Below are 144,179 nucleotides of genomic sequence, written 5' to 3' on the forward strand. Positions count from 1 at the left end.
AAAACAGGGGGAAACCTACTTTAAGAAAGAAAGAGGGGAAAAGAGGTTCTAGTGTAAGATTTCCCCTCGGGGGAAGTCCCACTCCTGAGTATAGATTTTGGGGGGAGGGGGGACTGGTTATGGGGGAAATCCTACTTTGAACACCGGTTGTCATAAAAGTTACATCATTCAAGTGTTTTGATTTCATAATTCCATTTTTCTCGTAGAAAGACACATTTTCTCTATCGTAGAAAAATATATTCCTTTGCAAAATCAAGGTTGTAAATGCTAAGTACATTACCTAATTTAACATATTTTAGAAAAATATAGAAAGAAAATGACAGAATTCAAAAGCTTTCAATAAAAAAGGCAGGAGGGGGAGGTCGGGAAGTGAGGTCCGGACCCCCTCCCCCCCCCCCCCCTGCGATTTTCAGTTATAATTTTTTTTTGCTTGTCAAAAACTTTCAGAGTCATATTTTTTTTGAATTGGTGTGCCCCTCCCCCCCCCTTGGGAAAATTTCCTGGAACCGCTCTTAAAAGGACTACCGATTTTCTGTGCTTTTCTCTGATCTTGGGTGTCAAAAACAAAGGCGCATGCGGGACTTGATAGAAATAGAAAACTTAAAATGACCTAATGGAAAAATAATGAAGGAGAAACGGTTGAAATAGAAAGCTACTTGATGTGTTTTCTCTTTGCAAGACAGAGAGTACAAAATGAGAAAATGAAATAGAAAGAGGAATCAAGGATATGCCTGTGGCAATTTCATATTATAAATCTTGTAATTTATTTTTAAGATTTTTTTAGTGTACATCTTAAAATTTTCAACAAGGATTCAAAAATTGAAAAGTCTGTGCCCTGTTATTTTATTTAGATAAAAAAAATAAAAATAAATAAAATTCATATTAAACAAGCTAAAATATGCAATTATAACGTTTAAAACGTTGTAACAACGTTATGACTTTAATCATATTATTTTGACGTAACGTCAATGTGTACCAACACCGTGCGTAACGTCTTGGTATTTATAGACAAACTAAGTGCATAATTAAAATGAGCAAGAGCTAGTGCTGCTTCCAGATTTATGAAATTCATTAATCATATGTTAAAGCATATTTTTTTTAAATTGAAAAATCTTTTCTGCGCCTAGACATTAAGCAAACAAATAAGTGCATGGTTATGATGAGCAAGAGTGCTTCTTCCAAAATTATGAAATTCGTGGCCACAGGGTCAAAAGTTCTGTGTTGATGAAAAGAAGGGGGGCGTTATTGATTACACTATGTAGTGAAAATGCCATTAATTCTTTGAATTTCTTTCTCTATGCTCCTGGCTATTGAGCAGACAAAGTTAGTGCATGGGTATAATAAAGAAGAGTTGTCTTCCAAAATTGTGAAAATGATGGCTCTGGATAGAGTAGAAAAAGGCATTTATTTGTAGAGATAAACTATAATTTTATCACATTTATTGCATTCCACGATCAAGAAATGAAAAAAAGTAACGATCGTTTGTTTACTTAACTCATTAGATTATGAGATTGATAAACATTGTTTACTGCATCCAACTGTAGATTCTGCCTTGCCCAAAGATATACTCGTATAAATCCTATAGGAATTTGTTACAGTTTTTGACAGCTTAATTCTGTATAGAGACAATAAAAAAAACACGGATCTTCTTTTCACTTTGTTGTCGGAGGTAAAAGGTTTGGAACAACAAAAGTTTGGATAATATACAAATATAAGAACGCAACCAAAACTCGTTGATGAGACTATAGCTCATCTGGTTTGTACTTGAAGGAAGAGGAAAGTACCACTTGAACTACACATGTTTATATGGCAGCGACAGTAAATAAAATCATGATCCCCAATTTATGGTCTATGTGTGTGATTTATTGAAATCGAACTAAAACTGAATAATTAGCGTTTTGAGAATTTCACAGATATTTCTATTAATAACCAAGGGAACAACATCGAAATAAATGAAAATTTGTATACCGGTAGTAATATGTATCTTGTTGAAGTCTACTTTACAGAAACTACTTTGCAACACCGTTCTTCGAAATCAAAAACCGACACATAGAATTGTGTATCTACGTGCGTACCAAATTTTATTAACTTGGACCAAAATTGTAGGAGGAGTAGTCTCGAAAAATTGTTTACAGACAGACAGATGGACACTCTACCATTGCACAAGTTCCTCTGGTCAACTAATACTAGTAATAACTTCGCGCAGCTGTGCTTCTTTTTTTTTCTTTTGATGAAGTCACTTATATTGCATAAACTTGTTATTAAAATGTATGAATAAATAATAAATCTTCTATGACAAACATTCAACAACAACAACAACAAAAAATCATATGAACGATGCAATTTAAAGCTATATATGGCGTATCTGAGCTACGCAGCACTGTTAAGGTGTACTTTGAAGAAATCAACAGAATATAAACGTGCATAAATACATACCTATTTAAAATGAATTTTATTTTTGTAAAGGTACTATATTATCTTATGACTTTAACATTCTTTGAAATAACATTGTATACCCCGCTCTGTACTGAATTTGGTTTGGTCACGTTATTTGATAGTCACATGATAAATGCATGAAATGTGTACTGTATGTAGGTAACAAACAAATTTCAATATCGCAAGGGCATACCCTAGTTAAAATTAAAAATCAAAGTAATAGATTGTTTCTGCATAACTTGTAGTTTATGGAAAGTGCTGCTGCTTTTAATAGAATTCGCATTTTATAAGTTAAAATTTCAAGTTATCTTGCTAATGTCGAAATATGTGTGACCTTTACCAAGTATTTTATGTATTTATAAAGTTATGCTATAGATTTCAGGAAAGCAGCAGCACTTTTCAAGTTAAGGAATATGTCCATTATGTGTTTTCAAAAAATGATCCCGATCTATTAAGTGTATGCCCTTGCGAAAAGGCGATTTAATGAGGCACCTCGGCGTGAAACATGCACACCCTGTAGACAAAAACACGGTAGAATTAATTCAATACATTCTCTCGATATTTTTTAAATAATGGCACTAAACAAACGTTTCAGATTTGTATTAATGGTCTACCTAAGATTTTCAAATAATATTCTGTTTAATAATAAAATGCATTTTTCACTGTGAAAAAATTACTTGATCCGCCTCTCACTGCACATAAAATGCGTCAAACTTTACCATGATGACGTCATGACGACAAGTACATTGCGATCAGTGACTTGTTTATATCTTGCTGTGTGGGATTTAACTAGCGACAAAAATGAATGCAGTGGTTATGGCATGTCAAACGTTGCAATATTCGATCTTTTGCATTTGCATTGTATAATTTTCCATTTGCATTGTATAATTGTTATTTGTATTGTATAATTTTCCATTTGGATTGTATAATTTTTCATTTGTATTGTATAATTTTTATTTGTATTGTATAATTTTCCATTTGCATTGTATAATTTCTTATTTGTATTGTAAAATTTCTTATTTGTATGCGATAATTTTTCATTTGCGCGGACTGTTTATTTGTTTCGTTACGAAGGATTTCATTGGTCAAGTTTCAGCCTGTATCGGGTTGAAGATGTTCCGGATGCTCAAAGCAAACTGGGCTCATATGTATTTGCTTGCTTGCTTGCTTGATTATTGTTTAACGCCGAGTCGGCAATATTTCAGCCATATTTCGGCGGCATATGTATTTGCGTGCATGTTAGACGGTCATTGGATTCTAAAAAGGGAGCGCTGGTAGATGGCAAATAAATAATCTGTCCTTAGGAATACTGACTGAGAAAATAAATAAATTGACCTTGAGTGGTGGTAACTACCCCCACCCCCAAAAAACTGAGTTTTCGGGTTTGGGCGGATTTTCTTCTTTTTGTTTTTCTCCTTGTCTCTGGTAATATTGGAAATAAATATTCTCTCCTGCGAGAGAATGAAAATGAATAATCGGATTCGACACCCCCCGAGAATCAAATGGTCGTCCCTTAGCATGCACCGCAAATAGAGGAGCCGAGTTTGTGTTTGTAGAGAGTGCGCGATCGGAATTGTGGGAAGGGTACCAGACTAAGTTTGTGATGGGCACCTGAGACCTTTATACAGACTAAATTTTATGACCAATGACATCCTTCGTAACGAAATAAACAAGTTTGGCTTTCTAGAAAGCCTGAAATGTCATCTCTTTGGCTTCATTAATGTCACAGAATAAACAGTGGAATGTTATATCATTTTCTCAGCTATTACAGGCAGTAGTATCGCTTTTGAAAAAAATGGGGGGTGGAGGACCGAAGAAAAAATCGACGATTTATCTGAACAATCTTTGACAAGGGGAAAAAGGGGCTATCCAAACTCAACATTTTCATTTCTTGGAAGGAGGGATTACAACTTTTCCGACAAACATATTTTATATTATAATACATTCTTATGGGATGATTTGACGTACCATACTGCAACAAAAGGTGGAAGAGGGGTCAAGGGTGCGCCTTTTCAATGTTTGGGAAAAAAGTGGAAGGGGACGGCCCTCCTGGTGCTATGTGCCTGTATTATTTTACCTGTTGTAAATATGCTTTATTCAGTTTAAATATATTTTGTATAATGTCTGTAAAAAAATTCTAACCACTGAGAAATATTCGTAAGAATTATTTAAAGTCAAATATTGCGTTTTTTTTTTAATAAGTTCAGACTACCTAAATTAAAAAGATCTTTCTATTTGTTTTATTACTTTATATAAAAATAGGACTTTCCTGTAAATTTCACAATTTAAATCAATCACGTTTCAAGGATATTAGAAATTTAAAACAATAACCGATTTATTTACCGATTCAGATTTTAATTAACAGACACAGTTTTAAATTTTTTTTTAATCAGTCGAACTATGGAAACATGAGGTTATTCAAGTTCAAAATCGGTGAAAAATTTAATTTCAACGTAAATAACATATATCATGTTTAGCTACACCCAATCTCGTATTTTTATTTTTTAGCTCAGATACGCCATATATAGCTTTAACAATTATTCCGAAAGAAGATGGTTAAAAAATTAGCGTTCCTTTTGACTTTAGTTCTTAGCCGCCTACTACGGCAGCAAAGAAGTTTTAAAGCGCCAACTTAAATTAATTTGAACCTGAATTAATTCCCAAGACTTTCCTTATTTTCCTTATTCGTATCCTCTGCAGTGAGTTGGCCATCGAGCCACTGGGAATATCAAGGGAAAAACTCCTGCTTCATGCCCTTCTGCTGCCCATGCAGATTCATGTTCTAACGCTATATTATGTATAATATAAGTACATGTACATGTATACGCTCCTGGGAAAAAAAATCATGCATAGAAAGGTAATAAAATTGAAACGTTACCATTCAAAATTAAGTATTTACACACTGAAAAGAACCCCAATCTACCAACATCGATTTTATAGGCTGTTCCATGAGACACACATTTTATAATTTTAGCTTTATTTCAAGAATACGAGGAGTGATTTTTTTTTACCTTTAGAATTGCGTAAAGAAAAATGATAACAGTTGCTTTGTTTATTAATTCTTAAAATCTGAGCCAGGAAAAGAAAACTGTATCTTTTCCTAAAACTTTTCTACAGGGGTAAATTTAAATAAAAAAGAATATAGCGCACACATCCGAGAAAATACTCATAATGATTCTTTATGATCTTTATTCCAATGCCTGCAGCACCGAGTTACTTAAATCAGAGACATTTATGTTTCTGCCTAATTTGTGCTTTTAGGTAAAATTTCTTTTCTTCGAAATTTATTTATTTATTTATTTATTTATTTTTTGAATAAGTTCTGTTTTATTTTTCATATATACGGCATTAATTATCGATTGACTAAAGTGCACATAAAAGTAAAGTTTTTGCCATTGTATATATACATTTAATATGAGTCTTTATTTAAATGTTTTCACTGTTTTCTTTCGTCAGTAAATCTTGGATCCACGCCTTGGCTTATACATTCAATATGCCATGTTTTGTGTATATTGATCCCCGCGCGCTGACCATCGTTTTACGCAAAAGCCTAGATACAATGTTTATGTATATATATATAAGCCGTTAATGAAGACCCACCACCACCCAAGTGATCCTACCTCTATTACTCTTAATGAACCCTGGTGTAGTTTTACTTTAACTTTAAGATGGACCATTTTGTTTGATAATAATAAGACAGACTTTGGTCAATTTTGTTTACATCTCTATATTTAGAAATCGTGTCATCGTCAGTTCCTTTGCCAGACCACCAGTTTATCAATGGCAGCTTACACTAGAACTTTACTTCCGGTGATTCAAACTTAATGTGTCATCTCCCGAGGGAGATGACAATAAACAATCCTCGGATACAATACAAATGAAAAATTATCGCATACAAATAAGAAATTATACAATACAAATAAGAAATTATACAATGCAAATGGAAAATATAGAATACAAATGAAAAATTATACAATACAAATGATTTTTTTTACAACACAAATGGAAAATATAGAATACAAATAAACATTATAGCGAGCGGCGCGAAGCGCCGCTCGTCACTGCGAGCTCTAACGACAACGCCTGGGCGAAGAGAAAATTCGGACTACTGCACATTCATTCAATAGAATTTTTTTTTCCGCAGTAATTATGACCCACAATGCATCGCTTCTTGTTCTCGCTGCTAACTTCATTCACGCGGTAACAACAACTAAAATTTCACAAAAAATAAACTCACCTTAATTTAATGGATATTGCAAGCAGATAGTAGATTAAACGTTCTTTGTTAAAATATGTGCACTTTTTAAACTTTGTTTATGGAAATGCAGCTAACATACGTCTTGTGACGTCACAGTCTAGACGTTCCAAATGTCTCGTGCGGTTTGAAGAGGCGGATCTTAAAATGAAGTGAACAATGCGCTCGCCCCAACGGTCGCACCGTCAACATATTACAATCCAAATGGAAAATTATAAAATCCAAATGGAAAATTATAGAATACAAATAAAAATTATACAATACAAATTGAAAATTATACAATACAAATGAAAAATTATACAATACAAATAAAAATTATACAATACAAATGGAAAGTTATACAGTAAAATTGAAAAGATCGAATATTGCAACGTTTGACATGCCATAAGTGGTAAGTTTTGATGTAGTTCATTACTCTTATGCAGTTTAGATTCGTAAATTATTTCATTTTCCGTTATTGTGAGGAATTGCTATATTTGTGTGATGTCACAGTAAACTTTTCCCGTATGAATTAGGCCCCGCCCCCTTTATGCAGCCTTAACAGAGCTGCGTAAAAAATAAAAATACGAGATTGAGTGTAAATGAACATATATGTTATTTACGTTCAAATTAAAATTTTCACCGATTTTGAACTTGAATAAACTCACGTTTCTATAGTTATACTGACTTTAAACTATGATATTTAAATGGGGAGTCGGTAAATAAATCGGTAATTGTTTTAAATTTCTAATATCTATGAAACGCGATTGATTTAAATTGTGTAATTTACAGGAAAGTCCTATCTTTGTATAAAGTAATAAAACCGATATATCCCCATTTATATTCTCCGTAACTGACCAAACACTGCTGTACAATGGAATCGAGACGAAATCCCCCATGTATTCGACTATTAACAAAATTTCGTCGTTTTCGGTGTTATATTTACAAACTCTTCCATGACCAATGAATACATTAAATTCACAGACTAGAATGACTTTCTCTTTAGGGGGAGTGCGAGAGATGGTCAAAGACATAGGGCACCAATTCTGGTCGTTAGTACAAATGATTCTCTCTACTACCTCATCATTGATTGATAATATCTTAATGGTATTGTCTGTATAATCACTGTAAAATATTTCATGAACACTAGCACACATATAGATGGCATGAAGCTTTAATGGTACTCTCTTTAAAACTGTTCCTTGTAAATCAATTTTGTATACCGTTGGATAGTCTGGTCCACATACCCAGGCAAAAGTATTTTCAGCACAGGCTATACTAGAAAGTCGTTTTCGATGAAGGTAAATTGACAACATTATGAATTTCTTATCCTCAAATTAAATTTAAAGTGCTTTGATGGAGACCGCCAGATGACGTTTATGAGTGTAGGTCACTATGCCCTCTCTATCTGTATTTTTGGAGTGTTCGATTTGAAGAACCGGAAATTGTGGCAATATTATTTTTAGTTCAAAAACACTTTGCAAATCTGGCAAAGATAGAGAGCGTAAATCTCGAAGAGAAATTGGATTAAAGAGATTTTCTTCAATATCTTCTATAATATCGCAAATAAAACGTCGACAATTCTCCAAGTGCATTTTTTGAATAGAAAACATTTTCAAGAAGCTAAATTCCTTTTTCTGTAATTTTTTCATTAAATCTGCATATACCTTACACTTCGAACATGAAGTTGAAAAATGGGCATGCATATTTCCCAATTCATATCTCATTTTCTCAAATACCGTACTGTTCTGGGATAAGCTGTAATTTACCTCCTTCGAAAGATGGTCGATCATTGGTAAAACTTTACTCCGTAGCAGTATTGTGTTGGCATAAAGTTTATCAAGTTTTTCTCTTAAGTCCAGAGTTTGATGAAACTTGTGTATAACAAAGCTCTTCCGACAAGCGTAAACATTGCAATTTTTACAGAAAAACTCGGCTTCTAAAGAATGCAAAGAACAAACAGGAACACTAGAGTGGTTCCTTGTTTTGTCTCGATATTTCACCACATCATGGCGCCAGTGGAATTTTAAATGCACAGGAACGCATCGTTCACAAAGGGTTAACTGGCAATTTTTACAAAAATATTGTGCCCCGTTGTCACAGCTATCACAGTATTTACATGACTGGATCACTGTTACTGACATTATAATCGGCCTAGTTGCATATTCCAGGAAACACTCCGACAAAATGTTCATATAAATCAATATAAATCTTGTTCCGGTGCGTACGTGACGTAATAGTAAATCGAGATAGTGCAGCTTTTTTTTGTTTGAAATTTATAAAGGGCGTTAATGCTTTTATGCACATTTTCAAGAGTAAAGAAGATTTTTAACAGATAATTTTGATGTTTTTAGCCCCACCCCTCAGACTCCTGGGGGAAGGACCATATAATTCAATAATATTGTTTCCCTTCACTCATAGAAAGCTACAGTCTACAATCAAAAAAGTCTTTAAAAACAACAACCTAATATGGGAAGAAGCACCCACTTAACTTATCAGGAGAGAAAGAAAATAGGAACAGCAGCTCTTTGTGATAAATATGTATCAAAGTAGAAAATAACATATACTATAATAAGATGTGAAATGGAAATGTGCTTAATTCTACTTGAAAATAGTGTTCTTTGTCTGATTTAAAATAGATAAACACATGACCGTGAGTTTGAGCTTGTGTCAGATTTTGTAAGAAGTTTGACACAAGCTTTAGAGGATATCCTATTTAATTAAGGAAAAGGATTGTATACATTATGTTGGAAATAAGGTTGTATGAGGACCAATATTTCTTATAAACAGTGCTTGCTTTTATACAGTTTTGTAAAGGAGAACCAAAACATTTGGGGTCTAGATTTATGATAATCATGGAATCTTTGTGAGACGCCATTCATTTTACTGAGATATTGTGTTTTTATAGAATATTTATATCAAGTAAGTCTGATATCAGATTATGTTCATTCAAAATTATATTGAAAGAGTTGTGAATCATCAAGATTATATATAAAATGTTTAAAAATTTAGAATTGTTCATGCATTTTTAAAAATTTATTTATTGTGTTCTATGATGAATTTTGAGATTTGAGTCTTTTGTTTGTCAAAATGATTTGCAATAGTGCTTGACTTTTTCATTACTATTTGTAATTATAAAGTTGTGAAATAAAATTTACTTTCATCCATGTTATTTATTTACAATTTTGTAGAAAAAGGAAAGCTCTTTTTATTACAGCTGTACATTGAAATTGTATTAATACATGCATATGCTTTCTTTTTTGCACATTTCATTTTTTTTTTCATGAAGATTTTGTACAGAATACAAAATATCCTTTTCCTGTCTAGCAGTTGAAGGCAAGGCCCAGTATTAAAAAAAAAGTTGTAAAATTTTATGTTTGAAAATCAGAAAAGCATAATATCCATCACCAGTTTGTACATGTAGGTTGTTTGTGTTCTGAAGTTTATGTATTTAAGTTTAGGGACATGCTTCATTAATTGTAACATTTGTCTCTTTAATGACCGTGAGATGGTAGTTGTATTTTGTGCCAAATATGCTTAATATGCTAAACACATACACAGAGAATTTCCAAACTTTACATCAATAATGAAATATAAAGGTGGGGGAAGGGGGAATGTTGCAAGCTAATTTATATGTACATGTATGTAGATCAGGATAAATGATTTATAATATAGTGTTGGGCTTCATATCGGTGCATAATGGAAATGTTGGAGTAATTATGATTGACATACATATGTTTGAGTTGGTGACTGTTGGGAATATGTGACAACCCATATGGGGCGTGCAGTGTGTGTCTGTGTGAACACTGACTGATAATAAATTATGATATTGTGAGTTGTCATGAAAACATTGTGCAATACATTGTTTTAAATAATTGGACATGTTTGATTTGTCTCCTTTGTCTAATGTATATTTCTGCAAGTTTCTGCAACAAAATGTGAAATAAAACAATTGCAAAGATTCATTGTTACAACAGAAGCATTTTCAGTTCACTGAGCTGACCACTGCATCAGTTCCAACCAATTTTGGTATATATACTGTAGATCTAAGGGCAAAGGGGAACAAAAGTTGTGATTTTCATGGTTTCTGCACCCCTCTCCTCCCTCCCCCTGGGTCTGAGGGGTGGAACCAAAACCATTAAAATCATTCTTTAGAAATCTTCTTTACTTCTGGATATCATGCAGTTAAACTGTTAGCATTATTATGATAATCATTAAACCCTCTACCGAAATTGTGACATTGATTTCCCCCAGGGTCAGGGGTGCAGGTGTTAGGGTGGTGCTTTATTCATCATATAGTGAAAATGCATTAATTCTTTGAAAATCTTCTCTGCTCCTGAGTATTTAGCAGACAAAGTGCATGGTTATGGTGAGAAATGTGCTTGTAACTAAATCGTGAATCTCATGGCCCCTGGATCAGGGGTTTTGGAATTAGGAGAGGGCTCTTTTGATTTTATAGTGAAAATACATCAAGTCTTCTCCCCTATCCTTTGTATTTAGTTGACAAACTAACTGCATGGTTATGATAAGCAAGAGTGCTTCTTCAAAATTTCTGAAATTCATGGGTCAGGGTTTCTTGAGTTAGGGTGGAGCTCTATTGATGAAAATGCTCTATTGATCATACATTGAAAATTGCATTCAATTCAATTATATTATTGACAACAACGTCATACATTGGCATATAGTCATGAATACAACAAACAATTAACATACATAAAAATCCCATTGAGCAAATCAGTTATTTAGAAGTTTTTCTTTTCTAATATCAAATCACTTTTTCAGAAAATTACATACTCTTCAAGCAATTTTAATACTTGGAGAGTTGATAATGTCAATAATAGGGTTTTCCTTCATGCAACATTGAGCATTAAATCTATCACAATATTGTAATCTACACTGATCATAACTAGGACATCAAAGTACAAAATGTTTTTCATTTTCAATAAAAAGTTTACAAGAATGACATACATGTTTTTCTCTAGGAATAGGTGGCCTTGAGTATCTCCCCATTTCAATATATAGTGTATGAGCACTGAGTTTTGTTAGGATTGTTCTTTCAGATTTCTTCAATAGTAATTGTAGGTAGTTCTGAAATTTATATTCATTTAAATTTGATTAAGTGTCTCGCCAAGTTTCTGGGGTTTAAATTAGCTGTCCAGTATTACACCTATGTGGTCGAGGGGTGATACCTATCCTACGGCTTGCAAGAGCGGTGCTTGTTTTGTATTTTCTTTTAACTAATAAGGTTTCATAATAAATTTGAACAATTCTTGAGCGAAAACACTTATATTTCCATTAAAAAGTCAGTTGACTTTCATATAAACTTTAATAATGTCGATATGATTTAAGCATTGATAAAACAGGGGGAAACCTACTTTAAGAAAGAAAGAGGGGAAAAGAGGTTCTAGTGTAAGATTTCCCCTCGGGGGAAGTCCCACTCCTGAGTATAGATTTTGGGGGGAGGGGGGACTGGTTATGGGGGAAATCCTACTTTGAACACCGGTTGTCATAAAAGTTACATCATTCAAGTGTTTTGATTTCATAATTCCATTTTTCTCGTAGAAAGACACATTTTCTCTATCGTAGAAAAATATATTCCTTTGCAAAATCAAGGTTGTAAATGCTAAGTACATTACCTAATTTAACATATTTTAGAAAAATATAGAAAGAAAATGACAGAATTCAAAAGCTTTCAATAAAAAAGGCAGGAGGGGGAGGTCGGGAAGTGAGGTCCGGACCCCCTCCCCCCCCCCCCCCTGCGATTTTCAGTTATAATTTTTTTTTGCTTGTCAAAAACTTTCAGAGTCATATTTTTTTTGAATTGGTGTGCCCCTCCCCCCCCCTTGGGAAAATTTCCTGGAACCGCTCTTAAAAGGACTACCGATTTTCTGTGCTTTTCTCTGATCTTGGGTGTCAAAAACAAAGGCGCATGCGGGACTTGATAGAAATAGAAAACTTAAAATGACCTAATGGAAAAATAATGAAGGAGAAACGGTTGAAATAGAAAGCTACTTGATGTGTTTTCTCTTTGCAAGACAGAGAGTACAAAATGAGAAAATGAAATAGAAAGAGGAATCAAGGATATGCCTGTGGCAATTTCATATTATAAATCTTGTAATTTATTTTTAAGATTTTTTTAGTGTACATCTTAAAATTTTCAACAAGGATTCAAAAATTGAAAAGTCTGTGCCCTGTTATTTTATTTAGATAAAAAAAATAAAAATAAATAAAATTCATATTAAACAAGCTAAAATATGCAATTATAACGTTTAAAACGTTGTAACAACGTTATGACTTTAATCATATTATTTTGACGTAACGTCAATGTGTACCAACACCGTGCGTAACGTCTTGGTATTTATAGACAAACTAAGTGCATAATTAAAATGAGCAAGAGCTAGTGCTGCTTCCAGATTTATGAAATTCATTAATCATATGTTAAAGCATATTTTTTTTAAATTGAAAAATCTTTTCTGCGCCTAGACATTAAGCAAACAAATAAGTGCATGGTTATGATGAGCAAGAGTGCTTCTTCCAAAATTATGAAATTCGTGGCCACAGGGTCAAAAGTTCTGTGTTGATGAAAAGAAGGGGGGCGTTATTGATTACACTATGTAGTGAAAATGCCATTAATTCTTTGAATTTCTTTCTCTATGCTCCTGGCTATTGAGCAGACAAAGTTAGTGCATGGGTATAATAAAGAAGAGTTGTCTTCCAAAATTGTGAAAATGATGGCTCTGGATAGAGTAGAAAAAGGCATTTATTTGTAGAGATAAACTATAATTTTATCACATTTATTGCATTCCACGATCAAGAAATGAAAAAAAGTAACGATCGTTTGTTTACTTAACTCATTAGATTATGAGATTGATAAACATTGTTTACTGCATCCAACTGTAGATTCTGCCTTGCCCAAAGATATACTCGTATAAATCCTATAGGAATTTGTTACAGTTTTTGACAGCTTAATTCTGTATAGAGACAATAAAAAAAACACGGATCTTCTTTTCACTTTGTTGTCGGAGGTAAAAGGTTTGGAACAACAAAAGTTTGGATAATATACAAATATAAGAACGCAACCAAAACTCGTTGATGAGACTATAGCTCATCTGGTTTGTACTTGAAGGAAGAGGAAAGTACCACTTGAACTACACATGTTTATATGGCAGCGACAGTAAATAAAATCATGATCCCCAATTTATGGTCTATGTGTGTGATTTATTGAAATCGAACTAAAACTGAATAATTAGCGTTTTGAGAATTTCACAGATATTTCTATTAATAACCAAGGGAACAACATCGAAATAAATGAAAATTTGTATACCGGTAGTAATATGTATCTTGTTGAAGTCTACTTTACAGAAACTACTTTGCAACACCGTTCTTCGAAATCAAAAACCGACACATAGAATTGTGTATCTACGTGCGTACCAAATTTTATTAACTTGGACCAAAATTGTAGGAGGAGTAGTCTCGAAAAATTGTTTACAGACAGACAGATGGACACTCTACCATTGCACAAGTTCCTCTGGTCAACTAATACTAGTAATAACTTCGCGCAGCTGTGCTTCTTTTTTTTTCTTTTGATGAAGTCACTTATATTGCATAAACTTGTTATTAAAATGTATGAATAAATAATAAATCTTCTATGACAAACATTCAACAACAACAACAACAAAAAATCATATGAACGATGCAATTTAAAGCTATATATGGCGTATCTGAGCTACGCAGCACTGTTAAGGTGTACTTTGAAGAAATCAACAGAATATAAACGTGCATAAATACATACCTATTTAAAATGAATTTTATTTTTGTAAAGGTACTATATTATCTTATGACTTTAACATTCTTTGAAATAACATTGTATACCCCGCTCTGTACTGAATTTGGTTTGGTCACGTTATTTGATAGTCACATGATAAATGCATGAAATGTGTACTGTATGTAGGTAACAAACAAATTTCAATATCGCAAGGGCATACCCTAGTTAAAATTAAAAATCAAAGTAATAGATTGTTTCTGCATAACTTGTAGTTTATGGAAAGTGCTGCTGCTTTTAATAGAATTCGCATTTTATAAGTTAAAATTTCAAGTTATCTTGCTAATGTCGAAATATGTGTGACCTTTACCAAGTATTTTATGTATTTATAAAGTTATGCTATAGATTTCAGGAAAGCAGCAGCACTTTTCAAGTTAAGGAATATGTCCATTATGTGTTTTCAAAAAATGATCCCGATCTATTAAGTGTATGCCCTTGCGAAAAGGCGATTTAATGAGGCACCTCGGCGTGAAACATGCACACCCTGTAGACAAAAACACGGTAGAATTAATTCAATACATTCTCTCGATATTTTTTAAATAATGGCACTAAACAAACGTTTCAGATTTGTATTAATGGTCTACCTAAGATTTTCAAATAATATTCTGTTTAATAATAAAATGCATTTTTCACTGTGAAAAAATTACTTGATCCGCCTCTCACTGCACATAAAATGCGTCAAACTTTACCATGATGACGTCATGACGACAAGTACATTGCGATCAGTGACTTGTTTATATCTTGCTGTGTGGGATTTAACTAGCGACAAAAATGAATGCAGTGGTTATGGCATGTCAAACGTTGCAATATTCGATCTTTTGCATTTGCATTGTATAATTTTCCATTTGCATTGTATAATTGTTATTTGTATTGTATAATTTTCCATTTGGATTGTATAATTTTTCATTTGTATTGTATAATTTTTATTTGTATTGTATAATTTTCCATTTGCATTGTATAATTTCTTATTTGTATTGTAAAATTTCTTATTTGTATGCGATAATTTTTCATTTGCGCGGACTGTTTATTTGTTTCGTTACGAAGGATTTCATTGGTCAAGTTTCAGCCTGTATCGGGTTGAAGATGTTCCGGATGCTCAAAGCAAACTGGGCTCATATGTATTTGCTTGCTTGCTTGCTTGATTATTGTTTAACGCCGAGTCGGCAATATTTCAGCCATATTTCGGCGGCATATGTATTTGCGTGCATGTTAGACGGTCATTGGATTCTAAAAAGGGAGCGCTGGTAGATGGCAAATAAATAATCTGTCCTTAGGAATACTGACTGAGAAAATAAATAAATTGACCTTGAGTGGTGGTAACTACCCCCACCCCCAAAAAACTGAGTTTTCGGGTTTGGGCGGATTTTCTTCTTTTTGTTTTTCTCCTTGTCTCTGGTAATATTGGAAATAAATATTCTCTCCTGCGAGAGAATGAAAATGAATAATCGGATTCGACACCCCCCGAGAATCAAATGGTCGTCCCTTAGCATGCACCGCAAATAGAGGAGCCGAGTTTGTGTTTGTAGAGAGTGCGCGATCGGAATTGTGGGAAGGGTACCAGACTAAGTTTGTGATGGGCACCTGAGACCTTTATACAGACTAAATTTTATGACCAATGACATCCTTCGTAACGAAATAAACAAGTTTGGCTTTCTAGAAAGCCTGAAATGTCATCTCTTTGGCTTCATTAATGTCACAGAATAAACAGTGGAATGTTATATCATTTTCTCAGCTATTACAGGCAGTAGTATCGCTTTTGAAAAAAATGGGGGGTGGAGGACCGAAGAAAAAATCGACGATTTATCTGAACAATCTTTGACAAGGGGAAAAAGGGGCTATCCAAACTCAACATTTTCATTTCTTGGAAGGAGGGATTACAACTTTTCCGACAAACATATTTTATATTATAATACATTCTTATGGGATGATTTGACGTACCATACTGCAACAAAAGGTGGAAGAGGGGTCAAGGGTGCGCCTTTTCAATGTTTGGGAAAAAAGTGGAAGGGGACGGCCCTCCTGGTGCTATGTGCCTGTATTATTTTACCTGTTGTAAATATGCTTTATTCAGTTTAAATATATTTTGTATAATGTCTGTAAAAAAATTCTAACCACTGAGAAATATTCGTAAGAATTATTTAAAGTCAAATATTGCGTTTTTTTTTTAATAAGTTCAGACTACCTAAATTAAAAAGATCTTTCTATTTGTTTTATTACTTTATATAAAAATAGGACTTTCCTGTAAATTTCACAATTTAAATCAATCACGTTTCAAGGATATTAGAAATTTAAAACAATAACCGATTTATTTACCGATTCAGATTTTAATTAACAGACACAGTTTTAAATTTTTTTTTAATCAGTCGAACTATGGAAACATGAGGTTATTCAAGTTCAAAATCGGTGAAAAATTTAATTTCAACGTAAATAACATATATCATGTTTAGCTACACCCAATCTCGTATTTTTATTTTTTAGCTCAGATACGCCATATATAGCTTTAACAATTATTCCGAAAGAAGATGGTTAAAAAATTAGCGTTCCTTTTGACTTTAGTTCTTAGCCGCCTACTACGGCAGCAAAGAAGTTTTAAAGCGCCAACTTAAATTAATTTGAACCTGAATTAATTCCCAAGACTTTCCTTATTTTCCTTATTCGTATCCTCTGCAGTGAGTTGGCCATCGAGCCACTGGGAATATCAAGGGAAAAACTCCTGCTTCATGCCCTTCTGCTGCCCATGCAGATTCATGTTCTAACGCTATATTATGTATAATATAAGTACATGTACATGTATACGCTCCTGGGAAAAAAAATCATGCATAGAAAGGTAATAAAATTGAAACGTTACCATTCAAAATTAAGTATTTACACACTGAAAAGAACCCCAATCTACCAACATCGATTTTATAGGCTGTTCCATGAGACACACATTTTATAATTTTAGCTTTATTTCAAGAATACGAGGAGTGATTTTTTTTTACCTTTAGAATTGCGTAAAGAAAAATGATAACAGTTGCTTTGTTTATTAATTCTTAAAATCTGAGCCAGGAAAAGAAAACTGTATCTTTTCCTAAAACTTTTCTACAGGGGTAAATTTAAATAAAAAAGAATATAGCGCACACATCCGAGAAAATACTCATAATGATTCTTTATGATCTTTATTCCAATGCCTGCAGCACCGAGTTACTTAAATCAGAGACATTTATGTTTCTGCCTAATTTGTGCTTTTAGGTAAAATTTCTTTTCTTCGAAATTTATTTATTTATTTATTTATTTATTTTTTGAATAAGTTCTGTTTTATTTTTCATATATACGGCATTAATTATCGATTGACTAAAGTGCACATAAAAGTAAAGTTTTTGCCATTGTATATATACATTTAATATGAGTCTTTATTTAAATGTTTTCACTGTTTTCTTTCGTCAGTAAATCTTGGATCCACGCCTTGGCTTATACATTCAATATGCCATGTTTTGTGTATATTGATCCCCGCGCGCTGACCATCGTTTTACGCAAAAGCCTAGATACAATGTTTATGTATATATATATAAGCCGTTAATGAAGACCCACCACCACCCAAGTGATCCTACCTCTATTACTCTTAATGAACCCTGGTGTAGTTTTACTTTAACTTTAAGATGGACCATTTTGTTTGATAATAATAAGACAGACTTTGGTCAATTTTGTTTACATCTCTATATTTAGAAATCGTGTCATCGTCAGTTCCTTTGCCAGACCACCAGTTTATCAATGGCAGCTTACACTAGAACTTTACTTCCGGTGATTCAAACTTAATGTGTCATCTCCCGAGGGAGATGACAATAAACAATCCTCGGATACAATACAAATGAAAAATTATCGCATACAAATAAGAAATTATACAATACAAATAAGAAATTATACAATGCAAATGGAAAATATAGAATACAAATGAAAAATTATACAATACAAATGATTTTTTTTACAACACAAATGGAAAATATAGAATACAAATAAACATTATAGCGAGCGGCGCGAAGCGCCGCTCGTCACTGCGAGCTCTAACGACAACGCCTGGGCGAAGAGAAAATTCGGACTACTGCACATTCATTCAATAGAATTTTTTTTTCCGCAGTAATTATGACCCACAATGCATCGCTTCTTGTTCTCGCTGCTAACTTCATTCACGCGGTAACAACAACTAAAATTTCACAAAAAATAAACTCACCTTAATTTAATGGATATTGCAAGCAGATAGTAGATTAAACGTTCTTTGTTAAAATATGTGCACTTTTTAAACTTTGTTTATGGAAATGCAGCTAACATACGTCTTGTGACGTCACAGTCTAGACGTTCCAAATGTCTCGTGCGGTTTGAAGAGGCGGATCTTAAAATGAAGTGAACAATGCGCTCGCCCCAACGGTCGCACCGTCAACATATTACAATCCAAATGGAAAATTATAAAATCCAAATGGAAAATTATAGAATACAAATAAAAATTATACAATACAAATTGAAAATTATACAATACAAATGAAAAATTATACAATACAAATAAAAATTATACAATACAAATGGAAAGTTATACAGTAAAATTGAAAAGATCGAATATTGCAACGTTTGACATGCCATAAGTGGTAAGTTTTGATGTAGTTCATTACTCTTATGCAGTTTAGATTCGTAAATTATTTCATTTTCCGTTATTGTGAGGAATTGCTATATTTGTGTGATGTCACAGTAAACTTTTCCCGTATGAATTAGGCCCCGCCCCCTTTATGCAGCCTTAACAGAGCTGCGTAAAAAATAAAAATACGAGATTGAGTGTAAATGAACATATATGTTATTTACGTTCAAATTAAAATTTTCACCGATTTTGAACTTGAATAAACTCACGTTTCTATAGTTATACTGACTTTAAACTATGATATTTAAATGGGGAGTCGGTAAATAAATCGGTAATTGTTTTAAATTTCTAATATCTATGAAACGCGATTGATTTAAATTGTGTAATTTACAGGAAAGTCCTATCTTTGTATAAAGTAATAAAACCGATATATCCCCATTTATATTCTCCGTAACTGACCAAACACTGCTGTACAATGGAATCGAGACGAAATCCCCCATGTATTCGACTATTAACAAAATTTCGTCGTTTTCGGTGTTATATTTACAAACTCTTCCATGACCAATGAATACATTAAATTCACAGACTAGAATGACTTTCTCTTTAGGGGGAGTGCGAGAGATGGTCAAAGACATAGGGCACCAATTCTGGTCGTTAGTACAAATGATTCTCTCTACTACCTCATCATTGATTGATAATATCTTAATGGTATTGTCTGTATAATCACTGTAAAATATTTCATGAACACTAGCACACATATAGATGGCATGAAGCTTTAATGGTACTCTCTTTAAAACTGTTCCTTGTAAATCAATTTTGTATACCGTTGGATAGTCTGGTCCACATACCCAGGCAAAAGTATTTTCAGCACAGGCTATACTAGAAAGTCGTTTTCGATGAAGGTAAATTGACAACATTATGAATTTCTTATCCTCAAATTAAATTTAAAGTGCTTTGATGGAGACCGCCAGATGACGTTTATGAGTGTAGGTCACTATGCCCTCTCTATCTGTATTTTTGGAGTGTTCGATTTGAAGAACCGGAAATTGTGGCAATATTATTTTTAGTTCAAAAACACTTTGCAAATCTGGCAAAGATAGAGAGCGTAAATCTCGAAGAGAAATTGGATTAAAGAGATTTTCTTCAATATCTTCTATAATATCGCAAATAAAACGTCGACAATTCTCCAAGTGCATTTTTTGAATAGAAAACATTTTCAAGAAGCTAAATTCCTTTTTCTGTAATTTTTTCATTAAATCTGCATATACCTTACACTTCGAACATGAAGTTGAAAAATGGGCATGCATATTTCCCAATTCATATCTCATTTTCTCAAATACCGTACTGTTCTGGGATAAGCTGTAATTTACCTCCTTCGAAAGATGGTCGATCATTGGTAAAACTTTACTCCGTAGCAGTATTGTGTTGGCATAAAGTTTATCAAGTTTTTCTCTTAAGTCCAGAGTTTGATGAAACTTGTGTATAACAAAGCTCTTCCGACAAGCGTAAACATTGCAATTTTTACAGAAAAACTCGGCTTCTAAAGAATGCAAAGAACAAACAGGAACACTAGAGTGGTTCCTTGTTTTGTCTCGATATTTCACCACATCATGGCGCCAGTGGAATTTTAAATGCACAGGAACGCATCGTTCACAAAGGGTTAACTGGCAATTTTTACAAAAATATTGTGCCCCGTTGTCACAGCTATCACAGTATTTACATGACTGGATCACTGTTACTGACATTATAATCGGCCTAGTTGCATATTCCAGGAAACACTCCGACAAAATGTTCATATAAATCAATATAAATCTTGTTCCGGTGCGTACGTGACGTAATAGTAAATCGAGATAGTGCAGCTTTTTTTTGTTTGAAATTTATAAAGGGCGTTAATGCTTTTATGCACATTTTCAAGAGTAAAGAAGATTTTTAACAGATAATTTTGATGTTTTTAGCCCCACCCCTCAGACTCCTGGGGGAAGGACCATATAATTCAATAATATTGTTTCCCTTCACTCATAGAAAGCTTTCTGTCAAAATTAGTTGGAACTGCTTCAGCGGCTCCAGAGAAGAAGCTGAAAATGTTCAAATGTTAACGTAAACTTAATACTGTAGTAGTTTGAAGTTTTTACATTTTGTGAACTACTTGAATTTGGAGTCTCTTCACACCACAAAAAAAAAAAAAAATGGAAATAAAATCTCCACGAAGTTTTGTATTTAACAGTATGAAGATAACACAAACCTTTGATTTACATATATGGAAGGAATGGGTTGCTTTCTTTATCAATTTATTCTCTATTCAGGTGTTATTGTCTATAGAAATAAGTGACAAGACGTTTTACGAGGGGTGTTCAATAAATAATGCAAAAGGTCATCAAAAAAATAAATAAATAAATAAATAAAAAAATTTAAAAAAAATAAAATAAAATAAAAAAAAAGCATGAAAGGCATTTTCTTTATATTTGTAATCCCTCAAAGTATTTCCTGTTTACTTTACATCTGTATTTAGTCTCTTTAGCCATGAAAAGTACACTTCAGCATACACTTTCTTGGCGTAGTTCAAAACACCTGAAGGACAGCAGCATTCTCCACGATAGACATTAAATTTTAACGTCTTCTTTAATGGTTTTCTTGAGATTTTTTTTTTGGGGGGGGGGGGGAGGGATCTCACGATGACTGATGAGATTTATGGAATGTGGTGGGTAGCTAAACTCTGTAAACGTTCCTTTCTTAAAAATGTCCTTTACATCTCTATGCTTATTTGTGGCAGCGTTGTCATGTACTGAAAGTTCTAAGCAGAGTGATGCTTAGCAGAATCATAGAAATTATATAGATCCCCTTCTGCAGAAAAAAAAGCAGGTTTAGGAAGGGAAGGTCATGTGCCTACCAGGTATTCATTCTCAGAAAAATATACTAGAAAATGAATAGAACTCTCCACTTCAAATCAATTTTATCGACTTTACGAAAGCTTTTGACAGTGTTAATTGCCTAACCTTAGAAAGAATTCTCAGTCATTATGGGATCCCAGATAAACTCATCTCCATCATTAAGAACTAAGATGCTATACACAGACATAAATGGCAGAGTTACCTGTGGATCAAGCATTTCAGAGGAGCTAAAATTGAATACTGAAGTAAAACAAGTCAGTTGGGCTATGTCAGAAATGCTTCAAGACCTAGATTTTGTGTAGGATACAGCTCTGCTTGCTCACCGACATCATGACATGCAAAAAACAAACAAACAAACAAACAAAAAACAACCAGCTTGCAAAAAAAAAAAAAAAAACAGGAAAGAATGGTCTTCAAATCAATAGCATCAAAACTAAGATCATGAAGGTCAACACTTAATCAGACGAACTCATCACCCTAAATGGTATAAAAATTGAAGATGTCACTGACTTTGGAAGTCTGCAAAGATCACCATAAACACCAAAAAAGTTTTCAAGAGTAATGTGCTTGAGGTCCTCCTGTATGGTGCTGAATAATGGAAAGTAACAAAAGCCATTACAAATAAGCTATAGATGCCTTATTTACTATGTAGAGGAGTGGGGAGCATACTAATTATTTACTAAATAGGGGAGTGTAACAATTATTAACTATGTAGAGGAGTATAATAATTATTTATTACGTACATATGTAGAGGGGTATAATAATTATTTACTATGTAGAGGAATGTAATAATTATTTACTATGTAGAGGAGTGAGGAGTGTAATAATTATTTACTATGTAGAGGAGTGTAATAATTATTTACTATGTAGAGGAGTGAGGAGTGTAATAATTATTTACTATGTAGAGGAATGTAATAATTATTTACTATGTAGAGGAGTGAGGAGTGTAATAATTATTTACTATGTAGAGGAGTATAATAATTATTTACTATGTACAGGAGTATAATAATTATTTACTTTGTAGAGGAGTATAATAATTATTTATTATGTAGAGGAGTGTAATAATTATTTACTATGTAGGAAAGTGTAATAATTATTTACTATGTAGGAAAGTGTAATAATTATTTACTATGTAGAGGAGTATAATAATTATTTACTATATAGAGGTGTATAATAATTATTTACTTTGTAGAGGAGTGTAATAATTATTTACTATGTAGATCAGTGGGGAGTGCAATAATTATTTACTATATAGAGGAGTATAATAATTATTTACTTTGTAGAGGAGTATAATAATTATTTACTATGTAGAGGAGTGAGGAGTATAATTATAATTTATTATGTAGAGGAGTGTAATAATTATTTACTATGTAGGGGAGTGTAATAATTATTTACTATGTAGAGGAGTATAATAATTATTTACTATATAGAGGTGTATAATAATTATTTACTTTGTAGCGGAGTGTAATAATCATTTACTATGTAGATTAGTGGGGAGTGTAATAATTATTTACTATATAGAGGAGTATAATAATTATTTACTTTGTAGAGGAGTATAATAATTATTTATTATGTAGAGGAGTATAATAATTATTTACTATGTAGAGGAGTATAATAATTATTTATTATGTAGAGGAGTATAATAATTATTTACTATGTAGAGGAGTATAATAATTATTTACTATGTAGAGGAGTGTAATAATTATTTATTATGTAGAGGAGTGTAATAATTATTTATTATGTAAAGGAGTGTAATAATTATTTATTATGTAGAGGAGTGTAATAATTATTTATTATATAGAGGAGTGTAATAATTATTTATTATGTAGAGGAGTATAATAATTATTTACTATGTAGAGGAGTATAATAATTATTTATTATGTAGAGGAGTATAATAATTATTTACTATGTAGAGGAGTGTAATAATTATTTATTATGTAGCTAGAGGAGTATAATAATTATTTACTATGTAGAGGAGTATAATAATTATTTATTTTGTAGAGGAGTATAATAATTATTTACTTTGTAGAGGAGTATAATAATTATATACTATGTAGAGGAGTGAGGAGTATAATAATTATTTATTATGTAGAGGAGTGTAATAATTATTTACTATGTAGAGGAGTATAATAATTATTTACTATGTAGAGTATAATAATTATTTACTATGTAGAGGAGTATAATAATTATTTACTATGTAGAGGAGTGTAATAATTATTTATTATGTAGAGGAGTGTAATAATTATCTATTATGTAGAGGAGTATAATAATTATTTACTATGTAGAGGAGTATAATAATTATTTACTTTGTAGAGGAGTATAATAATTATTTACTTTGTAGAGGAGTGAAATAATTATTTACTATGTAGAGGAGTGTAATAATTATTTACTATGTAGAGGAGTATAATAATTATTTACTTTGTAGAGGAGTGTAATGATTATTTACTATGTATATTAGTGGGGAGTGTAATAATTATTTACTTTGTAGAGGAGTGTAATAATTATTTACTTTGTAGAGGAGTATAATAATTATTTACCATGTAGAAGAGTGCAATAATTATATACTATGTAGAGGAGTGAGGAGTGTAATATTATTTACTATGTAGAAGAGTGTAATAATTATTTACTTTGTAGAGTGTAATAATTATTTATTATGTAGATTAGTGGGGAGTATAGTATTAATTTAATATGAAGAAGAGTTTGGAGTGTATTATTTTTTTACTATGTGGAGGAATAGGTGTCAACAACCTGATTATGAAGGTCAACAATTAAAGAATCTGTCTGTTGTTTTTTTAACTGTTTTTTTGAGATAATGAAAATTAATTTCGCAATATATGTCATTATTGCATTATCAACAGATAAACATTAGCAAACCAGATCCAGGTAAGGTGTTTTTACAAAAGTGGAATAATTCCGGTGTTGGAGAATACAGTAAAACACACTTATAGAGAACAAGCTTATAATAAATTAATGCTTATAGCCAAGTGATTTTCATTTCCTTTGACTTTAAAATATATTGTAAACTTAACAGATATAACGAATTATGTTTATAATGAAGCAAAATCATCCTTCCCTGGCACTTCGTTATAAGCACGTTTTACTGCCGATAGTCAATAGATGTTGGCAAATAAAAACTGAGCGCAAAGGGTGAGGTTTATATTTGCCAACAGAATCTCAGGACTGAGGGGTATATTCTCCAACAATTCCTCCCACGTGGCAATTATTTCCATTCTGCTATGGCAAATATTTAAATTTCTATACAGAGAAATGCAGAAACTAGATTTTCATCATAAGTGTCTTATGACGTCATAATTGAATGCTTTCCTTGTTCACTTGTATTTCAAGAATTAGAGTGAGTAAGATGTAATCCGAACCCAAAGTATATTTTTCCCACCAATGTGCATCACAATCAAAAGATACCTCTGTTCTTTTCCTAGTGAAGGCAGTCAAATAAGAGGAAACCGAATCAAAATTATCGATAATTTGTTGATGATTGTTGAAGTTGTGATTTATTGGAGAATAATGACCACGGCTTCTCTGGTCTTTGCAATAACTGTAGTAGAATTAAGAATAACTGCCAACCTCTACTCTACTCTAGCAGATTGTAGAGGATAGATATAGGTAATCAATTTCTAGACATACAAAGGTAGAAATGATGATAAAGGCAACTTTTTACTTGTGATAAACACTTTATTTGATTTGTCAGTTTACTAAAGATGTACATAGATCTCACAGAGAAGTCAATAAATATATTACAAGAAAATACTAGGGGGAAAACAGCACTATGATAACCTCATACAGCACAAATATTTGTCTATTTCTTCACAAAGAAAGATGATATGGACATCTGTTTCCTACTTGCTGTGGAGGGAGGGGACTTTTTCTTTGGTGAAGCCTTTTTCTTCTACAATTTAAAAAAAATAAAACGTATCAAATTTAGTTTATTATTTCCATGAAATGTTGATACAAAAAGTTTGATTCTCAAACTTATTAAACTGGAAATACATGTAATATAATGTTAGTTTTCCAAGAAATATGGAGTCATTTTGAGTACTGTAGTACTGTACTATTTATATGAGGAATTCATTATTGTGTAATTTTGCTTTCATTCCAATTGCTGAAATTCATGTAAAAACTTCATCAACAGCCCACTCCAAATTTAATGATTTTGAATTCTGATGTTTATAAATTATTTTGCAATAATAGGTACTTGTTTATATAAAGGATTCTTCAGTTTTTATTTTTAGGGACAATTCACACCTGTGGGGAGGCAGCTTTGGGCGTGTCCTTTACAGGGGGAGGAGGCTCTGTGTCCGAGGCATCCGTAGATTCACTCTCCCATACTTTCTCTGTCACTGAAAGATAAACACACTTCACTGTACTCAAAACTTACACGTATTACATTGTATCAATAACATCTGAAAAATAAAAGTGACAATGAAAGAAATATGTGGAAAACAAATATATTTCAATCTATTGGGACTTATACCCCCCCCCCCCTCCCAACTGCCCAACTTTCTACCTTGAACTTTCTGTAATTAATGGAAAATTTTAAGAGGAAATATTGTCTGAAATCCTTGTTTTTTTTCATTGGTTTTATTTATATTTTTTTACAATTAATATTTTTGAAATAATAAAACAAAATAAAAAAAAAAACGACAACACAATCTAAGAACACATACCCATGAAACCGTCGTCATCCATGAATGTTTTCGGGACCAACTTCCGCCTCCGTACTCGGTGCCTTTCTCCATTCTGCGCAGGTTTCACAGAATTTTCCTCCTTTTTAGGACTCTCTTTCTCAGGAGAATCAGGGACAGGGGAGGGTTCCCTTGGTGGGCTGGGAACAGGGCTAGGGGCTGGACTCTCGTAATCCATCTCTAAATTGAAACTCTCAAGGTTTAACAATTTACAGTAAAATAGACTACTATAGTGAACTTATTTCAGAAGCTTTATTTTGTGAACCAACAAGAAAAATCAGAATCAATTCTTAAACTCCTTTATCACTCATCATATTACCTTCTTCACTGCTATCAGACACGTCCATTCTTATTCTCCTCCTCTTCTTCTTGCTCTCTTCTTCATCTTCAAAAAAATCATCAGTATTACCAAAATAAAAACATCAAAGGTCAAAGTATACAACCAGTGCTACATCAAAGGTCAAAGTATACAACCAGTGTTACATCAAAGGTCAAAGTATACAACCAGTGTTACATCAGAGGTCAAAGTATACAAGTGTTTTGGATCCATACATATGGATTAATAATTTTAGCTATGAAACAGTTTTTTGGATTACCTGACTCTGCATCTCTTGTCTTTTTTGACCTCTTCCCTCTACCATTTCTAAACAAAACATTCATGATGTATTAAAAAGAAAACACAAGTCTATCCACTTGTATTTCTATGCTCTGTCTTCCAAACAGGTTATTATGACATCAATACATTCAACGTTTGATTTTTTAATAAAATAATTTGGAATTTATTTTCCATTTCTTAAAATTCTTATCTCGGTATAGGAGTAATTATGATAGTAATTTATAGGTAGAGTGGTTCTTCCTCTGTAGATATTAAGTTCAGTTGAACTTTGGTATCTCGTACACTGATATCTCAAATACCATGGATATGTCGAGTCCCAACCACTTATTCCTTCAGTATTTTACACTGGATATATCGAATCCTCGGTTATCTCGAAGTATTTTCTTGGTCCCTTCAAGTTCGAGATAATGAGGTTTGATTGCATATTGCTCACTGTTTTGTAGATATTGAGTATATTGCTCACTACTTTTGTAGATACTGAGTATATTGCTCACTGTTTTGTAGATATTGAGTATATTGCTCACTACTTTTGTAGATATTGAGTATATTGCTCACTATTTTGTAGATATTGAGTATAATGCTCGCTGTTTTGTAGATATTGAGTATATTGCTCGCTGTTTTGTAGATATTGAGTATATTGCTCACTGTTTTGTAGATATTGAGTATATTGCTCACTGTTTTGTAGATATTGAGTATATTGCTTACTGTTTTGTAGATATTGAGTATATTGCTCACTGTTTTATAGATATTGAATATATTGCTCACTGTTTTGTAGATATTGAGTATACTACTCACTGTTTTGTAGATATTGAGTATATTGCTTACTGTTTTGTAGATATTAAGTATATTGCTCACTGTTTTGTAGATATTGAGTATATTGCTCACTGTTTTGTAGATATTGAGTATATTGCTCACTGTTTTATAGATATTGAGTATATTGCTCACAGTTTCGTAAATATTGAGTATACTACTCACTGTTTTGTAGATATTGAGTATATTGCTCACTGTTTTGTAGATATTGAGTATATTGCTCACTGTTTTGTAGATATTGAGTATATTGCTCACTGTTTTGTAGATATTGAGTATACTACTCACTGTTTTGTAGATATTGAGTATATTGCTCACTGTTTTGTAGATATTGAGTATATTGCTCACTGTTTTGTAGATATTGAGTATATTGCTCACTATTTTGTAGATATTGAGTATATTGCTCACTGTTTTGTAGATATTGAGTTAATTGCTCACTGTTTTGGTGGTGAATCCTTTTTCTTCTCATCATTTCTTTTGTCCTCTTTCTGGACTTCTTCACTTTTTGGTGCACCCTTCTTCCCTAAACATACAAGTATATACAGTTTGTCTGCTAGATAATAAACAGTAATGATTTACCTCATCTTTCAGTTTTGTCTTAAAAGTGACATATGAACATACCTATGTGTTTTACCTGTTCTATTTAAACATACGTATTTGTTTTTCCTGTTCTATTAAAACATACCTGTGTAATTAACCTGTTCTATTAAAACATACCTGTGTGATTGGCAAAGAAATTCATTACACCTCCCTTCTTTGAATCCTAAAAGAATATGACAAAATATAATTCTGGTAGGTCTGTGTTTGTTATCAGACAATTATTAGCAAAATCACTTCTTGTAAACAGATGCTCTTCTTCAATATTTTATTATACAACAATGTTAAGAATGATAAATAGCTATAAAGCTATTATGTTATTAAAAATTAATAAATCACCAGGGGAAGACGGTATTACTTCAAATTTCTACCAAATTTATTGGGATGTCATTAAAGACGAATTTATTAAAGTAATTAAATATATTTTCAATAACAGTTTATTGTGCGAGTCACAAACAAAGGGTATGTTATCCCTAATACATAAAGGGGGAGAACGCGAAGTTATAACGAATTGGAGACCTCTGACAATGTTAAATACAGACTACAAAATAATAGCAAAAATACTTGCTGAGAGATTAAAAACAGTCTTACCAAAACTAATACACCCTGATCAAAAAGGTTTTGTAAGGGGAAGGGATATAAGTGATGCCAACAGATTAATTCAAGATATTATTGATTTTGCAGATAATGAAGATTTAGAAGGCGCAATAATATTTCTTGATCAACAAAAAGCATTTGATAGATTAGAATGGGAATGGCTAGATTCTACCTTGAAAAAATTTAATTTTGGAAATAAATACTGTAACTGGATAAAAATGTTGTTAAGAAATGCCAAAACTTGCATTAAAACAAATGGGTTCCTATCCAAATATTTTACAATATCAAGGTCAGCAAGACAAGGTTGTCCTATAGCTCCCTTGTTATATGTATTACAAATAGAGCCGTTGGCTTGTGCCATACGCCAAAATTCAAACATTAAAGGTATACGTATTCCGAACAATATCCAGCATATTGAATGCAAAATCAATATGTTTGCGGATGATACACAACTTTTTAATAAGGATGAAGAATCTATAGAAGAATCCTTTAAAGTTTTAGAAATATATGAAAAGGCATCAGGAGCAAAAATAAATTTTGCTAAAACAAAGGGTTTATACATTGGGAGATCAAAGGGTAAAAAACCTAAATTTAATAAAATACAGTGGACATCAACAAATGTTAAAACTTTAGGTGTGAACCATGGATATGATACTGACATAAAAGCTATTTGGATGGAAAAAATAGAAAAAATTACCAATTGTCTTCATGTTTGGAAAACTAGAAATTTAACATTTAAAGGAAAAACATTAATAATAAAAAACCTAGTAATTCCTATTATTGGATATGAAATTGAAATGAGAGGCATACCAAATATTTATAGTAAAAAGATAAATGACATTATCTGGTCTTATATATGGGATCAGAAAGTAAACAGAGTAGATAGGAATGTTTGCTGCCTCAGTAAAGCTGAGGGAGGATTGGACATGGTTAACTTATTTACATTTATTAAAAGTAAGCTAATTAAAACAATATACAAAATTATGCACTCTGAACTTGAAAACTGGAATGCTATTGGTAAACTCTGGTTACAAAGTAAAGACTTACATCCAAAACAGGAATATTTTTTATGCACCTGTTCTGACCTCTCCAACATTTCTCTAAATAAACTTTCTACATTTTATAAAAATGCATTATTCGCATACAGTGAATTCAGATCGAATTTTCAACCAGAAAGCAAAGATGAAATTTTAAAGTGCCAGATTTTTGGAAATAAATATATACAATTTCGAGGTAAAAGTCTATATATAGAGTCTTTCATTAAATGTGGCTTACACACTATTGATGATATTTGGGATAAAGATAGTAAGTCTTTCAAGACCAATGCATACGTATTTACAAAACTTCTTGATAAAAGAAGTTGGGTTTTTGAATATAGCAAGATAAAAGCTGCCATACCTAAAAATTATATTGATATTCTTGCAGGGAGAAATACTGCAAATACCGGTGATAAAGAAATAAATAACTATTTTGTGTTGTTTGATAATTTCTTAATTGTTAGGAAAACAAATAAGTTCATAAATTTTGATGACATAAAAATCAAAGACCTACAAAGAGTGTTAAACAAAAATGTTACTCCCAAATCTCAAGAAAAATGGGAGAATCTGCTACAAATTGACATTACATGGGAAAGAATTTGGGGGTCAATTTACGAAGCTAAATTAAAACAAAAAATTCAAGAATTCCAATGGAAATGTTTGCATAACATCTTATACACTGAGGAAAAACTACGTATAATGGGTTTATCAAATGGCAAATGCCTTTTTTGTAAAGCAAATACTGAGAGCCAGAAGCATTTATTTTTTGAATGTAAACACGTCAAACCAGTTTTAGAATTGGTACAAAGAATAATTTTACTAATACCTGTAAAGGATTCAATCAATTTTGATGCATGTACTGTTCTACTGGGATTTGCCAGTGAACCGAAAAACGTTCGAATATGTGTTAACACTTTGATTTATATATATAAGTGGTCAATATGGAAAACAAGAAACAGTATCAAGTATGAAAATAAAAAAATAACTACCTCATTGCTCCAAAAAGCATTCACGAAAGAAATGAAATTAATTTTTCAATTGTTAAAAAATGATAAACGCAATTTTAAGGGAGATATGAATTTAACGTTAACTGTATTAACAGAATTCGAGAAACTGTTACCTGTTTTCCACAATCCAGATTTAAGTTAAGCTCCATGTATGTTTTCCCATTTATTCAATATATTGCAATACATTCATGAATCGCACCGGATTGCAAATACAAACAAGAAATTTAGAACCAAAATTGATTCCGGATAAATATTCTCTGTTTTTTGGGTTTTTTTTTATATGTTATACAATTTAATTAATATACATATTGAATGTATGATATGAATACATTATGTGAGACATTGTATTAAGATTTAGATATTTAGCATCCTGCGTGGTGCTGTAGGGATTATTATTATATATTGTTATAGAGGGAGCTTAGTCAGGGCCCCATCCCTGGTAGCTGCCCTATATATCATCTTTAATGTTATAGGTCTGGGAAATAAATGTGAAAAAAAAAAAAAAAAAAAAGAATGATAAATGTAGCAGACTAATATAACGACTACCTTCTGTGGTTTTCTGTCCTGTTTTGCCCCCACTGAGGGCCCCTCAGTTTCAGGTTTATGGTCCTCTATTTTCTTATCCTCAGTATTCTTTGAGGCATTTGCAAACATGCCTGCAATACCTGCTTTCTTGGGGTCTTTTTTGGTCTTTGAAGCTGTTGGGTGACCATTAGTTGTGGAGCTATTGATCTGAGTCACCTGAAGTTTATATTTATGCTGTATGTTATTTTAACCATACCACATCTACAAACTACTCAGACTTGTTTTTAAATTCACCAAATCACACTTGAGTTAAAAGATATAACTGTGTCATCTGAATACATACCATATTAAATTACCCCCCAGATGATGAATTCAAAGGGGTGAAATAAATGGGAGAGAAAATTTCCTGTATATAGTAGTGAATTGTCAGGGAAGAAGAATTTTGATTCACTAGAAACTTCATATGTTTAACATTTATATAATGTTTTAAAACTAAATGAATTTAAAATCACTTGGCTCACAGTAATCATGTTTTATTGTATTGCTGACAGATGACTGGCAGTTTACACTTTATAAACCGCAAAGCGGTTTATAAAAAAGCATAAACTGTTCCAACCCACTTTATACCGTATAAAATGGGTAGCTTTTAAATTCATTCTTTATATTTTAATTTTCATTCATTTAGTTTAAGAAAAAAGATTATTGCCCTTAAAAATGGACTTCAAATTGTACAAAATTCAAATGTAACATCAGGCGGATCGATACGTTTTTTACCCAAGTCATTGTGACGTAGGCAACCCAATTTATATGATATAAAGTAAATTTTTTATCCAATCAAATACTGCGTTATAACTAGAATTAAATTATATAAATAAGAATAAATGCATAAAAAAAAACCCAACATACTTTTGGTTCTTCCTTCACTGGCTTTGCTTGTGGTCTCTTTACATCTGAAGTTGGCTTGGCTTTACCATACTTAATCGAACTATACCTAATTAAAATAAAATGAATCACTAACAGTGGTTTTAGGATTTAATAAACATTGCACTGAGCTGGAAATTAAATATTTTTAAACAATTGCAGGAAAGAAATATCATAGATTTTAAACACTTACTTGTGAACATCAAATAGATTTTCTTTAACGCAGTCATAGTCTGCTAAGTAGAGTGAATTAGAATCCTACAAAAGCAAAATATTTTTCCTCAAACATGTCACATGTACAAATTTGTTCCAATTGAAAGCACATGCATTTAAAAAGAGCTGAAGTTTGAGAAAAAATGTTAAAAGATAAACCTTGAGACTGGCTTTTTGCACACTATATACATGGACGCTGTGGACAGTGGATAGCGAGTTTTTATATGACTCGAGCTCTTCTTCTGGTATAACAGTACAAGTGTACACCTAAAAAAAATAGACCAAAGAAATACAATATTAACTACTAGTAGCATAAAAGATTTTGACAGACTTGCCTAAACAAGTCTTATTTAAAGTTTTGATAAACTAATACTAAAACTGTAAGAGAGAAGAATTTTGAAATAATTTAAAGATTTTTTTTTTCAGTAACCATTATTCATCTCGATCAAAAACCCATCAATTAAATTATGTGTCTAAAAGTAGATTGCTTGTATACTCAGCTTAACTAATTCAAATCAAATGAAGAATTTTGAAAGAATTTACATATTATTCTGATTTCTGTTTTAAGTAACCATGGCAAATACTTTTCAATAAAATCAACCTCTTGAACACAGTAAGGTATCCTGATGAAGTCCATTTTATTGAAATAACATTAAAATTGAATAAAGAATAGCAGTTTGATAGAATTTAACAAATATCATTCCTTTTTAGTAACCATGACAACACAACACTATAAATTTTAGCTGGCTTTATTACTAGGTAGGAGAGCTTAATTAGTTTTATTGGTTTATTTCTCTTTCATAGTTTTATTGCTTTCATTTCAATTTCATTCTACCTTAAAGTCAAATTAATATTATTATGTATGAACATACAATTTGTAAAGTTTTTAAACTGTATATTGATTAACAAATGCAAACTAGGCAAATTAAATAGGTGATGATTTAAAGTTGCAGAATATCACAGATATGGTTGACCAAAGGTCACCTGTTGCTTTTTTTTTTTAAATTCCTCCTTTGCTATTGAATTAAAGAAAGTCAATCAGAAATATAACATTCTGAATGATTTGATGATGGATTAATTAAAAGATTTCACTATGATATCCTTGCTAATATTGAAGGTTTATGAGAATTAAACTTTGCAAAATTTTAAGAAAGGAAGCAATAAGGCCCTAGAGATTTGAACATAGGGCTGGGAATTGCCTAGAGATTTCATATTGTTGCGATTCTGTATTATTGCGATATTTCTAACCGTATTGCGATATGTATTGCAATATTTTCAACAAAAATTAAAATTGTATTTTCTTATTTAATTTACTTCCATTTACATGCAGAATGTACAGAACTATGATGACCAAGATGACCAAGAAAAAATATTTTGATTTAGTTAAAGTTATGCATCAAAATACACCCAATGCAATAGCTTTTGCCTTACTGATTGTCACAATAGCAAACGATTCTGACAACACATATTTTATTTTTATTATAGAAATTCGAGTCCAAGCATTTTGCTGGTATATCGGTACTTCAAAAACATATTGCAATACGATATTTTTGTCAATGGACCACAATATTGGTATTATTGCCCAGCCCTATTTGAACAGTTGTGAATCTCTGTTATTTATGTCTCTTTTAAGTCTTAACCTGGCATCCATTATTGGGTTTAGAGATACCTGACACAAAGTAAGTAGCAGTCACTAATAAGTATTATTATACCTCTATTAAGAATATTCAAATTTGATTGGCTTGTTAGAAGGCTTTTAAACTCAATAACGACTCCAAAAAGTACCATTTACAGCAATTATGACCTAGGAATCATTGCATGTGGGGTATAATGACCCGGTCATTATTAATAAAGACCACTGAAAATGACCTGTTAATCTAAATTCCATTCAAACTAAAAAAAAAATATGCATACAGTAATGATTGTTCATTACTAAAAATGCTGCTATAAAAATATGAATAGTCTTTTTCTGATACGAAATACAACTGGCCTTTAGATGCGTCATGAAATTTATCGTTTTCATTGAAACTTTCCTTACATTGTCAAATTCAATGAATGTAGACTCGGCTCTTTTATACAGTAAAAGTCTGCAATAGATTGTCACTGTACTTGGGAATGGTATTGGTGAATTTATAAAAATGCATGTTACTGACAATCACAGAGTGTTTTAATAAATCAGCGGTGCAAAAACTTACAAAACTTGCAGGTGAAAAGTAAACAACTTCACTAGCAAATCCCGATGGAACACTGACAATAACAGTTCTTGGGTCTAATACACAATTGATTATTTTCGTAATTAAGCCTACAAATATTGTATGAACTTATATTGGTATAATAAAACGATTACCCCTCGACCTGACCAACTCGCTGACCTGACCTCAGCCGCTATGCGACCTCGGTCAGATCAGGTCACCTCGTGGGCCAGGTCTCGGGTCCTTATTTCACCATGTTGACCTCATAAGGGGTAATTAATTGTATATTCACCTGGCATCCATCATTGGGTTTTGAGAGACCTGACACAAAATAAGTAGCAGTCACTTCTTCTTTCTTCTCTCTTTGCTTCTCCACAAATGTGTACAGCATTCTGTAAATGTGTGGTAAATATTACTATAAATTGATATGTTCCTAAAAATAAAATGAAACATTCTTAACAAGCTAATTCAGAGAATTTGTGTTCCCAGCTTAAGGAAAAAAGAAAAGCTTGCGCAGTTCGAGGGGTCACATAGATTATGGAGATTTACGAACAATAGGAGCATGCTGCCAAAAATTTTTCATTGCTTGAGAATTTAGTAGCAAAAAATGAGTGAAAATACCGATAGCGATTTCCATGTATTACATTGGTAGTTTTAATTTTTACTAGCCCAAGGGGCTACCTCTGTGCAGAAAACTACTAGCCCGACCCCCAAAAATGGTAGCCCCGGGCATCAGGCGATGCTAACTGCACACCCCTGAACCTGTATTATACTTAATAACTCTCGAAATGCCCCTGTGCTAAAAATAATGCCACGCGACTTTTAATACAATACATAAAAAAATTATATTTTAAAAAAAAATGGGGTGGGACACTTTGAGAGAGGTAAGAGAAGCCTTAGGGAGTTATGTTATAAAATTTCATTGCAAAAGCTCAAAAGCTTCTTGAGATATCGCCCAGAAACGAAAGTGTTACACACAGACAGAATGTATGAATTTACAACCTTGAACTTTGACCTTTTGACCTCAAAATCAATAGGAATCTTTTAGGCCTATGGCATGTCAAACATTGCAATATTCGATCTTTTCCATTTGTATTGTATAATTTTCCATTTGTATTGTATATTTTTTATTTGTATTCTACAATTTTCTATTTGTATTGTATAATTTTCATTTGTATTGTATAATTTTTATTTGAATTCTATAATTTTCTATTTGTATTGTATAATTTTCATTTGTATTGTATAATTTTTATTTGTATTCTATAATTTTCCATTTGTATTGTAAAATTTCTTATTTGCATGCGATAATTTTTCATTTGTATTGTATCCGCGGATTGTTTATTTGTTTCGTTATGAAGGATTTCATTGGTCACGTTTCTGCCTGTATCGGGTTGAAGATGTTCCGGGTGCTCAAAGCAAACTGGGATCAAATGTATTTGCTTGCTTCCTTGCTTGATTGATTATCGTTTAACGCTGATTCGGCAATATTTCAGCCATATTTCGGCGGCATATGTATGGTGGCAAATAAATAATCTGTCCTTAGAAATAATGACTGAGAAAATGAATAGATTGACCTTGAGTGGTGGAACCTACCCCCACCCCAAAGAAACTGAGTTTTCGGGTTTGGGCAGATTTTCTTCTTTTCGCTTTTCTCCTTGTCTCTGGTCATATTGGAAATAAATATTCTCTCCTGTGAGAGAAGGAAAAAAAAAATAATCGGATTCGACCCCCCACCCCCACCCCTGAGAATCAAATGGTCGTCCCTTAGCATGCACCCAAGTAGAGGAGCCGAGTTTGTGTTTGTAGTGAGTGTGCGGTGGGAGTTGTGGGAAGGGTACCAGACTAAGTTTGTGTTGGGTACCTGAAACCTTTATACAGACTTATGACCAATGATATCCTTCGTAACGAAATAAATAAACAATCCTCGGATACAATACAAATGAAAAATTATCGCATACAAATAAGAAATTACACAATACAAATAAGAAATTATACAATGCAATTGGAAAATATAGAATACAAATGAAAAATTATACAATACAAATGATTTTTTTACAATACAAATGGAAAATATACAATCCAAATGGAAAACTATAGAATCCAAATGGAAAATTACAGAATATAAATAAAAATTATACAATACAAATGGAAAATTATACAATACAAATGGGAAGTTATACAATACAAATGGAAAATTAAAAAATACAAATGAAAAATTATACAATGCAAACAAAAATTATACAATACAAATGGAAAGTTATACAATGCAAATGGAAAAGATCGAATATTGCAACATTTGACATGCCATATAGGCCACAGGGAGTTTTCATGTAAAATTTCATTGCAAAAGCTCAAAGAATTCATGAGATATCGCGCGGAAACGAAAGTGTTAAAACAGACAGAATTTATTACCTTGACCTTTGACCTCAAAATAAATAGGGTTCTTCTTTAGGCCATAGGGAGTTGCTATGCAAAATTTCATTGCGAAAGTTCAAAGGGTTCTCGAGATATCGCGCGGAAACGAAAGTGTTACAGACAGAGAGAAATACAGACGGATGGACGGACAGACAGACCCAAATTAATATCCCCCACTTTCAGTGAAAGCGGGGGACAAAAATCATAATGAAAAGTACACATGAGACATTACTCAATGCACTACATACTGTTTTGCTTCATTCACATGGACATGCAGATTCAGGCTGAGCCATTTGTATGTGACCTGTAAGCATAATAGACTTTTCTGTATTATGTTTCTAATACACAAAAACTTTTTTCTTTGCATTTATGAAAAATAAATTTCAGAAAATATAATGATTATATTCTACTTTCATTTTGACGTTTCATGTAGTGAAAATCGCACATTACTTGTACCTTGCAGAACATTCACATAAAATTTGAAGAATATTAACAATGAAATATATTTTGATTTATGAAAAACTCACTATTTTCCCCTCGTCATTGACATATTCCTCTAAATTTTCTAAATACATCGAGTCTGTCGCCATGATAATTATTACTTCCCGCGCTATTTGTTTACACTTTGCTCACATCCGGTACAACTTTCATTTTCACTTTCAGAATTAATAGTAAAACAAAATATTCTGATTTCTTCATTTACGCCATAATTCTTTTTCCTTTAAATTGATTGAATATTTTCTAGTTTCAAAACTTTTTTCTTCATCACGTCTATTGCGAGAATTTAGTGAGATGTAAACTGTCATGGTGGGCAATGAGCCATTCGTTAGAGTAAACTGAACACACTTTCCACATTATGGCTAGTGACGACGGTGTCATTTTAACAAATGATGATGCAGCGCAGTGTAAGCGCTTTGCAGTAGAAAAGAAGTATTGGGCGGACCCCTACATTTCTCTTATGACACCAAGAAGCTCCGCAAAACATGCGCCTGAAATCAGTAGGGGTTACTATGCCAGAGTGACTGCCATGCGCTCGCTGTTGCACAAGTTCTTAAAAGTTTGTAAAAGAAAAATGAAGTTTAAAATCTGCATGTTTTGTTAAAAGAGTGTTAAATTAAGCGTAATTTGCATAGGCACTCCCCAGCTTAATTGTTAAAAAATATATATCTACTATACTATAAACATAACAAGGGTTATGTTTATAGTATAGTAGATATATATTTTTTAACAATTAAGCTGGGGAGTGCCTATGTTTATAGTATAGTAGATATATATTTTTTAACAATTAAGCTGGGGAGTGCCTATGGTAATTTGGAGTTATTCTATTTTCAGTTAACAGATAGGAATTGTCAAGTTGTCAACTTTGGTGCAGGGTCAGATACAAACTACTGGTTGCTGAAAGATATGGATATGTATCCTAAATCCTTCATTGAACTAGACTTTAAATCAGTGACAGCAAGGAAAGTCAACCAGATAAAACGCCATGAAGCACTTCTACAAATTATTGCTTCAGAAGGTAACGGCAAAGAGTGATACATTAGTGCTTTCAGGGTTCAAGTGAGCTAGTATTTACATTAATACTTTTTAGTAATTGTAACTTTGTAGGCTTTTCAACATGCTTGTATGAAAGAACTGAAAAGTTATGATGGTAGTTTCAGTATAAATGAAATTAAAATAATGTTACGTCTGCTAACAGAGTTGCTACACGTAATTGTTTGAATGTATGCACTATTATATTTCCAAAGAGGGCTTTAATTTGAACACCTCTCATTACATAATCTTTTTCTTTCACATTATACAGAAATATATAGAGAGTTCCACCAGGAAAACCTATTTTTCCTGGTCAAAAAATTTAAATGTTTGTTTGTTACTTCGTGTGCTAATTGCAAAAACTTATAAAAACTTTTACACAAAGCCACAGTGATTGGGAAGGCCATGAAGTTCAATGGGACTATATGGAACAACTGTCAAAATATTTTATGGGCCATTTTGAAAATGAATGGGCCATATGTTATTCTGAAGGGCCGTTAAGAAAACTTAATAAAATGACAGAGATGATATACAAAACACTCTGCATTTTTTTAAAATTAATTACTTTATAATTTTTCACAAGGAGTCTATTTTTATTTGACAAAAGTATGACAATAGGCAAATGGTATGCAAAATATTTCCAACGAACAGCACCAAGACTTATCTTCTATAGAAAATTTAATGCAAACTTTGGCACCATGAATGGTTGATTTGAGTATCATGCTCCATGTCTCGCTTCAATGGGATTATGACACATTTGCACAAGCCTTTTTCCAATCACAGAACACCAACATTATTTTATGGTAGACAAACAACAGGTGATGGTGATGCAGATGAGCATATATTCTACAAAATACACACTCAGCTTAACATCACTCTTCCCCAGTAACCGAACAGGCAATTCCTGGCAATGTCATTCTTCCCCAGTGCATCAGGCTCCAAGTTTTATTTCATAATTTTTAGATCAAGATAAATAAATAGTGTGTTTCCTATTCCAACCTGAGAAAAAATAGGGTAGGTAGGTAGGGAAAACATTTTATTTTATTTTAATATTTTATTGGTAAGCACGCTACCATTTTTCCCCAGGGAAATCGCTGTCAAAACATTTCTTATCATTGTGTATAGGATATGCATTTTCTGAAACACGGAAGTCATCGAGATTAGGATTTCTCATAGTGAAACTGGAATAGTTTACTCCTGGAAAGATATCAGCGGATAAATTTTTTAGGGTCGGCTCATATATTTTAGGGTCGGTCGGGGAACCGAAAACACACAATTTTATTTATCTAAGCCTTATTAAATAATATTTTTAATGTTTGCCTTTTTTAAAAAATTTTTTTTTTAATAATTTTTTTAATGTTTGCCTTTTTTTCAGATGGGGATATAAGATTAAGCAAGTCAGAAATCCATGGGAGTGACTACCATCTTGTAGATGCTGATCTGTCAGTTTTGTCACAAGTGGAGAAAAAACTTCAGGAATCAGGAATAGATAAAACTTTACCAACTCTGTTTATGGCCGAGTGTGTGCTAGTTTATATCGAATTTAACAAAACTAAAGAATTGCTGACATGGATTGCGGACCAGTTTCCTGCTGCCATGTTTATAAATTATGAACAGGTCAGAATTGATTTATAACTGTTTGTACAGCTATGTGAGTTGTTAGAAAGCACCTGCTAAATATCTCTTAGTTGTTCACAGCATTTCACAAAACTTAATAGCAATGATGTACACTAGCTATCACAGAGTTCTAGAGATTTATTTGTACATGTATTGGCAGAGAAATCATAAGAACCAAACCGTTTGTCCAAGGCCATAAGGGATTAAAAATCATCAGGTCCAACATCTCACTGACCAGTTCAACAGCATTTTTATTTTTATTTCTCGTTAAAACATTGGAAATGTAAGTATTGATTTATATAAAGAAAATTTTAAAGGTCTAACGAATGATTTCTATTCTGTTATAGGTGAACATGGCAGACCGATTTGGTGACATAATGATAGAAAACTTGAAGTCTCGAGATTGCTTTCTGGCAGGAGTGGAGGCTTGTAAAAGTTTGGAGACACAAAGGCACAGGTGAGATTGCATTCTACCAAGTCAATACAGCCAATCAACTAAATCAGTTGTTTTTTTCCTTCAATGGTCAGAATTATTTCATGTAAAAAGTTTTCATAGACCCAGGTGTCTACCGAGACTGCTTTTTAATCAACAAAATATGTTATTTATAACCTAAATAAATTATTTGATAATATTGCCAACATTTAATAACCAATTATTCATATGATTGCAGGTTTCTAGATGTTGGCTGGGAGGGAGCTGATGCTATGGACATGCTACAGATCTACAAATGTCTGCCACAGGCAGATGTTCATAGGTCAGTTAAACGAAAAATTTACATAACTTTAATATTTGGAGGTTAATCACTGAAAAAAAGAAGACAATGATAAAACTTTTGGGAAAAATATACTACTTTTAAGATTTTTTTTCTCTTATTTTGGCTCACCTGAGTTGAAAGCTCATTTGAGCTTTTTTCATCACCTGTTGTCTGTCGTCTGTCCGTCCGTCTGTAAACTTTTCACATTTTCAACTTCTTCTCAAGAACCATTGGTTCAATTTTAACCAAGATTGGTACAAAGCATCCTTGGGTGAAGGGGAGTTCAAATTGTCAAAATAAAGGGCCAAGCCCCCTTCCAAGGGGAGATAATCAGGAAAAGCCAAAAACAGGGTGGGGTCATTAAAAAATCTTCTTCTCAAGAACCACTGGGCCAGAAAAGCTGAAACTTATGTGGAAGCATCCTGGGGTAGTGTAGATTTTAAATTGTTCAAATCATGACCCTGGATGGTAGGGCTGGGCCACATAGGTATTACAAGGGGGAAATCAGGTGAAGAACAGCTGGGCCAAAGTTATTCAGGTGAGCATTGTGGGCCATGGGCCTCTTGTTCACAAATGCAATGATCAATGAACAAGAGGCCCAGGGACCACATCGCTCACCTGAGCACTATGGCTAGAAAAAAGCAGAAATCAGTTCAGTCTTGAAAGGTTGAAAAGTTTAAATTTGAAAGTGGTTTGGGGGGGGGGGTTGATTTGAACTAACTTGAATCTATTCTTCATAGGGATGCTTTTGAATTAATATGACAAAATAACAGCTTTGCTGTTCTTAAGAAGAACATTTTTATTGATATATCCTTTGTATAACTATGATCCCCTGTTATGGCCCCTCTATTCTCCTGTGGGGTCATGAACAAATTTGAATCTACATTACCTGAGGATGCTTCCATTTAAATATGACCAGTCGTGGCTTTGCTGTTCTTGAGAAGAAGATTTTTAAAGAATTTTCCTATGTATTCCTATGTAAATCTTTGATCACCCATTATGGCCCCACCCTACCCCCAGGGGTCATGATTTGAACAAACCAGAATTAACACTATCTAAGAATGCTTCCATATAAATATGACCCATCATGGCTTTGCTGTTCTTGAGAAGATTTTTAAAGATTTTCCCCATGTGTTCCTATGTAAAATTTTGATCACCCATTGTGGCCCCACCCTACCCCCAGGGGTCATGATTTGAACAAATTTGAATGTACACTACCTGAGGATGCTACCATATAAATATGACCAATCAAGGCTTTGCTGTTCTTGAGAAAAAGATTTTTAAAGATTTTTCCTATATATTCCTATGTAAAACTTTGATCACCCATTGTGGCCCCACCCTACCCCCAGGGGTCATGATTTGAACAAACTTGAATCTACACTACCTGAGGATGCTTCCACATAAGTTTTATATTTTCAAGCACAGTGGTTCTTGAGAAGAAGATTTTTTAATGATGCCATTAATTTTTCACGAATTCATAATTATCTACCCTTGGAAAAAGGCGTGGCCCTTCATTTGAACAAACTTGAATCCCCTTTACCCAAGGATACTCTGTGCCAAGTTTGGTTGAAATTGGCCCAGTGGTTCTGGAGAAGGAGAAGAAAATGTGAAAAGTTTACGACAACAACGCCGATGACAGACAACGGACAAATTTCGATCAGAAAAGCTCACTTGAGCCTTTGGCTCAGGTGAGCTAAAAATTGTAGCTGATAGATTGAAAGTACATGTATTTCTTTAGCAGGTTCATTTAAAAGCTTTAAATTTGCTCATTCTTTCTGCAGGATAGAGAAGTTAGAATTCATGGATGAAAAAGAACTTCTGGAGCAGCTTTTAGGCCATTACTGTTTAGTGTGGGCCTGGAAAGACCCGAATAACCTAGGATTGGCTGATCTTGATGTCACATGATCCTAACCAAGGGAATTATCTGTACCCAAAGTTTATACCATTGCTTGATGAAATCCCACACAGCTTCATGTCAAACTGCCAGTTTACTTATTTATACAGATTTATGTATATCGGGCTGCTGTGTTGTGGTATCTGATTATATGCAGGAATTGTTGATGACTTTAACTTATGGCTGCTTTTAATGTGTCGCAAAATAAACTGTTGCTCCGTTTTGATTTTCTTTTTATTTTAAAATGAAATGGTATTTAGTTTATGTCAGATGTACATACTTATTACACTCTAAACAGTATATCTTCAGATGGTCTTATATAGTCCAATGTATCTCAATTTTTTGAGGAATTCTTTGTCTCTATCATAAATTTTGATCATATGTAAGGAAGTTATCTGTTGTAATCATTAAGTGATCAGTTTTTTTGGGTGGATTTCTCAAATAACTTTGGGAACAAGTAGGAACTGGCACTAATCCCCCTCCCCCTTTTTATTAATGACGAGGCCCATGGGCCTTAATGGTCACCTGAGTATAATACAACTCTGTTAAGGATTGAATATATAATGACACAGACTGAAGTTTAAAAACAAGAGAAATAGGATGATCAGGGATCAACTAAATAGTTAGTCTGGTGATTGGTAACAACTCAGAAACTTGCCCAACCAGTGCTATTTTACACTCTATTACTATCAACAAATGTTACAAGACAATTGTGCTTTAGCAAAAACACACAGTATTTAAATAATAAACTCAGCAGGATCCCCACTGGCTTCCCTTGGTTTTTGAATAAAATTTAATGTACATACATATGATTTTGTTTCATTTTCATTCATCTATAATATTATATACATCTACCTGACTATTAAAAACCATGAAAGTATAAATCTATCAAAAAATTCCTGTAATAATTAATAGTTTCTCAGGCCAAAAATTTAAAAATTCAATATGGCAGGCATTTCTTATCTTCACACTCTAACCATTGCGCCATGCACATGACCAGATAAGAAGATTTTCAAAGAATTAATGCATTTTCACTATATGATCAATAAACCTCACCTAACTCTAGAATCTCTGATCCTGGGGCCATGAAACTCACAATTTAGGAAGAAGCAACATTGCTCAACATAACCATACACTTCGTTTGTCTGAGTAACACCCAGGAGCAGAGAGATTTTCAAAGAATTAATGCATTTTCACTATTTGATCCATATAGCCCCACCCCTCTTTAACACTAGAACTCCTGACAAGGCCACAAATTTCAAAACTTTGGAAGAACCACCCTTGCTCATAATAATTATGCACTTTGTCTGTCTGCTATATATTCAGGGGGAGGAAAAAAGTTTTTAAAAGAACTTATGCACTTTTAGTATATGATCAATAGAGATGCATTTTTTAGTATATGACCAATAGAGCTCCACCCTAACACCAGAACCACTGACCCTTGGGCCATGAATTTCATAATTTTAGTTGAGGGCTAAATGCTTATTACATTTATACCAACAACTTAACTCCTTGATGTCCAGCAGTGAAGAAGACATTTGAAGATTGCATTAATTTTGATGGTTTTGGTCCCACCCCTCAGGCCATGAAATTAATAATTTATTTTCCCCTACATCCAGAGATGCTATATGCCAAAATTGGTTCAGCATTTTCAGGAAGAAGCTTAAAATGTTCAAATGATAACTCACAACATACTGACAACAGATAAAAACAGATAGCAAAAGGTCACCTGAGAGAGCGAGATAATAATGAAAATATCTACCAGTGATATCTTCTATAAAGCTTCTCAACTTAGCAAAGGGTGATCCAAATTAATTATTAATTAATTTACACAAAAGTATTCCTTTCTTCCAGAAGATTGACTACCTACCTAGAAAAAGTAACTATAAGACTTCTCAAATTTATTTCACTGAAATAATGTAACAGGATCATGAATATTCATTAACTGTTATTGATATTGTTCCAATTCTATATTACTGTTGTCCACTGTGATACAAGAGGCTCCTTGTGTTGCACCCAGACTGCTTGGGATCGTGTCGAGTTCCATTTTGTTTTTCATCAGTAGATGCAGCATTTGTTTGAAAATTTTCATTGACTCATTCTATCTGATCACTTACAACAACAAAGTCTGTACTGTCTGCCGAGTCAGTGATGTCATCATGTTCACTTTCGTGTGTGATGTCACTAGTTTCTGAGTCCTTGTTGGCTTGATGAGTGATTATTGTTTGGCCACCAGACAGAAGAATGTCTGCAATTTCCTGTGGGATAACTGCTGTTTGATCAGAGTCAGGTTGAATTATATACTGTACTGTTCCCTCCTGATTATCAGATGTCATGGAATATGACAAAGTGACAGTTTCTTCAGTATTTGTTAATGTCCCTGGCATCTGAAAAGTAAACATAATAAATTCAATTACTGTATATTAAACTATATATAATAAATGCATACTTTGAGCCCAACTGAGGTAAACTGATTAATATATCATAGCAGGTTTGTCCCTAAAAATTGAAATAGAAGGGGACATTAAAAAATATAGAGGGATCCAGGGTTCCTCTCCTAATGGGAAGTTTAGGAGGCATACCAAAATAATTGGGGATCACATCATTATAGACAGGGAAAATCACCAGCCCCCAGGTCTTAGGAACAACCCTGCATAGCATTAATATGACTAATAAATTAATAAAGAGGTACCTCTAATGTAGCAGTCGTGTCTTTGGCAATTGGTTGACAGATCTGAAGGACTTCTCCTGCCTCATCCACCATTATAATCTTACAATTGACATCCCTTTTTTCTATCTCTGTCAATTCTTCCATATCTTCTACGGTTTCTTTTGCTTGCTCGATTTCTTTGTTCTCTATATTCTGGTTGTGGGCATACTTGAGATGATGTAACAAGAAAGATTTCTCCACAAATCCTTGTGAACATTGATCACAGATGTAAGGGAAGGAGTCATTGTGAGCAAAGTGCATGTGCTCAACTAGTTTGGCTTTGTAACAGAAGCTCACTCTGCAGTGAGAACAGAAAAACAAATCTTCATCACTTCTACCGTACTTGTATCTTCCTCTGGATAACTGTGGTGGTTTATACGTTACATCAGCATGTGACTGCTGCATGTGTTCCATAAGCAGTTTCTGCCGAGAAAACCCCATCTTACAACCATCAACACTGCACTGGAATGGAAAAATATTAAAGTGAACATGTTGTACATGAGAAACCATGGCTGCCTTGAGATTGAAACCCTTTCCACAGTAGGAACAATGGAAGTTCTCTGCAGATGGCTTATGTACTAATTCAATATGTCTTGTAAGGTTGTATCTAAACCAAAATCCCTTCTCACAGTGTGGACAATTTAAAAGTTTTGATTTATCACCACCATGAGAAAGCATGTGTCTGTTGTATTGATTCTTTCTAGCAAAGTCCTTTTTGCATATTGTACATGTAAAGTTAATTTTCTTGCTATGGATTTCATCACAGTGTTGTTTTAACACGGATAAATGTTTGAACTTGGCAGGACAAAGTTTGCAGTGATTTTGTTGGCCTGTTATTCTGTGCACATATCTGATATGATTTCTCAAGGTTTGAAAATTCTTGTAAGACTTTTCACATCTATGACAGATATAAGGTTTAGACTTGGAAAAATCATTATGACCTTCAACATAATTTTGTGTTTTTTCATTGCTCTCATGTGTTAGTTTGTTTGTAATCTTCCTTGAATCACAAGACTTTGAAGGTTTACTGGAAAGTTGATCAGAAAATCCTTGAACAACTGATTTGTTCTGATTGATATTGTGTAGGTCTTCAATTTTAGATTCACTGCTTACACTTCCCTTTGCAGTTAATCTTAAATCCTCCTCACTTTCAAATATTTTCAAGGCATTAAGGTCTTCAGTGTCAACAGCTGTATGATCTAAAGCATCCACTGTGTCTTCACTCTGATTGTGAGCTGATGAGAGGGTCACATTGCTGTCTCTGCCATTTCCATTACTCTCGATCCCCTTTTCTGCATTCATAATTGACTCTGAAATCTTCACTCCACGTAAACTGTACCTCTTGCCTTCTGTTTCCAGTGGCACAATGTTCTGTTTTCCTTCATCTGAAGCAGACTTTCTTGGCCTACCTCGCTTTCTCTTTAGATTCTGGTTTGGGGTATCTGGAGAAATAGAACCTGAAAGATTTGACAACTCTATGTTCATGTGACATCCTTGATGTTTGTTGACTTGATGATCATTTATGTGAATGTCAGTAATGTTTATTTCCAAGGCATTCGAAAAGTCGAATCGCTTTCCTGATTTATTTACAGACAAACGTAGTGTCCTTTCATGAGAATTTGTCTTCTGCACTCTCGTTTCAATATCACAGGAATGAGTATTAAAAAGACAGGTCCATCGGATATTTTTAAAACCGGATTTCAATGCCTCATGAAGGAAATCCACGGGAAGAGATATTACTATACCGTCAGCTTCCATGATCTAAATTTCAGTGTTTACATAATTACAATTACAATCAGGCAAATGGAAAGTAGTCGGAAATCGAGTGTAAGTGAGCAAATTGAACACCGAGCCCGATTTCAATACACATCCATCGATGGAAAACGCCTGTCTTACCGGTATTTGCAATTCTATGCTATGAAATGTAATTTTACGAATATTATAATAATTTTTAAAACAGAATAGAGTTTTTTTTCTTTGTCGTTTGTTTTACAGAGGTGAAACAAGAGGTCAATGTGCCACATCGCTCACCTGAACGCATTGGCTAGGAAAAAGAAGAAATAAGTCCATTATTGAAAAGTTTAAGGGAAGGGGGGGGGGATTAATTTACACTATATCAGGATGCTTCCATATTAATATTACTAATTCTGGCTTTGCTGTTCTTGAGCAGAAGAATTTTAAAGATTTTTTCCCCTATGTATTCCTATGTAAAACTCTGATCGCTCATTGTGTTCCCACCCTACCCACCCTTAGTTTGAACAAATTGAATCTACATTGCCTGAGGATGCTTCTATAATAATATGACTAATCATGGCTTTGCTGTTCTTGAGCAGAATTTTTTTTCAAGATGATTCCTATATATTCTTACGTAAAACTTTGACCCTCTGTTGTGCTCCCCTAACCCATTGGGGTCATAATTTGAACAAACTTGATTCTGCAATACCAAAGGTTGCTTCTGTATAGATATGACTAATAATGGCTTAGTTGTTCTTGAGAAGAAGATATTTAAAATCATTTCCCATATATTCCTATGTTAAACTTTGACCAACTGTTGTGGCCCCGTCCTACTCCCGGGAGTCATGATTTGAACAAACTTGTATCTACACTACCTGAGGATACTTCTGTATTAATATGACTTCTAACGGCTTAGCTGTTCTTGAGAAGATTTCCTATATATTCCTATGGTAAATTTTGACCCCTGTTGTGGCCCTGCCCTACCCCCAAGGGTCATATGATTGGAACAAACTTGAATCTACACTACCTGAGGATACTTCTAAAATAATTTGACTTATGCTGTTCTCGAGAAGAATTTTTTTTAAAGACATTTCCTTTGTATTACTATGTATGTAAAACTTTGACCCCTTCTTGTGGCTCCTTTCCCCGGGCAGGCGCGGATCCAGGAATTTTTCCCAGTCATAAAAAAATCAAACCAAGAAATTTCTTGTAGTCGTTTACTTCTAGAGCTTCATACCTATGACTTTTCAGACCAACTTAATACAGATCCGCGTTTTCGAGGGGGGGGGGGTCCGTGCTTTCTGGGGGGTGGGGGTGGGGTGGGGGTGGGGGGTCCATGGTCACTTTTAGTTGGTTTAGTATATTCACTTTGTAACTCTGCAAATTCCAGGGGGGGGGTCCGCCCCCCCCCCCCGACCCCCTCTAGATCCGCGCATGCCGGGGGTTATGATATGAACAAACTTGTATTTAGAGTATATAATAAAGCTTTCACATAAGTTTCATCTTTTCTTGCCCAGTGGCTCTTCAGAAGAAGATTTTTAAATGATGCCATCACATTTTCTTAATTATCTTCCCTTGAAAGAAAGCGTGACACTTCCTGTGAACAAACTTAAATTCCCATCACCCAAGGATGCTTTGTGGCAAGATTGGTTGAAACTAGTCCAATGGTTCTTGAGAAGAAGTCAAAATGTGAAAAAATTACAGACGACACACGACAGACGGACGCCGGACACTCTTTGATCAGAAAAGCTCACTTGAGCTAAAAAGAAAAATGTAATTATCATAGATCTAGGAACGAGCTGTTTCTGTGCTTTAAAAAACTCCTATTCTTTTTAAATATTGATAGAACTGAATTTGGTCAAAATCATTTGAAAAGCTTTTGTGTTAAATCGTTTTTTTTTCATTCCTACTAAGTGAACAACCACTTTAAATATGCCATGTTTTAAACTGTATAGAGATGTAACTTTATGTAGAACACTTTCATCAGTTTTTAAGAAATACTTATTTAAGCATTTAGCCCAGGTGAGCAAAAATAAGAAAAAAAATATTTTTTTAAAATATTTTTTTTTTTATAATTCTTTATTTTTGTTTTACACATTCTGCTATTTCATACAACATATGTTTAAAAGAATTTACAGAAGGTATAGGTTTTTTTATTTTAGAGAGAGAGAGAGAGGAGAGAGAAAGAGTTGGAGGAGGAGAAAAAAAAGGGTTGCATGCATTCATAAAATATAAACATATATATATCTGTAAGAGTCACTGAAATAATTGATTCCAACAGTTCCAGCAGGTGTCAAACATATCCTTTTCACCTTTATTATAAGCAATATATTTTTGTCTTTCATAAAATGTATTCATAAGCGATATCGCAGAAGTTACATTAAGTGTCTTCCCTGTGCACCTGATTGTGTAGATATAATATTTAAGCCATAGAAAAAGATTATTTGGTATCTTTTTCTTTTTATCCAAGAACCCAAAAATAAAATCATTTTTTGTTATTGATATTTGAAGATTAGTTTTATTTTCAAAGTAATCTTCAAATTCTCTTTAAAAATGCTGTACACTATCACACTCCCAAAGCAAATGTTCAATTGTTTCTTCTTCCACCTGATAGAATGTACAATTCTTATTTTCTGTGATTTTGATTTTAAATATGTGTTTGAAGCTAAAATTCTGTTCAAAATTCGATACTGAAGCCATTGCAGTTTACAATTATTTGTAACTTTAAAAGGCAATTTAAAAATCATTTTCCATTCTTTGTCATTCAATTCAAATGTTTCATTCCACTTTCTTTTACCAGTAGGTTCTGTACTATAAAATTGTCTTGATTTTTTGCATTCTAGAAGGGTATATATATTTGACATAACCAGAGGGTTTTGTGGTTTAGTAACATTTTCTTCAAAATTAACTTTTTTCATCCATGCCTTAAGAGCACTTATAACACTCATGTTTTCTAAAAAATTAATTTTCACTTGAGGATAAATATCACAAACAGATTCATAAGTCAGGAACAAACCTTCTTCATTAATAAGATCATTAAGGTATCTGATATTAGAGTGATACATGGATTTATTAAAAATTACTTCCCCCCCCCCACAAGAATGTCGGGATTGTAAAATAGTGGAGTGTTTGCTGTTACTGTAGTTGGGTTTTGTTTATGATGTAGCTCAATCCATGAATCAAATACATCAACCCAGAATTTGTTTTTCAGTGATTTCTTTATATTTTTGATATATTCACTTCCGCACGTTGTAACTTTATTTAGATCTAGATTTGGTATAAAATCATGCAGGCCTCTATTTGACAATAAAAGTTTTCTCATCCAAAATAATTTTAAAGAAGATATAAAAGTCTTTACATTTATCATCTTTTATCCCCCAGCTTGATATTTTTTTAACAATTACATCCTTTTTTATTCTATGTTGAGAGTGGTTCCACAAGAAGGAAAAGAACAGTTTATCCATTCTTTATAAAAGTTGTCATCTGGAATTGCCATAAAAATATGACTTAAAGGAGGCAAAACCAAAGTGTTGATAACAGTAATTTTTACATAAGTTCTACATCAAAATAAATTCCAAGTAATGTGAATTTGTTAGTCCCCCACTTCAGATTAAAATCTCTAGAAAGGATATATCTTGATGGTATTTTTTGGATCCAATCCATACTGTATTAGTTTTCGAAAAATTAACTCTTAGTCCAGATATTTCAGAGAAATGTTGTAATACTTTAATTGTTTCTGAAAGTGATTCCTTGTTACAATCAAGGATAATTGAGGGATCATCAGCTAGTTGCGAAATTTTCTTTTCATTATTACATACAGTAATTCCTTTAATCCTTTTATTTTCTCTTATTTGTATAGCTAGAATTTCTGCACAAAGTAGAAAAATATACGGTGATAAAGGATCACCTTGTCTACAGCCTCTTTGGATATTGAAGGAATGCTGAGAGATTGCCACCTTGATTAGTAGCTGAAGTAATGTAATGATAAAATAATTTTATCCATTTGTGAATGTCAGGTCCAAACTTGAAATAAGTTAAGGTCTTATGTATAAAATTCCATGAAACAGTATCAAAGGCTTTTTCAAAATCAATAAGTAGTAGAAGACCACTGAGGAATTTCTTCCTCTTCAGTATACTACTTTTCAAATATAATTTATTTAAAATATAATAAATAATTAATCATATAAAAAATATTATTTATTTAATAAAATTCGAAAGGAAACTATCTGGAAACTCTGTAAAAATTCTTTATGTTGTTGCCGCGGAGATATGCAGTTAATTTTGCTGGACAAGTAGATAGAGTATATATTTCTTCTCTAAATTCATAATATTGGGAATTCAAACATCTTTTTGCGATTTTACTTACATGCCTATAGTATAATATAATTAAATAGATCTAATAACTCATCTCCAACAGACTTTGGTGACTGATTCTCTTACGATAAAAACAACAACAAACAAAATTTTCGATATATATTCTATTTGTGATATTTCAATTCTAAATATATCAAAATATTTCACAGATCAAGTTCCAACTCTAAAACAAATAAAAAAATGACTAGAAATCTCTCATATTCATATCATTTCATTTAAGTCCAAAAAACTTTAAAATGCGAGTTTTGAGGCCTCTTCTCTTTGTTGGAATGAATTCCTGAAGAAAAAAATCAAAACTGTTTTAAATAAAAGGGGAAAAAAATGAATGTGTTTATGAAAAGACAGTTATATCTAATAAAAGAGTTTTGAAAACAAATTTACAATTCTTTCGTCAATGTCAATTATAAAGATACCTTTTCTGCACAACGAGCCTTTTCTGTAACATAATCCTGATTATCCTCCCTGCGCATGCTCGAGCAATGGTTAGGAATTGACATGATTTCATTTGGCACGTCACTCTGAAAAAGATGGAATAGCAATTTATTTGTTAAAATCCTAGAGAAAAAAGTAAAGTAAATATATGTTGAGTGTCGTCTCTCTCAGGGGATGAAAAAAAATAAATTAAATGGTATTTACCTGTGGACTGTCTCTGAAGGAATCAACATTAAATAAGAACAGCTTTCGTGGAACAAACGTTTCATCATAATCATAATCTGTAGCTTTCATCCGTCCTTCACACTTGAAATTCTTTAAATATGAAATTAACAAGGAAGTTTAAACAAAGGAAAAAAAAAACACATGAAAGCTAATTCAAATAAACTGTACATGTATCTTTAAAGCATTCATACAATTTACCTTTGATGTCTCTTGGGTTTCTTGTTGGCCTTGGTGTGGTTTCAATTCGGAACTTGTGTCCTAAAAAAAAGAAATATTTTCGTCAAGCAGTCAGGTAAAAGCAGACAATGAATTATAAACATTTGCAAGAGTTGATAACAAACTTACTTTTGAATTTTTCTCGAATTCTTTCTGAAGCTTTTCTTTCGCCATTTTTATCATCTTAGTGATGTATTCCTAGATGGAAAAAATATAAACTACAGTAGAATGATTTAAATTCCTAGCATCCAATTTAGTAGTACTGGTTCGTTGGGACGTATTTTCGTGGGCGAATCATCTCAGTATGAAGGATATCATATTTAACTATTATAAATTTCAATATAGTTAAGGTCATAAATGTGCATGTAATACCCATGAAATAAATGCACAAGAACTGAAACCCACAAAACCTTATTTCACAATACATCTGGTTAAAATTCATGTTTAACATCTCTCTCTCTCTCTCTCTCTCTGTTGTGTGTGTAAGGGTGTGAGGGTGTGTGTATGAAGCATACACAAAGCAATATCTCAAAAATGAAATTTTAAATTATTATTTAGAGTGTTAGTAGCCAAGGGCATAATGGGTTTTAAGGACATACTCACTCTTGCAATTTCCTTTTGCAGCTTTTCATTTGCTGTAATTATAATTTCTTTGACATATTCCTGGAGAGAGAAAAGGAATTCGCCTGATTCATGTGGATAATTTTAAAAAAAAATCTTCAGACTCTAATTCCTTTTTAGAAATATTTCCCTTAATTAATATTACCTTAGTCTAAAATAAATTTACTGCTATTTAATCAGTTTCAGTAAAGACACCGAGCATTTAACCTTTCAAATTACAAAACATCAATATCAAACCATACCTTAATGAGGCGATACTGTTTCTTCTTCTCCACTATCCAAAAAAAAAATAAAAGTAAAATGAAAAAAAATGTTAACATCAGTAGAATATTCGTACACATTATGTGTATATCACATGAGAACAAAACTTATATGCACAAGTACAAGTCTAGTGTACGTGTACTTACAGCAAGCTCTCTGTCAACTGCTTCCATCATGTTTAGTTTTCTGGCCGTATCTGCTCGAATTTGGGTCATATAATTGGTCCTTTCGACTACTGTTTTCTACATTATCAAACAAGGTGATATTTAGTTGAAAACCAAATCGTTTTGACATCATAGAAATATCTTAGCATTGCTTAGTACTTTTTCCGAAAAAAAAAATCATCGGAATCAGCAGCTCTATGATGTGAAAGGATGTTTTACTCACCATTAATTCCTGCCGAACTTTGCTCATAATATCAAGTCTTTGAGCTTCCTCTAACCAAAGAGCCTTTAAAATACAACAATGAATAAGAGGTAATGATAATAAAAACAGTTTTTAGTGAAAAAATTGGTTTATATTGGTATCAGAAGTAACTCATAGAGTAATATTGATAATTAAATAAAGTGAGTTCTACTTACCCTGAGCTCTCTATGTACACCATCCATTATCTCACTCTTTCGCATCATGTTACCCTGAATTTGTCGCAATTCGCTTGACTTTTTGGTGACTTTGTCCTAAATTAAGTATATTATTGTTGTATTTTAAAGTTTCATGCTTTTGATTTACTGCTCATTAAATGTACATTGATTATTGAGTACTGCGTACCCTGGGCTCTCTATGGACAGCATCCATTATCTCACTCTTTCTCATCATGTTACACTGAATTTGTCGTATCTCGGTTAACTTTCTGTTGACTGTGACCTTAAATAAGTACAAATATTTTTACATTTGAAATGATATTATTTTAATTTAATGTTTATCAAGTGTATATTAATTATTGAGTACTACGTACCTTAAGCTCTCTATGGACAGCTTCCATTATCTCAATCTTTCTCATCATGTCGGACTGAATTTGTCGCATCTCGGTTAACTTTCTGATGACTGTCTCCTAGAATAAGTATATAACTGTTGCATTTCCAAGTTACATGCTTTTAATTTAATGCTTATTTAATGTACATTTATTATTGAGCACTACGTGTACGTACCTTGAGCTCTCTATGGACAGCTTCCATATCTCACTCTTTCGCATCATGTCGGACTGAATTTGTCGTATCTTGGTTATCTTTCTGAGAGCTGTGTTCTAAAATGAGTATGTATATATTTTACATTTAAAATTACACTCTTTAAATTTAATGCTTATCAAGTGTACATTGTATATTAATTATTGAGTACTACGTACCTTAAGCTCTCTATGGACAGCTTCCTTTATCTCAATCTTTCGCATTATGTCGGATTGTATTTTTCGCATTTCCTTTGACTTTTTCTTTATTGTCTTCTAGAATAAGTACAGATGTATATATTTGTTACATTTTTTGTACATGAAATTTGTATATAATTAGTTATTCATAATTCTGATCAATTGATAATTCAGTTAATTCCAGGAATAGCCCGTGTTATGTTTGGACTAATTAAGATTGCAAGGAGAGGGGGTTATCCTTATCATTTTTAAATATATATAAATTATATATATGCATCCCCAACATTATAAATAACTCATTTCTTTCATCCAGTGTTGAGACATCAGAGATATAACCATGCTATTCTTTTTTTTTTTAACTTACCATCATTTCATGGTGAACTTTGCTCATAATGGCTCGCCAAATCTTCATTCTTTCTTTTTCTTCTAACTCAATTGCCTTGAACAAATAATTGAATACAAAACTTAAAAAAGAATGGGAGAAGTGATTACATGTATAATGCAAATTAATTCTCTAAGCTATTATTAATACAATTTTTGCTTCCTTGTTAATCCGATATAAAATTGTTTGAGAGAAGTTTAATATGTATGTCATAAATTAAATCAGGCCCGTAGAACACAGGGGGCTAGGGGGACTCCCCCTACTTTTTCTGAGTATATTATTTTGCTATAGTAAATTTTCCTTTAGATATTGGTTACTCCCCCCCCCCCCCCCCACACACACACACACACACAGATCTCAGATAAATTACTTCCAAACTACAGTGTTTGTTTACGTGCATTTTCCATTAGTGAAATAATAAACCTCGGACGATGTCATGTCTAATCAAAACTTCCGGAAATATAATGCATACATTTTGTATTTTGTTCTAGGGTCTTTAATGCATTGTCGTCATTCAAATAAACGACAACAATATAATGTATTCTGTATTCCTGATGAATTATGCTTACGTGTTCAAGTGTTTTTCGAAGCAGGATAAACATAACATGTCAAGTGAACTACGTTTTATATAATTTTTATTATATATCATAACATCCCATGAGCAATACGTCATAAATATAGTAAGGCTACATAATGGTCAGAAATTATCACCAATAAATATGTTAAGTATACCTCCAGTCTTTCTTGTCTCTCTACTTCCTCAGCCCAATTATAAGAAAATTTTAAAATTTCCAGTTTGGTTTCCTGAAATAAGACAAAAAAATATATAAATGAATAAATAAATAACATAGACCGTAATTTATGCACAAAGCACGTTTTTAGTTTTTCAGGAAAAAATAGAAAAATAAAGCGATAATACTGAAGTGATATCAAGGATAAACTAAAGCTGTACTTACTCCCTTGTCACTAAAATCCAGTATTTCACTGTAGTCCATTATAAATATATCTACAAAATAAATTATAAAATAGTTTTCACCTATCACAGACAGTTGTAACTCAGAAAATTAAGCAAATATTACAAAGCTGTAATTCACAGACTGACCTTTCTTTCTGCTTAGTTTCTTTGTTTATGGTGATGATTATGACGTCAAGTAAGTCAAATAGCTATGACATCACAATCACATTTCGTTCATAAAAAGAGAGGTATTAAGGTCAAGATCTAGTAAATGACTTCAGACTAACTTTTCGGTGCTAGATCCATTATGACGTCATAATCAATTTTAACTTTCTTTTTCCCGTACTTTACGGCTCTAGTAGAATTTTGTAGAAAATAAAGTACTTTCATAGAATTCAATTTGAAATCATGTGAAAAGTAATCCCGATACCTATATCCAATTTAATATTATTTTAAAGAAGAGGTCAATAACATACAAATTATCGTTTTCTGAGAGACTGTAGGCAATCTGGATGCATTTCTTTGTCTGATATGGAAAAAAACTCCCGTATTCATGACTAGTTTTCTTAATTTTCAATTGAAAATGACAGTTTAAAACATGATTTTTCGTCTTGTTCATCTACAAATTATGCCCCGAAACACCTTATCTGACCAAGCTAAAGTTATAAAGCACCAGTAAAGGAATTTATTTCTCAAATTTGAGAAATCTGTAGGTACCTTTCATTTACTAGATCTTGACCTTAATAATTTTTCATCGTTTATTATTTAATTTACCATATTTTAACAAATGTATCTCACGTCAGAGTGTCCGTTCTTCTTTTAAGTAAATGATACTGTTGATTCAAAGATTGCATCAATTCACTAAAAAAGTAATTGCTTAGTTGATATTGCTTCTAGTAGTAAACAAAATATCTTATAAAATCACAATTTTGATGAAAAAAAAAACTTCAGTAGGTATGAAAAAGTAAGTATGATTTATGTTGAAATAATAGCAGCTTTGCGCTCTAGAAAAGCTTAATTGACAGACCAAAACCTGTTCTGTTTCAAGGGGGGGGGGGGTATACCTGTAGTCTCCTATTATTTGGGAGTATGCCATGTTGAAATCTCAAATTAATTAAGCGATTGAGGGAGTGTATGAAAACTATTTATCCTTCTGTCTTTAATAATTTAGAAGTGAAAAAGGAATTAGATAGATTACACGATCAGTATGTACTGGTCCCAGCTGACAAAGCTGATAACAACATTGTCTTTGTTTGTAAGGCTCATTATTTGAATTGTATTTTAGAGGAACTAGGATTTAATTCTACGGGTGGAAATCCCAACATCCATGCACCCACAGCTCACTTTCTAAAAAGGAGGAAGTTCTTCAAAATCATATGTCCGTTTTAGAAATTTTTAATATTCCTAACAATCAAAATGAATATGAATTACCAAACCTTTACTGGATTCCTAAACTTCATAAAATCCTTACAAACAAAGATACATGGCGGGTTCCAGTAAATGTTCTACCTAGCCTCTTTCTTTACCCCTCACTGAAATATTTACTGTAATGAAGGAGAAACATCAGGAGTACTGTACAACAGTATATTCGAGAAGTGGTGTAAATCAGATGTGGATACTTAAAATCCCCATGGAACTTTTAGAAAATTTGAAATCACACATTCTTATCAAAATCAATAACATCAAAACGTACGACTTTTCAACACTTTATACAACCATTCCAAACGATAAACTGAAGTCCAGACTTTTTGACATCATAAACAGACACTTTTTCATTAAAAATGGAACTCTTTAATTTAAATACCTTGTCATTCAATATTTCTCCACGGTTTGAAATCACAAAATTAAGTCAAACCGTACATATACATGTAGTACGTACGTACAACTTTTCAATACTTTATGCAACCATTTTCCACGGTAAATTGAAGTCCAGGCTTTTCGCGTTTGACATCATAGACAGCTGCTTTTTCAATAAAAATGGAACTCGTAAATATACTTACCTTGTCATTGGTCATTTGCAAAATTATTTTGTTAAAAAGCATTATGAATGTACACACAAGTACTCGGAAGTTCATTTTAAAAAGATGCTCGAGTTTCTGATTGACAATATCTATGTAGTTTTTGGAGATCAGGTCTTCCAACAATCTGTTGGGTACCAATTGCGCCCTGTTATTAACAGACCTATTTTTGTATTCATATGAAGCAGAATTATTTAAAAAAAAACTTCTACATGAGAAGAAGAAAACATTTGTTGTGACCTTCAACTCAATATTTCAATATATCGAATTACGTATTATCTATTAACAATAGTTACTTTGAAACCATTCATATGTCGACTCGATATATCCCAGTGAGCTTGAAATAAAAGATACCACAGAGTCTGACACATCTGTTTCATATATTTAGATATTTTACTAGAAAAAGACATTAATGGTAACTTAACAACAAAGCTTTATGATAAACGTGATGACTTCAACTTTTCAGTCGTCAACTTCCCTTACTCCCTTATCATCTGCATATGGGGTTTATGTCTCTCAGTTGATTCGATATGCAAGAGCATGCTATTGACAAACAAGTTGATGAAACAAGGATATCAACAGTCTCGTTTGAATTCATATTTTTTTTTTATGTCGATATGATGGTCGATACAATGTCCTTGTCAGCACATACAACCTACCGGTAACACGGAGTCAAATTCTGACTGACGTTTTTCATACTAATTGTTAGGCCATTTTTTATATTCAGAACTGTCTACGGATTTTTCCGTTTTTTTTAATATGACAAGGAGCACATGGCAGATGTGACAGGTTGGCAGGGGATATTCTCTCCTCCATGGCACCTGATCCCACCTCTAAATTTTAAGGTCCTTGGTTTGCTCTGCTTCAAATTTGTATTGTTTCATTGGACTTTCGAGACTGAATACTGTTCGTTATCTTCATATTTTACAGTATACAAATGAATTTAATATCAATGATAAAGCTTTCACTTGAGACTTTTTTTTCAAGCCCAAATGTTTCTTGAGACCCCACCCAACCATCAGCTTTTCTCCCTTTAAAAAAGGCCATGGTCCTTCATTTTATGCCCCCGTAATCGAAGATTCGGGGGCATATAGTTTTTGCCCTGTCCATCCGTCTGTCTGTCTGTTTGTCCGCAAAACTTTAACCTTGCCCATAACTTTTGATTGGTTGGAGCTATGGTTTTCATATTTCACATGTGTATTCCTTGTGACAAGACCTTTCTTTAGATACCATCATATTTGACCTTTTGACCTTGACTTTGGAGTTTGACCCAGTTTTGCACAATTTTATGAGACTTTAACCTTGGCCATAACTTTTGAACAGTTGGTGCTTGGGCTTTCAAACTTCACATGTGTAATCCTTGTGATAAGATCTTTCTTTGGATACCAACATCTTTGACCCATAAACCTTGACCTTTGAGTTTGACCTACTTTTGAAAAAAACTTTAACCTTGGCCATAACTTTTGACCAGTTGGTGCTATGGCTTTCATACTTCACTTGTGTATTCCTTGTGACAAGACCTTCCTTTGGATACCAACAATTTTGACCTTTTGACCTCGGAGTTTCACCTACTTTAATTTTGAAAAAAAATCCTTCCCCATAACTTTTGATTGATTGGAGATATGGCTTTCATATTTCACATGTGTATTCCTTGTGTCAAGACCTTTCTTAACTACCAACATCATATTTGACCTTGACCTTGGAGTTTGACCCATTTTTGCAAAATTTTATGAGACTTTAACCTTAGCCATAACTTTTGAACAATTAGTGCTTGGGCTTTCAAACTTTACATGTGTATTTATTGTGATAAGACCTTTCTTTGGATACCAACAACTTTGACCCTTTAACTTTGACCTTGGAGTTTGACCTACTTTTGAAAAAACTTTAACCTTGGTCATAACTTTTGAACAGTTAGAGTTAGGGCTTTCATACTTCACATGTGTATGCCTTTTGAAAAGACCTTCCCTTGGATACCAACAACTTTGACCTTTTGACCTTGATTTAGAGTTTGACCTACTTTATTTTTGGAAAACTTTAACCTTGGCCATAACTTTTAAACAGTTGGTGCTAGGGCTTTCATGCTTCACATGTGCATTCCTTGTGACAAGATCTTCCTTTGGATAACAAAAACTTTGACCCTTTGACCTTGGAGTTAGACCTACTTTGGAAAACTTTAACCTTGGCCATAACATTTGAAAGTTTGGTTCTAGGGCTTTCACATTTCTGAACATGTGTATCACTTGTGACAAGACCTTCCCTTGGGCACCATTTAACCTTGACTTTGACGTTTTACTTACTTAAATACTTTAACCTTCGCCATAACTTTTCAACAGTTGGTGCTAGGGCTTTCATATTTCACAAGCATATTCCTTGAGACAAGACCTTATTTGGGTACCAACATTTTTGATCTCTTGACCTGGAGTTTGACTTGCATTTGAGAAACTTTAACCTTTGCCATAAGCGGCCATATGGGGGCATCAGTGTTTCACAAACACATCTTGTTCTTCATCTATAACTGCTTTGTTGCAAAGTTGATGGTCTCCTAAAACGAATTTATCAAGGATGTTTCAACTTATCTACAGAGGATATATGAAGAGCTTAATTTAGACAGATTCTCGCATTAGCCTATGGCAAGAACAATGAGCTAAAAATTCTCTAAAAATAGCTAAATGTGTGATAGTATAAGATACATAGCATCCTATTAGCTTTGGCTAGTGGGTTAACCCTTAAGCTCAATTGGCAAAACACTGGACTGTCATGACAAAGAACAAGAATTAAATCTATTTGTAGGCACAAACATGTCTCTGTTACAAATGTACCAACAAGTGCAGAAAACAAGATGTGTTTGTGAAACACTGATGCCCTCGTATGGCAACTTACAGAGAAGGTTAAACTTTCTCAAATGCAAATCAAATATCTTGGTACCCAAAGTAAGGTCTTGTCTTGAAGAATATACCTGTGAAATATGAAAGCCCTAACAGCAACCATTAAAAAGATATGGAAAAGGTTAAGTTTTTCAAATGTGAGTCAAACATCAAGGTCCTGGTCAAAATTAATGGTGCCCAAGGAAAGACCTTCTCACAGGAAATGTGAAATATGAAAGCCCTAGCACCAACCATTCAAAAATTATGTGGGTGAATTAAAAAAAAATGACCAAACACATATTTATCAACCCACACTAAAAACACAGGCAATGAAAATAGATTTCTATGTCTCAGCATATGTCTTTAGATAGTGTCTAAATACCTGCAAAATATCTCGTTGATATCTCAATTAACAAAAAAGTTATACCCAAAAATGATGCTAAAATTGTCAGCAGTGCAACACCTTTTTGTGACATTTTGAAATTTCAATATTTTTTGGAGATCTGTGAAATAAAAAACAATGCTTCATGTTGAAAATAAAGACTTTCCTGATAATATTCAAAGTATTGAGCTTTAAATGTGGACTGTCATAACTTTTGTTTAATCAAGTTGTGGCCATGGCTGATGTTTAAAAAAATGTTATACCATGTCAGGAGTGCAACAGAAAAAATGTAATGTTGCAAAAAAACATCAATTGTAAAATTCTGACAGAAAATTAAGACAAAATAGAATTTTGGACGTGTAAAATAATGACTGATATACATTTTAAAACTTAAAAATGTTATATAAATCACAAGCAGCATTAATGAGAGTCAAGTATATGTGCATACCCAAAAATGTCAGGAGTGCAACATTTGATGTTTTGCTCCCAAGCATGAAAAAACTATTATCATTATATGATTTTCTGATTTTTATTTTGGAAAATAAAGACACAAAGAACATTTTTACCAAATAGATTTATCAATTACTGGATCTGTCTGTGCTTCAGATCCATATTTCTATGGTCAGGAGTGCAACACATTTTTTTAAAGATTCAAGTTGTGTGTCGAAAAGACTTCTATTCATGCTTAGAAGTATTCATTAATTAATAATGATCTTTTTGTATAATTTAATGCTAAATTATTGATAGTTTTATTAATAAAAATCCTTCCTTTTTCAATTTTATCAATTCAGATGTGTTTTTATCTTTTTTGTGATTTTTTTAATGAACGTTAAAAATAAACACACTAAAACATTGTCATTAAATTCAAGTAATTCCTCCTCAACTTCACTGAAACAACAGAACAAGTTCTTATGTAATTTTCACTTCACAATTCTACTTTAAAGGCCCCAATGCTTTTGGTCAGGAGTGCAACAAATATGTTAGAATTATAAATCATCCAATAAGAATAAAAATAAAGAAAAAGTGATGAGTAGAATTTTTCTGGTGGGTTATTGTGTTTGTTCTCTAAAGGAAAATATGCTTTAAAATATATTTTATCTTTTAAATATACATTTAAGCTAGTTTTTTGGCATAAAATAGGGTATAATTCCAGATAAAATGCGAATTTTAAATACTTTCATCTGTTTTAATTATGAAGTTATTGGACTATAAACATTGCACAATTTCATTACCACTTGATGTTGCCAACACTTTATGAATTTTTGTGTTCTATGGTTTTAATTTTAAATTTTACTGCAGTCAGGAGTGCAACAAACTGCTTTATAATTACCAATGCTTTTTTACTATCTTTACTAAAACAAATAAGTTGAAAAAAAATGTTTGATACTATTTGATGTTCAAATCACTATGTCTATCAACAAATTACAGAAATTTTACAGTCAATTCAGGGAATAGTTTTCATCATTTCACATATATTTTAAATAAAATTTATATATATTACACTTTGCAAATAATCATGTTTTAAGGTCTTCAAAATATGAAAAACCTGCTGTAAACGATGAAAAATATCAACACGACAAATTAATTTACAAAGTAAGAATGGGATATTGTGTGTTATAATTTTTAAAACAATGTTAAATAAAATACATATCAGATGTCAGGAGTGCAACACAATAATGTAACATAGGGTCACTTCAAAATCTAGTATTTTTTGTAAGAGAACTCGTATATAACAATTCTTTTTTGGCTTAGATTTAATTAAAGAATTGACTTGAACGGACAAAAAAGTGAATTTTGTGGAATTTTATTGCTTCATATTTTTTTCATATTAAAACTTTTCGAACCAGAATTGAAAAAATAATGTAAAATAACAATCAAAAAGCCAATTTTTTGTCACATGTACAAGAGAAGATACTCATTCAAAGTCTAGATTTAATCATTTATACCCCTTTTACCATTTTGAAGCATAAAGAACTATAATTTCTTGTGATTATGTATTTTAGAAAGTCTTTTAAGGTATAATGATATTTTCTTTTTTCAAAAGAAATTTTACTAATAAAAATTCTGAAACTTTTTAATCCAATTGTCTATTCTATTGCCACTTCAGGATTTTAAACTAGAATGCATGTGCAATATGATGATACAAGTGAAAAATATGTTATTATGTAGTTGAATTTTGCCAAAAAAATTCAGTTTGGTGGTCATTTTTTTTTAATTCACCCATGTCCAAGTTTAAAGCTTTTCAAAGGTAGGTCAAACTCCAAGGTGAAAGTTATTGGTATCCAAAGGAAGGTCTTGTCACAACATATGTGAAGTATGAAAGTCCTAGCACCAACTGTTCAAAAGTTATGGCCAATGTTAATGTTTTCCAAAAGTAGGTCAAACTCCAAGGTTAAGGTCAAAGGGTCAAAGTTCCTGGTATCCAAAGGAAGATCTTGTCACAAGGATTACATACGTGAAGTATGAAAGCCCTAGCACCAACTGTTCAAAAGTTATGGCAAAGCTTAAATGTTGGGTAAAATTTTTCAAAACTGGATCAAACTCCAAGGTCAAGGCCAAAAGATCAAATATGATGGAACCCAAAGAAAGGTCTTGTCACAAGGAATACACATGTAGAATATGAGAGCCATAGCTCCAACCAATCAAAAGTTATGGGCAAGTTAAAGTTGTTGATAAAGTTAAAGGTTAAAGTTTTGCAGACAAAAAGACAGACAGCTAGATAGACAGACAGGGCAAAGACTATATGCCCCTGAATCTTCGATTAAGGGGCCAAAAAAATCATGCTATCCAATTCAAAATCTACATTACTGTGGAATCATCATTGTTCGTGGGGGATCAATGTTCGTGGATTTCGTGGGTTACCCTTACTCATGACTTTACATCCCCACAAACATTTTTTTTGTCAACGTACTGATTAATTAAATCTACCAAATAAACGAGCTGCTCACGAAATTACATCCCCACAAACCAATAAAATTTTGCTTGCCCACGAACATTGATCCCCACGAATTTAAATGATTCCACAGTAATTGTTGAGACTTGAGATTTATTTATCTATTTGCCATACCGGTATTTATTTTCTTTGACATGGATAAAAGAGGACAAAAGTTTAATAAAGAATTGTGAATTTATTTCAAACAGATCTGCAAATAAATAAAATTTTCTCTTTAGATATATTAATAGAAAGTAAATATCTTGTACCCTTTGTACTTAAGTCAATTCAACAGTACATTTACATGTATTTAAAAATTAAATTATTATGTACATACATTTCTTATAAGTACAACACAAAGAGGCCCTCAAGTTAAATTGCTCACCTGAGTGTAATTGCCGTGAAAAAAGAGAAATAGATAAAGTTACTCCACACATAGCTACAGAGCTGCTCTCTGCTTGAGAAAATCTTTATCCAAATATTCTTAAGCAGAGATGGAGCTACAGTTCTGCAGCTACTCCACCCACAACCTATATTAGACATGTACATACATGTATATATTGTCTGGTTTGATGTTTGCTGAAATGTTTTCTTCATTTTTTATGAGATTATTGGGTCTGATGGCCCTAAGGAAAAATTTACTGCTTTGGCACCTAACTGTTTGTGCACTTTGAATCTGTACAAAGGTATGTATAGGTATAAAGACCAGTTGTAACATACAAATTATTCAATATACAAGGTATTTCTTGAATTTCCTTTTTTGTGAGTGCAAATACATGTAAAGTGAATTTGACACTAGGAGAAATCAAGTACAAATAACATCAAGCTAATTCAGAGAATCTGTGTTCCCTGCTAAAGGAAAAAAACACTGAATTACTTGATTTGGTCAGATTTACATTTGTAAGAAATTATGGACTCACATGGCACCCTACACTTTGCCCTGAAATCATCTGTTAAAAACAATTATAAATATTTGATATTATGTAGCATGTTATTATTTATAAGTTAGTTTATAAGCTTGTTCCAAGGAGAATAGATTTTCCAGCTAGCTCTATATTTGCTGATACTTAAATCTCCATACTGTTTGGATAAAATTTATACTTGAGAAAGATGTTAAACTTCTAAGGAAGTTGAGGTTACCTTATTTAGCAGATGGACACACCAGTCCACTACACAGATCAACAACAGGGAAACTTTGATCAAAAAAGTTATTAATCTTCTGTTAATTAAGTTACCATCCATGTAAGAGGCAATAATTAATAGAAAATTCAGGAAGCACTACGTTTGTGTAGAGGAAGGAATGTACAGATACACAGATTTACACTTATTTCATAATTTAAAAAAAAAAGTATCTTTCATGTTTATTAAGCCCTTAATTGTATTGTGTAGATCTTCTGTATTATAAAGGTTAAGTGGAAATTGTAGTATTGCTGATATCATATATAAATTATATTTTCCATTTCAAAGCAATATATTTAACTACAATGTAGTAGTAAATAATACAAATCATGATTTATACACCATATTTATAAACAGGTACATTATAAGCTTCCAGTATCAATACACATTTAAAAGACATTATTAATTTCAGACTAGAGAGGGAACAATTTAAACCTTAACAAAGTGCCTCAGATTCCTGAATTATTGAACACATTTTTTATATATTCTGCTATACTTGTAGAAGTAACTAATGGTACATGTGTGATTGTAGACAGATTAAGCATTGCAGGCGTAGTCACCACAGATGTAAAAGGGAAACCAGAAGTCTGGTTCGAGTTCTGATGGTCGTCTGGGGATGAGTGTTCTTTCACAATACCATATATAGATAACCCCACATCGTATATCACAGCGAAGCCAAAGTACAACGGAATCAAGTACAATAAATATCCAAAGAGGGATGGAATCGGTAAAGGGATCTGCTGTTTCCTAAAAAATTACAGATAGTAATATTAAATGGATAATTAAGAAATCTAGTTCAGCTTAAACCATGGGAAATAAATTATGAAAATTATTATGAAAATTTTGCATTTTGTTAAATTAATTATTCTATACATACAGATTTTCTTTTCTCCTGGCATTAAGGCACATTAAAAATATAAATAAGGCCACTTCTATATTGATAGTAAAGGAGGAGAATTTTTCCAATATTTCAACAAATCCCTGAAAAAAAAAAACAACAATGGTACATAGATGAATTTTAAAATTGGAATGAAAGTAATCTTTCATTTTCAGTAAGTTTTGTGTTACATTTAAATTTTTGCTTTCTAGAATAAACAGATTTTTTCCTTTCAGCAGCATGTTTTTAGACTATAAGTATAATATAATTATTAAAAAATGTTTGGTTGCCTTTACCTGAGGGTCTAACATTGAGATACCAAAAACAATGGAAAATACTACAAAGGAGATAACAGAGCTGCAAAAGCTGAAAATAAAACAAATATAATTAACTGGACACTCATAGAAAATTAAAATTACATATAAATTCTATTGCAGAAATTTTCATTTCCTGTAAAATTTCAAAGAGGGAACCCATGTAATTATTAGTTACATAGTTTTTTAGTGACAGGGTACGGGATGATACCTGGTTAGTAAATTTCATACCTGGCGAGGCAAAGCCAAGCCAGGTATGGAATTTACTAACCAGGTATCATCCCGTACCCTGTCACTACAAAACTATGTAACGAATTTACCCCACCGATAAAATATTTATGCATTGTCTGTGGTTTGTAAAATTGTTTTTCTCTTTCTATATATGTTTCATCACTCATACAATGCCTATTATGATGTCACGTTGTGTGACGTAATGTTGTTTTGCGAGTGTTTCGTGCTGTAATAACGTACTGACAGTTTTGAAGACTTTCAGTAAAGGGAAAAAAAGGTTCCATCTTCGTTACTTACATTAGTTAACTGTAACATTGTCAACAGACACTCGGCAAATCGCGTGAACTCGAGTTGTTCGAACGTTACAAAAGAACGATAACTCCGTATCGACAATGTATTGATTTTCAAGCGACTAAGTATAAGTAATACACCCCCTTCACGTGACAGACTTCAACCAATCGTAAGCCAGGATTTCATCGAAAAATCAACAGAGGTGGAGTAATACGTGATACCAGGCACTAGATATGCATTTCTGTTACCACTGATGATGGTACCTGTTCTCCAGACCAATGACATACTCAAAACTAAGCAGTTTTTTTACAAGTATCATCAGTTGCTATAATTTGGTTTGGTTGATTAAAGAATTAAAGAATTATTTTTTCAGCTAAGGAGTATAAATCCATTTTTAAGTTTAAAGCTTAATTAAGGGGAGACAAAAATTAAAATCCAAATTATGGCAAAGAAAATCACGTTTCTTTGGTTTGCATTAATTTTCTTTTGATTTTCAATATTTTTTCAGATTTATCATAGGGAGTGTCTTGTTTTACGTGTAAACCCTCTTAATAGTAAAGCAAAAATTCTTTTTCTCGTAAAAGACTAATTTCCTATATAGACTATAGGTCCATAACTAAGGTGTTCCAAGGAGCATGTGAGTTGCATGCAGGATTTTTATGTGAAACTAAGAACGCTCTCAGACAGATTGTTGCACAGACAATGGACTAAGTGATCTTTATGATGTTCTGAAGGTGTCCCACAAAAGCTGTATCAGACACAGGCAGTAAAACAGTTACTCACCATTTGGCATTGATACACCTAACCTTCTTCTGTGTTCTATATTCTGTCAGTTTATCTTTTTTCCAGGCAGATTCAAGCCACCCTAATACTGAACAAATATACTATCTATTACACTCAGAGTTTTGGAGGTTGAATTTTTAATTATATTGAATTTTTATACTCCTAACATAGTCACTTCTTGATAAAGTAAAGTAATTTTCAGTCTAAGGTTTCAGGGTAAGGAGAACCAGAGAGTCTCAGAGTCCCCACGACACTGAAAGGAAGTTGTGCTTTTTCCTATGTCTGTGAGTCTGCAATTAATTATCATGTCAAAAAGTTGCTTACAGGTTTCACAGAATTTCAAGGAAATTGTCTCCCTTCCAGGAAGGAAAAAAAAATACATGTTTGGTCATTTTTGCGTTAGAAACTTGAGGATGCAAAATATAAAGCATGGTCACATAAAGATAAGTTATAATGCAACATGACTGAAGAGAGATAACCCACATACATGTACATGTAGTAAAGTTTCAATGTAAGGAATTTTATCAAGTTAATTTGTGCCTAAAAAATGTGAATTAGCAGGGGAATTCAGTCTATAATATCAGTGTAATGATAAAGTTTGAGATTAATTTGTGCCTAAAAAATGTGAATTAGCAGGGGAATTCAGTCTATAATATCAGTGTAATGATAAAGTTTGAGATAATGAGGGTTTGACTGTATCCTGAAATAATTACTTGCGAGTGTAATTGAGGACAAATGAGTTTGAGATAATGAGGTTTGACTGTATCCCAAGATAATTACTTACGTGTATGATGGAGGACGGCTCCTACTGTGAGGAACGAGACCGTGATGCTGACCATAATGAAGAGCTCAACAAGAAAAGCAACCCAGGCAAAAGAGGGGTAACGCTCCTTAATAATCTATCAGAAAAAAAGATACTGTAAAGCAGTCAGAGTATGAATTATAACATTACAGATATTGTAGTCTCTGTAAGGAGTCATACCTCAGTCAATGGAATAGTGGAGATCTCCCCATCACTTGCTGACCTGAAATCAAAGATAGTGAAATTACTGTAAGGCACGAGTGAGGTCAAGGTCATTATCACTATATAATACAATGGATATGTGTAGATCTGTAATGATTCGGCAATATTTATTTGCATGTGTCCTAGAGCTGTGCATGTACACTTTGGGATAAATTATATACATTTCATTATTGTTACCTCTGTAAAGAGATGTTGCTGTGACAAGATGTTCCCTGAATATGGCTGGAATGTGAAGGACACGGGAAGGTGGACAACTGGGGAACAATGTCCAGCACTGCCCAACACCTATAACAGAAATATAGCACATAGGCACAACATGTTAATGCATTAACACAGAATAAACACCTGTTACAGAAGTTTTACATAGACCTGTACAAGAATTTACAAAGAACCATAGGCACTTGATGTTTTTCATTTCTTTTTGTAACAAAAATCTCCATAATGTAATAATAACAAGGTTCGTCACCATTCCCCTTTTGAATTTTTCACTACAGCTACTTTGCCTTGATTTTTAGTCTGTGTTCAGAATTAATGGACACAGCCATTTCCCTCAAAAGCTGTGGAAATATCATTGTTCGTGGGAGATCATGGATTTCGTGGGTCACCCTTATTACCCAAAAATTTACATCTCCATAACGTTTATTTTGTAAACATATTGATCATTGAATCTACCATATAAACGAGTAATCCATGAAGTCACATCCCCATGAAAAAGTGACAATTTGCTTGCCTATAAACTAGGGATGTCAATTTTATTCGGACAGCTTAGTCGAATAGTCGGAGGCTTTAGTCGAACGATAGTCGAATATTCGTTGAAATTTAAATTAATGTTTCATGTCATCTTATTATTTTTCTTTTATAGACTAGTTGTACAATATTTATACTATGCTATCAACATTATACAACGAATCTCTGAATCGTAAACATTTACGCTGTACAATAAATACATCTACATGCATCCACTGTATTTGATTTCAAATATAATATTTATTTCACATTTTATCTAAATGCAGAATATCAAACACTGGCATTTGTTCTTTTTTTTTCATAAGGCTGGTACATGTACCCGTTACTTGAAGTCATTTGTACGTGTTTTGTTAGTGATCTATAGCTATGACTGGTAAACAATTAAAGCGTGTCTCTTATAAAAACAGAGAGAGCTTGCGATAAATTTTAATTATGAGATTTTGTGCAAACAATCAATACAATCTTAAAATGACTGTATGATATTAATATCAGAAAGAAACACCATTTAATTACGCTCATAACTGTCCCCCAATTTACATGTATTTACAATTTTGTAACAGCTGTTTAATTATTCTTTATGAATAGTTGCATTACGTCAAATCTTATGGAATTGCAGGTTGAAACTTTATTATTTAAATCAAAACCAAACAATTCTTGAACGCCCTCTCCATTTACAACAATAAGAGGTAGACATTCCTTGATAATCATGTTTGTGTTAGCAACATTTTCCTTTCCGGCTCTGCTTTTTTGTCATTTTTGCGGAGAAGTTACTAAGAAAGTTTTACTTTTAAGACTATATGTTTGACGGATTTGGCATATGATACATAATATTTGATGTTCCACTGCAGAATACAAGTTCAGTTTCACAGAAACTTGATAACTTACTTTTCACTGTTTTTCCATCCTAACATCATATAAAGTATGCCAAAAACTGTAGTTTTTGGAGGCATGTTTGCCGAACATAAATCGACATATACATAATTTCCTTTGAACAGTTAAACCTTATCCCGAGTTTTACTTCCGAGAACATTGATCTGTAAATAAATGAAATGGGCAGATCCAAGTTCATTACCTTGAATTTAAAATTACTATTAGCTAACACATTTTTAACGAGTAACCGACTAAAGAAATTTTAGTCGATAGTCGGTATGATCGAACGATAGTCGAGTACTCGAATATTCGTTGACATCCCTACTATAAATATTGGCCCCCACGAATTAAAAAGATTCCACAGTACTTACTATAACCATGTCTCAACTTACATTCTATTTAATTGTAATCACTCCACATCCATTCATTTATTGAAATATCACTCCAAACTCAGTCTACTGCTTTTGAATCAGTATAGCTATATATAGGCTCTTGACGTTTTTAACATTTCTTTTTATAACTTAAAATTCTCTATAAGTATAATAATTATTATAGTATGGAATTTAAAAAAAATTTCAATAAAGAGAAATATTTAAAATGTCAAGTGCTTGTGAAAACAACATACTTGTACATACCATAATATATTAAGAATGGTACATGTGATGAGGCCTAGGTTGACTGAGAATCTGAAGTTTTGGATCTGGTTTTTCACTGGACTTATCTTGCTGTACATTAGAGGCATAGTGTTCACAACACCACCTACAAGTTGAAAATATAGTGTTCACAAAACCGCCTACAAATTAAAAATATAGTGTTCACAACACCACCTCCAAGTTAAAATTTGAGTTAAATATGTCATAAGATAGAAATAGTAACTAAACCATCTTGATAGAGACTAAAACTGCCAATTTCTTCCCAAATATGTTGCAAGAATCCGTTAGTTACAATGTTTTCAATCTCACAACTGCTAAGCTATGATGCCTCAACTGCTCAACAATGACATACAAGTTAAAATTTGAGTTGTTATTACATGGTATCTTGAGAAATAATTAATTACCTTGAATATTTATCGGGTTAAACCTTTTTAGAATATGAAAGAATTATGCAATGTTAGATAATCTTGAGTATTATTTTTCTTTTTTTTTTAAATTTTTCTGACTTGTTTGTACACTAACACACCTACACACAAACCCACATCACATACACACGCACATTAGCAATGCTATCTCCCCTTCAGAACTTGTTGTTCAAGGGAAAAAAATAATTTTCTAAGTACATGTACATATATAGACTTTTGTTGTCTACATGTACTTGAGAGAAGCTTTCACTTCTCCACTTACCAAGAGCTACAGTTCCCATTAAAAATGGTCCTCCAAAGGCTGAGAAATCATTGTGAATTTCTCTGTGTATCTCTGCACCAACATAAAATGTAACTCCTACCTAGGCAAAAATAAAGAGCAATATAAGAATGTTGATTGCATGAAATCCAAGACTGCCATCCTGTAAATCCTTTGAAGATAAAATAAAATGTTCAGCTTAAACTGATTTCTTGCCAAAACTTAAACCAAGGAATGATAATTTGAAGAATTTTTTAGAGAACAGAATTAAAATAAAGGTAAAGTAGAAAACTCAAAACATAAAATCCTGTAAGGTGGTAGATTAGTTTACTTACTGTTCCTAGGAGAAGTGATCCTTTGAAGAATGTTAGAATAGAGACCACAGGCTGTACTAGTTGTAGAGCGAAGATGATGAGAAAAGTGAGAACCCAGACAAACACAGGGATCACATAAATGTAACTGAAAACAAATGTAGAGAGGTACATGTACCGGTATTTAAATATTATACAAATAATTTATTGTGATAATCAAATAACAAGATGTAAATAGAGTACAAATTTTATGTGAGGCTATATAGCTTTAAAAAATATTTTTCTTGATCCTAGATTTTAAAATTTGATTAGGAAGGTAGAACATATTTTCCCCTTGGAAAATTAAATCTGTTGAAATGTAATTGCTTTCTATAATAATGACAACATATCAATCTATAACTTGTCTTTAAACTTTTATATATGTAGTATAGGTTTTACTGCAGATTAAAAAAAATCAGATTTCATACATTTAAAAAATATTGAGAAAGAAAAAAAATTCATTCGATTGAAACAAGTACAAACAAACAACTTTTTTCATTGTAGCCTGAAGTAAATATAGAATACATATATAATATCTACTTCTTTGGTACATTGTACATACTTACTTGAGCTTCTTAATTGTAAATACTTGCATGAGCCTCTGTATAATGTACATACTTACTTAAGTTTTTTGTATATTGTACGTACTTGACTCCTAAGACCTGAGCATAGGCTTCACTTCCTGCCAGGGAGTAGCTGATTAAGAGAGCAACACTAAAAAAGACAACAGGTAATTTAACACACTATCTTTTAATTTTGCTTCAATTTGTGGGAAAAATATGTCAATTGTCCAAGGCTCTGATGTTTACAATCATTGCAAAAATCGTTAATCTCCATATTAACAAACAAAGGAGTATTTTACTGTTGATATAAAACTCACAACTGTAGAACTAGAGTGATATCAAAGGCCTGCAGGAGTCCACATCCGAGGAACAGCTCTCCCAGCAGGTGTAAATTTGGGGGTCTGGCACTGTCTTGTTTGGGTAAGATCACATGACCAGCCAACACCGATCCTAAAATCAGGTATTTTTACTGTGTACAATATATATACTGTACGAAACTTCATCATAAATTTTGCTATTTAATTTTGTATCATGACAAGAAACCAGTGAATTTTTTAAAAAGACTCTGAAAGAATTGAATCAGTCTGTTAAAAAGAAACTTCATGCATTAAAGTTAACTATAAAAGTTAAGTACTAAATTTTGATACAACAACAACTGCCATCCTTCCAGTGTAACTAAATGTTCAATTGAAAATTTTTTCTCAAGCAATCTGGCATAGAAGCTCACAAAACCTGGCCACTTATAGACCACGGAGTCAGAATCATTACAACATTATTTGTTTTTGATTCCTTTTCTAACATTTCTAAATGGCACTACACTCAAAGACAAGCCCAAGTGACCATATCATCTTTATCAAATTAAAATGCATATAATTGAACTTTGGTATCTCAAAAATTCATATTTCGATTACGACAGAGTGTGAAGAATTAAGTCCCAACTACTTTTTCTTTATATATTTTAACTTCAAAATCTCAAATCCTCAGAAATCTTGAAGATACTGATTCAAATTAATATCCCATTGTGTTCAAAATAATGAGGTTGGACTGTATTTGATTTTAATTAATAGCTCTGTTGTTTCAACACATTGTTTCCTTTATTGTGAATAGGTTTCAAACCACATCTGATTCTGTAATATTCCAAAGACTCATATGTTCTAGTTTGTATAAGCTTTCTAGACCTAAATAAATTACCAAATTATCATCCTTGGTAAAGCGTACTTCACAGTTATAAACATGTATGTAATCAATACTGAATGAAGAACAAAATAAGCACACAGAAAATAATATGCACTAGTAGCTGTCAAATGCAGCTAGCACTACATATCAAAATGCAGGCAAACAAAGATGTATAAACTTGAGATTTACAACAAATTCCTTATACCTCTGCAATTTTCTCAAGTATCTACAAAAAATGAATATGATCAATACATAAGTGGGACAGGATGATAATACCTGGAACACACACAACCAACACCAGGTGAATATGTTACTATGGCAACAATCCTCACCACTGGTTTCATCCTCCTCTTCTAATTCATCACATGTCTCATCAGCCAAAAGATCATTCAGGGGAACTAACTCCTCCTTCATTAAAACCAAGAACCAATTACATGTATTTAAAGATTTGTAAACATTTATCAAACATTACCATAGAATAATTTTACCAAATACCAGGTATAATCAAATTATGCACAACCCGATTCATGATATTTCTAGCACAGCTAGTAAAACAAAGGCTTAACCCTGGTGGAGTAAAATTGATGGGACACAGCTCCTCCTACATGTTTGAATCTTAAATGGAATTAACTAGCTCTCATCTATTTTAAGCAATCACAGAATCTAAATTTCCCCCTAGTCTTTAAAATACAATTCCAAGGAGAACTCACCATCAAGGGGAACTAACTCTTATATGGTGAGATATATGCACTAAAACTAGCTAATACTGGTGTGTGTAATTTTTGTGTGTTTTTCCAGCAACAAATTTTATTCTAATATGATATCTACAAAAACATACATCAGATATCTTACCCATATCCTTCTCCTGACCGGCTGTACATTTAGTTTATATGTTACATTAACAGCTTTAAAGTACAAATATAAATCAATATTCTAAAATCTTAATTAATATTCAAATCAATAGATAAAATCTTTACCTTTTGAGTTTGAGTCTGGGATGCATGTGCCAGCTGGAGAAGCTCTGTGAAAAAATAGACAGTCAGCACCTGCAAAATCATTTCATAAATACAGTATACCTGTACAGCAATCCAATTTGGCAAATTTTATGCTTGTAAATTATGTGTATAATTTTACAAAGCAACTTTCTCTTCATTAAAAGGAATTAATTTATAAGAAAACATTTTTTATTTTGAAACAGGAAATGGAATGGACAAAAAGTAACAGATCAAACCAGGACCCCCTTGATCTTTAAGACATAAACTCTTCCAACAGAGCTTATCTAGAAGGCCAATGGCCTGACTAGGAAACAGGGGGTGGGTTTGGGGTTAAAAGGATGGATTTTTTACTCCCATCCCCAATAATTTTGCCTATACATTGGAGCCTCTTAATTTAATCTAGACACTTCATTAATCTGATAATTTGCTTGGGAACACAAACATCCTGATTAACAAGGTAATACTGTATACATGTACATGTACTATACACATGATACAATAGAAAACAAAGCTACTTTAGGATGGATTCTTCTCATATATCTTATAATGGCAGAATCTTGATTTTCTGAATACTCAACATTCAGATTGTGTACATTATTTTAACATCAAAAAACTTGGTGTCATCAGCCTCAATTTTCGGTCAAGGTCATTTGAAAGTAAGTCCTAAAAATAGTACTTTTACACAGGGAAGTTTTGAAATTTGTGCACATGAATAAATTTTGATGACTGAAAAAATATCTTTCACCCTAAAATTAAAGTTGTTAATTATTTTTGATCACTAGTTAATATGAAATGAGCTGGTGAAAAGAAAACATGAAAATCCTTCATATTCAATAAATACATTTAATCTGAATTCCCTCTATATATATATTTTTTCAAAATTCTCAGTTTTCATGAATTCACATGAAATTTCATTTCAAGTGTTTACAATTGACCATATAATGTCAAATATTAAGATTTTTTCTGATAAATATTCAAAGGTTCAAGATTAATTTACAAGGTAAAAAAGATATGGTAATCAGGCAAATTATAGAAAAAAAAATAGCCCAAATTTACTCTACACTTTCTGAAATCGTCAATTTACAGAGTGTTTTAAAAATCTATAAGAAAGATTTTTAATCACCAAAAATATATAGAAATTTGGTGTAATTGTGCAGGCCTTTCAAAATCTGCCGGTACCCGGTACTTTTACCTGGCTGAAATCATGATTGTACCCACCAAAATATTTGATGGGGAAAAATTCTTTAACATACATGTATTTGATTAAAATCACTTCCACAAGGTACCTCCTATTTTTGTAAAAATATCACCTGTTTCTGATCTTTTTGAAAGCCCTGATTGTGACATATATACATTCATTTCTACCAGTTATACATTTCATACATTTTTTCCATTGTGCCCTCCCCCCCCCCCCCCCCCCCCCCCCCCCCCCCCCGCTGACTTTGATTCCTCTGGGCCTGTATGTCTATGACATTAGGAAACTTCAGCTGGACTGCCCCACTCCATGCATTAAAAATATCTAACCTGCATAAAAGCACCAAAAAGGAAAGACACCAAGAAGGGATAGATACCGGATTCACTCAATGTAACTGGAAGACCTATTTCAAAAGGAAAACATTGTTATTATGCATTGTATAAACATTTTAGGCCTTTATCAATACACCACAGACCCTGATTATGAAGCATTAAATGTATTACGATACAAAGTCATCCAAATCGCATACCTAATATTCCAGTACCCAGTATTGTGGCTATTGTAACAAAATCTACAAAGTTCAAACATACCATTAAAGCTAAACAGTAAGTGAATGCAATCAGGTAATAGTGACTGTGTAAATAGGATGATGTATTAATATCAGATTATTTCATTTCTGCGATGAAATCACAATCATTATTGAATTATACGCTTACAACATTGTAGGTAAACGAATATTCTCCCTCCCTTCTTTGTGCCCTCACCCATACTGAATATATTTACACCTTTGAGGTGATGTTTACATTTTGTATCTCGTCCACGTCAGTTTGGTCGAAAGTGAAAGTAGCTAAGTAAGAATATTAATCCGCATTCTTGACTTTGCATTTTCAAACAAAGATAAAAAACATTTCAGCCCTACCAAATATTTCTCTGTATTTTTTTATTTTTCAAGATTGTCAAGTTTTTTATCTGCGTCTTTATGAGTTGAATAAGAAGTTAATTGGAAATTATTTTAAGCGGAATCATATTGACCTATATGTTGTTCGTCAGCCGGTGCTTGAAGAGATTGCAGTGGGAGTTTCGGCAAAGTTTGTAAGTAAATTGCCTAAGATAGTTGTTGGCAAGCATTATTAACCAGTGCATTGTAATCCATAAACACGACGCAAGTAAGCTTCACACGTATAGTGGTGAAAACTACTTTCTGAAACATGACTATGTGCGAGTTTTTGTACAGCGTCTCGAATTGCCTCAAACACGCGATAAAATCTGAAAATGTATGGAATAACACTTGGCTCTTGAAATAACAGCAGATTATGGATCATTTAGGGAGAGAAGGAGACCTTTACAAATATGTTTCTTGTACATAATGAGAGACTCGTGTCTTTACATAATATGAAAGTCAGGAATATCCAGAAAGTGCATTACACTGACAATACAGCAGGGTTTTAAACTAACTTGTAATCCTTGATAGCCATGTGGGCTACTGAATCTTGCAATTCTGGGGCCCACATCAAAATTAATTTGCCCACAGATTATCACACCTTCTATTGAATATAAAAACAACAACCCCATTTTTCGTTTTTTTTTTATCATGTGCTTCATGTTTCTTTTCTATCCGTTGTAACTTTATGCACGCCTTATTTAAATTTGAAGTGGAACTCTTCTGTTTATGAAGATTGATATGATCATTCAATATCATAGAGCACATGGCACGTTTTCATTCACAAATAACAACAGTACTTTTTTGTTTCTTGGGCATTGACCCGTCGATGCCACATTGTGCGCGACACAATCACTTAGATGCTTTATGTATAAGTACTTCTTACGGGTAATTATAAAGCACTTTACTGATTACGAAATTTTTCAAGAGAAAAATACAAAACATTCGGACAAAATTGAAAAACAAATATTTACTATCGTAAATTTTCAAATCACCATGTGGGCAACTTGAACGTAATTTTAAGTCGCCCACATGGAACATTAGTCGCAAATTGCGAGTGGGCGACTGTTAATTTCAAACCCTGTACAGATAGTTTTATTGTATTTTATTTCCTTTATATACTTTTCTACAGACCCTTCAATACCTCCTGAAAGAAAAATTTTATTAGTTTGGGTCTGTTGGGTGTGTGCCCAGACCCCCAGTTGCCACCAAGATCTCAAGCAATGGCTTGATCTACTGATAATAAAATTACAAGATTTACCAACTAGGTGCACATTTTGTCTCATAAATTTATAGGTGCACCTGGATGCTTAACCAAATTATGAAAACCATTCTGTAAAAAAAAGATATCTCATAGTGACAATGCATAATTGTACCATTATGACAGAACTACAGTCTTAATCCAGACTGTCAAAAGTTTTAAATCACAGTAAGACATTAGATCTGACACAGATGAAGTTCTGTCAGACTGGAGGAGGTTTTTTCAGACCAGACACAGGAACCTTTTTTAATAGAAAGAAAAATAAATGATTGCTCCATATCTTTTCTTACCAGGTAGAAAGCATTTAACAAAATTAATCAGTCACATGACCATTTTTGTTTATGTGACCTTGACCTGTGCATCCCAATCCTGATCTTTTAATAATCATGTTTTGTCTGATTTTATTGAAAATGTCATTTGGACCAACATTTTAAAGTGAGTTATTGGTCCAGACAATTTTTTACTGGTCTCGCCCCCCAGGACCAATGCTTTTTCAACAGCTCAAACATTTTAAGAAGATGTTGAAATATAATGTCTTGACTAATGTCTCAGCTTAAGAACAAACTTAAATTTCCAACCAGCAAAGTTAAAAATTCCAGATTTCTTCCAGAGTCATAATTTGAGTATTGACAGTGTTACAGTGTAATTAACTGTGACAAATGGAAAATATACTAATTAAAAACTGTAATGGTAGGCATGTCTGCTACTATGTGCCATTAATTATAAAGAAAATGAAGCATAGTAAGTTGATCTGGATCCAGTTGAAAAAAAAAACAATGAAACTTGAATGCTGAAATGTACAAAGAGAAGTAACTTGGCACGAGTAAATACATCATGTGTATAAAGAACAGCTTTTAATTCCAGTCATATAGAGATTGTCGATTTTTACATCAAAACATTGGTTATGTTTTAGGGAAGAACAAATGATGGGTGTAACACATGCTCATTTTGTCCCCTTTTTCCAAATTTGGCACTGAATTCAGATATATAAGCTTTATGCAGTGTTGTGTGCACTTTACTGTTATTTTAAATCATGCATATTTTCTTCTAAAGATCAACCATGGCTTTGACAGAAGTATCAAGCAACAAAATGTTTGGAGGTTACCAGAAGGTTTTCAGTCATGAAAGGTATGAATTAATATTGCTTACATTTGTATACATTGTATAGGTACATCATACAGAATTACATGCTACACATCTGTACTACTACTTGTATTGAACTAACAGAGAAATGTCAGGGTTCTAAAAAAACTGAAACCTACTAATTACCCTAGCTAATACCTGATTGCTTATAAAGGCATATTGCCTTAAAATTCTATGGAGAGAGCAGTTATCTGATAATTTTGAATGTGTCTTCTCAGATTTCTGGAGAAGAGGGGATAAAGAATGTTATTTTTTTTTTCAGTACTGAGGTTAAGTGTACAATGAAGTTTGGTGTTTTCCTTCCTCCCCAGGCGGAGAGTGGCAAATGTCCCGTTCTGTATTGGCTATCAGGTAAAATATAGATATAAGATGATCTCCCATAGTTTGTGATTGGATATGATTCTTATCAAATGAGTTGTGTGTTTTCTTTCCCTGAGCCTTGGTAAGGGGATAGAAAAATACGAGTTGGATATGAATTATATCCAACCACAAACTGGGAGATTCTTTTTATTACGTTTTACGTAATGGATATATGCCGAATACTGTTCTATATGTAAAATTATCAGACTGTTTGAGGCCCGTTTGGGCCAAAAACAGTCTGATAAGTAATGGATATATGCCAAATACTGTTCTATATGTAAAATTATCAGACTGTTTGAGGCCCGTTAGGGCCGAAAACAGTCTGATAATTTTACATATAGAATTGTATGAGGCATATATCTTACTTAAAACATTGCTATTTAAATATCCAAAAGTTACCTGAAGGAGTCTGATAATTACACAATAGGAGTTCAGGCATCAATAGTTTTCTTCCTGAAACCATCTAATAAGTAGACAAAAGAAAAGAAAAAGTTTTTTTTCTTTAGACAGTAAAACCAGTGAGTGAACTCTTTTGTTTCATTCATTCACTCAATGGCAGTCGTTTGGTTAAGCAGGAACTATGGACAGTGGTCAGGTGATGAAGGATTTTTTTTTTATGATTCGGAATATTTCTTTTATCAAGTGCATTTGACATTGATACAGATACAGTGTTGGATGATATCTTCAAAATGCATTAAAAGTAAAAATGTGGATTTTTATCTAAAATTTTGATTGGATGATATAATGAAAATCTTGGGTTTTAAAAGTGCAGTCATCATGGTCATTGGCGAACAAACCTCGTTAAATGAAGAGATTTGCAGACTGGTTCTTTATCAGAAATGGATTTAAATTGGCTTATTCACAGTGCTGTATCGAAAACACTTTGCAAAAAAACCGAATGGAAAGTGTTACTTTTGAGGAAGGTTAAAATTCCAGTTTCTTCTTGGATTTGCTATTTTGACAACTTAATTTCCTCGCGTTCGCTTTCCCTGAATTTTTTCTCCCTAATGTTTTTTTTTGTTTCTGGACAAATTAAACCTTGATTTCACTCTTGTTGTTTTTTAACTACTGTCCGATTTTGTTATCACTGCCATCCGATAATGTATTATTGGACTGCTAATTACATGTATTATTATCGGACGTCTACAGGTAAATTTTTAGACTGCAAGAACAAAGGCATGACGTCACAGCAATGTTTTAAACATAGTTAATGCCTATCACATGTTTTACACTGTTTTTTTTTATGTGAATCCACTTTAAACGACTTCATATCTTTCACTCAAAAGCCAGTGTGAGGTCACAACTATGGATATGAAAACGATATCATATGACCTATATATGCACAGTATAAAGGAATAAACATGTAATAAAATTTTATTCTGAAATCTGGAAAGTGTATAATTCTCATGATAAAGAACTAACAAAGATACATGTAATAATTTAAAATGTACAATACATTGTAAAAGAAGAAATAATTATATTATGAGTAAATTTGATGTACGATTCCACATATGTTTAGGGTTGACCTGCACTGAACAGAATTTTGTAACAAAGGCTGGAGCCCAGAGAGTAGCAGCTGAGCTGGGGTTTATTATTGTAGCCCCAGACACCAGTCCAAGTAAGTCATAGTAGTAGCTTAGCCATGCATGTCAAAAAGTTTTCAGAGAGAGAGAGAGAGAGAGAGAGAGAGATTAAAGGGGAATAACTCTTTCTCAGAAACATGATGTGACTTGATATGATTTGAACATATTTTAAATATTGTCTTTAAATTTTACAAATGGGATCTGGGAAAAGTTCTAAAAACTAAATATGCCCTTTCCCTACATGTGAGTTATATCAAACATATTTACACTTATGGGTCACAGTCACAATGAATAATAAAATGATTCCTGTTTATATGAGTATTGTCTGTAAATGATAAGAAGGTAAATGTTATTTCTATGCTAAGTAAACTGCTTTGGATCACTTTATATTTCTTTGTGATTCATTAGGAGGCTGTAACATAGAAGGAGAGGAAGATGGCTGGGATTTCGGGACAGGGGCCGGATTTTATGTCAATGCTACTCAGGACAAATGGAAAAACAATTACAGAATGTATTCCTATGTCACAAAGGAGGTAACTCTGATCATGTTTGTCTATTACTTTTACTTTTCATCAATCAGGCAGTTAACGTATTTAAAAGTTTGATGAATTCTATGTAAGAAATATTGATTTAAAGAGAATTGGTTTCATACCATTTATTGTTTTTTTTTTTAGCTTCCAGATTTGGTTAATTCCAAATTTCCAGTACTAGCAGATAAACAGGGCATTTTTGGACATAGGTAAGTAGATTATTTTTTTTCATCTTGAATTCCTGAAGTAATTGAAAATTGACTCTTGTGTCCGGGCAGTATGGACCATGGATATCGGCCTGGGTAACTCATTGGTTGGAGCACCTGACTGGTGATACAGAGGTTCTGGAGTTGATTCCCAGTCCAGACTTACATTTTCTTTATTCATTCCTCAAATCCTTTTTCACTAAAATTGGTTCTTTAAATGGTAGTACTGATTTGCTATATTAACAAAAAGTTATTCCTCATTAATTAGGACCTCTAATTCCATAGACAGAAATGTGTCTAATGAAAGCATTAGACATGTTTATAGTAAAAGTGTTGTGAATGATAGATTGATTTTTTTGTTGTTGGTGGAAATGGTGGTGGAGACACATCCAGTTAGAATTACTTGTCACTCCATGTCATCCATTTTTATTTCTTTACAGTATGGGGGGTCATGGAGCCCTGATCTGTGCACTGAAGAACCCTGGGAAATATCTGAGTGTTAGTGCATTTGCACCCATTTGTAATCCTATCAACTGCCCCTGGGGGAAGAAAGCTTTCTCTGGTTACCTTGGAGACAACCAAGAAGACTGGAAGGTATACAAAACCATCAAAATGTTTAAAATAACTAGTCTCTTAGCATGGCAGAAATCCATGTTTTATGTATACTAATTACTTATTTTTCACAAGAGTTTAATTTTTGTGTAATTATGCCAGAGTGTCTGCTGGTGAAAGTATCATTTTCATGTATATTTATACATATATACAGCTAAGGACAAATTTGTGATTTTGTTTTAGCTAATAAACACCAAATACCCGTAGATATTGTATCTTGGGAAGATGAGGTAGGTGATGTACATTGTAAATGTTTTATTTCAGTTGGTTTAATTTTTTTTTTTTTTTTCGCAATAGGAGTATGATTCCTGTTGTTTGGTAAAGAAGTACAACGGTCCTCCATTGAAAATCCTTGTTGATCAGGTAAAGTATAAACACATCTACAAAGAGAATCTAAGCAAGAATCTGATTTTTTCAGTAAATCAATATTTAGGTGGAAAACTATACTCAGATTATAAGTTAAGTTTACACATGTAATTAGGGCCCCGCAAGGATTTGCGGGTGCCCTATAGTAATCACTCTGTCTCTCTGTCTGTATGTCTGTCTGTCCGTCTGTCTGTCTGTCATTCTTCCGTCCACAAATTTTCTGTTTTTTCCGAATAACTTTTTTTGTAGTTGACCAATTAAGTTCAAATTTGGTATATTGGTTGAAGAGGCAGTAAGACATATTTTGATGCTAAGTCTGGTTCTCTTTGTCTTCCATTTTGGAGCTGGGGTGGTAGGGTAGATTCCTTAACTTTACATTAGAATGAATGCCAGGGCAAGGAGAGATAACTGCTGAGAATGTTCCTATTGTAAACAATGAAAGCTGCAACTAGTCCCATGGGATTAAATAACTTTCCTCTTGAAGAAAATCCAAAGCATTATCTGTTTCTGTCAAATTGAGATTAATTAACACCTCTGTCTGCAAATGAAGTTTGATTTGAAGTTAAGGTCAATTCTGAATGATGTTTACATTCTCTGAAATGTGGATTTAAATAATGTTCATACTTTATTTTGGTAAAATACACAATGAGTTATGATTTTATTGAATTCTAAAAACAAGATATACATAAAGATATGTTGTTTTTTTTTTAATAATTTTTTTGTTTTTATTCATTTTTTTTTATTATTTATTCATTTTTTTTGCTGCTGATGTAAATTCAAGAATACTATTAGTTTTAACAGGTAGTCCAATAATAAACTTATTCTATCATTACTGAAAAAGTTCTTATTGTAAACTTGGAAGAAAAGGATGAGAGAGCAGTACAATTAATCCCCTGGGGTTAATTATCTTGTCTGGGGCAGAAAATTTTCCAGGCTTATCTTTATTTGTCACTTTAAGATAAATTAACCTTTGTCTGCAACTGTTTGTTTTGAAGTTAAGGATACACCAAAGGCTTTTTTTCAAGATTTTCAACAATTTTGAGATTTTTGGCCAAGAAAAAAATTTAATCACTGCTTTATAATGCATGTAAAATTCTTGGTAATTATGAAATGGTTTTCTAATTATTTAACAATAATGAAACATAAACACTACCACATGTGAATGTTCCCTTATTGAAGCTTCTGATTTGATCTGTGACTGCCTGCTCATGAAAGACGCAATAAATCGCTGTGACCACTTGGGGAATTCTTCACTAGCCACACAGAGGTTATCTGTAATTAAACTACAGGGACTTTAGATTTAGAGAAAGAGATCTAACAGATCACTGATGACCATAAAATAGGAGGTGGAGCTTAGCTCTTGCCATTTTGCCGGGAAATCTTTCTGATTCAGAAATGAACCTATTTTACTTAATTAAAAGCATCTAAATACAGAAAAGAACCTCCCATTTTTGTGAATATGCAAAGGAAATATGGCTAAGTGACAGGTATCCAAAGCTGAATCTCCAAGGTGTCATATATTTCTAGCTTTGGCAGATTTTGTTGTGTAATGGGTTTTTGCCCTCTACTGTAAAGTAAGATCAGACAGTTTGGGGTATTATTTCAAAGGATTCAGCTCCCTTATTTATTGACCAATTTCTTTGAAAATTGGATGGGTTACTTCTCAAATATGTGTTCACAAAACCGTATCTCAGATTTTTGATATCTAGCTTAGTTTTGGAATTATTGAGGGAAATGTTAAATCAGGCTAATAAATTGGTAACATTGAAGGGCAAATGGCTGTAACTTTTGAATTAGAAGATTTATCAAAATTCTGAGATACGGTTTTTAAGTTCAATCTTTAATCTACCTTTAGGAAAAATGACCACTTTGAGGGGATAAATACAAAAAAGTTGATTTATAAAATATTTATGCACTAAAATTTACATTATTATTTAAATAATTTTTAAATAAGTTATTAATTAAAGTTAAAATTAGGATAATTAAATAGTAAATTTAACAAGCTTTCAAATGATATATACTTTTATTATGTTATCTTTGATAATGAAAGAATTACATGCAAATTAAATTCTGGCATTTGGAAACCTTTGGTGTATCCTTAAGGTCAAGCCTGGGTGGTATTTGCATTCACTGAAGGTTGGCATTTTATAAAACACATGCTTTATTCTTGTTTAAATATACACTAGATGAAATCCCGCGCAAGCGCGGGGAATTGAATTTATACCACTACCGACAGAAAATATATTGTAGTTCTCTACTGACAGCCTACAGGCTTATAGCAGGAACAAATACTTTGTTCAAAATCCCGCCTGAAGTAGATTTACCTATCCTACCCCCCCCCCCCCCCCCCCCCCGTTTTTTTTTTTAAACTTGAAAAATAGCAATTTCATTAATTGACGTTTATTGTGAAACCTGTTATACTATGTTATGGATATTGTACTTCAGATGCTCTTATTTCATTTCCGTCAAGGATAAAAGCAACGAATAAGGGGGGGGGGGGGTAAAAATTCACAGGTACTTGAGTCTTGGTTTATAAATATGTTTGTACCTTATTGATATGTTAAAATGTACTTTAAATTACTTTTTTACCTATCAATAAGGTACATACATATTTATAAACCAAGAACCAAGTACCTGTGTAAAAATTAGCTTTTAACGCCCTATGAATAGGCTGAGTATTTGATACAAAAGACTGAGCTGCAATAATGTAGCCCTCTCCGATTTTTTTTTTTTTTTTTTTTTTTTTTGATCTGATATTTTCTGGCCTCCCCCCCCCCCCCCCCCCCCTCAAAAAAGGAGATGGCTACATTATTGCAGCTATAAAAGATTGTATTCAGAAATTAACTGTGTATTGATTAAAGCGCAAAATTTTACATCTTTAATTGTATTTAAACAATACCTTGTTCATTAATTTTCTCTTTTCATGTAAGCAAGTTTATTACAAAGTACAAATTGTACTTCGGGTTCGTTGCCACGATGCTCTCAGTAAGGAATATATATAAATTTTACCGATAAATTTATTACGAAAACCTACTACATACATGTATATGTAATAGTCTTTCGATATATAATTATATTCACAACTTATAGTGTTATCAGTGATTTACCATTATTTCAATTATGACCATTTACACAAAAGCTTTTTTTATGGTCATGTAGCTATAATCGCCTCGTTTTTTTTCTTAACATCGGGCTCGATGCTATATGATGTTCTAGAAGCTTCCGTCAAAATAAAGATCGGTGAATGACGAAAATATTTTGCACATTTCCCTTTTTAATCGGTTATCACAACTTATTTCTTTTATATCATTTAAAATCGAGTTTTGATTGAATAATTCAGTGATGACGTTTTATGTAATAAATAAACGATTGCTTGTTGTCAGTTTCATTAAAAATTGCTAGTAACTTAGATCCGCCAACCGGAAACGCCACCGTACTCACGTTTTAGCTATTTCGTGGCTGTTTATAGAAAATGAAAGTAGACTTTTAATTTAAGGTAGTATGGGATACCTCTACGTTATGACGTATTTCCGTTTGAAGTATTGTTTTGATTTGCATGAGTGCTTATTATCGGGTCAAAATTTGTAGATACACCGTTGAAAAGAACACTCTGAAGCCTATTTCAATGCAAGTTCTCACAAGTCGGCATCTTAAGTAAAAACAGACAAAAAAATCGCAAGTATATAAATTTACTTATAATTGTACAACGGACATTTAAAAAAGCAAACCCCTGTAAAATGTAGTTTCAACATTGCTGCGTTTGAACACTTTTAAGCAAAAGCTGTATTTCAATTGTTTGAGTAACTGTACAGCACCTTGTGTGCGGTGAGGCATGGATAAGTGCGATTACTTCACATTGTGCTGAATTATCACCAATCAATTATCACGTTAACCAGAGCTGGACTTTTTTGTTATTTAATTCAAGAAGTAACTGTTTGGTCACAAATCAGCTAGCTGTTGTATATAGTCCCAAAACGTTCAGATGAATGCAATTGCTCTGAACAAGACATGTCCTGGAAAGCGATTGTCCATGCATTGTTTTCAAAACCGCTCAAAGTTGAAAACTACAAAGTGCGATTTTTTTATGGTTGGGAAAAAATGCTCATCATTTCTAAAATAGCACCCAGGGTTTTTCAACCCTTGGAAAATAAAGAAGGATAACTCTTCCGCTCGGATCTTTTAATTCAAAAAATTTTAAATGCATTTTATATTTTCCATTTATATATATATTTTCAATTTGTTTATTTCACTTTGCTAACATATTAAGATACATTCTTATTGTAGACTTTCATGAAATGTTATCCGTCTGTTTTCAAGAAATAAAGTTTTCCCAGTTTTTTACGCTTATCTTTTGTTGAAAATTAAAAAAATACTAAGACATATTTCTTGTCATTTTTGTTTTTATAAACACTTTATATTAGCAAACGCCTGCCTATAATATCAAGCTTATGAAAAAAGAATTATGCAAGAAAAAAAATCGTTTTTGTATTTCTCATTAAAATAATAAAAAAATTATTAAAATTATACTTTAATATACTGAAAGGTGGGGGTATTTCAAATCCTTCTAATTTGGGTACATAAATATGTAGGAGAAGTTTCGTTTGGTATCCCATACCACCTTAATGTACGATACTTACTATGCGAGTGAAATCTAAATATAGTTTACGGACATCAGCTTGTATCTAGTTTATTGTTAGAGGAGTAAGTAAGAACTCTGGTGCACCCGTTTCGGAGTTTATTTGCAAAATTTATTAATTTATAAGTATAGATTTAATTGAGTTATTATAGATATGATGTTTTTTACTGCCTTATGTAAATACAGGGATACTCTTTACAGGTTGTTGGATATTTAGGAATTATCTTGAAATTTTATAAATACAGTTGTTATTGCATATTCTTCTCCGTATATTTTTTTAATTTTTGTAATCAATTAAAATTCTCATTCTGTAAGCTGCAACCTTATATTTCTACCCCTCGGCGAGGCCCTTGCTGACTGGTCAGTTTTCTAGCTCACTCAGTTGAATTGTAGTAGATGCATATTAACATTACATAATTTTAATAAAATTTGCTATATTTGAATTTTAAATGATTCTCATCTGTAGAAACATTCAGAAGATTATAATTGTAGTCTTCAAAGGGCACCTGAGGCTCATAAGTGAGATTTCCCCGTGTATTAGTGATAAAGCTAGTCTTTTTCCCTACATTTCCTATTATTATTTTGTCTTTTGTTGTAATGAGTTTTTTCACATGTATATACAGGGTTGGTATTCTCTATTTTATTACAGGGGAAGGCTGACAACTTTTTGCCTGCTGGCCAGCTTCTCCCAGACAACTTTGTCACAGCTTGTGCTGAGGCAAAGATGGAGCTTGTCATGAGAATGCAAGAGGTAAGTACTATACAATTATGGACTCTTTTACTGGTGAATATGGTTTGTTATTCACCAGAAAAATACCAATATTGACCGAGGCGAAGCCGAGGTCAATATTGATATTTTTGTGGTGAATAACAATTAAACCATATTCACCAGTAAAAGAGTCCATAATTGTTTTATTATATAGTCCGGATTTGAATAAATAAGACATTGAAGGCTGCATGACGATACCTTTTTTCATTAACGAACCTCTGTCGTAAAAAAAAAAACAACAAAAAACCACAGATTATGACTTATAACTTCCGTGGTTTCATTTCGCTGTGTATAAGACATTGAAATGTTTAGATTATATAGGGGCTATTTATAGACTATATAATAATGTTTATTAATCAGTCTAACATCTTGGGTACATTAATTAAGTAGTAATGAATAATGATGTTTACTGATTCTTATGTTTCAGGGCTATGATCACAGTTACTACTTCATGGCAACATTTATGGAGGACCATCTGAGACATCACGCCAAGTTCTTGAAGTGAAAAGGAATCCGTCCTACGTAGGCTGACATTCATTGTGTGATTAAAGTTGTTGATTGATACTGACAAAAACTTTAACAGAAAGGAAAGCTTTCTAAGAAGGACTTTTATTTTATGACAGGCAATGTTTTTACCCACCCTCAATAATATACATGTCATACATGTAAATCTTACAAGATACTTGATAAAATCATTTTACAAATTAAGTGAAAGCTCTGAAAAGTTGCCTTTATATACTGTAAGTGTAGGGAAGTACTCTGAGTTTCTGGTACTTCAGATAAAATTCATCCAGACTCCTTGCCAGGAAGCAGATTACCACATGTTACTTGCATTGTAGTTTTCCTCTTTTCTGTTAGAGAGAAATTGATAAACAGAATATAGACTTGATGACCTATATTGATATGAATGTTTAAAATTTACATTGATACATGTGATCAGGTTTCCAAGTGAAACACACCAATAAAACTTAATCTGAAATTAGTATTTGGTTGCTTTTTAATAGTATTAGAGAAAATATTCAATTCATGGCTAGTTAATTGAAATTCAAATGGAACGAAATGTACATTTTAGACAATCTAATACACATATAAGTAAAACATGGTTCAAGTATTATAAATAAATTCTCAAGATAAAATTATCACAAATTTTGTATGTATTAAATCATGATTTATTTACATAACATGAAGATGTATTTTTAAGTGAATTTAAATTTCGAAATAATGTAGCAGGTAATTTTTTTTGGTTGAAATACAGTTATAATTAACTTTCTCATAATGAAGTTACACTTATGGCAAAGTGATGTTCATTTCCTGTAGTTTTATAACACGTGAATTTAACAGATATACATCCCTGGCACTTCACTATAAGCATGTTTTACTGTACAGTGGAACTTGTGTAATCCGGATGTTGTGTAGTCCGAAATCTTGCCTAATACGGTGTAGACTATGATTTATTTGTTTAAAATGTTGTCTAATATGAAATATTGTCTAATCCAGCTAATTTCCTTGGAACCAGTATTGTCCGTGTTAGACAAGTTTTACTGTAACGGGTATATGTATTTAGTTATTAATGCTCTAAGCTCATCACTCCTAAGCTTGGCCTTGTTTTTTGAGAAGAAGGTATTTTCAGTAAATCTATCTAAAACTTCAATTCCCTGTTGTTGCCTCATATTTGCTCCTTTGAATCTACATTAGGAATCTTGCATTTATGTTACCATGGTTACTGCTTTTCTAAAGGAGAAAAATCTAACTCTCACTTGCTAACTCTCTTATTGACTCAACATGAAAATAACTGCATGGTGTACTGATATATTAACTGTGTCCAGGTGATCTTGACGCTTGTTTATTAAACTCTCTTTTTTCCAACTTATTCCCATATAGACCTTTGACCCCCTTTTTGGCCCATGCATCCTATTTCTGCTTATCTGGGAAAGCTTGAATGCAAAACTTCATGGGAATGCTTGCTTATAAAAATTGTTAACTGTGGTCCATTGTTCTAGAGAAAAAAATCCATTTTAAACCTTGACCCCTTTTATGGCCCCTCCACAACCCCAGAGGAATTATATAATTTGAGAACAGAGCAAACAGGAATCCTTTGAAAATAACAGAAAATACGGAGGGATCAGGTACCAAAGAGGAGTAAACATCCAATGTCGACCGGTCACGCCAGTGTCGCTGTTACCCTCTGTCTTGATCGGGTAAACAGAGAAATCCACAGTTCGGTATGAAAATCTACATCAGTCAACATTCGGCCTTAATGACAAGTCGACCATAGAAGAACCACGAACGCTAACTCTCGATTCCCGCCTACAAAGTCAATATAAATTTCAACTTGGCCATTAAAACTTTTTTGGATGCAAAGGAGAGTTCATTAGTAATTGAGTAATAATTTAAAAAAAAAACAGTGTCAAAAAGTTAATTGCTCTTATTTACAAGTCTTTTCATAAGGAGAATAGAAAATTTTATCCATTGAAATCAGGCTTTTTAACATATCACACCATTTCCAAATATTCATAAAAATGGATAAATGACCCTTGAATCTTTCCGTATGTTTAATATAATTATGTAAATTTCAAAATATATATTAAATTACATTTCTTTTATTTGTAATTTCATGTGAAAATGGTAAAAGAATGACCTCTTTTGCGTTTTTTGCATATGCCCCCCCCCCCCTCTTTGTAACAACAAAACTTTGGTATGAATTTGTGAAAAAACAATTTATAATACCTGTAAATAGGAATGTTTGCTTCACGGGGGATGTTTTAAAAATAATTTCCGTTTTCCGTTGATTTCTATACTGAAAAACACAAGTTTTACCAAAATGATAGTTATCTCTCTTTGTTTTCCGAAATAAGTTATGTTTTATGAAAATTCACATAAATGTCTACATAAATATGAAAAATCATTCAAATATGTCAACTTTTGAAAACTGACTTGACTTGGAGGTAGGCTACAGAACAATATTATCGTTCGCAGTTCTTTGCGAAATACGATATATCGATTCAATGATTGAATAATAGTATTATTAATTGATAAAAAGTCGATACATCGAAATGTTGAATTGAAAGCCATAGCAAGAGTTTTCTGATGATACAGATGGTTTTGAATAAATTCTGCTTCATATGAATACAAAACGAATCTGCTAATAATTGGATACAATTAGTACCAATCGAAACAGATGGTTGGAATACCACGTCTCCAACGAACTCGAGCATCTTTTTAATATCAACTTTAGAGTACTCGTGAGTATTGAAACAAAGTAATTTTGTAGATGACCATTCACAAGATATGAAAATTTCTTAGTTCCATTTTTATTGAAGAAGCAGCTGTCTATGGTATCAAAATGCTTGGTCCTAAATTTATCATGAGAAATGGTTATGCACTGTATAACGTATTTGATGATGCTATTGATTTGGGAACATTTTGTGATAAATTTAAATTTTGTAAAAGTTCCTTGATTTTTTTTTTCGCAGTATAACATGCCCAGTGAATAATTCTATACAAAGTACAAAGTAGGGGTGTTTGCATATTTGAAAATGTTAAATTGTGACCCCGCTGTTCTTGAGAATCAGAAAGACTTAGTACACATTATTCCTAATGTTTAACTTTGATTCCCTGGTGTGCGCCCTTCCTTGCCGAGGATTGCGGGGGTATAATTATAACAAAAATTTGTTCAACGCTTAGCTAGGAAGCTTTTATAGTGATTTTTTTTCTTTTCTTTTTGGATTTTATACAGATTTATAACTGAGAGATATTTTCTTTACGACATTAATTTCTCATTATTACATACATTTTCCCTCAAAAAGAGGCGCGGCCCTCGTTTGCAAAATGTTGAATCCCCATTACTCAACGATGCTCTGAAGCCAAGTATGGGTGAAACTAGACATCGACTGGGAAAATTTCACAGACTGACAGACAGATAGACGAAAACTTGTCCATCTTTGATCACAAAAGGTCATCTAAGACTTTGCGTAAATTGCACTTATTTTGGGTTCAAGATTTATTTTTCATTATTTTTAAAGTTAGTAAATATATCAAACTATCCACTATCTAACATCGGGAATTGTTTACTATGTGAAAATGAAACAGCGACTGCTGAAGCTGAGGGACACGTGAATTGTTTACACTGGCCTTTATTGATCTTGGCAGAAGATCGAGGTGCAAAACATTACTGTAGAAAAATGGCGGTGTTCTACAGAGGCAGAAGGTTTTTCCTGTGAATGATGTGAGATATAAGATATGATATCTGGCAAATATTTTGGTAAGTCTAATGCATCTTGTGTTAATATTTAATTGATCTGAGGGTTAATATAAACCACCCATAACTTATGACATGTAATATATTACTGATGACTAATAGAGTTCAAGAACATTTTATTATATAGGTAGAATACGTGAGGAATTTTCTTTATCTATTTAGCATCTTGCCGTGCATCAAAACTATATTTCTTAATAAAAATCTATAGTAACTGATAATTAAACAATCCAAGCCAGGTCATGTAATACGTTTATGTATACATGGATAGCTCACAAAATGTTCAAAAATGCCTGATAAGCTCTGGTCATCTAACGGAAACTTGTAGAAATAGTGCATTTAATTGTACTTTTTCTTCAGTATGTTTGCTTTGGATGCTGCATCTGACCTACATTTAATGCTCAAGTGATTCTGATTCTAATTCTAGCCAATCTTACTTATGGTGTATCTGACTCATACTTTGTATGGTAAATCTGACCTATATTCTATGGTATATTTGACCTTTTTTCTAAGGTTGAGGGACTCCAGTCAAAATTTTGGTGTTTAAAGCACACTATCAGCGTTAAGCAAAACAGCCTAGCTTACAAGATTCGGGACTGAAATTGACATATATTTTACGCTTGAGTAATTTAATAGGTGAAGATATGATGAACAGTAATCGATCTAAAAAAAAAAACCTACAAACAATATGAATCTGTGAACAGAGCATAAAACATGGTCCCCTGGAAATTCCAAAGATGGGATCTAGTGCCATGGAGAAGTAAGCATCCCCTGTCGACCGGTTAAACCCATTGTGTGCTCCTTGTCATGTTCAGATGGACGGAAAAATCCGTAGACAATTCAGTATGAAAATAATGGAATAACAGTTTGAATGAACGACATTAGTCAACATTCGACTTAATGATAGATTGTATTTGCTGACAATGTCATTATATCAACCATAGAATTCGCGAAATGTTGACTGTTGATATCTTGTTTCAGCAGCTTGTTTGTCAGTAGCTTGCCTCGTTTTAGAAATTATTCGTGCGTATAGCATGTTCTTGCGTATCGAATCAACTGGGAGATAATATCCATATGCAGGTGATAAGGGTATATTGCTACTTAAATAATTGAAGTTGACGATAGAAAAGTTGACGTTTATCATAAAGTTTTATTGTTGGGTTACCATTAACGTCTTTTTCTAGTAAAATATCCAAATATGAAACAGATATGTCAGATTCTGTGGTATCTTTTATTTCAAGTTCACTGGGATATATCGAGTCGACATATATATGGAAGAAAATATTGTTAATTGATAATGCGTCGTGGATATATCTAAATATCAAGTTGAAGGCCACAGCAAGTGTTTCTTCTCATGTAGAAGTTTATGACTAAATTCATCTTCATATGAATATAAAAATAGGTCTGCTAATAAAGAGGCGCAATTGGTACCCATGGGTATTCCGACAGATTATTGGAAGAAATGATCTCCAAAAACTACATAGATATTGTCAATCAGAAACTGAAGCATCTTTTTAATATCAACTTCGGAGTACTTGCGTGCACAATCAGAATTTTTTAACAAAATAATTTTGCAAATGACCAAATTGAATGACAAGGTATTTAAATTAAAGAGTTCCATTTTTAATGAAAAAGTGACTGTTTATGATGTCAAAAAGTCTGGACATCAATTTATCGTGGGGAATGGTTGTATAAAGTGTTGAAAAGTCGTACGTTTTGATGTTATTGATTTTGATAAGAATGTGTGATTTCAAATTTTCTAAAAGTTCCATGGGGATTTTAAGTATCCACATCTGATTTACACCACTTCTCGAATATATTGTTGTACAGTACTCCTGAAGTTTCTCCTTCACTTTAGTGAGGAGTGAAAAAAGTGTCTTGGTAGAACATTTACTGGAACCCGCTACGTATCTTTATTTGTGAGGGTTTTTATGTAGTTTAGGATTCCAGTATAAGTATGATAATTCAAATTCAGTTTGATTGTTGGGAATATTAAAAATATTTCGAACATACATGTACATATGATTTTGAAGAATTTCCACCTTAGAAATTTAGAAAGGGAGCTATGGGTATAGGTTAGATTACCACTTGCAGAACTAAATCCCAGCTCCTCTAAAATACAATTCAAAGAATGAGCCTTACAAAGACAATGTTGTTACCTGCTTTGTCAGTGGGGACCAGTACATACTGATCATGTAATCTATCTAACTCTTTTTCACTTATGCATTATTGAACACAGAAGGATAGATGGTTTTCATATTCCCCCTCAATCGCTTAATGCAAGATTTCAACATCCATCTGATACTTTTAATCCATTCTGACAAAGTGTCAAGGTCTTCTTTTTCATATTTGGCCCATTGGCTGGCGTAATCTTCTACTGAATTCATAATATTTATAAAATTATAACGCCAGTTGAAAGATCGTGGTTCAATAAATTTTGGCCCTTTTAAAATAAGTGAATTAAATTCCTCATTATTAACTATATGTATATTTACGTCACCAGTAATGACGTATCTAGAGGATTATGTTTCAGATGTCGCCCACTCATCCATGGCACCTGATCCCACCTCTGATGTTTTAGAGGTCCGTATTTGCTCTGCTCCAAAATTTGTATTGTTTAATGGACTTTTGAGTTTGAATACTGTTCGTTATCTCCATATATTTCATGTTCGATATCTAGGCACTGTACATTTTTTTCAATTAAAAAGTTGGAAAGAAATAGTCGATGTATATTAGTAAGAAATATAAGGTGTGGATTTCAACTTGAAATATATTGTAATACAAGACTGGACTCTTGTGACTAAGAATATATCTTATAAAAGGATCTTTATCATGATAGATGTTAGAATACAAACCAAATCTACAATTTTTTTAATGATGTATCGATATGCATATGTTTCAGGATCTTACTATTATAAGACATGAAAAAGTAACACTCAAATGCTCTTCTATCACTCTCATTTTACTCAAGTGGCACATCATCAACACGTGTTGATGAAGAACAAGGCGATTAATATCTGACATCCCTCATCTGACGCTAATAATAAACATTTTAAGAAGCTATCAAAGTTATCTACACCTAGTGTACAGACACTCTTGAATTCAGTTCAAATCACACATCGATTGTGAAGTGGAAGTCGATTTGCTAATAATTATGATTGCGGTACGTGTAATTGAGTATTGGCTTGATCATGAAGTACTCGTAATCATATGATTGTCTGCCAAGTTTTAATGTGAGGATGTTTACAAACTATAGTAAGGAAATGAATATTTCGTATTTCCTCATCATATTTTATATAAGATTTATAAGGAAGTTGTCAGTGTTATTTTAAATTGAAAATATGCAAGGAATTTTCCCGAATTTCTCACTAGATCACGCTACTGGAGCTAAGTGAAGTACATAGGCTGTGAACAATATTCTGTTCAAAAGATGTTTTAAATAAATGTAATGCTGATGCAATATTGGTGTAAAATGATGTTAATCTACACTGAAGAGAGAATACTTTTGATTCTGTTTACGGTTAATGTGAACATTAGAGGAGAAGAAGGTAAATTTGCTACCAATATAATTTTGAAATTAATTAATTAGAAATTATGCTTTTATGTCATAGGAGTGTAATCTAGGAGAAGGTGTTGTCCTTTATCATAAACATCTGCACTACACTCAAGCCTTTAATGATAACATTTTAAGACCCTCTTTACACTGATGATTTTTTTTTTTTTTGACTTTGAGAAAATTATATATCCCAAAGTAGTACATATTAAAATTATTTAGTTCATTTTTAACATAGGGCGCGTGCCTTTTATTTTACCCAGGAATAATGTTCAAAGACAACGAAGTTCTGATAAAAAAAAATCAAAATTGTTTACTCAAATGGAAAAAAATTACATGCAAAAAAAGTTTTCTGTTACTCTTTTTTTGTCAAATATAATACTTTGAATACTTGAATTAATTACAAATTTTGTAATACATTGAATATCGTAATTTATTCTATTTTATATAAAATGATGGATCAGTCTAACTACAACTAAAAGGGAGTCAAATTTATGTCCAAACTAGTATGAATAATATGAGCAATTATATCCGGAAGGGGGGAGGGTTGGAGGTCTGGAGAGTCCAAGAGCTTCAGAATTACACGTAATTTCTAAACCGATAAGAAAAAAAAAGGAAACTTGGGAGACTTCATGAAAACACACACTATCGTGAATTGGTTTACGAAAGAAAGTGATTATTCCATGAGGTTCTTTCTTGTATATTTATATAGTTTAACCGAATAAAAAGCTAATGATATTTAGCTTGTAATATATCTTTTTATATTTAGGAAAACAGATCTTCTGATTTGGTCGATGTTATATATAGTATCTTAGTCAATATCAGATAAAAAATTAGTACATGATATAAAGTAAACCAATCATATTTATAGAATCAGCAGTAAAAATAATATAACATCATAAATTTACCTATAGGGGAAAATCAATTTAAAAGTTTGTGATGCACCTGGTTTAGATTAAAAAAAAAGCAATGTTTCATATTTAAAAATACTTAAATGAATAGTATTGCATTGCACTAATAGGAAAATTTAAAGGATAGATACCGCCAAGTCACGAGTGATGAAATTAACACCGCAGAGAATGGAATATTACATGTCTACATGTATTTTATTTCATTTAAAAAGCTATTTTAAATATTTCTGTACAATGCACATTTACAAGCAATGGAGGAGTAGGTATTCATAGTCGACCGGTTACACCAGCTGTTAATCCTTTGTTTGAACGCCTAAAGAGAATAATCCGTAGACAATTCAGTATGAAAATAATGGCATTACTATTCATTTACTATGTCAGTCAACATTCTACCTAACGACAGGTTGTCACTGTAAAAAAAGGATAATTTTATCGACCATAGAATTTTTGACTTTAAACGAGATTATTGATACTTGTGAAATAAACTCATTTGTCATGAGACTGTCTCGGTTTAGAAATTGTTAATATGTAGAACATGCTAGTATCGAATCAATGGAGACATAACACCATATGCAGGTGATAAGATGTATTGCTACATACAAAAAGGTAAGTTAACAATTTAGAAAAGAAAGCTGAAGTCATAAAGTACATCAGTACATTATAAAGTTTAATTGTTAGTTTAACAACGAAGTCTCTCGTCAGTCAAATATCCAAATATGAAAAAGATGTGTCAGGGTCATCACAAAAACAACAAGATTTAAATTGTATAAAAATGTACAAATTTGAATAACTCTTTCAAAATTTTAAAGGTCATCAGACCTACTCCAAATGGTGCCTTATTCTGAGTTCAATGGGATACCGGTATATCAAACGATCACATGAATGAAAATAAAATATTGTTAACGTTTAAAGGTCGGTATATATATATATATATATATATATATATATATATATATATATATATATATATATATATATATATATATATATATATATATATATATATATATATATATATAATGAAGACCACAGCAGGAGATTTATTTTCCTGTTGAAGTTTTTGAATAAATTATGCTAGAGTATGGAAACGGGCCTGCTTACAAGGGGGCACAATTTAAAACCGTTTGAATTCGAACAAATTGTTTGAAGAACTTTTTCTAAGGACTAAAAGTTTTGATATCGTCAATTAGAAACTCCAGCATCATTTTAATATCACCTTTAGAGTACTTTTTCGTAGAATGAGTTTTAAAAATTAGATGACCAGTCAAAAGATCTGAACATTTCTGAGTTCCTTTTTTTGAAGGGACAATTGTCTGTGATGAAATATTTCAATATTTAGTCCGTGTAAAAACCACAGACCTTTTCAAACTTGAATGAGGAAAATTGTTTGGAAGAGTCTTGATGATTTTTATGAAATATAGTATATGTATATATAACTGCATGCCAAGTCCTCTCAATAGTTTTAAATCGAAATATAGAATTAAATATCTGTAAGCCATGTTCATCTGTAGCACAAAAACTATTGCTACATTTTCTGTCAAATTTGAATATGGTCTGGCACAAATTTTTCTTCAGACTATAGTCATATACAAAAGTATAGGACATGTTGTTTTTTAACAGATAATGATCTCCTAACATTGTTTATACAATTTAACCTGATTGGAAATCTTGTAAAGACATAAACAAAGTGTTTGTACTTTAATAAGTACTTGATTGTAATTTATTCAATTTTTACATTCAGGGTTTGTTTACACTAAGGATTACAACATAGCAAACCATCTGATGTAGATGAATGATTACAAATGTACTAGTATAAATAACACCACATAGTCTGACACATCAGTATTATAACTGGATGTTTTACTAGAGAAAGACATTGATGACAAACTAAAAACTAAAATTTAAGATAAAAGTGATGAATGACTTCGATTTTTCTATCGCCAACCTCTTTATTTGAGTAGCAATATACCATTGTCACCTGCATATGGAGTTTATGTCCCCAGTTTATTCGATATGCAAGAAGTTGCTCTACGAACAAAATAAATTCTAAAACGAGGCAAGTTACTGACAAAAAAGCCAATGATAAAGGATATCAGCAGTTTTATTTAAAGGCAATATTTCACAAATTCCATGGTCGGTACAATGAACCTTGTTAGCAAATACAGTCTATCGTTTTAAATCTAATGCTGACTGAAGTTTTTCATACAAATTGTTAAGCCATTATTTTCACACTGAACTGTCTACGGAATTTTTCGTTTACCCGATCAGGACAAGTAGCACAATATGGCAGATCCACAGGGGATGCTTACTTCTCCTTGGCACGTGATCCCACTTCTGATGCTTTTAAAGATGCAGTGTTTGCTCTGCTCATAATTTGTATTGTTTCAATGGACTTTTTAGCTTGGTTACTTTTCGTTATCTTCATATTTCACATATGTAAAAGTCGAAAATTTCTGAAAATCATGCGTAGGAGTTGTATAAATTATTCCTAAGATTTTTTTTTTTGTATTATTTAGGTTCCAGGACCATAAAACTTAGATTAGTTCAATTATAATTCCTTTTCTAATACTTAGATTGAGATTAAAATAAGTGAGTTTTTATTTTTTTGATATGACACGGGGATGAAATATTAATTGGAATTTCCCAATACCCTTCTTTCCAGTAACAAATTCTTTTCTTTCAATCACGAAAGGTTTTTTTCTGTATTGAATTTACATTCCTTTGAATTACAGATGCTGAGATTAAATAAAAAGGCGAAACCCAACCAATGGAAACAGAGTGTAGGGAACTTATGGAATGGTCTTCATCATCATCAAATTATTTTACTCCCAAGGAAACAACTGCATTGAAAGAATTCCTCCATACACTTAATTTTGAAGAACTTTGTCAACTTCTTAAAGTGTTTGAAGTAAGATGTTTAATTAGCCAAGAATTCTATTGTTTTCTCCATGAAGTTTATCTTAAGCAAAGAGAAAATATGAACGAAATGTTTCATATACTGACTACCTACTTGTCAGGCAGATGTACGTTAGGTTTACAATATGTAATATTTGTGTTACATAATTTTGGCTCTGTGATCTTTTCCCAGCAATTATATAACGTTCATCAAAATTTGATAGAATTGTTAAATGGAAAACCACTACTTGTTCACAAAATAGACACTTCTTGCAGGAAAAAAATTCAGGTCTATTTTGAATTAATGAAAATAAATATTCAAAATATGGTCTTTCATGACCCCATAACTTACTTCACAAATCTCTCAAACAAAATACGACAAAAAATATATACCACTACTCCGTGCTCAGAAGAAAGAATCCTTCAAGAGGTCTGCGATAAATATGTTGTTTTGTTAGCTTTAACTATTGATTCGCTGGCTAACAAGACAAATCAAATTGATCCGGACCATCAACTCTTCCAGGATATGGAAGCCATCATATCTATGACGTCATGTCCGGATCTATCCCGATGTATGTTATACGGTAGAAGAGCTGTGGTTTTGTCGTTTGCAAACAGAAAGGAAGAGGGTGAGGACTTGGTCAGAGAAGGTCTGATCTGCGCAGATAGAGTTTCTAGTTGTTTGGAATCAGTCGACTTGCTTTATAAGATAGTTCTTTTTCGAAGGGCCTGGTTCGAGCACTGCCCTCAAATTATTATAAACTGGATTTATGAGCATACTCAAAAGGCGCTACAAATCCTAGAAAACGAGCCGGAAGACATTCGTGTATTTTGGACCAGGAGGTTTATGTTTCGGTTACTTTTCTGTTTCTTGGGATTAGGGATGCGTTGTCGCTTTATTGAGCACTTTTACTGCCCCTTCTATATATTACTAGAAGCAGAGAGACTACTTGACAAATATGACTCACCGGATACAGAATATCGCCTGAAAATGTATTTTTCCATTGCTAAATCTCGATTGTGGCATTTGAAAGGCGATACTGATACAGCCTTGAAACATCTGGTTAAAGCAAAAGAAATTGCATCAAAAGGCAAATACAGCGAACTAAAAACAATTCTAGAGGCAGAACAAACATTGTTTTTGCCAGACGTTACACCCTTGTTTATTGAAACAGAAAATGATAATAATGACATGGATGATATCAGTATGATAGAACCAATCCATCTTCCACCTACTTATTACCTTCCACAATCAATCAACTTGAACGATCTTCATGTTAGCTTGACATCTCCGTCAATTTCCCCCATCCCTGTCCAAGAAAACAGTCCTCAAAACGAAGCTCTGGGAAATAACTCTCTTACATCAATGAAAGAAGACACGATTTCTGAACAAAACAATTCTGATTTGACAGAAGAACCACCTAGATCCCACGATTTTTCAGTGGATGTCATTCACATTAAGTCATCCAAAGTAAATTATCCAAATGTGTAGATTACTGCAAAAAGATTTAAAAAAAAAAACCCACAGTGTAATATTTTTTATATGGAAAATCGTAACGCAACATAATTTGTGTACTGGTGTTTAAATTCTCAACACGTAATATTTTAAATCTGTTTCCAATTTGTAATAGATACAATTGATTTAAAAACGTTTTTGAACTGTTAAAGGTATCTATTCAAAGATGCAACTCACTTCCAGGATTCAACGTAAGAAATGAATGTGTTTTATTTTCTGCCGAATCCCTAACCTTTTTCTGGAATCTTTTTTTTTTTAAAGTTGTACATACACGACATATTTTTATTTATATTTTTGCTTGAGTCTTTCATCATTCTTCTGTGATCATTAAATTTTAAGAAGTAGTTGTAGATTTGTTATATTCATGATATAATCAAATTAAATAATTGATAGATGGTTAATGAGATTGTTGATATAAATTGACCATTGATTTACTTTTCATTGTCAAACATACTTCATGAACATATTTCATATACATGTATCTATGTTTTTTTTTTTTAAATTTCTGATTGATGTGATACACAATAGTCCCAGATGTGTGTGATATGTTATATGTGATTTGTTATGGGTTTTTTTTCTTGTTTCTATTCACAATTTTTTGTCGTTAATCATTTTTTTTAGTGTTATTATATATTTCAGACGTCCCCTTTTTGTTTATATTTGAATGGTGTGATGATAAGATGTAACAGTACATGTCATATGCTTTTTTCCTTGTTTCTGCATTCCGTCGATATTTAAAAAAAAATCAATGTTCTCTTATTTGTCTTATATTTTAACTGAACTTGATGTACAGGTTCAATGGTTTAAAAGTTTCGGAGAAAATATGAAGAACTAAGTGTTTAATTCTTATTTCTTACGATTAAGAAATGGTAACTCAATTGACAATGTGAATAGTTTTTTTCAGAACCTGTCAAGCTATATTTGAAGTTTTGTAAATTTATACTGGGTGTTCATAAGAAAAGTACTGCGGTAATGTCAGAACTTGGAAGATTTCCGTATTATACCAATATTATAAAATCCATGCTATTATATTGGCCTTGATTAGACAATTCTGATGACAATTTTCTCTGTATAATGCGTTTACTAATTCCAAAGTACTAAACATAAGTAAAGACTCCTGGTATACTTGAATTTTTTAATATTTAAGAAATATCTTAAAATGCTTCCTCCTTGAGTTTATCTAAATTCAAACTTGTCATCCATAATCAACATGGCCGTAGGAACCGGGGGGGGGGGGTAGTTGATAGTGCCCCCTCAACTGAAAATGTATAGCTGTGCCCCCCCCCCCCCCCAAACTGAAATTGCTTCCTACGGGCCTGAATTCAAATCCGCAAAATTTTATTTGCTCTCGTCTTAGTGGAGCTGAGGGCAAAACAGAACAGTAAAATTGCTTATAGGGAAGTCCTTGCATGGGACAAGGTTATAACCGAAGTTTATATATCCACGTAAGAAAGTGTAATGATATGAAGGATGTGGAAACCTTATAACTTCCTTATAACCGGGATATAAATTTATTCAAGGTAAGAACGTAGGTGTATCTTTGTTATAAAGTCCTTTATTTAAATCAGTTGTAAGAGTGATACATGAACGCTCAGTTTTTTGGAGTTTTTTTTTTTTTTGCGAAGAGATATCTCATACACTTTGAAGCATGGCTATGAGGAAAAAAACGTCTCTAACCGTGGAGATTTAACAAGTGATTAAGAGGAAATGGATCTTATTTGGATTTTTTAACTTGCAATGAAATTTCTATAACTGAAAGTTTTGATTTCTTGCTACATTTAATGCAAAGAGTAGAAAGATTGATCTTCACCTACATGTATTTCATTTTGAAGTAGAAGTTGTTATGTATAGGATTGATTCATATTGTTTAACGCCGAGTCTGCAATATTTCAGCCATATTTCGGCGGTGAAAAGTTATGTTCAGATTTGCAAAATTTTTGAGTTTTTCTTTAACGGCCCCCAGTGAGCCTACTCTTTTTCGAAAACGAGAAAAACGATCTTTTACGTGCCAAGGGGGTTGTTATCCTTGACACGGGGCACCATTAAAGTCCCATCCGACGGACTTTAAATTTAAAAATATGTAAACTGTTAAATTTATAATAACAAAAATTTGCTATTTAAAATGTATATATCTAAATAGGAAAGGAGGAATGAAGAAATACATATTGAAGACCATAGACAATTTAGGACTGGACAGAGCATTGACCCCTGCACTAGTAGTCAGATTCCTCGACCAGAGTTATCTAGTTTATATAGCTTAACATTACTTTGAGAATTCTGCCTCAAGACTTAATGCGACATTTTCTGATTAAGTTTATCATACATTCGAAAAGTTTTCACTTTCCTTTACAAAATTTACGAATGAGTCTTTTCTCCTCTGCTCTATATTATTATACATGTAAAGAAGTAGATAATATTTCTAATCAAAAATAGCCGATTTCCTCATGCATTCTGTATTTAAGTAAATTCCTCTTTCTTTTAAACGAAATTAAAGTTGTATGAATAAAAAAAAGATAACCAAAGTGATCGATTTAAAAAAAAATCAATAAACAATGTGAACAAGGCATAAAAACAAGGAACCCTGGAAATTCTGGTGATGGGACCATGTATCTAGGAAGAGTAAGCAACGCCTGTTGACTGGCCACACCCGCCGTCAGCCATATGCACTAGACAGACGGAATAATCCCGTAGTCAAATTTAATATTAAAACAAACAATTGATTTGAAATATGTCAGTCAAAATACGACTCAATGATAAGTTAGATTTACTCCGTCTCTCTGAAAGTTTTGAATAGCCTATTTATTTGTAAAAGTCAAGGAAAGTCCATATTTGGATTCTTCGACACCACTAATCAGGCTCGGATCTGTGATTATGGATATTACAGATCATAGGCTCTTTAAACCGCCACGTTTCGCAGAAGAAAATATCGCTCAAACAAGCGTTTGTTCATTCAATATTCCAACAAAGGAATTGACGCAGTTAATGTAAGTAATATTCTTAATCACAAAAAGGTACAGTCTTGTATTCCACCATATGAAGGCCACACCTTGTATTTCTTACAAATATACATCGACAATTGCTTCCAAACTTTTTAATTACAAGTATGAAATATATGGAAATAACGAACAGTATTCAAGCTCAGAAGTCCATTAAACAATACAAATCAGGAGCAGAGCAAACACGGACCTCTAAAACATCAGAGGTGGGATCAGATGCCATGGAGGAGTGGAAATCACCTGCCGACCGGACACACACCCGCCGTGTGCTCCTTGTCATAATCGGTAAATAAAGCAAAAATCCGTCGACAATTCAGTGTGTAAATAATGGCCTAACAATAAGTATGAAAAATGTCAGTCAGCATTTGACTTAATGATAGATTGTATTTGCTGACAAGGTCATTGTAATTGACCATAGAACTAACGAAATGATGACTTTAAACGAGACTCCTGATATTCTTGTTTCATCAACTTGTTTGTCAATACTAGTAACCTACCTCGTTTTAGAAATTGATCATACGTAGAGCATGCTCTTGCGTATCGAATCAACTGAAAGATATAAACCCCGAATGCAGGTTATAAAAGTATACTGCTGCATAAGTACTTGGGAAGTTGACGATTGAAAAGTTAAAGTCATCACTTTTATCATGAAGCTTTGTTGTTAAATTACCATTAACGTCTTTTTCTAGTAAAATATCCAAATATGAAACAGATGTGTCAGACACTAAGGTATAAAAAAAAACTCTACAGTGCCTAGATATCGAGCATCTGAAACATAATCCTCCAACGTGTTCATGTTCTTCTTCACCCTACAACTATAGTCCTGCTGGACACGTCATTACTGGTGACGTAAATATAGTTAATAATGAAGACCTTATAATAAGAGGGCCAAAGTTTAGGGTACCCCGATTTTTCACTTGGCGTCATAATTTCATTAATACATGTATTATGAATCCAATAGAAGATTACGCAAGACGATGGGCCAATTATGAAAAAAGAAGACCTTGAAACTTTGTCAGAATGGATTAAATGTATCAGCTGGATGTTGAAATCGCGCATTAAGCGATTGAGGGTCAATATGAAAACCATCTATCTTTCTGTCTTCGACAATGCAGAAGTGAAACAAGAATTAGATTACACAATCAGTATGTACTGGTACCCGCCGACAGAACAGGTAACAGCATTGTCTTTGTTTGTTCAAACTCTGGATATAATTCTGCAAGTGATATTTCAACTTGTACCCATAGCTCCCTTTCTAAGGAGGAAATATCTCCAAAACCATATGTCAGTTTTAAATATTTTGATATTCCCAACGATGAAATTAAATTACCATACCTAAACTAGATTTCAAACCTCCATAAAAATCCTTACAAACAAAGAAACATAGCGGGTTCAAGTAAATGTTCTACCAAGCCTCTTTCTTTACTCCTCACTAAAATATTTATTGTTATGAAGGAGATTCTTCAGGAGTACTGTACAACAATATATTCGAGAAGTGGGGATACTTAAAAACTCCAAGGAACTTTCAGATAATTTGAAATCACAAAATTTTATCAAAATCAATAACATCAAAACGACTTTTAAACACTTAATACAACCATACCCCATGATAAGTTAAAGTCCAGGCTATTTGACATCATAAACCTAGAGAGCTGCTTTTTCAATGAAGATGGAACTCTTAAATATACTTACCATTGTCATTGGTCATTTGCAAAATTATTTTGCTAAAAAAAAACATTCTGATTGTTCACACAAGTACTCTGAAGTTCATATTAAAAAGATGCTCGAGTTTCTGATTAATTATTGTAGTTTTTGGAGATCAGGTCTTCCAATTATCTGTTGGAATTCCAATGGGTACCAATTGCGCCCCCTTATTAGCAGACCTATTTTTGTATTCATATGAAGCAGAATTAATTCAAAAACTTCTACAAGGGAAGAAGAAAACACTTGCTGAGTCCCTCAACTCGACATTTATATATATTGACAACGCATTATCAATTAACAATATTTACTTCCATTCATATGTCGACTTGATATACCCCAGTGAGCTTTAAATAAAAGATACCACAGAGTCTGACACGTCTGTTTCATATTTGGATATTTTACAAGAAAAAAGACGTTAATGGTAACCTAACAACAAAACGTAATGATAAACGTGATGAGTTCAACTTCTCTGTCGTCAGCTTCCCTTATTTATGCAGTAATATACCCTTATCACCTTCATATGGGTTTTTCCCAGTTGATCCGATACGCAAGAGCATGTTCTACGCATGAACAATTTCTTAAATGAGGCAAGCTATTGATAAACAAGTTGAAGAAACATATATATCGACAATCTCGTTTGAAGTCATCATTTCGCAAGTTTGTGTGGTCGATACAATGACCTTGTCTGCAAATACAATCTATCATTAAGTCAAATGCTGAATGACGTTTTTCATACTAATTGTTAGACCATTGTTTACACACTGAATGGTCTACGGATTTTTCCGTTTTTCCCGATCATGACATGGAGAACACGGCGGGTATGACCGGTCGGCAGAGAATGCTCACTCCTCCATGGTATCTGATCCCAATTCTGATGTTTTAGAGGTCCGTGTTTGCTCTGCTCCCGATTTATATTGAGCTTGAATACTGTTCGTTTTCACCGTGTTTCATTTGTTAAAAGGGTCAATTATAATGACCATAAAATTTACGAAATGCTGACTGAAATCCTTGTAACATCAATTTATCTGACAGTAACCGGCCTAAGTTTAAAATTTGATCATACTTAGAGCATGCTCGAAATAACACAATAAGCATTTTCACCTTTAAGCAGTGGCAGTGAGCAGTTGGGTATATTGGATTCCATATTTCTCATACTTTTGAGTTACTCTATTCCTAAAGTATGCATATTCCTTATTAAATTTTACTATTGCATCTGTTTTCTTATGCTCTTAATAAATATTAGGGATGTCAACGAATATTCGAACATTCGAATATTCATACGATGAGTTGATATTCCAGTCATTCTACGATAAATGGACCAATTCAGAGTAAAAAACATGAAAAAAATAATTGTTTCAAATAGCAAAATGAACATCATAATTCTCTTAAGGACCTATCAGTGAACTTGAAAACAAAGAATTGTCCACAAATCTGGTATCGTTAACTTTTTACAACAATTTCAAGATACCATTGATTTTAAGGTAATGTTACGGAATTAAATGCTTGATCAAGCCTTATTATTTTTTAAATAAAGCTGAATTTGACCAATTTTTCATTTCTGATGTTCAGTAAAGAACGCTAAAGTATGATTCATGAAGTCTCGCATGAATCCGAATTTAAATTAAATTTTCGGGAAAAATATCGTTACGGAAGTTAATTCCCAGCAATAAAAGTTAAAATTCTCTTCAATAGTTAAAATCAAAGTTTGTTTTGGGATATTAAACAAAAGTATGAAGCATTTCGCTCCCAAAATAATCAAAAATTTTGTACCTTAAATGCAAAAACTTTCCTGAATTACCGTTACGGAAGTTAAATTTTTAAAAGAGACAACTGTTTTTGTTTAATTCATTTTGTTAAATCGAAATTGTAATCGTGTAAAATTGCTGACTCGCAACTAGAATCGATGATATAAGGTTCCGTGGTCACTTTCAGATAAGTTTCAGTTCTTTTTGAAATCTGCATTCTATGCGTGAAATTTAAAACAAAATCGTTACGGAAGTTAATCGATTTTAAGCGTCATGCTTATAAATTCGCATGAAAGGGGATCTAGGCATTTCTTTGCGAGAAGTGGTTTGATTTCTTTTTTATATAGGATAAAAGACATTTTTTAACATTCATGGCACTCTATTCGGAACGATTTTACGGCTGAAAATTTCATCTTGAAATTTGTATATAAACGAAGCGACATAAAGATTTGCAGTGGAATACTTTTTTCAACGTTACATTATGTTCATATCATAACTTTAACTGCATATATATCGGTGAATATTTACAAAACCATGTGTGTATTTTAAGTCTTATAGTTGAAATCGACCTTTAAATTTATAATTAAGATATTACAATGGTCAATTTGCAAGCGACATAAAAATTCTTAATTGGTCATGTTTTTGTAGAATGACTGATTCGAATATGAATATAAGATTCGAATATTCGGTGTTTTTCAGATTTCATTAAAAAAGAAGGACTGTGATTAATAAATTTTGATTAGAACAATGCTGGAATTATCCCTGTTTAATTTACTAGCGATCAATTTCGATCGCCCGATTACTTTCACTATTTTCTTATCTTTTATAGATCTACTAAATTATTTTGTTTTGAGTAAGGTGTTAAAGAATTATAACAATAATGCTTTATATAATACAAAACGTACTTTCATAATTTTTATTAGTTAAATACGATCGGATCTAGAATCGAGGACAACGAAATGAACAGTATACTTAATCAAAACAAATTTAATTGATCATTCAAATAAATGTCCGATAGAATTAGTCTGTAATTAATATTGTAAAGGGCTCAATTTCAGAATAAATGTGTAAATTACTTGATTATCTCAGGTTGTACATAATCCTGAATTTTATATTCATTATCGGGAAATTAGTTGATTACTTAGGAAAATTGTCTATGGAATTGTTTGTTTATATTTTAAAAACAGTGTATCAAAGATTATAATCATATCTCTGATTAGGCTGATAATTGTAATTAATTACACGTATTGGAATCTGAACAGTATACGACTATCTTGCCTTTGGCAAGGTGAATAGTTCCTCATTTGGAGGTACTATAAATACACATGTATCATTTGTTAAAATTATACTTTTCAACATTTAAATCAATCACTTATTTATTTCAAACTTTGACAAGTATTAAATGGAATCCCTTATTGTACACCTACAAAAGTATTCATACAATTTTATTTCAAATATAAGAATACCTACGCTAAACCTTTCATGAGAGTAGGATGATGCATATCTAAAATATACCAGATTTTATTTATTTTATCGAATATTCGAATATATTCGAATACTTTCATTGAATATTCGAATATGAATTATTGACAAAATTGACATCCCTAATAAATATGTAAAAAATAAACGATATGACTACTAACAACTGAATTGATTTAATATGTATATTTTATGTATAATGTGCATGCCCGGATCTAGGGCACCCACACCCCTGGAATTTGCAGTATTATTAAAAGTACTATGGACTTTGGACCCCTCCTAGAAAACGTGGACCCCACCATCACCACCATGAAAAAGGTTTATCACTTTTGGGAAATGGATATTACACCTTTTTTTTTTGCTTGTCAAGAAATTTTTGGTTGAGAAATTTTTTTTCGACTGGGATGCCCCCCCCCCCTCCCCCTGGAAAAAATTCCTGGATCTACGCCTGATGTGGTGCCGTCAGTGTAGTTTGTAGTTTTGGAGAGAATAAATGAATGAAAAGATAGTTGAATTCATTGCTCACTGTGTATATTAATTTTTTGGTAGGTAAAACTAAAATGCATCAATGCGCCTTAAAATTTACCTGTTGTATTTGACATTCTCTTCTTATAAAGATTACACGGGTAGGAAATAGAATCATTTTAATAAAAAATAGTGTAAAACATTCAAGGTAGGGACTAAGAATATCTACATTTTTAGTGATATATATATATATATATAGAATATCTACATTTTTAGTGATATATATATATATATATATATATATATATATATATATATATATATATATATATATATATATATATATATATATATATATATATATCTCAAGATATATCTGTTTTTGTGTGCTTTTTCCGTCTTACATTTGAGGAAACGTTTTCTCCTGTTTATTGAAATTTACATAGAAAGACAAATTTTGTAATTTCGTCTCTCTACACTGTAAAAAATGTGTTTACAATTCAAACACTTTTCTAAACACTTTGTTGTCACCTCCTTTTTTATATGTTTAACTCCTAAACATGTCTTAGAAAGTGTTTAGAATTGAAACACTTGTGTGATTCGAAATTAAACATATCTAAACACATAAACACAAGTGTTTAAATTCTAAACACATAACAGCAGAAGTGTTTAATATCTAAACACAGCGTAAATATAATTTGTACCTGCAGAAAAACAAAACACTATCGTAAATGTAGGCACAAAAAGTATGTTTTTTCAATGCGCATAATTGTCAAAATTTTCCAAATATGTAACCGATATTAATTATTTTCCATAAGGCCACTGAACTTTGAGATATATACCTAATTATACAATACAATGAACACTGTGCTATGTACTTAATTTACACAAATAATGTAGGAGATAGAACTGAATAGATTTGAGTAGTCTCAACAATTCAATCAGAATGTCACATAATTCATAACACACATAGATAACAAACTTTTAATCTTCAAAATTATTAAGAAAAATATATTAAGCTGACAATTTAATATCAAAACTTCATTGAATATTTCTAAAAGGCTTTATTAAAGAATTTTAAAATTAAAAATACAAAATGCATATCTATATATATATATGTATTTATTATAATCATCATAATTTGAATCGGCTGCAGAGTGTTCCTCATGTCAATCACAAAAATATCAAATTTTATTAACTTTCAGCAAGTCCCAAAGCACCACATATTATAATCTATATCCCATCAATAACTTCCAGAAAGTAATCCATTTCGAATGCACGAGGATAACTGTAAACACTGTCGAATTAACTCAGTAGTTTCAAAGTGTTGATTATGGAACAACAAAATTGCACTTGAAGATGACACCAGGTTCTCTGAAACATGTACGTGTATTTTGAGTTCGATCTGGACTACAGTACCTGTAGGAAAGAAAGCCAGATTTCAGAACACGTACACTATCACTGATATTTTACATCACTTAGAAAAACAAAATTGTTCAAGTTTTTGTGAAACTATACTGATATACATATATTTGTTTTTAATGACATTTAATATTATTTCCTCTCCTGCAAATCTATGAACGAATTCAAGATATCCCGAGTCAACTTTATTTACGTTCCTCATCGTGGTTAATTAATGCAAGAAAAAGAAAACAAACCTTTAATGTATAGCAGTAATAAGATGCCTTTTCACGTATTTCACTATCTCTTGAATTGGGTTGTCATAACTCTCATCGATACATCATCTTAGCTTGTTGTGTTTTCTTTGTTTAGATAGCCTCTCAAATTAACGTTCAAATATATTTATGCCCTCCATTTATCTTTTGTTTGCCAATAAGTCATATACAATCACAACATATTTTTTCCAGTCCCATCTTAGACCTGTAGCTCTGTTAATTTTTACTCCTTAAAACACAACTAAATCAGCTTTGACGAATATTGTCTTTTATTAATGACGAATCTAACAAACTTACTACAAATAAACTACATTACTAACAGGGAGATCCCGGACAAACATAATCCCGACTTATTGGGCAAATTATATGACCCAGACAGTGGGATCTCCCTACAATTTAAGAGAAATTTAGGCGAAATAATATTACATAATAATGTATAAGCATTAAATAATGTTAAAGAACATATCAAAACATCGGGGATCACCGGGTAACATATTTACACAGTAGTCAAAAACAATTGCAGGGTGATCTCCCCGTGATGTAAAAAATTAAAAAAACATGTAAAAATTAAGGTGGAATATACAAAGTTCTGCCATAAATCCAATGCCGCTAAAGGCAATTGGATTCCACCACCCAAAGGACAAAGATGGGGCTGGTACCATGAAGGAACTTATGTGTTGAGACAGATAACATTGAAAAGAACTCATCAGGCAGGTGGCCAGCAACAAAAACTAAGCTTAAGTTTACATGTAATTGTCAGTAAGCATACTATCTCACATTAATAACATAGGGATGATAGCAGACATCATCTGAACTACAGAACAAAGGGGGTGAAAGCAAACATAATCTGAACTACAATTCAATGGGGGTGGTAGCAGACATCATCTGAACTACAAAACAAGGGGGGGGGGGGGTGGTAACAGACATAATCTGAACTACATATCAATTAGGGTGGTAGCAGACATCATCTGAACTACAAATCAATAGGGGTGGTAGCAGACATCATCTGAACTACAAATAAATGTTGGTGGTAGCAGTCATAAACTGAACTACAAATCCATGGGGGTGGTAGCAGACATAATCTGAACTACTAATCAAAGGAGGTAATAACAGACATAATCTAAACTTCATCAAGGGTCGACAACAGATATTAACTGCACTATTAAGGGGACGGGTTTTGTTCTAGCAATGGTGTACCCAAGAAGTACGAGTTGAAAATGGCAAATTTTGACTCGATTGCTTTTTATTGAAAATGAACCTTAGTATTTTTGCAAGAAATTTCTACTAATCAAGTGCAACAGTAAATGAACCCAGACGGATGTAACGTTTTACAGTATCCGACTTCCATCTGCCCATATTTTGAATAGCATTTTCCGAAAAACCCACCTTAGACGCATGAGTAGCAGCTCCAATTCTAAAGCTGTGTCCCTTGTATTGTTTTGGATCTAACCCAATAAATGTGATAACTTGATTTAATTTTTTTTGCGACAAAGGAATAAGACACAGGACAACCATCTACAAACTGGAAAAGAGGTCCACAAGAATGGCGATAATGTCTTAGGTAGTTGAATAATGCATGCACTGGACATGAATTAATGTTGTCCGATGCTTCTAATGTAATCATCTTTGGTTGCCCAAAACTGATTGTTCTGAAATGTCGTAGAATTAATTGAACCTGCTTTAGCTTGCCCTTTACTACCTCAAAATGAACATCTGACCTTTGGATGACCCTGAAGGATTGTGTTTTTGATTTAATCACTAATTTCCCCAACCTGAAGAACCCATGGAATGCAATCAAAAATAAAGCTTTAAGTAATAATAACTGGGCATGATTCGCAACTGTATGCTTCAAAGCATTTACCATCTTTTTTAAAATTTCACCAGTAATTGGTAGGCGAGTGTCTACAGTTGGACCTAATTTATAACAACCTTTCAGCATTTTTTGCACTAAGAAACATTGAGCTGGATCTGGCAATCTTAGAATCTTATGAATATAGGTCAGAGCTGAAATGTGTGATGCTATTGAGCTTGGTGAATAACCAATTTCAAATAAATGACCCATAAAATTACACAGTGTAATGGAATGCACAGGTAAGGATATGAAATTGGCCCAGGTAAGGAAAAGCTGCCATGAATGTTGATATGCTTTCTTTATTAATGGGGCTAATGAAGCCTGTAGAAGTCTTTGTGCTGAATTTGTTAAATGTAAAGAAGGTCCAGAATATTTGTCTGTTGTATGTGTAAATGAGATGTTTCTCGGAAAGCTTCCTGAAATTTTAAACGGGATAATCTATCAGCTGTAACATTCAACTTTCACGGTATGTGCTTTGCTCGAAAATGAATATTGAACCGTAATGACACTAAAACCAGTCTACGTAACAATTTCATTAAGGTCTTATCCCTACAAGATTTTTTATTGATAACCTCTACAACAGCCATATTGTCTGATAAGAATAAAACCTTTCTATTCTGAAATTGAACAGACCATACCTCCAATGCCAGAACAATCGGAAACAATTCTTTTACACAAATTTGATAACCCTCTAATTCAAATGGCCATTGACTTGCAAACCATTGTGACTCTAAAACAGCTGAAAATCCCTGAGCACCTGAAGCATCTGTGTACAAGCTAAGATGGTCTGATGGTACCCAATCACTGTCCAGAAATACTGACTTCTCATTGAAGCAGTCAATAAACGTTGCCCAAGTTTCTAAATGAGCCCTAGATTCCTTATTCAATCTAATGTAAAATTTTGGATTTGTTAAGCCAAATGTTAAGTTTATCAAACGACGAAGAAATGTTCTACCTGGAACAACAACAGAGCACGCAAAATTTAAAAGACCTATAATAGATTGCATGTCTCTCAATGTGACCTTTTTGCACCTTTTGAATAAGTTCAGTTTGTCACTTATTTTCTGGATTTTATCTAATGGAAGACGACACTCCATTTTTATAGAGTCTACTTCAATTCCATAAATCACAATTTTGGTTGTAGGTGCCTGAGTTTTCTCCATCTTAATTGGTACACCAATTGACTTGCAGAGAAATAAAAAAAAAACAAACTGGCCAGATCATTGCTACAACATACTGAATTGGGGGGTCCCACAAAGAAAAAATCGTCTAAAATATGAGACATGCCAGAGACATGAAAAACATCTTCCATTACCCATTGTAGAGCTGTGCTAAATGATTCAAAAATTTGACAGCTACTGCTAGCACCAATAGGGAGACATTTGTCATAATAAAATTGACCCTGCCAAGTAAACCCTAGCAAATAATAATCCGATGGATGAAATTGGGATAATGCGGAATGCATCTTCAATATCCGTCTTGGCCATTAAGCAACCTTGCCCAAATTTTTGAACTAGATAAACTACCTGACCTATGGAATCATATTGCACTGCTGAATTTTCTTTCGGGATGTTTGCATTGACTGATTTGTTTTTGGGGAAGGATAGATCGTGAATTACACGAAATTTTCCTGTATTACCATTTGGAACCAAGCCTAATGGAGATACAACAAAATTATCAAATGGTTTGTATGAAAATGGACCAGCAATGCGACCTTTGCTTAAACCCGTTTGTATATAATTATCAATTATTTCTGGGTGTTCCAATGTAGATTTATGGTTTTGGGGTACACATGGTAGAGGAGCAGACGTACAACCTACTTTAAATCCATCTTTAAAGCCATTGATCAGGTATGAAGCTAGATCACTGTCATAATCAACTAGAAATCTACCTAAACTTTTTGGATTGACTGGGGAGGGGAGCTGGTCGAGTGATTGTTGAGGACTTAGTGGTTGTATTTGGATTTGACATTTGTTTTTGCTTTTTAACCCTACAATTGACTCTTGCATGGGAACCTGAGCATGATTGGCATTTGTGGGCAAAAGGGCAGGGGTTGTGGGTACATTGTTCCCCATTGTTGAATGCATAACAGAATCTAATAAATTTACTGCCTGCGTTTGCACGAAAGGGCTGCTAAAATTGATAATGACTTAATTCTTCGACAGGTTTTTGCCAGGCAAGTCAACTGACTCTTTCAACATACGAAAATTCTCATCGTATATTCTCCATGCTTTTTCTCCCAAGAGTTTACTCATTTCCCTAATAAAATAGCAATATTTCATCAGATTAGGAGCTTGGTCTGGGTATTTCTCTATATAAATCCCCATGAATAACAAAAAGGCGTCGGTCCATTGTTGAATAGATAATGGTGCTTTTGGTTTTGAGGACCCCTGCTGTACAGTTACTGACCCAGTTGAGATATTTAAGGATACAGGTTCCTCCCGACGCCGCAACAACATCCCTAAACCTATAAATTGGTTAGCCCATATCTTGGCTTTTAAACGTTGAGATGTTGCAGCACCGAGAGGAATCCCATCAGACAAAGAGATAACATTACTAATTTTTGATGTTGCTGGCTCACCTGCATCTTTTTGTAATAATGCATTCACTAAATCAGCAACAGTTGATGATGAATCCGAAGTGGATTGTTAGGACTCAGCTGCTGAGGTTTCCAGAGTCTTGGTCATATTACTTGTCGCTGGTTGTTGAGATGAGACATCAACTGAAAGAACTTCGTCCTCATTAACATTGTTTGTGACACACGCGTTCAAGTTCGAATCAACTAGTTCACTATTGTTGTTGTTGTTGAGGTTCAATGAATTGCCAGAGTTCTGAGATTGTCTGATAATGGCAGCCGCTAATAAGTCATAGTCAATTCTCTCATTGGGTTCTGCATCATTTACGAGCACTTTTGGAGATTTCCTTCTTTTTGCTGTCTGGTTCTGTGTCGATACTGAGGCCCGCTTAGGCATGGTTTACTCTGAAAATTATTTGCATAGAATAACGAAATGATACTGGCAGACGCGTCGCCCAGTAAAAAGGCGTCACTCTTTTGAGTCTATAAGGGACACAGACTCAAGGAGTTCATTCGGTGCCCCTCGGATAATCCTCAGGGATATTAAACATATGTCATATGTACAGTCTTCAGATTCCCAGTTTTGGTATAAAACCAACAGTTCATACAAAATATTGAAAGAATGTAAAGTTTCTATTAGAGATATATTCGAAGACTCATTTTCCGATCCCATGTCTTCTATTTCAAAATGTTCTGCGAAAAACTGCAAAACCTGTGACATTTTGATAACTAACACTTCTTTCACCAGTAATCTGACTGGACAGAGCTTCTATACCAAAACTTGGGAAAATCTGAACTGCAAATCTTCTAATGTTGTCTACGGAATAGAATGTAATCTTTGTGGACTTGTTTATGTTGGTGAAACCAAGGGATCACTCAATAAAAGAACATCAGGTCATAGATTTCAGATAAATAATGGGGGTCAGCAACTTTTATACAAACATTTTAATTTACCTGATCATTCTATTTTGTCAATGAAAGTTAGAATTCTGGAAAAGATTTACCACCACACAAACAGTCCATCACTGAGTACACCTTTCCGTAGACAACGAGAAGAATTTTGGATAAGAAAGCTAGGGACAGCCTTTTCCTATGGATGTAACGACAATGTCGATAGTGTTGGAAATCTTTCCAGTCCACAGTGTAACAATGTAAATGTGATGGGACTTTTTAACCATACACAGAGACGTAAGCGTAGTCATGGGCATCGGTCTTACAACAAACCTTTAATACACGATGTCTCTTTTGATTCATTACTACCTTACGTAAATCAACAGTTAGGTCTACATCATATTCGCACCAAACTTTACTCTGTCCCTTTGAAACTTTTAAATAGTCTTCTTGAAAAGGTCAAGGAAAGTGCATTTTTTGATTCCTCGACACCAGAATATAGGCTCGGATCTGTAATTATAGATATTGCAAATCATAGGCTTTTTAAACCCCCGCGTTTTACTGAAGAAAATGCAGCTAAAACAATCCGTTTTTTCCTTAAACTTCAATATGCCAACAAAGGAATTGACGCGGTTAATATAAGTAATATTCTTAATCACAAAAGGGTCCAGTCTTGTATTCCACCATATTTCAAGTTAAAGACTCCACCTTGTATTTCCTACAAATATACATCGACTATTGCTTCCAAACTTTTTAATTACAAGAAAACTTTACAGGGCCTGGATATCGAATATCTGAAGCATAATCCTCCATCGTGTTCATGTTCTTCTTCGCCCTATAACTATAGTCCTGCTAGACACGTTATTACTGGTGACGTAAATATAGTTAATAATGAGGACCTTAGATCACTAATTTTAAAAGGTCCTAAATTTAGGGAACCCAGATCCTTCAACTGGCGTCGGAATTTCATAAATATTATGGATTCTGTAGAGGACTACGCCAGGCGATGGACCAGACATGAAAAAGAAGACCTTGACACTTTGTCAGAATGGATTAAATGTATCAGATGAATGTTAAAATCGCGCATTAAAAGATTGAGAGGCAATATGAAAACCATCTATCCTTCTGTATTCAATAATACAGAAGTGAAAAAAGAATTAGATAGATAACATGATCAGTACGTACTGGTCCCTGCTGACAAAGCAGGTAACAACATTGTCTTTGTTTGTAAGGCTCATTATATTAAATGTATTTTAGAGGAACTTGGATTTAATTCTACAAGTGGTAATCCAACTTATACTCATAGTTCCCTTTCTAAGGATGAAATTCTTCAAAATCATATGTCAATTTTGAATATTTTTAATATTCCAAACAACCAAAATGAATTTGAATTACCATATTTATATTGGATTCCGAAACTTTATAAAAATCCTTACAAACAAAGATACATAGCGGGTTCCAGTAAATGTTCAACCAAGCCTCTATCTTTACTCCTCACTAAGATATTAACAGTGGTGAAGGAGAAACTTCAAGAGTACTGTGCAACAATATATTCGAGAAGTGGTGTAAATCAGATGTGGATACTTAAAAATTCCAAGGAACTTTTGGAAAACTTGAAATCACAAGATTTTACCAAAATCAACAGCTTAAAAACTTACGACTTTTCAACTTTGTACACAACCATTCCCCACGATAAATTAAAGTCCAGGCTTTTTGATATCATGGACAGCTGCTTTTTCAATAAAAATGGAACTCGTAAATATACGTACCTTGTCATTGGTCATTTGCAAAATTATTTTGTTAAAAAACATTCTGATTGTTCACACAAGTACTCTGAAGTTGACATTAAAAAGATGCTTGAGTTTCTGATTGACAATATCTATGTGGTTTTCGGAGACCAGGTCTTCCAACAATCTATTGGAATTCCCATGGGTACCAATTGCGCCCCGTTATTAGCAGACCTTTTTTGTATTCATATGAAGCAGAATTTGTCCAAAATCTTGTACGTGAAAAGAAGAAAACACTTGCTGTGGCCTTCAACTCGACATTTAGATATATCGACGACGTATTGTCAATTAACAATGGCTATTTCCATTCTTATGTCGATACGATATATCCTGGTGAACTTGAGATAAAAGATATCATAGAGTCTGACACATCTGTTTCATATTTGGATATTTTACTTGAAAAAGACGTTAATGGTAATCTAACAACCAAGCTTTATGATAAACGTGATGACTTTAACTTTTCAATCGTCAACTTCACTTACTTATGCAGCAATATACCTTCATCACCTGCATACGGGGTATATATCTCTCAGTTGATTCGATACGCAAGAGCATGCTCTACCTATGTACAATTTCTAAAACGAGGTAAATTACTGACAAATAAGTTGATGAAACAAGAATATCAGCTGTCTCGTTTAAAGTCATCATTTCGTAAGTTCTATGGTCGATACAATGACCTTGTCAGCAAATACAATTTATCATTGAGTCAAATGCTGACTGACGTTTTTCACACTAATTGTTAGGCCATTATTTACACACTGAATTGTCGACGGATTTTTCCGTTATTTCCCGATCATGACAAGGAGCACACGGCGGGTGTGACCGGTCGGCAGGGGATGCTCACTCCTCCATGGCACCTGATCCCACCTCTGATGTTTGGAGGTCCGTGTTTGCTCTGCTCCTATTTTGTATTGATTAATGGACTTTTGAGCTTGAATACTGTTCGTTATCTCCATATATTTCATTGCATTTATATTATTACTAATACTTTACTCATTAAAACTTAAATACCATGCTGCTCCAAGTACATCAACTTTAACAAGCTTGAAATTAAAAAGGGGGGCTTGATATATCCCCATCAAGGTATCCCTATAAATTCTTCTGTCAAAACTCTAAAACATCAATTTACTTCCTGTATCATGTAACTAATACTTTATTAGGCATTAACCATATGTCGTCAAATTTTTAGCACATTTACTATAACTTTGCACAATGTATTATAGCTATGATGTTAACCTGGAAGCAGGATGGAACCTTTGTAGTATTACATTGTATCAAAGCATGAAATCAACTTTTAGTATTGCCAGGGCTTACACATTTGTGCAGGCAAATTATAGATACACAAACCTTTAAAGTGACAAGTATGACTTAGAAATGTAGTAACTTTAAAGTACATGTGCGAAAAACCTTGAATTTTCGAACATGACGAAATTTCTTAGAAGCAGGTTTGTTTCAGAATATGGACTTTGAAATGTTAGGAATTCTGTACATAAAATCTTAAAAGCAGGTTAACTACTAGCTTAGAACTATCTGTACATGCCTAAATACTTAGAAGAAGGCTTATATCAGTATATACTTAGAAATCCTAGAAATTCTGTATATTCCTGTCTTAGCAGCAGATTGATTGTATTTAAAAACAGTGAAATTCTGTACTAGAATATATTTCTTAGAGGGCCTGTAACAGTGATGTTCCTTATAAAGAAATTCCTTAATTTCTATTAGAAACAGGCCTGTCAACAATGAAAAATTTTAGAAAATTACTTCAGACTGAGTCAATTTAAGGCTTTTAAATTAAATACAATGAAAATCTACTTCTTTAGGCCTGAACCCATTTCAAAAACACAATCTTAACATGTTATAATAGATAACTGGCCTTGAGTTTCTGCAGACTATTATGGACTGCATATTTTATGCTCCTGAGGTATTTCACCATAGGTGCTGGGAGGTTGTCATTAGGAACATCCTGTAGGTGAACCCCGTCGCGCCCCAGGTACGACAAGTTGGCCCAAAAACCCCTGTGCTTCCAAAAATGGACATGATCCTGATTGGCAGTTAACTGATGCAATTGTACATTGATTTTCATTACTTCATCGTTGTAACCAAATGGGGATTTTCGTGGGTCCCGGCGTAGTAATTGTTCGATTATCACATTTTTCACTGCCCAACCATACACCAGAAAGTTTGCATACGACAAAATGTCCTGAGCGATCACAAGGGCTGGACGAGTAGTTGCATCATTTCCCCCGATCTCCAGAAAACACAATGTTCGGACTGCCGGAAACATGCTCAGGTTTGGCGAGTTAACCAGTCCACGTACCGTTAAACCACCTTGACCCCGAAAACAAACATTAATTTGATTTTCATCTAGACACAAGTTTTTATACACAGGCTTTTGTAGTATAAAGCGTTCCAAACGTTTTCACATATGAATGACCGATAATACCCACTACGACAGGATCACCCATGTTGAATCAAAAACTGGTAAAAACCGGTTTCCTAATGTCAGTACCTCGGGTGCGGATGGTCAATATTATCCCAAGTAAAATATCTAATGTGCGTTAATCCTTACACTTACTTTTTAGTGATACCGCAATTTTGTCAAGAACAAATCCTCCCGCTTACATACTTCTCAATGTATCTAAAGTTCACGGCCAGACTTTAACTTTCCAAACAATTAATCTGCTTGTGTACATAAAAACGCCCTTCTCAATACAGGGTAAAACAAAAGTGACATCCCACGTGATCATTATGCTGAAATTTCATTGGTTATCAATTGGGTACGAGAACCAATAATTTAGAAATAGTGTAGTATCTGTGTTACTGTTCCGTGGTACGACCTACTGATGATGTTACGTCAGATGGCGGGACAGTCGCTCGGACATCTTTCAGCGCCAGGATGTCAAGCAGACCAGACGTGTTTCAGAGACGCAGTCGGTGAGTCGGCCCCGGGCCAGAACCTGCAGTGTTATCCTGTATTTGTACATAGTTGTTAATAAATATATTATAAGTACACACCCCCGGTAGTAACTTCACTGGCGCCCAATTCGCGGGGCCCGGTGCTAGATTCCCGCACTGCTGTCAGTTTGGATTTTTTTCTTGGCATTGTTTTTAGCCGCCATTTTTGGTGCTGAGAGCACGTGTGATATTTGCAAAATTTTTCTGATTCCGATGCAATAATTTTTTGAATCAACTGGAATTAATTTGTGTAGATATTTATTGCAAGTGATTTAGTGATTTTGTAGACTGTTATTTATTTGAAAATTATTTTGTACAATTCTATTATGGATATGTCCCTGGAGGAAGCCGTGTCGGCTTTAGGTCTGGGTAGTGACCCGGCTGTCACGCGGTCAGACAAAATCACCCCTCACACTCCCGGTAGGGTGGGGGGATACCCCGGGGAGGGGGTTATTCACCATACGCTTATAGCTGGAGTGAGCATTTTGCCTCCCGTCACACACCTTTTGCTCAGTCAATGTCAGGTCACATGGGAGGGGGGTTGCCCCTGGGGGGTCCCTCTACACCTATGCCCGGTCTTCACTCGGTCATCCCCTGTGGGGAGGGTAGTGTATTACATGGAAAGTCAGGATAAGAGGTAAGGTTTGCCCAGCCTCAATTTGGCTCACCAGGGATGATGACCAGTGATTCCCTGGAGGCCTCTCTAGGTAGCCCGTGAAGGTGTGGCTCACCTGGTAGCACTATGGGTTATAGCCCACCTAAATATGAATATAGGGAGGTTCCCTTGAATTCAGGATCAAACCATCCGTATTCCTTAGACCATGTGCGACCAGCTAGTAGAAGCCACCCTGTCCCTGTGGGAGACACAGCTAACCTGGGGGTCTGCTACCATGGGCTATAGACCAAGCCGCTTGGGTGAGGTTGTACCACACCCACTTGACCCGCCCTTCCGTCCCATACACCGTGTGTAAGTTAGCAACCCGAGTGGCCTGTGAGGCCCGCACAGCTCACCTCCGAGTATGATCGTCAACATATGAGGCCCGTAGATCCTGTAGGGCTCACCTGGGATCATACAGAGCCAACCTAGACTAGCAGATTTTGGTGCGCCCTCTCTCCCTGGGGATGATTTGCAACCCCGGAGCTCAATGCCACGCACTATATCTGCCCCAGCCCCTGTAAATGTTGGAGTGTCCCCAGCGCTGGTTCATTCACAAGCAAATGCTTTAGACACTGGTGTGACTGCTGCCAGACCCCAACCTACATTATTGTATGCTAGTTCCTCAAGCACACCTTACCATGCGCCCCCATCAGTGTACATCCATCCTGGGGGTAGGCATGCCCAACCCCCCGTACCCGACCATGCTCAGTCTGTGTTTTACCGAGGTGAGAGTACTTTTGCCACACTCCATGGTATGGCTATGCCAAGTGCACTGCAGCACCATAGTGTTCCTGTGTCAATGACTTGTAGTCCTGCCAATCCCGATACCCCAGCCTGCCATTTTGGAAGGGAGGGGGAGAGGATAGCACATGTTCACCCTAACATGTATGGGGCAGCCCTTCCGGGATACTATGCTAGTCAGTCATTCCCGGGTAACCAGGCTTGTAACTTAAGTACACCAATACATTATGGCTCACCTGGTTACCAGGGCACCACACCATACCCAGGTAAGGCAGCCACTGGGAGTAAGCCCCGGTAAAAGGACCTTAGGTATGATGGTAAAATCAGCTGGAAGGCATTTTTGCACAAGTTCGTTAGGTTATCTCGCAGCCAGCTGTGGAGAGAGGAGGAGCAGCACGACCAGTTTTGTTTTTCCCTTGAAGGGGCAGCCAGTGAATACTACACCTTGCTGATAGAAACCAGTAGCCAGCTCTGCCTAGGTGAGATCTTGCAGAGATTTGAGAAGCGCTTTGGCTCCTCTGTCCCCGATCTCACTCATCAACTCAACTTCCAGGCTGCCAATCAGAATCCTGGAGAGTCACTTCGTCAGTGGGCAAACAGGGTGCTGACCTTGGCGACGCGAGCCTTCCCTTGTGTGCCGGACGTGCACACACACGCCATACCTAGGCTGTGTTACGGAGCTGAGGACCGAGACGCTGGCCTTTACGCGCTCGACGGGCATCCCAGGACCGTGGATGAAGCCGTGGAGCGAATGCAGTACTACCAGCACTCACGGCTACATAGGCCTAAGACCAAGAAAGAGCTGCGGAAGGTGATCTCCGATGAGGACGCCGAACAGGACGTTCCCGGGACGATAAATGTTGCTGCTGGGGAGGAGCTGGAAGCCCTCCGGAGCAAAATGGAAATGTTGGAACAAGCCGTTAAGCAGAAAGGATCTGCCCCCCTCCCAAAACCCCAGTGGACTGGTACCCCGCCACCCAGATTGGCAGAGTGAGACCCGAAGCCCACTGTGTGTTTTAAGTGTGGAGAGGTGGGGCATTTCCGTAGAGATTGCCCAACCCAAGCTGTCGGGAAGTCAGTAGCTACTGATGGGCCGCGGGGCGGAGCCCGGATGAAGGGACTCCTCGGTGAGAGATATCGTAGGCCTGAGACCCAGGAGAGGGGACCAAGGAGTGGAAGGCCTGGATCCCAGGGAGGGCTCTCCCAGGCAGTTCGATTTATGAACCCAGAGCAGTCCCCAGAGAGGACAGACTCGGAGGGTAAGGAGCAGGGGGCTAGTCAATCCCCTCCTGTATGCGGCGTAGGCGCAAGTGGCGCAGGCTAAGGGTCCGCTTTGAGACGCCCCAATCGCCGGAGCTATTCTCAGCTGAGGAGGAAGAGGCATCCTTGGACGAGGAAGTGGGGAAGCTTGGACCAGCTAGGGATAGGACTAGGAAGTTCCAGGGCTTTGGGAGGACCAAGCCTGGTGGCTCTGGTCAGAGGTCACCAGAGGATGAGGGGAATGAGCCCACTATACCTATTGGACAGCTGCGCCCATCTACAGGGTTTTCTGTTAGTTTACTTGTGCAAGGGTGATTGCTGTGGTTAACACAGGGGCTGAGGTCAGTGTTTTGTCGACTCTGGTTTATGACCAGCTAGAGCCCAAGCCCCCGATACGGAGACATGTTACTATGACTAAGGCGGGTAAGGATACCAAGTTGAAAGGTTTCATAGTGGGACCTGTGGTAGTGAGCATAGGTACACAGACTCACGAGGTTGACCTTTATGTCGCCACCTTGCAGGACCCAATGTTGCTGGGCATGGAGTTTCTTCATGCCCGGAAGGCTCAATTAGATTTAGAGCAGGGGACTTTGACCTTGGGAGGGGAGACCATAAAGATGAATTTTGGCCGAGCTGAGGAGATTCCGGAGGCCAGGATGACTTTGGCCCGGAAGGTACGAGTTCCAGGTGGCTCTGTTGTTTTATGCCCCTGGCGCCTGGATCTGAAGCTGACCGACTTTTTGGTGGTCCCTGGCATTGATATTCAGTCTGATGTGTTTCTTATGCCCCATACATACCATGTGGGAGGAGACAGTGCAGTAATCTGTGTAGTGAACGCTTCAGATCGGGATGTGACCTTGACGGGAGGTAGCCTTGTTGGTACTGCAGTGGAAGCTGATCCACACCAGCCTGTGCCCTACTGTGCCTGGATGACGGGGATCGGGGGGGGGGGGGGGGGCAGGAGCCACATCCCCTGAGGTGCCTGGATTTCTACAGGATTTGTTAGAGCGCTCCTCGGTGGATCTCAGTTTAGAAGACAGGGCCTTGCTGGCCAGTCTGCTCTCGGAATTTCAAGATGTATTTGCTCGGAGCGAGTTTGACTTTGGGAACTTCACCGCATTAGAACACGAGATAGATACCGGAGACGCACCCCCTGTAAAGGAGCGGATGAGACGTACTCCCATGTTCTTTGCTGGTGAGGAGGAAGCCCACCTTAAGAAAATGCTGGAGGTTGGTGTGATACAGCCCTCTATGTCTGAATGGGCCTCAGCTCCAGTTCTGATCAGGAAGAAAGACGGTCAGGTCAGATGGTGCCTGGACTACCGCCGTTTGAACAAGGTGACTCGGAAGGATGTATTCCCCCTGCCTTTGATAGACGAGTGCTTGGTCACCCTTACAGGGAATGTATGGTTTTCGAAGCTCGACGCCAACTCTGCCTTCCATCAGATAAAGATCCGTCCCCAGGATAGGAAGAAGACAGCATTTTTGACGAAGTATGGTCTGTTTGAGTTTGTGCGCATGGGGTTTGGTCTCTGCAATGCCCCGGCTACCTTCTCTAGGGCGATGAACCTGGTACTCAGAGGCCTTACTTGGAGTATTGTTCTGGCCTTCTTAGACGACGCCCTGGCTTTAGGTCGAGATTTCCTGGATCACCTGGAGAACTTGCGATCTGTGTTCATGCGTTTCCGGGAGTATGACTTAAAGTTTAAGCCGAAGAAATGCGAACTATTCCAAACCAAGGTTGAATTCCTGGGGCGGCGGGTACGCAAGGAAGGCATTGAGATGGGAGATGATTACATTGCTGCAGTTAAGGACTGGGCTTTCCTCAGCAACACAAAGGAGGTAGAGAGGTTCCTTGGGTTTGCTAACTACCATTGCTAACTATCATTGCGGTTTATGCTGAGTGGGCACTGCCCCTCTACAAGATCACAGGCAAGAAGCCCTTCGTCGGGCCCGGAGCAACAAGCACCTTTTGATGGTTTAAAGAGGGCCCTTACGTCTCCGCCTGTTCTGGCCCTCCCCATTCCCGATGGAGAGTTTATACTTGACACCGATGCTTCCAATGAAGTCATAGGGGCCGAACTCTCCCAGATACAGGATGGCCAGGAGAGACCCATATCTTATGGAAGCCTCAGTCTATCCCCGGAGCAGCGCAAGTACTGCACAACCCGGAAGGAGCTGCTGGCAGTTATCCGCTTTACCCGCCTGTTTCGCCATTACTTGCTGGGGAGGAGATTTATTGTGAGGACAGACCATCATAGTCTTATTTGGTTGCTTAACTTTAGAAACCCCCAGGATCAACCCGCCAGATGGATGGAAGAGCTCAGCCAGTATGACATGGAGATACAGCATCTGCCGGGGCGACGCCATGTCAACGCGGATGCCCTGTACCGGTTGCCTTCTAGTGCCATCTGTGCTGGAGCTGATGTCACCATACACCCAAGCGACTTACCTTGTGGCGGATGCCCGAAGTGTGTTAAGGCTCACCAGACCTGGAATGTCTTTGCAGAAGAAGTTGACAATGTGGCGCCCTTGGCCAGTCCTGGAAGCTGGATATATACGCCTAGCTCGGAGGTAGAAACTTTGGAGGAGGCAGTTTTAGAGTCTTAGGGCAATACTGAGGAAGCCAGTGACTTGCCCTCTCCCCCTGGACCAGCCCAACCTTCAGTTAGTGAAGTGGCCTATGGTTATATTTCTGGGGGATTGTTAGGTCGCATTGGTCATTACTCTCCCCTGAAAGTTGACTTTGATGATGAGGAATCAGTAGAGGGGCCTTTCCGGACCCAGATTCGCCTCGCTAAGCACCCCCACTTTGTGGCAGTAGTGGGCGCACCCCCTGACGATTCCGGTAGCTCGTTGTCGTTTGTGGGTTTGACCCCAGAGGAAATGAGTCTTTGCCAGTTAAGGGACTCGGAAATCAGTCAATTTCTTGACTGGTTGGACGATGATGTAGCTCCAGAGAAAGGTGTGATGTTCCTTGCGAGTCCCGCAGTTAAAAACTATTGGCTCCATAGGACGGCCTTCACCTTAGATCAGGACAAGGTCCTTTGGAAAGAGGTGGGGGAGGGGAGTGCGAAGTCTAGACTTTTAGTCGTCCCTGGGGAGTTGAGGAAGGAGGTTCTACGCCTGTGCCATGACGTCCCAGCAGCAGGCCACCAGGGCATTGATAGAACCAAGGCACGCCTGAGTGATAGATTTTTCTGGTATGACATGATGAGGGAGGCAGAACAGTTCGTGAGCACCTGTGGTCCTTGCAGCAGGAATAAGCATCCTCAGCGCCATGCCCGGGCAGAGATGATTAAGTACCATGCTGGCGCCCCTATGTAGAGAGTCCATCTTGATTTTCTGGGGCCCCTACCCCGGACTAAACAGGGTAATGAATATGTACCTGTCATGGTGGATCAGTTCACCAAGTGGGTGGAGTGTGTCCCTCTGCCCATTCAGACTGCTGAGGCAACAGCTACTGTTGCGGTCGATCAGTTCTTTGCTCGCTTTGGCTGTCCCTTCCAGATCTTTACCGACCAGGGTAGAAACTTTGAAAGTAAGCTCTTCACTGCAGTGTGCGACTTGTTGCAGATCCATAAGGCCCGCACCACTCCTTATCGTCCCTCGGCCAATGGCCAGGTAGAAAGGTATAACAGAACCTTGATGGATGCTGTGCGTTGTTATATAAACAAGGCCCAGAACTGCTGGGATGAACATCTTGCCCAGATAGCAGGTGCCCTGCGCTCTGCGGTCAACCGGAACACAGACTTTACTGCGAACAAGCTGATGTTGGACAGGGAAGTGAATATCCCTGTTGATCTGATGTATGCCCCACCCCAGAGAGACCCGGCTGTTGACCTTGAGGGCTACATAGTGAATTTGGAGAAGGTCATCCAGTCAGCTCATGAGACAGCCCGGAGACGTCTCCGGACCTCAGAGGAGCGAATGAAGAGGGATTATGACTTGTAGGTCTGTGCCAGAACTTACAATGAAGGTGACCTAGTTTACGTTCTTGACACGGCTACTGTCAAGGGGAAATGCAGGAAGTTGAGCCCTTCCTGGAAGGGACCAGGTATTATCTTGAAAAAGTTAAGTTCCCACCTTTACCGAGTAAAGACCAAGCTCACAGTGATGGTTGTCAACCATGATCGCCTGAAAAAGTGTGTAGATCGGGACATACAGTTATGGCTGTCCCGGTATCAAGAGAAGTTCAGAGCCCAGTCCCAGGAAGGTAGTGAGTTAAGCAGTGCTCCATTGTCCCCGGGGGAGAAAGCTCCCTCGAGTGAGGTCCCTGGACCTTCTCAATTGAGCTCACCCTCAGACAGCCCTCCATGTGTACCGAGAAAACGGGGGCGCCCACGTAAAGTGCGGTCGCCCTCTACCGAGTCCGCTAAGTTGTCAGATGGGGATCTGACGGACTCTGAGCTCTATTGTTTCTGTCGTAGACCGGACGATGGGGGGGGGGGGCTAATGATTCAATGCGACCAGTGTAACAGTTGGTTCCACGGGATTTGTGTGGGGGTCACTTCAGGGGATTTGTGTGGGGGTCACTTCAGAGGAGTCTTCCTCCCTGGATCAGTATATCTGCCCAGATTGTATGGGGGAACCACGGGTGGCTAACATTGGTGTTGTTCTGGAGCCCCCATCTTGGCACAGGGTAAGGCGGGTTACTCTGGCAGTTTTACAGGAATGGCGAGTGGGTCAGCTGGCTTTGACCCGCTCTAGCGTACCCTGCCAGGCCAGACTCTTTACCTGGGAATTATCCCGGACTCTAGGGCCTGGAAGTGTTTAATTGGGAGCGATCCCGGACCCCTTTCCCAGGAGTTATCTTGGGTGTGTTTTGTCTGGGGCTCGCCCCGGCACTAGTCGTCCCTGGGCAGTCCGCCCGGGTGGGCGTTAACAGTGCCCCATCGTTGTAGATGGTTCCGGAGCCTCCCACGCACTGTGGACTCCCGCCTTTCAAAGAAAACGGGGGGGGGGAGTGTAGTATCTGTGCGACTGTCCCGTGGTACGACCTTCTGATGATGTTACGTCAGATGGCGGGACAGTCGCTCGGACCTCTTTCAGCGCCAGGATGTCAAGCAGACCAGACGTGTTTCAGAGACGCAGTTGGTGAGTCGGCCCCGGGCCAGAACCTGCAGTGTTATCCTGTATTTGTACATAGTTGTTAATAAATATATTATAAGTACACATCCCCCGGTAGTTACTTCAATAGCTACATAATGGACCCTTAGGTTAAAAATAACTATAAAAACCGAGTTCCAAAAATAGATTCTAGATTAAAAATAGATTGTTTGATACAATGATGACATAAAACATATTATTTGACAATAATATTTCAATGTGTCATTTCCGGGGAGATAACTCTGCACTTTACAGTAAAACGTCTTTAATTTCTAAATGCGTTTAGATATAAAACATGTTAAGACATAAGTGTTTAGTTGTTAAACACAATACTATACACTTTTAGATCTAAACATGTAATAGAAGTGTTTATTTCCTAAACACAATTTTTACAGTGTATGAAAATTTAAATGAGCGGAAGAAAACGTTGAAATCAGAGATTTAAATGAAACTGTCATTTTAATAATGCACATGATTCACGTAAAACACAGAGACATTTAAATCTATTACACAATATGTGTCGATGCCAATAGTATATTTCTTTGGGATATTATGTTTTAAACAACTAAGAGTACTATAACTGAATTCTGTACGATGTTTGTCTTATTGATTTTACAATTCAGAGATTTTCATGGCATCTTCCGCAATTACATCTTAAATAGTTGAGGGTAAGTCTAAAAATTGACGATATATGGTACTATTATTTAAAAAAAAATTAAATTTTGATGAGATAAAATTAACTTTCATTTTCCCTAAAATAAATTAACATAACATTCCTAATTATCCATTCTGGCAACATTCCATCATAGGATCAATATGCAACGTAACACATATGCTCTGTATTGATAAACTGAAGAATTATGCTTTTGCAGCGAACTCAAATTGTGAATATATGGAAGTATTATTAATTCCTGCGGAAAGAAAAAATGGAAAGCTGTAACGCTCAAGTTCTGCTGAGTCGGTACGAGAGAGCGACATTTTTGACCAGTCATTATCACAAACTAGCATTGCACATCTTTCTCTGTGGACTCGGTCCACGTGAAATGACGTTACTATTGATACTATTGCAGGATGTACGCTCTAACGGTAAATTTTCCTCCAGAAACTTGTCAGCAGATAATCAAGAAAATCATTTAAAGGCATGGATGCTACATATAGTCATCAATTTCCCAAATGTATACCATTTTATATCTGCAATATACAATTATAACTCTAGAACTTCAAAAATATATAAAGAGCTTGCTTACAAACTTTTCAATGTCTGTGAAAATATAAGCGATTTCTTCTTAGTACCACTTGTGGTGTACAGAACTGACGCCTCAGAAAGAAGAAAAATACAATCGTATTTTGAAGACATGAAGATATGTTTACAAGCAATGATTTTTCATGATCCTGTGCAACATCTTAAGAAGCTTTCACAAGAAATGAGAGAAAAAATTTACAATAACCTCTCTAAAATAGGAAATCAAAAGGAACCCCGGTATATCCGAGCATTATGCGACAAATACGTTGTCTTACAAGCACTGACATTGGATGCACTTACAAATAAAACCAACGAAATCAGCCCTGATGATCAACTGTTTGAGAATATAGAATTAATCATATCAATGACGTCTTGTCCGGACCTTTCTAGATGTCTGTTGAACGGTAGGAGAGCGGTCGTCTTGTCATTCGCAAGAAGAAAAGATGATGGAGAGGGGGTTGTGTTACAAGCATTAACAGATGCTGCTAATGTGGTTGGCTGCTTAGAAATCGTGGACATGCATTATAAAATAGTCTTGTCCCGGAGGGCCTGGTTTGAAAAATTTCCACAAACTGAATTGAATTCGATATACGAGCACCTGCAAACTGCTTTGCTCATTCTTCAAAATGAACCTGACGACGTCCGGATGCACTGGACGAGGCAATTCGTATTCCGACTCCTGTGTTGTCTCTTGGGATTAGGCATGCGCTGTCGTTTTCTTCCCAATTTTCACCTACCAGAGCGTGTTTTGCAAGAAGCGGAGCGTTTACTTAAAGAGTATGGAATGAAAGAGGCAGAAGGCCGAGTGCAAATGTTTTATTTTATTCTCAAATCTCGATTGCACCAATTAAAAAATGAGAGTAATTTGGCCATAGAGTACATAGAAAAGGCCGAGACACTTGCGAAAATTGGGCAATATAATGAACTAGAAGTCATTGTGGAAGCAAGAAAACTTCTTTACTTAAGAGATGCTCCATCTTTATCAATTGACACCGAAACAACTGATAGTTTCCAAGGTGAATGTGCTAAACTGACACTTGATCTACCACCTTTGTACCATCTTCCGTACAGTGTTGATTTCAGCAATTATGTGTCCTTGACAAATTCTAGCCCAGAACCAAGTTATCAAGAGTCCAACTCGAGCACTGAATGAAGTTTTTTGTTACCCGATATAAATACATCTATATGTACATCTGCCTTATATCATCAACAAAAGGTGTTAAAGTAAACATTGACGAGACACTGAATAGTTTCTTCAATGAACTGCTGTTATGATTTGGCCTGTGGATATTTGCCTGGGTTACTCAGTTGACAGAGTACCTGAGTGGTGATGCAGGGGTCCAGGGTTTGATTCCTGGTCCAGCCATACATTTTCTCCTTTTCTGTTTCAGAACAAATATCTTGCAGATATTGAAGTATTTGTATGTTTTTACAGATGAGAAAAATGTGTGTCAGAAGAAAAAGCAAGTCTCTGTATCTGACACTTTATAATACCTTTAATTTGCATTTTTTTCTTGTTATTTTACAGAACTTTGCAATAACTTTATTTATTCTAAACTGAACTGTGATCATAATGTCTATTATAGTTATGGAATTAAAAAAAGAGAAATTATCTCAATTTTTTGCTCCTGTCCGCAACATCTTGAAGAAAAATCATATGAGCATTCTTAAACTTTTACATATTATAATTTAAACAAAATTCAACTTTAATTTCTTTAATATTTTATTTATAATTTGTTCTTATAAATCCTAGACAGACACACCTTTAAGGTCAATGAAGATATATGTGACATGGACGGAATAAAAATGTATTCAACACAACTCAGTAGCAATGATTTTCATGTTCTACTGATTCAAGCAAGTTTAAAATGTCAAAATATATATAAATGTATCACAGATATAATTAACACTAGAGATTCACGAGTGGTCAGTGTCCAGAATACTGTGAACGTCCTCTGGGTCGTTCAGACCTCTCTGGTTTTTCACTGATTCCTGCTCCAGAGGGGGCAGGAGTTCTTTCTGGTCTTTCTCTTTCTTTCTGATATTCCATTTCTATTTTAGCATCAATCTTCTCCCAGTCGATCTCAATCTATAAAAGAGTGAAGGCAAAAATGTTAGGTCACACACATTAGTTCTTTGTTAATCCAATCAAAGAGTGAAGGCAAAAATGTTATGTCACTTACATTAGTTCTTTTATAATCCAATCAAATAATGCATTATAAATTTAAATATGAGATGTTTGAGAGACACTTATCCCCCCCCCACCCCCGACATTCATTATAGGGTGCACAAGCCTTTATTTTGGGTAGTATACTTAGGGACAGTGTACATGGAAATGATATTGACCTTTTGAACATAAGAACCCTCTCTACACTGCACAGTAAAGAGTTCTGATTCTATGGTATTTTTCTGCAGTTAGAGTGATCTGCCCTTAAATCTTAATTCCAAAAAATTGAAATATACAGTGTATTACTCAATTTATAATCGGTTCAAGCATTCATAACATTTTAAATAGCCAAGATAAATTACTTGAACACTTTCTTCACATGTATTTTCTCCACGGAAGTAAACAATAGTGATTTCTGTTCATTAAAACTTGATTGTCTTTGAACATTTTTCCTGGAGGTAAATGCCATGTACATGTACCATATAGTGAAAATTAAACTGATAAGCTCAATATTTACACCTTTATTCAATATAATTTTCTCAATGTCCAAAAAAAATTTTGCACAGGTGTATAGAGGGTCCTTAAAATCAATAGGGGTCAACTACAAGTACTATCTGAGATGCATCAACCAGAAGTCTTCTACATCACATCTTTGGCAGAAACAGGTTTCTCATGATATATCAGTAAATAATTTGTTCAACCTTTGCAGAGATGATGAACGGAAACTGCAAATAATTGGAATTTTTGTAAGTCCAAGGGGCGTAACTCTGTAAAAAATTGCTCGATTGTACCTAAAAGAGAACCTGACCTAGATATTCTTATGATAAATCTGCATACCAAATTTCATTTCAGTACGTGCAATCTCAGCAAAGAAGATGAATGAAACTGTTGGTGGACCGACAAACAAGCAGACCGACCGACCGACACAGCAGCAAAGCAAAATGCCCTCCCTTCTTCAAAGGGGGGCACAATTAATGCTAATTGCAAATAAAAGGTCATTATGTTTCACTTCTACAAGATAAACTAAAAAATATGAATTACCCCTTCACTGTACTGTAGGAAGCGTTTGTTTTTCTCCTTCTTCTCAAACCTCTCCAGGTACCTCTGTCTATATCCCAGTACCGTGTCTACATGTGTCTTATGTTTAACTGCCAGCTCTAGGGCCCTGTAATCAAAACATCATTGATTATAACACACTGTGTCTACATGTGTCTTATGTTACTGCCAGCTCTAGGGCCCTGTAATCAAAACATCATTGATTATAACACACTGTGTCTACATGTGTCTTATGTTACTGCCAGCTCTAGGGCCCAGTAATCAAAACATCATTGATTATAACACACTGTGTCTACATGTGTCTTATGTTTAACTGCCAGCTCTAGGGCCCTGTAATCAAAACATCATTGATTATAACACACTGTGTCTACATGTGTCTTATGTTACTGCCAGCTCTAGGGCCCAGTAATCAAAACATCATTGATTATAACACACTGTGTCTACATGTGTCTTATGTTACTGCCAGCTCTAGTGCCCAGTAATCAAAACATCATTGATTATAACACACTGTGTCTACATGTGTCTTATGTTACTGCCAGTTCTAGGGACCAGTAATCAAAACATCACTGATTATAACACACTGTGTCTACATGTGTCTTATGTTACTGCCAGCTCTAGGGCCCTGTAATCAAAACATCATTGATTATAACACACTGTGTCTACATGTGTCTTATGTTACTGCCAGCTCTAGGGCCCAGTAATCAAAATATCACTGATTATAACACACTGTGTCTACATGTGTCTTATGTTACTGCCAGCTCTAGGGCCCAGTAATCAAAACATCATTGATTATAACACACTGTGTCTACATGTGTCTTATGTTACTGCCAGTTCTAGGGCCCAGTAATCAAAACATCACTGATTATAACACACTGTGTCTACAGGTGTCTTATGTTTCACAGGCAAGCTCTAGGGCCCTGAAATACTGTAAACCAACTTTTATTCGCATGTGAGAAATATCCGCGAGTTTCGTGACCTACATTATCTCGTAAATATTAATCGCGGCAAACCATTTACAGCTAAACTTCGAAATCTCGAACACGGAATCTCGAATACCCCGGATATGTCGAAGTAAGGCCGTGGTCCCGACGAAATTTGCTTTATAAACGATTAAAATAAACCCCTCTATGTCGAACACGGTAATGTCGAATACCCTGGTTATCTCGAAGTAAAATTGTGTACCCATTCATTAAAATTACATGCGTTATCTCGAAGTCAGGATAATTTTCCGCTCTAATGATCAAGTCCGTTAGGTAAACTGAATGCTCTATTGATAACACCAACCTGTCTGTCACGCTCGGGTTACCTGTGTTCCTGGGATCAACAGATAATAGCGCGATAATTATGCGAAGTGTATGTATGGCTTACCTTGATTGTAATTATGCAAGCCAAAGGTTGTGTGTATTAGTCTAATGCATACGCGTGGATGACACGTTCATTGTTTTGTGGCTTGGGTACGTTTATCTTGACAATTAATCGCAATTTAATGCTATGTGAAATATGCGCGCATACATAGTTTATGCATATGGAAGTGAAAATTATAAACATCGCAGTAAAACAAAATTCTGTAATTTAATGCAATTAGAATTTATTTTCCCTATATGAGCGTGCAGAAATTACAATCGTCCGTACACACCATCATGTGAGCATGTGTCGTAGTAAAAACTTGTGCTGTAGTGCCCTGTGATTCAGTGTTGTTCTGTTGTTAGACAAAAGTGCGTGATTTTTCTTTTGTGTTTGATTTTATTATGGTAAAATAATTTTCTTTTAACTGATTTTACATGTATGAACATGTTTTTCCAATAAAAGAAATGTATATTTCGTTTTCGTTATTCTGACAGCGACCGGTTTTAAATTTACAATGCATAGACGATATCCGGTTATGTATACATGGGAAACGATGCTAGCGGTTGACTTTCCGCGTTGGATTATACTTCTGTGCATATTATACAAAGCTTTTATTTTGTGAATTATAAAGAGGATGTAAAATGTTTTGATTGCTGAATACATGTACATGTATATTAAAGAAATCTTATACAGAATTTCAAACAAGAAGTATTTCGATGTTTTTACTATTAAGTACATGTTCACTGCACTAAGTTTATTTGAAGTTCATTTGAATTACAACCCTCGATATGTCGAACCCTCGGATATCTCGAAGTTTATCAACGGTCCCGTCAACTTCGAGATAACGAAGTTTAACTGTATTTTGTTTTGTATTTGTAGAGAATGTTTCTTCAGTCATGAAAATTAATCATTGTGGATTGATTTCAAACTGACGAATCGCGAATGAAAGATGACGTGAATAATAGTTGGTTTACAGTAATCAGAACATCACTGAGTGTTTCACACACATCTAAAATGTATGATTTACAACTTTGTGGCACACAAATTTAGAAATATGTAATTGGTAATATAGCATAAAGTACTTATTACTTAGGTAGAACTACATATACAATTATTGAGAGTTTAAGGAAATTGCAAAACTTTATTTTAAGAGATGGAAAAAAAAGTTCCTTCCATCTAAAAGAAGCTTAATCTTTAGTGTCATTTTTGATTTTCTGTATCCAGCCAAGTTGTAAAGTTGCACTCAACCTTTCTTTTCACTGGTTATTACCTGTCCCAGTTGTAACATCCTACATAGCATATTATGCACATTTTTTCTGTACACTTGTGTTTACCTGTCCCAGTTATAGAGTTGTACACAACATGTTATGTAACCTATTTTTTTGTACACTTTTTTGTACTCGTAATAGGTTTACCTGTCCCAGTTGTAGAGCTGTATGTTTAACATGATGGCCCTGAAGATAAGTCCTGCCGTCAGTAGAATAGACTCCGCGTCCTGGGGACTGCCACATAAGAGGGCCATCTCGGCATTACGAGCCTCTTTGATTGGGATGTCCTTAATGTTCACTATAAACTGCACCTTCTCTGCCTGCACAAATATACAACACAAAACTAAACCACCCCTGAAAATATATACATATAACAGAAATGTTCTGGATATTTTATATTTCTTGAACTTTGATTTTTGCATTAGGGCAGCAGTGACCCATTCATGAAGGAATAATTCAATATCTTTATATTTTTTACATTTTATATTACACAATGGACTTAAACAAGAGGCCCATGGGCCACATTGCTCACCTGAGTAACTTTGGCCATGCTGTTCTTTACCAGATTTCCCCCCTTTTAATATACCTATTGTGGCCCCGTCCTACCCCCGGGGGCCATGATTTGAACAATTTCAAATCTACACTACCTCAGGATGCTTTCAAATAAGTTTCAGCTTTATTGGTCCAGTGGTTCTTCAAAAGAAGATTTTTAAAGATTTTTTTTATATATTTCAATGTAAAACTTGGATTCCCTATTGTGTTCCGCCCTACCCCCAGGGGTCATGATTTGAACAATTTAGAATCTACACTACCCCAGGATGCTTCCATATAAGTTTCAGCTTTTCTGGCCCCGTCGTTCTTGAGAAGAAGATTTTAAAAGATTTTTCTTATACATTTCAATGTAAAACTTGGATTCCCTATTGTGGCTCCGCCCTACCCCCAGGGGTCATGATTTGAACAATTTAGAATCTACACTACCCCAGGATGCTTCCATATAAGTTTCAGCTTTTCTGGCCCAGTTGTTCTTGAGAAGAAGATTTTTAAAGATTTTCCTGTGTATTTCAATGTAAAACTTGGATTCCCTGTTGTGGCCCTGCCCTACCCCCAGGGGTCATGATTTGAACAATTTAGAATCTACACTACCCCAGGATGCTTCCATATAAGATTCAGTATTTCTGGCCCAGTGGTTCTTTCAAAGATTTTCCTGTATAGTTCAATGTAAACTTGGATTCCCTGTTGTGGCCCTGCCCTACGCCCAGGGGTCATGATTTGAATAATTTAGATTCTATACTACCCCAGGATGCTTCCATATAAGTTTCAGCTTTTCTGGCCCAGTGGTTCTTGAGAAGAAGATTTTAAAAGATTTTTCTTATATATTTCAATGTAAAACTTGGATTCCCTATTGTGGCCCCGCCCTACCCCCAGGGGTCATGATTTGAACAATTTAGAATCTACACTATCCCAGGATGCTTCCACATAAGTTTCAGCTTTTCTGGCCCAGTGGTTCTTGAGAAGATGATTTTTTAATGACCCCACCCTATTTTTGTCTTTTCTTGATTATCTCCCCTTGTAAGGGGACTTGGCCCTTTATTTTAATAATTTATACTCCCCTTCACCCAAGGATACTTTGTACCAAGTTTGGTTAAAATTGGCCCAGTGGTTCTTGAGAAGAAGTTGAAAATATGAAAAGTTTACAGACGGACGGACGACGGACAACGGGTGATCAGAAAAGCGCTCTTGAGCTTTCAGCTCAGGTGAGCTAATAAATAATTACCTCCTTGATGGCTGCATAAGCAATTTCTGCTGTGTTCAGTTCCTTAGCATAAGCTGACATGGCAGCCAAGCAACACCACAAAACATCATCCTGTTCAGATATAACCACATTATAAACATAAACACAATACATCTTATTCAGAGGTTTAACTCCATTACACACTGAATAAAGCCAAAAAACATCATCCTATTCAAAGATTTAACCACAACCCGCATATGAAATGGGGATTTGAACATGGTATGATGTACAAACACCATATAAAGTATTGTAAAGGGTATATAATTTATGTTTTAATTGCAATTTTTTTGCCAATATAACCATGTGCATTTAGATTGGATTGAAACAAGAAATGATAGTAAAATTTCTTAAATAAACAGTACTTTCAGTAAATACCTTAACAAATCGACACAGTCTTACGGCATCATCCCAGCGCGAGTTTTGGACATAACTATGTAGAATTGCTGGGTACGGGGAGATTCCCGTACCGACCAGAGAACCCTCGGCTCGACGGATGATAATGTGGTTACCAATAAAATTCAACAACTGCGGGTTCTTACCAAACTCACTAAAATCAAATCATATATGGAATATTAAGATCTGGAATCAAACAAATTATTGCTAAAGGTATAAATCTGAAAAAATTAATATCAGTTTTTCTGTCCTTCTTGATAGAAAATGGTTCAATGACAAATTTAACAATATCCTGCATACTACTCATATGTGTCTATCATTAATATATCAAAAATACTGATTAACAATTTTGAAAGCTTACTGAAATAAATATTGTATGTGTATATCATTAATATATCAAAAATTCTGATTAACAATTTTGAGAGCTTACTGAAATAAACATGCAAATTATTTCTACTCTCTAATAAAATAAATGTAAAAATCATGCAAAGCCTTTTTCGAACATGTCCTTTGTATATAAATGTCAACAAATTTTATAAAGATTTTGATGGAAGACACAGAAATGATTGCTAAAAAAAATTCAATAAAACTATCAGATAACCCACTTCTTTTGAGCATAAATTTTACAAATAAAATATGAAAATGTGTATTCTACATGTAAATCATAATATCCATGTAAGAAATCCCTAAAAGAGAATTAAATGAAACAGAAGGCTGTTTCCAGTAACCATGTGCCATACAAAGATATAGAATCAAAGTATTTGAGGCAGTTGGTGAATGATAACAGGGATAGACATTAACTTTCAGATTCACTTGCGCTTCGGGCAAGTGATCTCAAACTTTGACTTGTCCGAATGGAAAACTTGGTTGCCCAAAATTAGGATAGAAGTTAAGAAAAAAATTATTAATTACTGTAAATGTTATGGAAAGAAAAAAAAATGTGACGAAATACACTACTGTCAATTTGGCATTTTGAGATGCCTAAAAAAATTGTACAAAAACGTATATCGCTGTAAATATAACCTGTTAACACACACTACCATACAGCAATAACCCTCCGTTTCCTTTTAATAAAATTCATATTTTTGAAAATTATTTGCGGTAGGATCATTTTGCGATTCGTGATTCTCAGAGATAACTGTGAAGCAACGCTGAAGGAAGATAGTTGCTACGAAACATACTTAGTACCTCTTATCTTGATCAGGATACATCGTGTTACAACGTACTTATATTCTGTGCGTGAATAAATAAATAAATAAGAAGTTAACAAAATTTGTTAGACGTAGAGCGTATTTACTACGAAAGAAAATAACGAACTCGATTTTTTAAATGAACGGTATAATCCAGAAACGCTACCAAGAAATTTCGATTGAAAACATTGTCAGTCAGGTGTGTGGGGGGAATCAAGTGTTCAATCTATTGTTTTATTTATAAATTAATGTAAACTAAATATGTACATTTGTATGAGAAAAATTCACTTGCCCGATCGGATAAGTATGTCGACAATTTCACTTGCCCGAACTAAGAATTTACTTGTCCCGGGCAATCGGACAACCGTTAATGTCGATCCCTGGATAATGTACCACATCCAAGAAATAATATTAATACATATCGTATTGCACAAAATCTCCCCTACATACATGTATAAATAAAGAGCAGCTAAACACTAATATACATGTAATAGTGATGTGTATATGTCTTACCTTTTACTAATGAACAGCAAATTCAAATGTTAACAATATAAGAGTTAGAGACATTTAAGTCACATGTACATGTAACCAGATTACATTTAGGTCACATGTACATGTAACCAGATTACATAATCATAATATTTCTATAAAACATAGATATTCTAAGATTACATAGCTCACCTCAACAAATGCTATCTTCAAGTAAGGCAAAGTCTCACACTTAACAACTATTCTGGCCATTTCTGGGTAACCATCCCTAAAATGCAACATTTATACAAGTCTGGTCGAAGTTGGATTTTTCGGTATTTGGTAATGGACTTGCTTAAAATCATTTTCTGTTGGATGTATCATCCATGCAAGTTTGTTCACCATAGAGCTTAAGGTTACTCTGGAATGAACCTGCTCCAAAAACTTTAACCTGGTCACTTATCGAGAAAATGTAGGTCAGATCCAGCATCTGAAGCATGATGGCATAGAAGTACTTGGAAAGAAATCTGCTCTAAAAACTTTAACCTGAGACGCAGAGGGTATTACATAAACACTCCCTACATTGTTGAGGTGAGATAATTTAAAAAAAACTGCAGATTCACATTAATTTTTTTGAAAACTGAGATATTTGTACCTTGCTTCCTTTTCAAACACCGTTCTGCTGGCTAAGTCCCGGTCTACATAAATTGTATTGGGGTAATACCAAACTGTAAACTTGCCATCAGCCAGTGCGGCTAACATGTTGGCAGAGTCATTCCAACACAGGGACTGGATCATGTTTCCTGTAATAAATCACCCTGACTTTAAACAATAAATCATCAAAAGAAATAACATGAGAATGTCACATTGCTGAAGTATTGGCATTTTACCATGAATAAAAATGTTGCATATGTGGGTAACTGAAAGTAAGAATTCTAAACCACACATTTTTGAATTTTTCCCATGTGAAAGTCCACAGAATAGTAATTTGACTTCTCTTATTTTTTAAAGCTGCTAAATAAGAAATACCCCATCACTTGTCTACTAAGTGTAAATTGTTCATGCTTACCTAATTTATTGGACTTTCTCTCTGTACCAAACACTCGGACTGATGTCAGATAGAGATCTCTGTTTTTGTCTATGATGGCCAATCTCCTCTCAGTGGCAGGACCACACTGGTCTAAAGCTATTTCCATCACCTCTAGCTGAAGAAATCAAATAAGGATTTCATCTTAGTAAAAAATTACATTTCTGGCATCATACTAACTTTTAAAGATTTTTATAAAATAAAGTAACCCCCACCCCCTCCAAAAAAATCCTTACCTTGTGTGTAATGGGTTTTCCATCTCCAAGTGGTTTTCCATTTTGTGCATCAAAGACATATATTACTATAAAAATTTGTAAAAGAAAAAAAACAAAAATCTCAAGTATACTTTGTACAACAAGTAAAAGAAATTTAAGATACAAAACAAAACTAACACATTAAATTGATCATGCCATCATGGCAAAAATCTTCAGTTCATAAACCAATTTACAGAAATCCCATCCATCTGTACACTTGCACATGTAACTTTTTAGCTCATTTAATGATTTTTTTTTTAATGAGGAATTTTAAATAATTTATACACTCATTTAAAAAAAAGTCATATTTTCAATGAGTACATTGCAGTACCTTTTTCCTCTGTTTTATCTCTGATTGCCACTGTATCATTGCTGAGAGAAACTGTCTGATAATTCAAAATGTCTGCCCTCATGCCAGGATATTTGGGAGAACAAACCATTCGACCATCGTACGAGTAGATGTAAACATTGGAGCTATCTACCAGCATGAAGTGCCTAAAAATTACACATTTCAATAGTTTTCAATCAGTAAATTGTACAAATCTCTTAATTCATAACTCTTAAATAAATAAATAGCTGTTTGAACTGTATTTCATATCATCTTTTTCTAAGTTAAAGATTTGTGTTAAATGAAGATGTTTGTCCATCAATAAACAATTCAAAAAAAAATTACTTCTCTGCCTGAAGAATCAATGATATGTTTCCTTCCTTCATATCAAATATCATAGGGGTATTCCAATTCTTGGTACTGAAAAGTTAAAATAAAATTACGAATGTATACCAGTTTAGTGGTTACAATATATACACATTTACCAACATTCACGAACACTCGGTACAATACAAGAGAAAAATTCACTGACTTGTAGATGTAACACTGCGATGCTGTGGCTACTACAAGATGATTGAAACATAAAGAGACTTTGATAACCCTGTCTCTAAAGTCCAGTTTTTCTACAGCTTCATTCATAACATTCCTGACATGGATTTGTTTGCTTCCTACAACCACTGCCTCATAATTTTTCCACTCCAATCTCCTGTAAATAAAAACAAGAGGTGTCAATGAATAACATATTATAATGCAAAATAAAAAAATATTCTGACTAAACACTACTAGAAATAGGTTGATATGTAGGCAGGGATTTGAATACCAGTGCTTACTTTTCAATGACATGCGCTATCAGCACCTGGCCGTTTCCACAAGCACCTGCCACCTGTGTACCATCACTGGACCAAGCCAGCTTGAACAGGCTACCTGTGTTTGGTTTCTCCAGAGAATAGGACCACTAGTAAAGAAATACAAATCTGTGATAAAATTTACAATATTCATTTAAAATAAATCATTTACAGGTATTGTGTGGATATCTTACCCCTGCCTGATCACAGAGTCGGAGTGTGTTAAATGATCCAACAGCAAACAGCTCTCCATTAGGTGTCCAAGCTACTGAAGTAATGGGATAATCATGGACGGAACTGCTGTACATAATACGACCATAGGTGTCCCATACCTGAACAATAAAATAAGTTTAAAAAATTTAAGGTTGGACTTTACAAAAATATTAAGCATGATAAACTTTGATCTTTGTTTTTACATTTCTACCATTTGCATGATTGTTGTGCAGAAGCAGGAATAATTTTTCTGAAAATGAGTAGATACATCCATTACTGACAAACCTTGTAACGA

At 34.1% G+C, this 144,179-nt stretch overlaps 7 protein-coding genes and 2 pseudogenes across 7 annotated transcripts in view; 3 read left to right on the top strand and 6 right to left on the bottom strand.

Annotated features, from left to right (window-relative positions):
• Positions 1 to 25,677: 25,677 nt before the first annotated feature.
• On the bottom strand, positions 25,678 to 38,200 carry LOC133193746 (DNA polymerase delta subunit 3-like). Its single transcript, XM_061329685.1, has 14 exons — positions 38,138 to 38,200; positions 37,859 to 37,914; positions 35,488 to 35,587; positions 33,163 to 33,270; positions 32,984 to 33,048; positions 32,776 to 32,860; positions 31,891 to 32,085; positions 28,824 to 28,869; positions 28,545 to 28,629; positions 27,280 to 27,326; positions 27,003 to 27,068; positions 26,666 to 26,863; positions 26,244 to 26,338; positions 25,678 to 25,887 (listed from the first exon to the last, which is right to left on the bottom strand). The coding sequence occupies exons 1-14, from the start codon at positions 38,198 to 38,200 to the stop codon at positions 25,798 to 25,800; spliced, it is 1,299 nt and encodes a 432-aa protein (XP_061185669.1). The 3' UTR covers positions 25,678 to 25,797.
• A 170-nt stretch (positions 38,201 to 38,370) lies between these two features.
• LOC133180386 (leucine carboxyl methyltransferase 1-like) lies at positions 38,371 to 43,629 on the top strand. The gene is made up of 6 exons (XM_061314927.1): positions 38,371 to 38,667; positions 38,943 to 39,126; positions 40,516 to 40,757; positions 41,105 to 41,214; positions 41,429 to 41,512; positions 43,294 to 43,629. The coding sequence occupies exons 1-6, from the start codon at positions 38,467 to 38,469 to the stop codon at positions 43,415 to 43,417; spliced, it is 945 nt and encodes a 314-aa protein (XP_061170911.1). The 5' UTR covers positions 38,371 to 38,466; the 3' UTR covers positions 43,418 to 43,629.
• A 1,663-nt stretch (positions 43,630 to 45,292) lies between these two features.
• LOC133180395 (zinc finger protein with KRAB and SCAN domains 8-like) lies at positions 45,293 to 47,890 on the bottom strand. The gene is made up of 2 exons (XM_061314933.1): positions 46,099 to 47,890; positions 45,293 to 45,793 (listed from the first exon to the last, which is right to left on the bottom strand). Exons 1-2 carry the CDS (start codon positions 47,872 to 47,874, stop codon positions 45,503 to 45,505), a joined length of 2,067 nt encoding a protein of 688 aa, XP_061170917.1. The 5' UTR covers positions 47,875 to 47,890; the 3' UTR covers positions 45,293 to 45,502.
• Positions 47,891 to 65,113: 17,223 nt separating this feature from the next.
• LOC133193769 (uncharacterized) lies at positions 65,114 to 77,633 on the bottom strand. The gene is made up of 17 exons (XM_061329702.1): positions 77,521 to 77,633; positions 77,334 to 77,375; positions 77,134 to 77,207; positions 75,592 to 75,660; positions 74,947 to 75,022; positions 73,756 to 73,888; positions 73,524 to 73,589; positions 72,861 to 72,984; positions 72,529 to 72,628; positions 71,824 to 71,947; positions 69,749 to 69,856; positions 69,530 to 69,572; positions 69,332 to 69,446; positions 68,548 to 68,635; positions 67,225 to 67,294; positions 66,929 to 67,032; positions 65,114 to 66,798 (listed from the first exon to the last, which is right to left on the bottom strand). Exons 1-17 carry the CDS (start codon positions 77,570 to 77,572, stop codon positions 66,501 to 66,503), a joined length of 1,686 nt encoding a protein of 561 aa, XP_061185686.1. The 5' UTR covers positions 77,573 to 77,633; the 3' UTR covers positions 65,114 to 66,500.
• A 146-nt stretch (positions 77,634 to 77,779) lies between these two features.
• Positions 77,780 to 90,193, top strand: LOC133193778 (S-formylglutathione hydrolase-like). The gene is made up of 10 exons (XM_061329712.1): positions 77,780 to 77,896; positions 80,059 to 80,133; positions 80,411 to 80,499; positions 82,028 to 82,126; positions 82,500 to 82,624; positions 82,766 to 82,830; positions 83,268 to 83,421; positions 83,737 to 83,802; positions 89,091 to 89,192; positions 89,638 to 90,193. The coding sequence occupies exons 1-10, from the start codon at positions 77,841 to 77,843 to the stop codon at positions 89,713 to 89,715; spliced, it is 909 nt and encodes a 302-aa protein (XP_061185696.1). The 5' UTR covers positions 77,780 to 77,840; the 3' UTR covers positions 89,716 to 90,193.
• Positions 90,194 to 93,422: 3,229 nt separating this feature from the next.
• LOC133180405 (uncharacterized) lies at positions 93,423 to 102,808 on the top strand. The gene is made up of 2 exons (XM_061314939.1): positions 93,423 to 93,471; positions 100,662 to 102,808. The coding sequence occupies exon 2, from the start codon at positions 100,697 to 100,699 to the stop codon at positions 102,314 to 102,316; it is 1,620 nt and encodes a 539-aa protein (XP_061170923.1). The 5' UTR covers positions 93,423 to 93,471; positions 100,662 to 100,696; the 3' UTR covers positions 102,317 to 102,808.
• A 13,336-nt stretch (positions 102,809 to 116,144) lies between these two features.
• Positions 116,145 to 117,229, bottom strand: LOC133198161 (uncharacterized; annotated as a pseudogene).
• A 4,136-nt stretch (positions 117,230 to 121,365) lies between these two features.
• Positions 121,366 to 121,975, bottom strand: LOC133198171 (uncharacterized; annotated as a pseudogene).
• An 11,206-nt stretch (positions 121,976 to 133,181) lies between these two features.
• The window catches only part of LOC133193790 (intraflagellar transport protein 80 homolog), a 14,890-nt gene continuing 3,892 nt past the window's right edge, over positions 133,182 to 144,179 (bottom strand). The window contains exons 6-19 of the mRNA XM_061329719.1: positions 144,170 to 144,179; positions 143,866 to 144,003; positions 143,657 to 143,781; positions 143,359 to 143,532; positions 143,172 to 143,246; positions 142,830 to 142,993; positions 142,481 to 142,545; positions 142,227 to 142,362; positions 141,813 to 141,960; positions 139,482 to 139,653; positions 139,089 to 139,178; positions 137,462 to 137,634; positions 134,685 to 134,808; positions 133,182 to 133,565 (exon numbers count right to left, since the gene is read on the bottom strand). The exon at positions 144,170 to 144,179 is cut by the window's right edge and continues 80 nt beyond it. Coding sequence (XP_061185703.1) covers positions 133,404 to 133,565; positions 134,685 to 134,808; positions 137,462 to 137,634; positions 139,089 to 139,178; positions 139,482 to 139,653; positions 141,813 to 141,960; positions 142,227 to 142,362; positions 142,481 to 142,545; positions 142,830 to 142,993; positions 143,172 to 143,246; positions 143,359 to 143,532; positions 143,657 to 143,781; positions 143,866 to 144,003; positions 144,170 to 144,179 — 1,756 coding nt within the window. The 3' untranslated portion in view covers positions 133,182 to 133,403. The remainder of the gene's footprint in view (positions 133,566 to 134,684; positions 134,809 to 137,461; positions 137,635 to 139,088; positions 139,179 to 139,481; positions 139,654 to 141,812; positions 141,961 to 142,226; positions 142,363 to 142,480; positions 142,546 to 142,829; positions 142,994 to 143,171; positions 143,247 to 143,358; positions 143,533 to 143,656; positions 143,782 to 143,865; positions 144,004 to 144,169) is intronic.

Source organism: Saccostrea echinata, unplaced genomic scaffold, assembly GCF_033153115.1.
Source record: "Saccostrea echinata isolate AGI-Se365-2 ecotype Australia unplaced genomic scaffold, CSIRO_AGI_Sech_v1 ptg000001l, whole genome shotgun sequence".
In the NCBI taxonomy this organism is placed as follows: Eukaryota; Metazoa; Mollusca; class Bivalvia; order Ostreida; family Ostreidae; genus Saccostrea; species Saccostrea echinata.

Coding starts and splice junctions, on each gene's coding strand:
- LOC133180395 (XM_061314933.1), bottom strand. CDS start 47,874: ATGGAAGCTGACGGTATAGTAATATCTCTTCCCGTGGATTTCCTTCAT. Junction 45,794..46,098: donor ACACGACTGCTACATTAGAG/GTACCTCTTTAT, acceptor TTTACTTTTCAG/ATGCCAGGGACATTAACAAA.
- LOC133180405 (XM_061314939.1), top strand. CDS start 100,697: ATGGAAACAGAGTGTAGGGAACTTATGGAATGGTCTTCATCATCATCA.
- LOC133180386 (XM_061314927.1), top strand. CDS start 38,467: ATGGCTAGTGACGACGGTGTCATTTTAACAAATGATGATGCAGCGCAG. Junction 38,668..38,942: donor TGTTGCACAAGTTCTTAAAA/GTTTGTAAAAGA, acceptor TTCTATTTTCAG/TTAACAGATAGGAATTGTCA. Junction 40,758..41,104: donor TGTTTATAAATTATGAACAG/GTCAGAATTGAT, acceptor ATTCTGTTATAG/GTGAACATGGCAGACCGATT.
- LOC133193778 (XM_061329712.1), top strand. CDS start 77,841: ATGTTGTTCGTCAGCCGGTGCTTGAAGAGATTGCAGTGGGAGTTTCGG. Junction 80,500..82,027: donor CGTTCTGTATTGGCTATCAG/GTAAAATATAGA, acceptor ACATATGTTTAG/GGTTGACCTGCACTGAACAG. Junction 82,625..82,765: donor ATTCCTATGTCACAAAGGAG/GTAACTCTGATC, acceptor TTTTTTTTTTAG/CTTCCAGATTTGGTTAATTC.
- LOC133193769 (XM_061329702.1), bottom strand. CDS start 77,572: ATGGGTGAGGGCACAAAGAAGGGAGGGAGAATATTCGTTTACCTACAA. Junction 77,376..77,520: donor ATTCGTTTACCTACAATGTT/GTAAGCGTATAA, acceptor TGAACTTTGTAG/ATTTTGTTACAATAGCCACA. Junction 67,295..68,547: donor AGGTGTATCAATGCCAAATG/GTGAGTAACTGT, acceptor TTTTATTTTCAG/CTTTTGCAGCTCTGTTATCT.
- LOC133193746 (XM_061329685.1), bottom strand. CDS start 38,200: ATGGCGACAGACTCGATGTATTTAGAAAATTTAGAGGAATATGTCAAT. Junction 32,861..32,983: donor AATCTATTTGATGTTCACAA/GTAAGTGTTTAA, acceptor TATTTTAATTAG/GTATAGTTCGATTAAGTATG. Junction 32,086..32,775: donor CAGTGAAGGAAGAACCAAAA/GTATGTTGGGTT, acceptor TATAAACTTCAG/GTGACTCAGATCAATAGCTC.